The sequence below is a fragment of the Poromitra crassiceps genome (genome assembly GCF_964638095.1).
Source record: "Poromitra crassiceps genome assembly, chromosome: 20".
NCBI classification, from domain to species: Eukaryota; Metazoa; Chordata; class Actinopteri; order Beryciformes; family Melamphaidae; genus Poromitra; species Poromitra crassiceps.
Genome location: NC_139637.1, coordinates 22,654,888 through 22,799,066, shown reverse-complemented (window position 1 = coordinate 22,799,066; position 144,179 = coordinate 22,654,888). Strand labels below are relative to the sequence as shown.

Below are 144,179 nucleotides of genomic sequence, written 5' to 3'. Positions count from 1 at the left end.
CAAAGCGACTTACAATAGTACATTTTGTCAACAGTAGTGAAATAAACTGTACAACACAGTCTGCATGAGCCAAGACATTTTAAAACGAATAAGTCGCATTTGTCAATATTTGAATGAATAATAACATTAGTTCGTAGTTTTTTTTATCATCTTGCTGAGCCCATTTGTCTGGGTCACTCTGAAGTTAAAGTTAAAGTGAAAACAGGACTTTCAGCTCGACAGTGGATTCCAGCTAAAAACAGGACGTGACTTGGATTACGCCAGACGAGCAGTAGCTATGGAGGCTTTTTTGAAAGTTGCTCACCATTCAATTGTTTAGAGGAATTCTGTAACTCTGTTTCCCTGGAAAACGCCACAAATGTTTTGTGGACTAAAAAACTTCACCCAACCTTCCACCAGCATGGGGGTGAGGGTGAGTAGATAATGACTGAATTTACATTTTTGGGTGAATTTATCCTTTATTAATATGAGAATCATTATTTTGTGGATTTCAGATTTAAAAGTTACACTCATACGTACACACAACACACTCGCCTTACCTATTTAATATGCCAACAACACCATGTGAGATGGACGTAGATTAATTTGTTGTAGGCTACGTTTCATTTATGAATGTACTCTATGTATGTTAGTTGTACTATACGTACAAATGGGAGAAAGTAAATTCCTGTGGGCTGAGGTGGCACTGTGTTCTGAAACAGATCTTCAGAGGTCGCCATGTCAGTTTGGTGTATGAGCTGGCTATTGACTTGATTATATATATATGTTTAGAATGTTGAACACAACCATACATTTCAACGCAGGTTGGGGGTGTGGTTTTCACAGGAGAATGTCACTTTCTGTTCTTTTATTATTCTTAAGGTTGCATGTGTCTGACATGGAGTAGCATTCAAGAGAGGTTTGTAGACCACCAATGACACTGTTTAGTATTGTTGCTGCAGGGAGGCCAAAAAAAAGAGACTGTGCAATGTTTTGTCATTTTAGTTTGTACAACAAACACTTCATAATAGTGGAAAACTGTAAAGGCTCTTGTCTTGTGAAGTGATGTATGTGCAGTAAAGCGTGCACACTACAAATCTGATTGGAGATCTCACACTATTATATCAAAGTAAAGCCATTTAGATTACATTTTAATTGTAATATTCACACTAATAATTACCTTTAAATTGACTTTGTGAATGATCAAATCTGATGACGGTGATTTATGAAAATATGAATTGATGTTCAGTATGTAACTGCTTCTAACAAAATTGTTGGTTTGGTGAAATGATGGTTGTTCTCACAACCCTGCTGTGTTGTGAAGTGTAGTGCTACATTACAAAGAACACACAATGAACCTTAACTCGTATTGTAGGAGCCGTTTATTCATAGCTAACTTTAACAGCTAACTTAAAATGTATTTCTGAAATTCTGAAATTACAATAATTATGTTTGCTTATAAGAATTGTCTGTTTGTGGTTCACTCTGTGGTGAAGGGATTTATTCTGGCCACAAGATGGCAGTATATCATTTTTCCATGTGATTCAGGTAGCACAATTGGCAACAGGTGTTTTAAACTAGCAGTAATTACTAGGAGATTCAGTTTTGTCTCTGTAGGTGGTGGGAGCACACGGTTCTTACCGTAAAGCCGTAAATCCGTAAAGCCGTCTAGGTCAAACCCGGCATTCCAACTCATTCTCAACATATCATTTTGGTAATGTACTCTTTTTCTGCTGCAACCTGGTGATTAATAAATGGGAGCGCCTGTGGCGTCGTCACCCAACTGGAAATCTGAACTCTGGACATTATACTTTTTCATACATGGATACGAGTGAAGAACATTCCTTACACACCTACAGAAGTGACTAATTAAGTTTGGATTTTTTGGGATAGTCACTACACAAGTAAGAACCGTTCCTGAATGGAGGAATGAGCGGCGCTTGGACTTGGAAGGAGCTGTTTGTGGAATCAAGCTGTGAACAACTCTTCTCTTCAGTGCGCAGCACATCAAGGAAGGCAAGTTAAAGGAGACACATTGGATAAGCCAGTGTTTTTTCAGTGCCTAACGCTGTTTGGCTGAAGAGGAAAAAATGCGCCCCTTTAAATGATGGCGATGGCTGGTTTATAAGGAAATTGGACTGCGCATGTTGAATGTTTGGACTGTGCCATTGGATATCAATGTCAGTGGACGTGCGCATAAAAGGAATGGAAATTGGATCAATTGATGCTCTGTGATTGAATGGATTTATGCTAACGACGTGACGTCATGTCATCATTGCCTGGAGTGGATATTGAAAATGATGGTGCTGTAAAAAGTGCTGTAAATGAGGACGTGGAAATAAATGAAAATCCTGGTGCTGTAAAAAGTGACATGGAAAAGGAAAAAAGAGAACGAAAATTGACTGCAAAAGGTTTCACGCTTCTGATTGAAAGTCTACAAAAAAATCGGAAGTTAAACTTAAGTCAAGCCTCTAAAGTTAAGAAGCAGATTGATAACCTGACATTCCACAAAGCAACCAATGAAAATATCTGTGATGTTGAAACTCTTTTTAAGGAGTTTAAAAAGTTGTGTGATGTTGCTGCTGAAACCCACAACTCATTGATGGAAATGCCACTGCCTGAGGAAGAATATGAAAGGCAACAAACTTGGTTTGAACCTAAATATAAAGCAAATGAAATGTTCATGGAGGATGTCAGTAAATGGTTGTTGGAGGCTAAAACATTTGAAATGGAAAATAAAAATTTGAATGAAATGCATGAAGAGGAAGAAATTAATGTAGAGGAGGATGACATAAAACCAACAGACAGTGCTTCACAGAAAAGTCAAACCCCCCACTCTTCTACCACAAGTTCAGCACGAAGAGCAAGGGCTGAAAAAGCAGCACTAACACAACGCATGGCTGCTCTGGAAAAGAAACATGCTTTGGAGGATGAAGAGGAAAAGCTGCACAGGGAGCAGGAAAAGCTGCAGAGGGAGCAGATAAAACTGAAACATGCTTTGGAGGATGAAGAGGAAAAGCTGCACAGGGAGCAGATAAAACTGAAAAGACAAAAGGAACAGTTGGAAATGGAAACAGAATTGGCTGCTACTACAGCTAAATTAGCCATTCTGGAAAACAGTGAAGTGGGTGGTGTCCACTCTGATGGAATGAACTCATATTTCAAGAAATCACGAGCTGTTGTACATAAGTCAAATTCACCACCACAACAGCTCTTATCAAACCCACTTGTTGTACGTCCTAAAGACAAGAAACTGGCACAAACACAACTAAAGGACAACTTACCTCCAATGCAGCAGCCTCAATCTTCTCAATTTCTTCCAATGCAGCAGCCTCAACCTTCTCACTTTCTTCCAATGCAGCAGCCTCAACCTTCTCACTTTCTTCCAATGCAGCAGCCTCAACCTTCTCACTTTCTTCCAATGCAGCAGCCTCAACCTTCTCACTTTCTTCCAATGCAGCAGCCTCAACCTTCTCACTTTCTTCCAATGCAGCAGCCTCAACCTTCTCACTTACCTTCAATGCAGCAAGTTCAGTCTTCTCAAACATTAAGGACAGGCAATGTTGGTGTACCTCAGACCTCAACTCAAGATGGAACTCCGAGCATGAGGAACATTGTTCAACAGCAGGCAGATATTGCAGCTCATTTGCTTCATCAACAAAACTCTGCATCTCTTCCTCCAAGAATAATACCAACATTTGATGGTGACCCTCTGCAGTATGGCTCTTTTAGCATGGCATTTGAACAAGGGATTGAAAGCAAACTCACTAATCTCCAAGACTGCTTGTACTACCTAGAGCAATACACCAGAGGGCAGCCAAGAGAATTGGTCAGAAGCTGCTACCATATGCCAGGCAATCAAGGCTATGAAAGAGCCAAGCATTTGTTAAAAGAACATTTTGGCAATGAAATGAGGATTGGAGCAGCTTATATGGAAAAGGCTTTAAGTTGGCCAACAATAAAGTCAGAAGATGGTGGTTCGCTTCAAACATTTGTACTGTTCTTGAGAAGCTGCTGTAATATGATGGGAAGCCTACAATACATGGAGGAGATAAATGTGCCATCAAACCTTAAACATCTTGTGATGAAACTTCCATACAGGTTACGAGAAAGATGGAGAACAACTGCGTGTGGCATACAGGAGAGAAGTGGATTTAGGGTTCAGTTCCCTGATTTTGTCCACTTTCTTGAACAGCAAGTCAAGATTCTCTCTGACCCCATTTTTGGAAATATACAGGACATGCAGACTGTGGCCTTTAAAGGGAAAGTGCCCTCAAAATCTTGGAGCAATAACAAAAATGTTGCAATTGTGGCAGCTGTCAATACCGCAACAGATCTCAAAGCTAAATCTGCGTTATCAAAGAGCAAGACCGTGTCATGTTGCATATGCAAAGGTAATCACACAACAGACAATTGTGCACAACTTAAGAAGATGACACATCAGGAAAGACTTGATCTTTTACGACAGAACGGTATTTGCTTTGGCTGTCTGGAACCCGGTCATATCAGCAAAACCTGCAAAAATCGTCTAACATGTAATGTATGCAGCTTGAACCACCCTACATTACTTCACAATACAGCCAAGCCTAAACCATCTGAAGAACAGTCAATAAGCAATACTGTTGTCCCTCATCAGACCTGTGCTCGCACTGGGGCCGGTAAACAGGAATGTGCCCTTTCAATTGTTCCAGTGCAAATAAAGGCGAAGAACGGAAGCAACGTTTTGACAACTTATGCTTTCTTGGATCCAGGAAGTTCAGCCACCTTTTGCACAGAACGCTTGATGAGACGGCTCAACAAAGAGAGCACTACAACTCACATTTTTCTCCAAACTATGGGACAAGCAAACACTGTCAAGACTCATGTACTGACTGGCCTGCAAGTGTCTGCATATGATGTCAACAGGTTTCTGGACTTACCTGAGGTGTATACTCAACCAAGCATGCCAGTTACCAGAGACAATATTGTCAGCCAAGAAGATCTCAAAAAGTGGCCGTATCTACAGAGAATTAAGATTCCCAAGCTTAATGCAGAAGTGGATTTGCTGATTGGCGCAAATGCCCCAAAGCTTCTAGAACCTTGGGAAATAATCAACAGCCAAGCCAATGGACCATATGCTGTCCGAACCCTATTGGGATGGGTTGTGAATGGACCACTTAGAAGAGGTGGAAGTGACGCAGAGAATGGACCACTTAGAAGAGGTGGAAGTGACGCAGAGAATGGACCACTTAGAAGAGGTGGAAGTGACGCAGGGGAGATTGGCTGCCCGACTGTCACTGCAAATAGGATTTCCATTGACAAAGTGGAAAAGCTGTTGATCGCACAGTACAATCAAGACTTTGATGAAAGGTCATGTGATGAAACTGTACTGTCAAGGGAAGATATGGGATTTCTCCACATCATGAAAGCAACAACTCATCGTGAAAACGATAACTACTGTGTTGACTTACCTTTCAAAGTTGACAATGTCATCATGCCAAACCATCGATGCATTGCTGAAGAACGTGTCCTGAGCATGAAAAGAAAGTTTCAGAAAAACCAAGAGTACCATCATCAGGAGTATGTACATTTCCGTGATGATGTCATCAAAAATGGCTATGCTGAACAGGTGCCTAAAGAACAACTGAATAGCATTGATGGCAACATCTGGTGTATTCCACACCATGGGGTGTATCACCCTAAAAAGAAAAAAAGAAAGAAAAAAGAAGTCATCCATGCCCGAGGAGACAAAGACCCCTCTCATTTGGTCAAAAGATCAATTCATATCTAAGCTCATCCTACAAAACATTCACAGGCAAGTCGGGCATGCTGGACATAATCACATTCTGCTGTTGAAAACCGAACCACGTTTTCATCCTGGACTTTTTGAGGCTCATGATTTGTACATCAAACGAAGATGGAAACAGATCCAGTATCTTTCAGATGTATTCTGGAAACACTGGGTATGAGAATATCTTCCACTGCTCCAAGAAAAAAGAAAAAAAAATGGATAAACCCACACAGGAACTTCTTTGTTGATGACATTGTTATCTTGGACCCCTCCGCTCTATGCAGTTCCTGGATGTTGGGCATTGTGACCAAAACCTTTCCAGATAGGAAAGGAACAGTCCGATCTGTTCAACTAAAAACCAAGACAGGCTTTCTTGAAAGACCTATCACAAAGCTTTGCATGCTGTTGGAAGCATGTAGTTAAGGGCTAGTGTCCCTTAACATGTTGGCTACGTGCTAGTAACCTCTGACCAATGAAGTAAGAAGATTTACACACACGCACATTCTTTTTTGGCTCCTTTTGATTTATATAATTGTTAAATGCACACCAACACAATTATGGGGCCGGTGTGTAGGAGCCGTTTATTCATAGCTAACTTTAACAGCTAACTTAAAATGTATTTCTGAAATTCTGAAATTACAATAATTATGTTTGCTTATAAGAATTGTCTGTTTGTGGTTCACTCTGTGGTGAAGGGATTTATTCTGGCCACAAGATGGCAGTATATCATTTTTCCATGTGATTCAGGTAGCACAATTGGCAACAGGTGTTTTAAACTAGCAGTAATTACTAGGAGATTCAGTTTTGTCTCTGTAGGTGGTGGGAGCACACGGTTCTTACCGTAAAGCCGTAAATCCGTAAAGCCGTCTAGGTCAAACCCGGCATTCCAACTCATTCTCAACATATCATTTTGGTAATGTACTCTTTTTCTGCTGCAACCTGGTGATTAATAAATGGGAGCGCCTGTGGCGTCGTCACCCAACTGGAAATCTGAACTCTGGACATTATACTTTTTCATACATGGATACGAGTGAAGAACATTCCTTACACACCTACAGAAGTGACTAATTAAGTTTGGATTTTTTGGGATAGTCACTACACGTATACATGCAATAAAATCTTCTCAAAACAGAACTTAAGAGTTATTTATGATTCAAAGAATGCCTAGAATTAAACCAAAGACATGATCTCATATATTTTCTTTTTTTCAATAAAATATGAATTTTGCTATACTGGATGAAAATGATGCATATTAACAGAAATCGCCATGCAGAAAGGTTGTTTTTTGGACACCTTCATTTGTCCTCCCTTGTACATGTTTTAATAGACTATATAAAAAACAACAAAATAATTTAATGTATTTATTTGTACTGTCAATGATTTATTTGTGTGTGTGTGTGTGTGTGTGTGTGTGTGTGTGTGTGTGTGTGTGTGTGTGTGTGTGTGTGTGTGTGTGTGTGAGTGAGAGAGAGAGAGAGAGAGAGAGAGAGAGAGAGAGAGAGAGAGAGAGAGAGAGAGAGAGAGAGAGAGACAACATTTGAAAAACTGACCCCCACTCATACCATTACAAAGCCCTGCAATACCAAGACTTGAGCAAAAGCAGTCCCCTCACTCAGCTGGTCCTGACGCTCAGTTCACTAACACACACTAACTGTAACTGACCGCTTATTTTCTTTGCTGCTCCAGTTTCTTCCCCACATAATTTACACCCTTTCCTTTCCGAATTATTGTAGTGTCCACTAGGTGGCAGCCTCTTCTTACATTCTAGTCTGGTTGGTCTGTGTAGATGACCAGGAAATCCCCACTGATTAGTCTCATCTCTTTCACCTGTTGAGTCAGTAGCTGGCTACATTTCCTATTTAACTGTTGGGCATACTGTGCTCTGGTAATGCCGACTTTCTCCCCCGAAGCAAGACAGAGTAATATGACCGAAAGCCCTGAGGTATGTTGCGCAAATTGTAAAACTGTATTTCGGGAGTTTTGTGCTGCGAATTTAAGCCGATGGTGACTCTTGTTTTTGGTTGTATTTGTTAGTGTGCACCCACAGTATAACCAGCCAAGATGCGTCGATAAGCCCCCTGCTTAACAGCCTCGGCGAGCGGAACGAGGTATTCTGTTTTGCTTTTGTGAATGTACATGTATTTTATTTGTTTATGTATGTGGTTTGGTGGGTGGTCTATTGACTTTGTCTTGATGTCTTTTAATTAGTTGTTTAATAAAGTTTGTATTTTAATTGTTACATTAGCTTTAATGAATTCTATGTAGGCCTACTATTGTATATATATATGCTGTAGATTGATATGTTTTGTATGTCCCTTTATAGTTTTCACGGTGTCAACCATCATGTCTCCCAGTCATGCCTGTTGGAGAAAATAAAATCAATGGTTCATCAGTCGAGACTCTCTGCGTCCTGTTACTACTGCCCAGAGCTGTTACAGTGAAAACTCGACCTCTACATCGGGAGACCAGCCTACCACCATCTTCGTCCTTCATCAAAGTCAACCCAAACCACACTCAATTGTCAGGCAAGAACTGTGCAACACACCATAGGACTGCATAGCAGCTGCAACGACCGACTCTAAATAAGGAATATTAAAGAGTCCTTTGCACATGCACGATTGCACACCTGCTTTACCCGTAGCACTTTGATCGCACTTCATGCACTTTATCTCATGCTATGGTTCAAATGTGCACACTATGCACTTTACTTCTTGCTATGGTTCAAATGTGTGAAACTTTGATGTTTTAAGTACGGCGACCCCCCTTTTAAGTTTATACAGTCTTACGGTATGGTGAATATGATGGCTACTCCCAACCAGAGATATTAAAGAGAGTCCTTTGTACATGCACAATTGCACCTCTGCTTTAGCTATGGCACTTCGATCACACTATATGCACTTTATCCCATGTTATGGTTCGAACATATGAGACTTTCATGTTTTAAGTGCGGCCAGCCCCCTTTTTAACGAGTTAAGATCATGGTATGAAGAATATAATCGTTGAGTGTTGATGTCCTATATAAGTGGTAAATTCTGGAATCAGTCTTAAGGCCAAAGTCCTATGCGCAAAGTGGGTGAGCTAAATACTTTGTTTTTGATGGATTTGTAAACGTCTGGCTGGAGTTTTATATCGCTCTTTAAAGCTAAAGCTAAAGATGTCACTCCCTGGAGAAGGAGCGAACCACCCATCCAGACAAAGAGGACTAACGGAGAAGGGTCAAGGTTTACGTGATCAGCACGCCCAAAAACACCATGAAGCTTTCCATAAGGCGTACAATTCTTGGAAACGGACAGCAAGAGACAGCAGAACAGCGCTGAAGGCCTACTGTTGCCCGGACGATCTCGATAGAATCGAGGAAGCAGCCCGCGAGTGTCATAATCTAGTTCGCCTTACATATGACCCCATTTTACGGAACCAGACCACCATGCCAGACATTGCCAGCAAAATGGACACTTGTGCAAACCTGACCGACGAGATTGTTTCCATTGTGAGTAAACGAAGACAAACCATTGACGAAGATTATAACATCAGAGTTGAAAGGGAAAAGGTCAGAGTGCTATTAGACAAGGAAACATATGGGTCTGTCTTCGGTCATACAGTAACCGAAACGGTAATCTCAGAAACGTCACGTAAATCAAACCATTCAAGCATGTACTCCAGTAGTTCTAGCAAACGACTAGAAGCAGAACTCGCAGCCAAACGGGAAAATGTCCAAGCGCAGCAATCACGATTCAACAAACTGGAAAATGAATTGAAACTCGAAGATGCAACAATGTTGGCGGAAATGGAGCGTAAACGGGCGGAGAGACGTTTAAAGCTGGAGGAGGAACGGATAAAGCTGGAGCAGCTACAAGCAGAGAAGGATGTCCAAGTAGCAGCTGCTCGAGCAAGAGTGTACGAGACCCCGGTAATGGATTGTGAGCCTGAAGTGAATCAGCCGACCGAATCTGCAGCCCCGCTAAACCCACGCGCTACATTATTCCAGCCTCAAGCAACACCTCTGACAGCGACAGCATCTGAAGAGACCATCGGCCTAGCCCAAGCACTAGCAAGCTCACTAAGCATAAACCGCCTGCCTGTGCCTGAGCCAACAATATTTAATGGCGACCCAATGACATTTATTGACTGGAAGATGTCCTTCATGACCCTCATTGACCAGAAACCCCTCCCAGCAAGTGAGAAGATGTTTTACCTGAAGATATCTCACTGGAGAGGCAAGCAAGGCTGTGCAAGGATTCTTCTATAGGACTTCGGAGGATGCTTACGCGGGCGCCTGGAAGGTACTACAAGAGAGGTACGGGAACCCGTTTATCGTGCAAAAAGCCTTTCGCGATAAGCTCACCACCTGGCCTAAAATTAGCGCGACCGATCCTTTCGGACTTAGGGAATTTGCTGACTTTCTACAAGGATGTGCAGAGGCAATCCCACATGTCAAAGGATTAGCCATCCTGAACGATTGTGAAGAAAACCACAAGCTGCTCAAGAAAATGCCAGAGTGGATCGTGCGGAGGTGGAGCCGAATTGTCGCCGAAGAACTGGATGCATCTGGAAACTATCCAGACTTCACTCATTTCACAGCCTTTTTAAACAAAGAGGTCCGTATAGCGTGCAACCCCGTCGCCTCCCCCTTTTTAGTTAACTTCAAGACCACAGATGACATATCTGTTGTAATATAGCAATTTGACATTGGGTGGCGCTGAAGCGCTGTACTGTTCTAGTGTCTACTTATATTTCCTGTTGTGAACAAGATGGCTCTCTCAAATAAAAACAAGATCCAAACAACAATATCACCCAAAAAGGCCAGAGCCCTCAACACAAGCACCCAAACAGAGAATTTCAGCCGAGAGACGGAAGAAACAACCCATTACAAGGCAAGACCACCATGCTCCGTCTGCAAAGATGAAACGCACAACATCACCAGATGCCCCACTTTTGCTTCTAAGACTATGGAACATAAAAAGGCGTTCATCCATGAAAATCAGCTCTGTTTTGGATGCTTGAGGAAGGGACACATCTCCAAAGATTGCAGAAGGCGACACTCCTGTAGCACCTGCCGCCGACAACATCCTACATGTTTGCACGAAGAATGGAGACCAAGATCAGAAGAGACCGCCAATAACGGCCCAGCTTCCACAAACGGTACAAACCAGGAAGTCCACAGTGTTATGTCGTACGCATCAACGCATTACACCCCCGCTACTTCAAGTATAGTCCCAGTCCTGGTATCCTCAGTACTTGAGCCCCAGAGAGAAGTACTCACTTACGCACTACTTGACACTCAAAGCGATTCAACTTTCATTCTTGAAGATCTGCTTGAACACCTGCATGTGGACCCTAAACCAGTGAAGCTGAAACTTAGCACAATGACAGCGGTTGACACAGTCTTGACGAGTAAGAGCATCGGTGGTCTACAAGTGCGAGGGCTTCATTCCGGAAAACACCTTCAAATAAAGAAAACCTACACCCGCAGTTTTATCCCAGTAGATAAATCTTACATCCCCACCGAGAAAACAGCATTACTGTGGCCTCATCTCGAACACCTGGTGGACAAGATTCCATCGCTCCAAGAGTGCGAAGTAGGACTGTTAATCGGATATAACTGTCCATCAGCACTGGCCCCGCTCGAAGTCGTCATAGGCGGCGACAACGAACCCTTTGCACAGCGAACCGAGCTAGGCTGGAGCATAATAGGCTCATCTAACCCTCATCTGGATAGGCAGGGGAGCCAAAGCTTCGTGCACCGAGTCGAAGTGAAAGAAATGCCAGCCCCACCAGTCACCGATGTTTTGAAGTCAGACTTCAATGAAAGGGAACCACAGGAATATAGGATGGCCGTCCACCTCTTTGGAGCCGCCTCTTCTCCCGGATGCGCCAACTTCGGACTGAAGTATCTGGCTCGGCAACATGCAGCGGACTACCCAGCGGCATCAGCCTTTATCGAGAAAAATCTTTACGTTGACGACGGGCTAACCAGTGTCTCGTCAGTCGAAGAGGCCAAGAGATTGATCAAAGACGCACAGGAATTGTGCAAATTAGGAGGACTATGTCTTCACAAGTTCAACTCGAATCAAAAGGAAGTTCTTGACTGCATAAGCCCTTCAGAAAGAGCAACAACTGTCGAACCTCTCGAACTGAAGATGGACGTAACCCCAGCAGAGCATGCACTCGGCATTCAGTGGTCGTTAGCCGACAACACCTTTGGCTTCAACATCAGGTCTAAAACCCAGCTTTCAACTCATCGAGGTGTCCTGTCAGTCGTTGCATCTCTGTACGATCCACTCGGGTTTATTGCACCATTCGCCCTGACCGGAAAGTGTATACTGAGAGCTATGTCCCAGAGGCATCGGATGGGACGATTCATTGCCAGAAGATTTGGGATTACGGTGGGAGGATTGGAAGATTGGCCTCCAGAAGCTAAGAGGGGTTACAATCCCGAGATGCTATCCTCCACAAGACTTTGGCAATGTGATCAAGACAGAATTACATCACTCCTCCAAACCTTCAATCATTGAGCGACCAATCCAGAAACTGGTGCTCCTCGTTGAGAGGGACTAGAATTAACATGTCACATACATTTATGTACACACTATTCACCCTGACACATGCATTACATGCTCAAATGTACCAAAGGCGGTCAGACGTAATCCAGAAATCCCGTACGGTTATTGATTTGTTAAGGTTGCTCATGGGGATTTGGTGGGAGTGTAACTGACCGCTTATTTTCTTTGCTGCTCCAGTTTCTTCCCCACATAATTTACACCCTTTCCTTTCCGAATTATTGTAGTGTCCACTAGGTGGCAGCCTCTTCTTACATTCTAGTCTGGTTGGTCTGTGTAGATGACCAGGAAATCCCCACTGATTAGTCTCATCTCTTTCACCTGTTGAGTCAGTAGCTGGCTACATTTCTTATTTAACTGTTGGGCATACTGTGCTCTGGTAATGCCGACTTTCTCCCCCGAAGCAAGACAGAGTAATATGACCGAAAGCCCTGAGGTATGTTGCGCAAATTGTAAAACTGTATTTCGGGAGTTTTGTGCTGCGAATTTAAGCCGATGGTGACTCTTGTTTTTGGTTGTATTTGTTAGTGTGCACCCACAGTATAACCAGCCAAGATGCGTCGATAAGCCCCCTGCTTAACAGCCTCGGCGAGCGGAACGAGGTATTCTGTTTTGCTTTTGTGAATGTACATGTATTTTATTTGTTTATGTATGTGGTTTGGTGGGTGGTCTATTGACTTTGTCTTGATGTCTTTTAATTAGTTGTTTAATAAAGTTTGTATTTTAATTGTTACATTAGCTTTAATGAATTCTATGTAGGCCTACTATTGTATATATATATGCTGTAAATTGATATGTTTTGTATGTCCCTTTATAGTTTTCACGGTGTCAACCATCATGTCTCCCAGTCATGCCTGTTGGAGAAAATAAAATCAATGGTTCATCAGTCGAGACTCTCTGCGTCCTGTTACTACTGCCCAGAGCTGTTACACTAACCCTCCACAGCTCCACAGCCTCAGGACCAGTACATCAAAATACACCAAATTATAACTCAACAGAAACAAAATTATATTACTCATTGGGAAACACAAACCAAAACCCAAAACAAAATGCAATGCTATCTGGCCCTAAAAAGACAGTACACTGTGGCAGAATACCTGCACACAGTGACTGATACCAAACTGAGAACCACCTTGACGAAGTACAGACTCAGTGAGCACGGCCTGGCCATTGAAAAAGGCAGACACAGGCAAACATGGCTGCCGGCAGAAGAGAGACTGTGCTCACACTGCGACATGCGAGTGGTGGAAACAGAGCTGCACTTCCTCACCACCTGTCCCAAATATAACACTATCAGAAATGAATATTACCCCAAAATGGAACAGACCCACCCAGGCTTCAGAAGCCTCCCTAACATCGACAAACTACCCGTCCTGCTGGGAGAAGAGAGGACAAGCTGCAACACAGCAGCTAAATACATACAGACTTGTCACAGTCTGAGGGACAGTGAGTGAGCACCTTGTCCACACACACACACACACACACACACACACACACACACACACACACACACACACACACAAACGCCTCTCCAGAAAAAACACATCACACCCCCCCCACACACACACACACACACACTGCCCCTTCCCTCTCTCTATTTCAAGCACAATCAATATGTAAATATCTGTATATATTTCAATACAAAATATTGTTGACACGGTTGTTGTTCGAACTACCTGTATTTTGTTACAAGTAACATAATGTTTCCGTTCTGTATGTTACAAACTCTTTCTGTTTTTTTCTTCCTATGTCTGTACTACGATGTACAATGTGCTTTGGCAATACTGTAACTCACTATGGTCATGCTAATAAAGCCTCATTGGAGAGAGAGAGAGAGAGAGAGAGAGAGAGAGAGAGAGAGAGAGAGAGAGAGAGAGAGAGAGAGAGAGAGAGAGAGAGAGAGAGAGAGAGAGAGAGAGAGAGAATTTTAGATTGTAAGTCGATTGTGTGTTTCACACTCCGGACCAGAAGATGGCGGTAATGCACCAATAAGCTGGATGCCAACCGCCGTAAAACAAAACAAGAAGAGGAGGAGGAGGAAGCAGAACAAGAAACGTTTGACGCGATTGCGGCCTTTGTGTGTAAATATTCGTGAGCGAGGTACCGTCTAACTTACCATGTTTTCCCCTTTCATTGCTACAGTTTACAACTGTAATTGACCAACAGAAGACTCTGTATGTGTGGATGATATTATCACGGATATATAAACTGGAGCCGAGGCTCCGTTTAGCACTGAGAGAGGAAGAAGCCCATTGTATGGACTCAGATGAATGGTTTCGTTAGCTGTGAAGCTAATGGAGCTAAGGCTGTTGGAGCTTTGACGTTGGTCAGTAAACCTTTTCATGATACAGTTCCCGTGTCACTGTATGGAAATGTCTCATGTCCAAAACCTGACAGCGTTAGTGAACTAATACGCTAGCGACTAACTGTGGCTGTTGAGATATTTGGGCTGTTTGAAAGAAGATGGCAGCATACATACGAGGAGGAAACTTCTTTGCCTGAGTCCAGACCTTCAGATCTCCCCAATCCACTGAGTTGACTGCTTCTGAAGAAGGAAATGGAGTGTAACGACTTAACAATGCAGTCTGATATCAAACTAGAATCTTCTAGTTCAAAAACAATCAAGCAACAACAACGAAAGCTGTTGGACACTGTTTTAAATCCTGCAGTGCGGTTACACAGAGTAACCATACCTCCAGACTTCCAGCAGCTGTTAGTAATTAAAGAAGAAGTTCCCCCTGAGCTGCAGGAGTGGAGCCCCAGTCTGGACCAGGAGGCCACAGAGCCCCCACACATTAAAGAGGAACAGGAGGAACTTTTGATCAGTCAGGAGGGAGAGCAGCTTCAGGAGGACCCAGAGCCCCCACACATTAAAGAGGAACAGGAGGACCCAGAGCCCACACACATTAAAGAGGAACAGGAGGACCCAGAGCCCCCACACATTAAAAAGGAACAGGAGGACCCAGAGCCTCCACACATTAAAAAGGAACAGGAGGACCCAGAGCCCCCACACATTAAAGAGGAACAGGAGGACCCAGAGCCCCCACACATTAAAAAGGAACAGGAGGACCCAGAGCCCCCACATATTAATGAGGAACAGGAGGACCCAGACCCCCCACACATTAAAGAGGAACAGGAGGAACTCTGGATCAGTCAAGAGGGAGAGCAGCTTCAAGGGCTGGAGGAGGCTGATATCACCAAGTTCCCATTCACTGCTGTTCCTGTGAAGAGTGAAGATGAGGAAGAGAAACCTCAGTCCTCACAGCTTCATCAAAGCCAAACTGAGGTGAACAGAGAGGCAGAGCCTCTAGCCAGCATCTCAACTGAACAGATGAAAACAGAAGCTGATGGAGAGGACTGTGGAGTATCAGAACCAGCGAGGAACTTATATAGTATACACTTATATCCAGCTAGTAATCCACAACCAACTAGTGATGACAAGACTTCAGACTCTTCTGAGACTGAAGACAGTGATGATGAAAAGATGGAAACTAGTGAACCCCAGTCAACTTTATACTCAAAGAAAATCAGTGAAGTTCTTGAGAAGAAACACTTCACCTGCTCAGTTTGTGGTAAAAGATTTGGTAATGAAGCACACTTGAAGACACACATGATAGTCCACACAGGAGATAAACAGTTAAATTGCTCTGTCTGTGGGAAAGGTTTTGCTCGTAAAGCAAACTTGAAGACACACATGATAGTCCACACAGGAGTTAAAGATTTTATTTGCTCTGTCTGTGGAAAAGGTTTTGCTCATAAACCAAGCTTGAAGAGACACATGCTAGTCCACACAGGAGATAAACATTGTATTTGCTCTCTCTGTGGTAAAGGTTTTGGTTTGAAATCACACTTGAAGACACACATGATAGTCCACACAGGAGATAAACAGTTCAATTGCTCTGTCTGTGGTAACGGTTTTGGTCGGAAAGGAGAGTTGAAGAAACACATGATAGTCCACACAGGAGATACACAATTCAATTGCTTAGTCTGTGGTAGAGGTTTTGGTTGTAAAAGTGCCTTGAAGAGACACATGATAGTCCACACAGGAGATAAACTTTTTATGTGCTCAGTCTGTGGTAAAGGTTTTGGTGAAAAGGGAACCTTGAAGACACACATGATAATCCACACAGGAGATACACAATTCAATTGCTCAGTCTGTGGTAAAGGTTTTGGTCGGAAAGTAGACTTGAAGAAACACATGATAATCCACACAGGAAACAAACAATTTAATTGCTCAGTCTGTGGTAAAGGTTTTGGTCAGAAAGGAGACTTGAAGAAACACATGATAGTCCACACAGGAGATAAACAATGTAATTGCTCTGTCTGTGGTAAAGGTTTTCGTGATAAAACAAACTTGAACCAACACATGATAATCCACACAGGAGATAAAAAATTTAATTGCTCAGTCTGTGGTAAAGGTTTTGGTCGTAGAAGTACCTTGAAGACACACATGATAGTCCACACAGGAGAGTAAACATTGATTTCAGGGTTCCCACGGCCATGACCTGGAAAAGTCATGGAATTAGTAAAATCCTTGAACGTTTGGGAAAAGTCATGACATTTTCTTGTGTGTAATGAAATTGTTAAAGTAATCTTCCCGTGGATAACCTTCTATATAATGTAACCGTAACATAACGACAAATGTATTCTCTGTAGCTGTTGATATAACATAGCTCTAATATGTGTCAATTTTAGTGCTTCTTGTATTTTATTTTTTTATGAAAAATTACTGTTTTAGATCCCCTTGTCATTTTTATTGTCTCTAGTGTCTCACACAGGATGCAGAGTCGACAGCTAGTGGACCAGACCTTTTCATCTCAGAGCCCATGTCAGTGACATCACATGTAGCCATGGTAACCAGCCCCAATGAAGGATTCATATAGAGTGCTGACAGCTGCCATTCATATGGGTCTGGATACCAGGGTAAGTGACATGGGCTCCCAAATGAAGAGGGCAGTTTTTCTCTAAAGCTCCACTCCACTCCCCGTCATGAGGGTGGCCATCTCTCACTGCTCTGAAATAGAAGTACTTGAGTTGAATTTTGCTGTTAAAAAGCTGTAGGAACCCTGAATATAGGCGATATGTTTTGTGTAAGAATAGAAATTCAAGTTCTGTTTTTTTTTTTTTTTTTACTCAACAGTGTACAGTTGATTGTGTCTGAGCTGCCATGCTCTTGTTTGTTAAAATCAGAAAAACCAAATAAATATATTATAAAAAAAAGAAAAAACAGTGTACAGTTGAGAAGCCTGAGCCTCTCTCTTTTTAATAGTTGTCTCTGTGCTTCTGTAAAGCTGTTAGCTCTCATGATAAAAATTCTCAACTTGTAACAGTTGCTAGATCGCTGTGTGAAAGTGGCTAATAATTCACCTTGATCTGTGTCTCAAAGTTGGGTCGTTGAATTTGAGGAAATTGGGCCTGGAAAGTCGTGTGGGAACCCTGTATGTATTACAAAGAAAAAATGCAATAAAAAAAGTTTGTGCTTCCCAGCTCTAATCTTATGTCATACACTCTTCATATACTAATTAGAATCTTGACTTCTCTTGATTTGCTACAGGCCATATTGAAACATCTGACCACTATCCTATTATGTCTGTAGTTTTGATGACATTTTGATGAGTATCATCACATATGTCTTTATACAATTAATTATTCAATGCAGGAAATGCTTTTCAGGTGAACCTGTAAACGGGTGGAGTTGGAGACGGCCAGCAGGAACCCACCCAAATGCACTATGGTGACATTTCAGTCAGGACCACTTTAGTCAAAAACACAAGACCAATTAGATCAATTTAAGGCTTTTATTTGCATGGGTATGGCTCTGTTGTGGAGGCTGCCTGCCCTTCCGTGTGCATACATGGAAAGCCTATAAGGCTGATTATACAGGTTGTCTCATCAATGTCTATGTTCAGGTCTTTATCTTTAGGTGTGAATGCAGGTTTGCCTTTATCATATTTAGAAAGTGCTCTATACCCAAGTGAGCCCCATAATGCCTTTATTTCCACCATTAGAAACTATATTCTCTAATGGAGAGGGGCTGGTGACAAATGCCAGTATCTTGACGACTATTGAGAAAGCTCCGTATCTGGAGATATCTATAAAAAATCATTTTGCGTTTGTGTGGCAAGGTGGTGGTGTAATTAAACCAGAAGATATAAATGACCCGACAACGCCACCTGGGGAATTTCACCCCAGGAACTATAAGATGAAAACCTAGGCTAAATGAAATACAAGTCTCATAGGCTACACAAGTTCAACACCTTAAAGCAAGACAGAGACGTGGTTCCAAATGTAAATGTATTGAATGAATGATGACTGGAAGTGTCTGTGGAGGAAATAGGTTAGTAGAGAAAATCACAATGTTTATGAATGTTTAGCAATAGGAATAGGTTTATTACAATAGTTTAGATAACAGTAGATTAATTGTTTTTAATAACACTTCCAATAACACTTCCAATACTTAAAACCAAACTACAAAAGAAGGGAGGGGGAATGTGGGCGAAGACCAGCAGTGGGGAGGCAGCCTACATAAGGGTGTGTTCCAGGAGTGCCACAACTTACCCACCACTCGTGTACTCACAGCAAACGGCAATCACTGCAAACAGGTGAAATATATGGTGTCCCAGTGCGCTTAACACTACAATCCAGTGAAGGGGACCACACTAGAGTGCCTAGCCTCCACCGCCGCCAGCCAATGCTCCACTAAGGGGGGGGGGGGGAAGCAATAAGAAGCAGCAATAAAAGTCAAAGTACAAAAGTTAAAGCCAGTTGGTTCAATCTAAAACCAATTTCCCAATACAAATGGGACTCAGGTGATGGTAAAACTGAACAAAGCTAAAACAGTAATAAATCAAAACACCAAGGCAAAACACTAAGGAAAACAGCAGCTGATTAACACCTAAAATACAAAAAGAAACATTAGCCAGGTCTACCACGTCACCATTACCTCAGGTATATATATATATATATACACACACCTCAGTGACCATTACCTGGACACAAAGTGTATTGTCTTAGGACTCAGGTTACGATCCACAACACAAACGGGTAGACAGGAACTAAAAGACAAAATACAAGGATGAGTTGCAGTAGCCTACACGTCACATGTATGGTGAACATACCACAGTTGGCAAACATACCTCAAGGAAGATACGTCAAGTCAGACCTAGCAGACACCAGTACGGCCAGGTAGACGAACACAGGGGACTGTGACACAAATGGAGTCAGTCACTGGATAAACAACAAAGCATTGAAAACCTTGGGATTTCATCACCTACCTCAGAGTAAGAGCAGTGAAACCCACACAGCATGGCAAGCAGGCAGGGCCATGATGCCACAGGTTTCTTAAATACCCTCACTAATTAGGGGGGTTGGGCTAGGGAGGAGTCAACCTGAGTCCTGCAGGGGTGCGTTCAAGACTGAGGGAATGTCTCCCAATATGAATACAAGTGACTGAGGGAATGTCTCCCAATATGAACACAAGTGTTCCCACTACATTTGGGTGGGTTTAACGGGCCGCCATAGGCTATTTATTTTTTACTAGGCTACTGGCCTTAGGTGAGTGTGAGGTCATAGAGGAGGTCTACCCGAGCATGTGCATAATATTTGGCAAGCCACTTTGAACATAATGTGTATTGTATACCTTCGTTTAAATGCTTAGTCTATTAGTTTAATGTGGAAAATAATCATTTTTCAATCGCCTCGGTCTGCTCTATTAATTGTGCAGATTCGTTATTTTACTTTGAAAAACCTCACCGGAACTTCTTATATTCGCTAGCTCTTATTATTATTCGCTGACACAACACAGGCCTCAAGCTGCCGCGTTGCTCTGGGTAAATATTCCCCACCTTTCTTTTCATACTTAGTTTAGCTACAGCTGTAATTGACCAACAGAAGACTGTATGGATTATATCATCACGAATATATAAAGTGGAGACGAGGCTCCGTTTAGCACTGAGAGGAAGAAGAAGCTCCTCTTATTGACTCAAATGAATGGTTTAGTTAGCAGTGAAGCTATTGAAGCTAACGTTGTTGTTGGAGCTTTGAAGGACAGCGTTTGTCAGTAAATCGTTGAGGAGGAAAAGTTCCTGTGTCACTGTATGGAAATGTCTAATGTCCAAATACAAAACCTGGCAGCGTTGGTGAACTAGCGACTAACTGCGGCCGTTGAAGAGATATTTGGACTGTTTGAAAGAAGATAGCAGAGTACGAGGAAGAAGCGTCTTTGCCCGAGTCCAGACCATCAGATCGTCCCACTGACTCCACTGAGTTGACTGCTTCTGAAGAAGGAAATGGAGTGTGACGAGTTAACAATTCAGTCTATTAGAGGAGCCATACCTCCAGACTTCCAGCAGCTGTTGGTCATTAAAGAAGTTCCCCCTGAGCTGCAGGATTTTAGCCCCAGTCTGGACCAGGAGGAACTCTGGACTAGTCAGGAGGCAGAGCAGCTTCAGGAGGACCCAGAGCCCCCACACAAAGGATGGACTCTGGATCAGTCAGGAGAGCAGCTTCAAGGGCTGGAGGAGGCTGATATCACCAAGTTCCCATTCACTGCTGTTCCTGTGAAGAGTGAAGATGAGGAAGAGAAACCTCAGTCCTCACAACTTCATCAAAGCCAAACTGGGGAGAACAGAGAGGCACAGCCTCTAGCCAGCATCTCAACTGATCAGATGAAAACAGAAGCTTATATAGAGGGCTGTGGAGTATCAGAACCAGCCAGGAACGTATATCCTATACACTTATATCCAGCTAGTAATTCACAACCAACTAGTGATGACAAGACTTCAGACTCTTCTAAGACTAAAGACAGTGATGACGAATGGATGGAAACTAGTGAACCTCAGTCAGGTTTATACTCACAGAAAAACAGTCAAGTTCTTGGGGAGAAACACTTCAGCTGCTCAGTTTGTGGTAAAATATTTGGTAATGAAGCAGACTTGAAGACACACATGATAGTCCACACAGGAGATAAACAGTTTATTTGCTCAGTCTGTGGTAAAGATTTTGGCCGTAAAGGAGACTTGAAGAGACACATGATAGTCCACACAGGAGATAAACAATTCAATTGCTCTGTCTGTGGGAAAGGTTTTGGTCATAAAGCAAACTTGAAGACACACATGGTAGTCCACACAGGAGATAAACAATTTCATTGCACAGTCTGTGGTCAAGGCTTTGGTGGAAAAGGAACCTTGAAGAGACACATGATAGTCCACACAGGAGATAAACAATTTATTTGCTCTGTCTGTGGTAACGGTTTTGGTCAGAAGCAACACTTGAAGGCACACATGATAGTCCACACGGGAGATAAACAATTTATTTGCTCAGTCTGTGGTAAAGGTTTTGGTCAGAAGCAACACTTGAAGGCACACATGATAGTCCACACAGGTGAGAAAAAATTTAATTGCTCAGTCTGTGGTAAAGGTTTTGGTCATAAAGCAAGCCTGAATTCACACATGATATTGCACACAGGTGAGAAACAATTTATTTGCTCAGTCTGTGGTAAAGGTTTTGGTGAAAAAGGACACTTGAAGAGACACATGATAGTCCACACAGGAGATAAACAATTTAATTGCACAGTCTGTGGTCAAGGTTTTGGTGAAAAAGGAAACTTGAAGCAACACATGATAATCCACACAGGAGATAAAAAATTTAATTGCTCAGTCTGTGGTAAAGGTTTTGGTCGTAGAAGTACCTTGAAGACACACATGATAGTCCACACAGGAGATAAACAATTTAATTGCTTAGTCTGTGGTAAAGGTTTTGGTCTTAAGCAACAGTTGAAGACACATATGGTAGTCCACACAGGAGATAAACAATTTAATTGCTCAGTCTGTGGTAAAGGTTTTGGTGGAAAAGGAAACTTGAAGCAACACATGGTAGTCCACACAGGAGATAAACAATTTAATTGCACAGTCTGTGGTAAATGTTTTGGTGAAAAAGAAAACTTGAAGAAACACATGATAGCCCACACAGGAGATACAAAATTTAAGTGCTCAGTCTGTGGTAAAGGTTTTGGTCATAAAGGACACTTCACAGAACACATGATATCACACACAGGAGATAAACAATTTAAGTGCTCAGTCTGTGGTAAAGGTTTTGGTCGTAAAGGACACTTGACAGAACACATGATATCACACACAGGAGATAAACAATTTAAGTGCTCAGTCTGTGGTAAAGGGGTTGGTTGTAAAAGTTACTTGAAGCAACACATGATAATCCACACAGGAGATAAAAAATTTAATTGCTCAGTCTGTGGTAAAGGTTTTGGTCGTAGAAGTACCTTGAAGACACACATGATAATCCACACAGGAGAGTAAACCTTTATTTCATGGTTCCCACGGCCATGGAAAACCTGCAAAAAAAAATTGCTGTTAAAAAGCTGTAGGAACCCTGAATGTAGGCAATATGTTTTGTGCAAGAATAGAAATTCAAGTTTTTTTTTTTTTTACTTAACGGTGTACAGTTGAGAAGCCTGAGCCTCTCTCTTTTTAATAGTTGTCTCTGGGCTTCTGTAAAGCTGTTATTTCTCATGATAAAAATTCTTAACTTGTAACAGTTGCGAGATCTCTGTGTGAAAGTGGCTAATAATTCACCTTGATCTGTCTGTCAAACTATATCATGCTGCGTCCTTGAATTTGATGTTTAAGAACATGTGGGAACCCTGTATGTATTACAAAGGAAAAATGCAATAAAAAAAGTTTGTGCTTCCCAGCTCTAATCTTATTTAATACGCTCTCTCTTCATATACTAATAGAGAGGCAAAGTGACCGTCTACTTCCTCCTTTGTACAGGAAGCAGCACTGTACCAGAGATTTTCATCCGGCATTTATTTTCCCATAGCCTTTTTGTAAAATGCTTATAAAAATAGTTTTACTTGTGCAAACCAAAACGGTTCAGATATAGGCCAGCAGTTGACCTGGGCGATTCCATCTTGTGCGAGTGATGTCACTGGCGTGTGATGTCACTCAACTGGAAGTGATGTCACGCAATTGCCCAACTGTGATGTCATCAGGCAGTTATGTCTGAAGGTCATGTATGCCTTCGCTCTGTTGTCTCTGCTGCATGTGTTGTTGTTTTTTAGCCCTGCCTGTTTTTATTTTTTTATTTATTAAATGTTCTCTATTAGGCACTCGGTCACTTTAGGTTTTGGCTTGGCACACGGTCTGTTAGTATCTTTTTATATATTTTTTTACTGTGTTTTTCTAATATTGTCTACTGTGTGTTTTTATTAACTGTATGTGAGCTGCTGGTACATGAATTTCCTTCGGGATAAATAAAGTATCTACCTACCTACCTCAACAGTTGCTCGAGTGCTTTTCTTCTTTCTTAAGCAGTTGTTCAAGGCTTGAACCCCATTGCCGCTTGCGGCTATATTTATTATTGTTATTCAGCTAGATTTAGCTAGACATGCTTGTGAATTATGGCTATACAAATAAACTTGACTTGATTGACTAGTGACACTTAGTAAACAAAATATGTGGAGACTTTATTATCAACAGCAGACACTACATTAACACCATTAACACATAACAGAGTGATTAAAAAATGTGTTTAAATCCAATTGAACTGAATGGTAATGTTAAGCATCACACCTAACATTACCATTCAGTTCAATTGGATTTGACAATTTAGAAAGTAGAAATATTCCAGCCCCATATGAATGGCAGTTGTCAGCACTGCATATGAATCTTTCATTGGAGCTGGTTACCATGGCTACATGTCACTGACATGGGCTCTGAAATGAAAAGGGCCGGATTCACATCCAGCTCTGGTCCACTAGCTGTCTACTCTGCATCCTGTGTGAGACACTAGAGACAATCAAAATGACAAGGGGATCGTCTCATTTCAGATATTAAAAGATTTTTGGACGGTTGACATGAGTGACTGTGTAGATGGAACACCGGATTATGATGAAAATCAAACCATTTTCAAGGAGCATATTCAAATTCAAGCATATTCCAAACCTTGAAAACATGACGGTTAAAATCAAGCATTTTCCAAACTTTCAGAACTTTGTACAAATCCTGTACATAATCACAGGAGAGCACAACAAAGCACAAAAACAGCCACATACATACTGTACATACATACATGTACATACATAAACACTCAAATCCTGCCTCCACCACAGATGGCAATTAACAGAGTTCCCACACATGTTCATCGATAACATTTCAAAACTATTCCATAACTTTTCAAAGATCAATAATATAATTTCCATGTAATGTGAGGCGATGACTCTGAATCAATACCAGAAATTATTACCTAGGACAAATAGGACACAGCTGCTCTTTATATGGGTTTTTAATGCTTTAGTGCCACTACATTATAGAAGCTATTGAACTAAAACAGGATTTTTCCTTTAATTAAAATATTAATATAAAATACAAGAAGTAAAATCAACACATATTAGATTTACTGTTATGTCAACAGCTACAGATAATTGCCGTTATGTTACATTATGTGGAAGCCTGGTTATCCACGGGAGGTTTACTGTAACAATTCCATTACACACACAAAAATGTCATTACTTTTCCTAAACTTTCAAGGATTTTACCCACCTGTGTGGACTATCATGTGTCTCTTCAAGTTTGCTTTATTACCAAAACATTTACCACAGACTGAACAGTTAAATTGTTTATCTCCTGTGTGGACTAGCATGTGTCTCTTCAAGTCTCCATTATAAACAAAACCTTTACCACAGACTGAGCAGTTAAATTGTTTATCTCCTGTGTGGACTATCATGTGTTTATCTCCTGTGTGGACTATCATGTGTCTCTTCAAGACTCCTTTATGACCAAAACCTTTCCCACAGACTGAGCAATTAAATTGTTTATCTCCTGTGTGGACTATCATGTGTGTCTTCAAGGTTTGTTTTCGACCAAAACCTTTACCACAGACTGTGCAATTAAATTGTTGATCTCCTGTGTGGACTATCACGTGTCTCTTCAAGTTTGCTTTATTAACAAAACCTGTACCACAGACTGAGCAATTAAATTGTTTATCTCCTGTGTGGACCATCATGTGTCCCTTCAAGTGTTGCTCACGACCAAAACCTTTACCACAGACTGATCAATTAAATAGTTTCTCACCTGTGTGGCTTCTTATGTGTTGCTTCAAGTTTCCTTTTTCATGAAAACCTTTACCACAGACTGAGCAGTTAAATTGTTTATCTCCTGTGTGGACTATCATGTGTCGATTCAAGTGTTGCTTAAGAACAAAACCTTTACCACAGATTGAGCAGTTAAATTGTTTATCTCCTGTGTGGACTACCATGTGTCTCTTCAAGAGTCCTTTATGACCAAAACATTTACCACAGACTGATCAATTAAATTGTTTCTCACCTGTGTGGACTAGCATGTGTGTCTTCAAGTGTGCATCATTACCAAAACCTTTACCACAAACTGAGCAGCTCAAGTGTTTCTTCCCAAGAACTTCATTGTTTTTCTGCGAGCATAAACCTGACTGAGGTTCACTAGTTTTGATATATAAGATAGGATATACCGGTAAATATATAAGATATAAGTTCCTGGCTGGTTCTGATACTCCACAGTCCTCTCTGTCAGCTTCTGTTTTCATCTGTTCAGTTGAGATGCTGGCTAGAGGCTCTGCCTCTCTGTTCACCTCAGTTTGGCTTTGATGAAGCTGTGAGGACTGAGGTTTATCTTCCTCATCTTCACTCTTCACAGGAACAGCAGTGACTGGGAACTTGGTGATATCAGCCTCCTCCAGTCCTTGAAGCTGCTCTCCCTCCTGACCGGTCCAGAGTTCCTCCTGTTCCTCTTTAATGTGTTGGGGCTCTGGGTCCTCCTGAAGCTGCTCCCCCTCCTGACTGATCGAGAGTTCCTCCTGTTCCTCTTTAGTATGTGGGGGCTCTGGATCCTCCTGAAGCTGCTCTCCCTCCCGACTGGTCCAGAGTTCCTCCTGCTCCTCTTTAATGTGTGGGGGCTCTGGGTCCTCCTGAAGCTGCTCTCCCTCCTGACTGATCCAGAGTTCCTCCTGCTCCTCTTTAGTATGTGGGGGCTCTGGATCCTCCTGAAGCTGCTCTCCCTCCTGACTGATCCAGAGTTCCTCCTGTTCCTCTTTAATGTGTGGGGGCTCTGGGTCCTCCTGTTCCTCTTTAATGTGTGGGGGCTCTGTGGCCTCCTGGTCCAGACTGGGGCTCCACTCCTGCAGCTCAGGGGGAACTCCTTCTTTAATTACTAACAGCTGTTGGAAGTCTGGAGGTACGGTTACTCTGTGTAACCGCACTACAGGATTTAAAACAGTGTCCAACAGCTTTCGTCGTTGCTTGTTCTTTTTTGAACGAGACGATTCTAGCCTGATAGACTGAATTGTTAACTCGTCACACTCCATTTCCTTCTTCAGAAGCAGTCAACTCAGTGGATTGGGGAGATCTGAAGGTCTGGACTCAAGCAAAGAAGCTTCCTCCTCGTACTCTGCTATCTTCTTTCAAACAGCCCAAATATCTCTTCAATGGCCGCAGTTAGTCACTAGTTAACTAACGCTGCCATGTTTGTATTTGGACATTAGTTACCCCGCTAGCCGGGCGCTTAATGCGCTTGTATGAGCCAGAAGCGCCCGGCTAGCGGGGTAAGGACATTAGGAACCATTAGCTTCACAGCTAACTAAACCAGGGCCGCCGCACCCTATCCACCTTATTTTTGGCAGCCATTTTGCCTTACGTTAACTATGGGTTCTATTTCCGGTGTAACCAATTTAGATAACCCCCCCAGCCCCGACAAAAAAAACGTCTATGAGGATTTTACCCTTTTACAGCAGAGCCATTCTGCTCTACAGCCGTGTCGTTCGGGTGCTGGGATAACGTAATGCATTGTGGGTAGTCGGCTACTAACTGTGGCTAATGTTAGCGCCTAGCTAGCTATGTTACATGGCAGTAAAACGCCACCAAATTGATTTAACTTTTAACCATTTCGAGTAACACACATTTCGAGTTTCCATACTGTTAGTGAGCTAAATAGGTATGGCTAGCTCTTTCAGGTTGTAGCAGTAAACAGGATGGGGTGTCGGTCAGGACACAGAATGACGATGAGGAGACGTAGGGTTTTGGTTGCACTGTGTTGCGATCCAGCATTTATTGCAGTGACATGTAGTATTATGAGTAGTCTGAAATAGCACAAATAAACCACAATTAGGCTATAGAATATAACATTACGAAATTAAATCCATACCCATTCACAGTAGCATAAAATATAACTGAGCATTGTAATGCTCATTTTAACCATAACATGAAGCTGCCTACAGCAGAATAACTTACTGTAGTCTACCCTTAAGAGGAATAAACAAATTCGACCTCATGGATGGTTAATCAGGTCACAGAGGGCAATGGAGACGCCCTGTGGCCAAACAAGGTATTGCTAATGGCGTCCACACCCACTTGAGTTGAGCAAACATTTCCCCCTCTACATAGAGATACTATTCACTTAACAATTCCAGCAGCAGAGATAAACACTTCAACTTAAACACAGGTAACAATAAATGGAATACCCCAATCAATTCACTACCAAATAAGCATGGTGACGATTACAACAAAATATCTCTCATCATGATGAGCACATGTAGACACACGGTGAAACTGGCACGATTTAACACAGAAACAAGCAACAGACACTTACTTTACAGCATGAACTTAATACCAGAAGGAATGTCACACTGGAACACACACAGGACCAACTAAGGAGGTTTTCAACAGCCACAGGTAAGTAAGCTGGACTAAAACATGAGGCACACCGAAGCAAACTGAAAACACTGCCTCTTTCCGAACGGCAAAACCCTTAACGAGATGCAGGTGCAGGCATTACGTCATCTCATCACTTAACGAGACTCTTAAAGGGACAGGCACCCAGAAATGTCCTAGCCTTTTATACAGCCGCCCCCAAATGTGCAGGGCACATTTGCTTCAAATAAAGGGCTTATCAGTCAGGGGTTCCAGAGCTCAGGGGGGTATCGTCCTCCCCCGATGGGAGAGCTGGCAACATCACTAACCGAGCCACCGGTCGAGTATACACGTGTGCTTTAATGTTCACATCAGCTGACCTGATGTATCCATCATCACTGCGGTGAACCTTGGTTACATATCCAATGGGCCACAGGGCCCGAGGCAGCTGCGGGTCCACCATCATGACGACTGCCTTATCCAGGAGTTCAGGAGGAGAAGAGTGCCATTTCTGTCTGGTCTGCAGGCCAGGGAGGTATTCCCTGATGAATCTGGACCAGAATTGGTCCGCGAGAACCTGTGAGTGCCTCCAACGTCTGCGGCTCAGGATCTCCGTATCGGGATATACCACTTGGGGAAGCGATCCATCGGGCCGCCCCATGAGCAAACTATTGGGTGTCACAGGGTCAATATCTGCAATGTCGGCAGATACATAACCCAACGGTTTTGCATTGAGGATAGCCTCGACCTCCAGGAGCACTGTGAGGAGGACATCTTCAGGAACAGATTGGGCCCCCACACAGGTGTAGAGTGCTGACTTGACGGAGCAGACTTCCCGTTCCCACACTCCGCCAAAGTGTGGGGCTGCTGGGGGGTTATAATGGAACTTAATCCGTTGGCGGGCGAGTTGTGTCTGCAAGGTTGGCGCCATGCTTGCAAAGGCCTCTCTCAGTTCCCGTTCCCCTCCTTTGAAATTGGTCCCTTGGTCCGACCACAACTCCGCAGGGGTTCCTCTTCTGGCGACAAACCGCCTCAGGGCCATCAAGTAAGCATCCGCATCCATACTGCTCAGGAGATCTAAGTGCACTGCCCTGGTGGTTAAACACTTAAAAATAATCCCCCAGCGTTTCTCCTGGCGTCTGCCCACCTTCACTAACATGGGCCCAAAACAGTCCATGCCGGTGGAGTGGAAGGCGGGTTTGTGTAGTCGGAGTCGGGCAGCAGGAAGATCAGCCATTTTGGGGATGGAAGGCCGGGCTCTCCAGCGTTGACATTCGGCACATGCACGCTGGTGTTTGCGAATTGCCTCCCGCCCACGAATGATCCAGTATGACCTCCGCAACTCTGCGAACACCCGCTCCGGCCCTGGATGGTGCAGGTCATCATCATACTTCTGGATGAGCAGGCGTGTAACCGGGTGAGAGGCATCCAGGACAACAGGGTGCAAGGTCAAAGCGTTTAGACCCTCCAAGCGTCTAAGCCGACCGCCCACTCTTATGAGGCCTGTGGACTTGTCGATTTCAGGAGCTAAAGTCAGTAGGCGACTCCCAGATGAGACGGGCTTCCCTGCTGCTAGGATTTTGTAGTCATCAGGAAATGACTGTTGTTGGGCTCGCTGAAGGACAATCATCTCTGCTTGTCGATACTCTTCAGCAGAGGGAGGAGAACCGGAGGGGGTCTGGAGTTCTCGAGCAGTGCTGTCCATTAGCTCCTGCCAGGTGTTGTATGACTTGTCATCTGGACTGCTAGGTATCGGTGAGGTGACTGTTACCCCACAGAAGGCGGCCTTCCGGAGCTCCGTATTGTCCTCAAGTGGTTCTGAGTTGGGCCTCTCTGGCCAGGTGTCTGGGCTCTGGAAAAGGAAGGGAGGTCCTTGTGACCATCGGTTCGGCTCTACGAGGGCTTCCAGGGTCTTCCCTCTAGTCAGATCATCCGCAGGGTTATTCGCTGAGTCTACGTAGCGCCAGGTGCAGTGCTCTGTTAACTCCTGTATCTCAGCTACTCTAGCCCCCACGAAGACCTTGTAGCGGCAGGATTGGGAGTGTAGCCAGGTTAACACGGTAGTGGAATCAGACCACAACACCGTGCGAGTCACTGTCAAGGTGAGTTCCTTCTCAAGGACACGAGCCAGCTGCGCCGCCGCAAGAGCCGCACAAAGCTCCAGGCGTGGGATGGAATGCAGACGTCTTGGAGCCACTCGTGAACGACCCAGGATGAAGGACAGGTGTATCCGACCTTCATTATCTTCAGTCCTCAGGTAGGCCACGGCTCCATAAGCTTGCTCGGAGGCATCGGCAAAGATATGCACCTCTCGGGTGGCACCATCGAGGTTGACGTCAGCAGGCACATATGAACGTGGAAAGATAAGGAGATGTAGGGACTCAAGCTCAGCCTCCCAGCTGGACCAGGCCTGCAGGAGGTCGGAGGGTAGGTTGGAATCATCCCAACCACGCTGCTTATCCCACAACTGCCGGATGATGAGCTTCGCTCGGGTGGAGAAGGGCAACAGGTAACCCAGGGGATCGTATTGGGAAGCTAAGACTCTATAAAGGTTCCTCATGGTTGGTGCCTCGTAGGCCACAGGCCTGTGTTTGTAGCCCAAATAGTCTTTTTCCCAGTCCCAGCTGAGGCCAAGGGTTGATTCCAGAGGGTTGGACTTATCTTGTGCTAGCCACAGATCCAGGCTTTCAGATCGGGCTTCTCGGGGCAAGTGGCTCAGGACGCTTGTATCGTTGCAGGCCCATTGTCGCAGCTCGAAGCCCGCAGAGGCCAGAAGGTCCCGGAGCCGATCCACCAGCAGCTTGGCTTCACCTGCCGTACGCACGCTCTGCAAGCAGTTGTCGACGTAGAAGCAATTCTCAACAGAAAATCTCAGGTCGTCATCAGGCTGGCTCTGGTTGACAACATGGCGCTGCAGAGCGTACGTCGCACAACAGGGGCTGCAAGTTGTGCCAAAAGGCAGGACCTGCCATTCGAACGTTCTTGGAGGTTCATCCACCTTCAGGTCACGCCACAGGAACTTCAGAAGGGAACGATCATCAGGGAGGAGCCGTACCTGATGGAACATCCCCTTGATGTCTCCGCTAACGGCTATGGGATGTTCTCTAAATCTCACCAAGACTCCCAGCAGAGAGGCACCAAGGGTAGGGCCCGGTAGCAGGTACTGGTTCAGAGTTTGCCCGAGGTATTGGTGGGAGCAGTTAAAGACAAGGCGATTTTTGCTGTTATGGCTAACGAGATGATGGGGGATGTACCAGCATTCTTTTGGGGAGGTCTCCTGAGTGACTTCCCGCACAGCCCCTGCTCCAATGAGCTTCTGCATTTCTGTCTTGTAGGCATCCGCTTGCTTGGGGTCTTTCAGGAGACGCCTCTCAGTGCTACGCAGCATAGGCATGACTGACTCCTTTGGTGCATGCAACGGTGGCATGTCGGCATGGCGCAGCAGTGGTGTAGCATATCTGAGAATTCCGTCTACATTTGTACGGACCGTCTTGGCTTCAAGCAGTGCTACAGCCTGATGATCCTGCTTGGACCTAGTCACCTCTCTCTCAGGCCGGTAAGGTACAGTGTCCACTTGCCAGAGCCTTTCAACGTGCTTGTATAGCTCATCCTTCAGTGGTGGAGAGGAGGTGAACAGACACTGAGCAGAGGGGGCTGGCCGCCCCATGAACTGGATGGGGCCTTGAAGGGTCCACCCAAGCCTGGTGTGGACTGCAGCTGGGCCGCCTGGGGGGCCAAGTCTAACTGGCTCAACAGGTGTTATCAGATGGGGCTGATCAGAACCTATAAGGAGCGATGGCTTGGCTCCTCTTAAGGCAGGTATGGGAATGCCACGTAAGTGTTTGAACTTCCTTTGAAGGCGGTCAATAGGGTACGTATGCTGAGCTAAGCTGAGTCGGCTAGCTGTAAAGGCACCATCGATCTTATAGCTAGTCCGAGGATTGGCCGCTGAGGAGACACGAAGAGACACAGTGTGTCCGTGGAGTACCTGGATGTCCTGCCGGACCGTACGCAGAGAGAGGTCTTCAGGTGTGCCCTTTATGCCAAGAAACTCAGCAGCTGCTGGCAACAGCATAGTCCTCTCAGACCCATCGTCGAGGATTGCAAAGGTGTCTAGGGTCCGGTCCCCATAATGTATGAGCAGCGGGACAACTTTCAGCATGACCCGATCTCCGGCTCCAGGTCGATCAAGGTAGAGGGAGTCAGAGGCGGAGTTTGTGAAGCAGCTCTCTTCCTTAACTGCTACATCTCTATTCCCCCTCTCTGGTCTTGTATTTATCTCATGGAGAGCCAGGAGGTGCTTTCCCTGACAGAGGTTGCAGGGTTTCTTCAGCGTACACTGGGCTGCTTGGTGGTTGCGTGCACAGCGCCAGCACCGTTTGTTCACCTGGATCCACTCTTTGAGCTGATCTTTGGAGAGTTTAGAAACTTCACTGCACTGACTGAGGTAATGCTCAGTGCTCTCACAGTAGGCACAGTAGGCTTTACTCAGTCTCTTTGTCACTGAACCCCCCTTGCGTGGCAGGAAGGTGGTCTCTGAAGACTCTCTACCTCCATGTAGGACTGTCACGGTTGGTTTCCCAGGACGACCATCAGTCCTCATGTTCGGCCTTTCTTTACTGCTTCGTCCAGTGGCTTGACTGTCGAAGCCCTGGCACCACGACTCATAGCGGAGCCATTCTGAAAGATCACGTAGCGTGTGGGTAGCACCAGGCTGCTTGAACTGATGACGGCGGAAGTCGGCTCGCTGCTCTGCTGGGAGCTTACACAGCAGTCGTGCTACGTGGGAGCCACAGCTCAGTTCTACCTCTCCCTCAGGACCCAAGGTCTGCAGAAGTCCCACTAGTGATTGTATCTGGAGAGAGAACCTCTGGAATGCCGCAATGTCTCCACGTTTGACCTCAGGGGCATCTAGGACACTTGCTATCTTCCTTAAGGCCAGCTGATGGGGTTGGCCGAATTTATCGTGCAGGGCTGTCATCGTGTCAGTGTAAGGGGTTTGTGAGTTTAGATAGGCATCGGCTATGAGCCTAGCTTCTTCCAGCCTTAGATGATCTACGAGTATTTGATGCTTGAAGAGTTCTGTGGTGTTAGGTGGGAGAAGATTCTCTAGAGCTATGCGCATCCTCGCAAACTCACTGGGATCCGGGTGTATGAACTTGGGAATAGTGGGTTTGGGGCCTCTATACACATGTTCAGGTGGAGAAGGCTGCATTAGGTGGTGAGGTGGTAGCATGCCAGGTACCACCCTAGTGGCTGTCGAGGGGTAGTACACCTGTCCAGGTGTTGAGTGCCTTAGGCCTGCATAGACTGGAGCAGGACGTGCAGGTGGCTGAGAGGGATGTGCAGGAGGGTATGATGAGATCCATCTGTCGGGAGCAGGGGGTAGAGGCTGAGAATGCCATTGTATTGGTGGTGGAGGCTTACAGGGTGGATATACAGCTGTGTCTTTGGGGGTGTAGTAGGGTTGGCTGCTGTATACTTGTTGTTCCTCTAAATTAAGGTTGCACATGTCTCTATGCAGGTCCTCATCAGGTTCAAGCCATGGTGGAGGGTCAGGCCAGTCCTCGGCCTCCTTTGATTCCGCAGTAATGGGGTAACCCCTCGAGGCTACAGCACTGGCTGGTGGAGGTTGAGGCCATGGGGGAGGATCGTAGGTGCTATATTTCGGGGCTGGGTGGTTAGCTTGATCCATGTCTGCTTTCAGTGAGCGGGCGACCTCAATTAGCTCTTTAATCTCGCTCCGTGCCTCATTAAGATCCTTTATCCCTGACTCGAAGACATGACGGGATTCATGCAGCTTTGCATTCTCTTCCTGTATAGACCTCATTTCCTGGTGGAACCGGGGAGCCAAACCTGGACTCTGCAGGTAGGAGGGTGTATGTTGAGGTCGAACCTCACTGGTCACGTCCCACCTCTGGATGCGGCCTGGGGCTAGCTGAGAAAGCTCAGGTTGAGCAGCATCCCCATGGGGGCTACCAGAGTGAGACTGGGATGCCTGGAAGGGGGTCATCTGGACTGAACCCTCCACTGGTTGATACACCCTCCCCTCAGAGATAGGAGGTGGTAAGGCCCACTGGTCTCTTTGACGATATCCTGCATACTCCACTTCGTAATCTTGATATCTGGGAGGTCGTTGTATTTGCCGTTTAGGCCTCACTACAGGGTACATCTCTTCACCCGACGCCATCTTGAATACTGTTATCCGGCTCGGAGGACCAATGTTAGTGAGCTAAATAGGTATGGCTAGCTCTTTCAGGTTGTAGCAGTAAACAGGATGGGGTGTCGGTCAGGACACAGAATGACGATGAGGAGACGTAGGGTTTTGGTTGCACTGTGTTGCGATCCAGCATTTATTGCAGTGACATGTAGTATTATGAGTAGTCTGAAATAGCACAAATAAACCACAATTAGGCTATAGAATATAACATTACGAAATTAAATCCATACCCATTCACAGTAGCATAAAATATAACTGAGCATTGTAATGCTCATTTTAACCATAACATGAAGCTGCCTACAGCAGAATAACTTACTGTAGTCTACCCTTAAGAGGAATAAACAAATTCGACCTCATGGATGGTTAATCAGGTCACAGAGGGCAATGGAGACGCCCTGTGGCCAAACAAGGTATTGCTAATGGCGTCCACACCCACTTGAGTTGAGCAAACATTTCCCCCTCTACATAGAGATACTATTCACTTAACAATTCCAGCAGCAGAGATAAACACTTCAACTTAAACACAGGTAACAATAAATGGAATACCCCAATCAATTCACTACCAAATAAGCATGGTGACGATTACAACAAAATATCTCTCATCATGATGAGCACATGTAGACACACGGTGAAACTGGCACGATTTAACACAGAAACAAGCAACAGACACTTACTTTACAGCATGAACTTAATACCAGAAGGAATGTCACACTGGAACACACACAGGACCAACTAAGGAGGTTTTCAACAGCCACAGGTAAGTAAGCTGGACTAAAACATGAGGCACACCGAAGCAAACTGAAAACACTGCCTCTTTCCGAACGGCAAAACCCTTAACGAGATGCAGGTGCAGGCATTACGTCATCTCATCACTTAACGAGACTCTTAAAGGGACAGGCACCCAGAAATGTCCTAGCCTTTTATACACATACGGACCTCCAGCGTTGGTTAGTTGTTTATAACGTGACTATATTTATAACTTTTATAACGGACTCCAGCTTCCGGTTTATAATTCGGGTCTGCAGCCAGAGTATAACAAAGGAAATGGCAAGCGGCAACAATGAGTCACGTTAAACCGGACCTTGTACCCACAATTCTTTTTTACAGTGGGGCTGGGCATTCAAAAATAAGGTGGATACGCAGAGTACGCAGACGGCGTAGGCCATCATGTGACTGAGGGCACCAAAAAAAAAAAAAAAAAAAAATTTTTTTGGTGCCCTCAGTCAGGCCACTCACTGAACAGCAGGCCAGGCGCCGCCTACTGGTTTACTAGTGGTTTTATTACTTTATTCAGAGTTAAAGTGGGTGCATCTCATTGTAAAATTGGACTCGGCCCAAATTGGGCTTCAAACGGCCCAAATCTGGCTTCAACTGGCCCAAATCTGGCTTCAAACGACTCAAATTGGGCTTCAAATGGCCCAAATCTGGCTTCAAACAGCCCAAATCTGGCTTCAAATGGCCCAAATTGGGCTTCAAACGGCCCAAATTGGGCTTCAAACAGCCCAAATTTTTCGCCGCCGCCCTTCGGACGCCGGCACGCACATCAGCCCGTATTGGCCTGGCCTGCTTGGTATCTAATGCCCAGCCTGAATTATGATCCCAGTCCGCCCCTGCTTGCATGTACAGTTTAACAATCGCTTGTTTGCTGATATGTACAGTAATTCTAACAATTGTTTGTTTGCCACATGTAATGTAATGTGAGATACACTAGTATCGTTCATAATTAATGATTTTGCAGTCTTTCGTTTGACAGCATTGAAAGTTTTGTGTGTGTGTGTGTGTGTGTGTGGGTGTGTGTGTGTGGGGGGGGGGGGGGGGGGGGGGGGGCACCACAAAACAATTACGCTTAGGGCACCCAAATGGCCAGCAGCGGCCCTGAACTAAACCATGCATCTGAGTCAATAAGAGGAGCTTCTTCTTCCTCTCTCAGTACTAAACAGAGCCTCGACTCCAGTTTATATATTCGTGATTATATAATCCATACATACAGAGTCTTCTGTTGGTCAATTACAGCTGTAAACTATGAAATGGGAAAAAATCCGTGCGGTACCCTTGTCGTCCTGCTAGCACCTCTAGTCTGTTACGCTAGCAACAATAAGTATTTTCGGTGGCCGTTTTTCAAAGTAAAAGAACCTTTCGCACAAGTCTAGACTAAGCACACAGAAGCCACTGATTTTATTTTTTTTGCACATTAAAACTTAAAATTGGTTTTAGTTGTAGTTAGGTCATTAATTAATTAATTAACTAATGTGGAAAACCATTTTTTTCCTCTCCGACTGCTCTATGTGCAAAATCGACCTTTTATTTTGAAAAACCTCTCCGGAACCTCTTATATTCACTTAGCTAGCTAGCACAACATAGGCGACACTCACTCAGGTGGCACTGGTCAAGAAATTGAGAAAACCTATGGACATGGAATTAGCTAGCGTAAGCTATACGCGTTAGATAGCTATAATAAACATTTATTTGTACACAAAGGGTTATTCTTCGGAAACAGACCGCCAGGGCACCCATCTATCTAACGTTACAGACATGCCTGAAATAAAAGTAACACCACTGGGTGAGTACAGTAGCTAACGTTAGCTAGCATCAGCAAAGCACGCCGACATTGATTACATTCACGTTATAAAGACAATTTTAACGTTATGAATTCAGTAGGTATGTGCCTGTTGCACTAACACTAACACTTTGCTTGTTTTGTTTTTAGTAGTCGCACGTAACATCCACAATGTTTTGTGTTGCCTCCACACAACTTTTCTTGCTACTTTTCTTGCTCTCTCTCTCCAAGGTGCTGGACAGGATGTCGGCCGCAGCTGCATCCTGGTCTCCATTGGAGGCAAGAACATTATGCTCGATTGTGGGATGCACATGGGATTCAATGATGATGTAAGTAAAAAATGGCTTTGCTGTTCATGACAAACGATACCTACCCCAGTATGTCAAGGTTTTCTCAATTGCATAATTGCCATACCTGTATCATGAGCTCCCAGGTAGCTGTATCCTCAAGGTGCTCCATAAAGAGAATATTTAGCGGGTTAATCCCTACTGATGACAAGTCTGTATTTTCATTCCAGAGACGTTTCCCAGACTTCTCTTATATAACCCAGAATGGCCGTCTGACAGAGTTCTTGGACTGTGTGATCATCAGGTTTGTCATCTGAAAAGCTAGTATTTGCCATTTTTAGCTCATTGACATCTAGGAAAAAAACACAATCTTCCAGTGTTTCTACATAGTTATTATGTTCCTCTCCTAGCCATTTCCACTTGGACCATTGCGGTGCTCTGCCCTACATGAGTGAGATGGTGGGCTACGATGGACCCATCTACATGACCCATCCCACCAAGGCCATCTGTCCCATTTTGCTGGAAGACTTCCGGAAGATCACCGTCGACAAAAAGGGCGAAACCAACTTCTTCACTTCGCAAATGATCAAGGATTGCATGAAGAAAGTGATACCTTTGAACCTCCACCAAACTGTCCAGGTGCACTGCTCATATCATTTTTGATTTGCCCAGATATCCACCCACGAATAATGTCTACACCAGCTGCTCATTTCATCTGATGGCAACTTATTTCTTTGTGCTGTGCTGTTGGCAGGTGGATGATGAGCTGGAGATCAAGGCCTACTATGCAGGCCACGTTCTGGGAGCTGCTATGGTGCAGATCAAAGTGGGATTAGAGTCTGTGGTCTACACCGTGAGTACAAACAAACAAAGTCTGGACGTTTCACAATCGGTGAATTTTAATAATTAGAATTAGAATAATCTGAGATCTCCTTTCATTTCAGGGAGATTATAACATGACGCCAGACAGACATTTAGGGTAAGTGGTATTTATCTAGTGATACACCGCTGGAGCATATGCCTATGGATAGTCTGTGAAGCCTTCTGCTGCACGTTCTGTGTTATATTTCCAATAGGGCTGCATGGATAGATAAGTGTCGGCCAGACATGCTCATCTCAGAGTCCACTTATGCCACCACCATCCGTGACTCAAAGAGGTGCAGGGAGAGGGACTTCCTGAAGAAAGTCCACGAGACCGTAGAACGGGGAGGAAAGGTAGGAGCTACACATAGTTGATAATGAGGTGAAAGACAGAGGAGTGGATTTCTTTATTTTATTTTATCTTTATTTTAGGAGTTCATTTTATTTGGTGAAGTATCATGGAGAGCATTTTGAGATGTAACAACACAATTTAAATAATTGAACCTCTTACAGTAAGTGTTGATTTTCTCATTTCTTTGTTGTATACTTGGTAATCTTGTCTTTCCAGGTTCTCATTCCAGTTTTTGCCCTGGGAAGAGCACAGGAGCTCTGTATCCTATTGGAGACATTTTGGTAGGGCTGGTCTGTTATTTCTACACGAAGACGTCCACAGGGATGCAAGCTAATCACCCAAATAGGAGGATTTCTGAGTGGTTTTTATGTCTGCCGTGGTATACTAAAAGCCTGCTTCTCATTCCACAGGGAGAGAATGAACCTAAAGGCCCCAATCTACTTCTCCACTGGCCTGACAGAGAAAGCGAATCACTACTACAAACTGTTCATCACGTGGACCAACCAGAAGATCCGCAAAACCTTTGTACAGAGAAACATGTTTGAATTCAAGCATATCAAGGCCTTTGATCGCTCCTATGCAGATAATCCTGGACCAATGGTGAGTTGTTGATTTTTTTCCTCCAGAGAGTGCATATTTATATAAAAAAAAAAAAACGTTAAGCTTAAGATCGATTATTCAAATAGCAGTGAACTAATATGTAAACATTTCTAGGTGGTGTTTGCCACACCAGGCATGCTGCACGCTGGCCAGTCTTTACAGATCTTCAAGAAATGGGCTGGCAACGAGAAGAACATGGTGAGTCTCATTAGGCAATGCAAGAGATTTAAGATAACAATGCTTCCAAGTGTAACGGTTAACCTGATCTTCTTGTCTTAGGTAATCATGCCTGGGTATTGTGTGCAAGGGACGATTGGCCACAAGATCCTGAATGGGCAGAGGAAACTGGAGATTGAGGGGAGAGCAACGGTAAGCCCAAAACAATTATTTACATTCATTTAATAAAAATGTTTCTTAAATTATTTCTACATTCACATCATGGTTTGTGGCAGTGATACTCAACTTGCGGCCCGGGGGCCAGATGCGGCCCGCGATAGGGTGCAGAGTGGCCCCCCGACAATTTCCTAATTCACAATGAAAACTAAGGGCCTGTGTCCATCTAGCGTCTTTTTCCGACCGTTAAACGGTGGAAGTACGCTGGGAAGCGCTGATCTCAGTGCACAATTATATAAGGAAGCAGTCTGAAACTAATGTTAGTTCAGTGCGGTAGTAGCTTGATAGCTGACAGCTAACATTAGCAAACAACACACATACAGTGATTTAGCTCAACACTCACCAGAAATATTAAGTCTCTAGCCAATCTGCTCCCACAATTGAGCCTTTCTGTCTCTGTTGCGATAGTTTCTCCATGATTAAAGTTGCCAGAAAAGGAGCACCTGACACCAGCGTCTTTCTGAAAAGTTTAAATATTTTCAGCTGGAAGCGCTGGGAGTCCGGCGCACAAAAACACCGGAGCGCTGTGAAAATAGACGCTGGGCGCAGCGCACTTTCTCTAGACTTCCATGTGCGCACGCATACGCTCTCCCCCCATTGGAAACAACTGAAAAAAGATGCTGGACCTGAGGAAAAGACGCTAGGTGGGCACAGGCCCTAAGGTTAAATCAAATTTGACTGAGCTCCAGCTAAATTGTCAAATATGGCTGTCTGCTCGCCACACAGGCACTTACAGTATATGTATTAACTATGCAAAAGAATGTGAGACTAAACTCCGGCTGACACCCCAAAATCCTACAATCTACTACAGAAAAATTAATATTAATGTTTATTGACTGGCCCCTTGCCTCCTGTCATTTAGCAAAAGTGGCCCCCAGGCAAAGCAAGTTGAGTATCCGTGGTTTATGGGATCATACAGTACTTTGTGGCCTGAATAAATTCTTGCATCTCAGCGAGTAAAGTCCCATTATGTAGTTAGACTGTAACTCATGATCTCTGTCATATCCCATTTTCTTTTTTATGTCATTCCTCCAGTTGGACGTGAAGCTTCAGGTGGAGTACATGTCCTTCAGTGCCCACGCGGATGCCAAGGGCATCATGCAGCTGATCCGTATGGCAGAGCCGCGCAGCATCCTGCTGGTCCACGGGGAGGCGGCCAAGATGGAATTCCTCAAGGGCAAGATCGAACAGGAGTTCAGTAAGTGCAGCTCCAACCACTATGTGCTGTTTTCTCTCCCATCACAATTCCAAAGCAGCCTTATTTTTATTATTTATTTTATTATTTTTATATTATATATATTATTATTACGGTACTTATTTTTTTAGCACACACATTATGCAGTGTCTGGCTTAGTCAAAGTAATTGGGTTCTTTGGTGCTGTGATTATGCACGCACCTCACAGTAGGACGTCTGCAGTCTTATTAAGTGCCCGTGTCTTTTTGAACGGCAGGCATAAACTGCTATATGCCAGCCAACGGAGAGACAGCCACTGTGACCACAAACCCCAGCGTGCCAGTGGATATCTCACTCAACCTGTTGAAGAGGGAGATGGCCCTTGGAGGTATGTTCTGCCGGCAGTTTGCAAACCCCACAAATGAGTTTCTTTTCATATAACGACCTGGGCATACTACACAGTTTCAATTCAAAAAGAAATCCATCCTTTTTCCAGACCTCCATTTTTCGCTTCGAGTTGACGATTTAGGTCAACCCCCCCCCCAAAAAATAAAAAAATAAATGAAAATAATAATAACATAAATAAATAATTAGAGTTGTTCTAATACCGATACCAGTATCGGAATTGCCTCCGATACTGCCTAAAATGCTGGATCGGGTGTTGGCCACTGACCAGTGTGCGAGTTTATGCACCGTTCCGATACCACGTCATTTATTAGCCAAGGAAAAACGTAGCTTCAGCCGGATAAAACGTCAGTTTTTCTGGAAATCAAAGGGTTTAACCTGAGCCAGGCCATAGAACAATGATATCAAGCAATCGTATCACATCCGTACAGGGTTAGTAGTATACAGCTGTTTAAAAAAATTACAATATAATAATAGTATTTTTTAATGCACTGATATCGGCTGGGTAGTTTAGCCTGAAGTTCAGGTATCATAATCATTATCGAACAGGAAAAAATGATATTGTAACATAATAATAATAAATCTAATAATAATCTCACCCCTCTACAGTATAACGCCTAACTATGCCATATGACTATAAATGACGATTTTTCTTCTCAGAATGTGAGATGACAATGTTCAAAATCCCAAAATATCTAGTTGCATGTTTTATCAGGACAGAAATACAGTGTTTTTCCATGTGTTTTGTCCGTTTTTCAATGTTTTATTATTCATTTCAAAGGGCCTCTGCCTGATCCAAAGAAACCTCGCACCATGCACGGAACCCTGATCATGAAAGAAAATGTAAGTTTGCTCGTATATGCATGTATGTACACAACACTATGCATTAAATAATATTGTATATGTGTCAGTGCAATATGCCCTTACTTAAAAAAAAAAAACAGACTTTCATAGATGCGCTGAAGTTGCCTGTCAGTTTAAGTGCTGCAGTCTGAGGTTATTCTGATTGACACATCATGTCTTGTCTCCCCTTGCCCTGAGCAGAGTCTGAGGCTGGTGTCTCCGGAGCAGGCCCTGAAGGAGCTAGGCCTCAACGAGCACCAGTTACGCTTCACCTGCCGCGTGCAGCTCCAGGACCCCCACAGCGACCCCGAAACACTCCACAGAATCTACACACACCTCAAGAGGTGAGAGAGGAGTTGGCGCACTTTGATGACATCATCACCACCCGTCTCCAAACATCCTGATCTGCCACTATTCCCACGCACTTGTTTCTTGTTATGTGTCCGAACCACTGTAAATTTTGCCTGCTTCACAGATTCGTTTGTGTGGTGCATTCTCCATGTCACTCCGCATTTCGAAAGCATTTATTCTCTTTTCGATATATGCATTTGATTTTTGTGGCAAGCGTAATTTTCTTGCTACTATTAGCAATTAGCAAGTCATATTTCTGTTCATTTCTGGATAGGAGTGTCTGCTTAATGCCTAGCATTTAAGGTGAAAGATGAAAAATTTCCACGATATTTCCATTTCTGTCAAGTAATCCCAGGTGATGTCTGTAGGCTTTATGCTTTCACCTCCCGGCATCAGAAATAATTCCTTGCCGTTCATGTGTCAGTGTGTTAAAAGGTTACACCATCCAGCACCTCCCTGATGGCACCGTCATGGTGGAGTCTATAGTCATCAAAGTGTCGTCCTCCGCCGAAGACACCAACACCAAGGTTCTGCTGCTTTCCTGGAGTTATCAGGTAAGCACGTTCATCCTAATGTGCATCACAGTGTTAATTTTACAGTAAGTGAAGGTGATGGGAGTCTATAGTCAATAGACCACGGCAGCGCTCACAAGTAGATTCACACAAAGTTTATTCTGCACAGCTGTGTGGCCTCCTATATATATATATATATATATATATATATATATATATATATATATATATATATATATATATATATATATAAGGAGGCAGAGCCAGGGAATGCAGCAGCAGGCACAGATGAGCAATTATGCAAATCTATGCAAGATTATAAACATTGTAAAAAATACAATATACAAACCAATACAATACATAACGTGGGGAATGAAACCTATGAATCAGTAACCCGAAGACCGGCTGGGGAAGCAGCCTACACAGAGAAATCCATAAAAGAGTACATCTGATAGAAGCGGGTATAACCTGAAATTGCAGCATTCACAATACTCCACATGAGGGCCCTATGTACAGGTAAGACTGTGGGTGGGTGGAGACCACAGATGGCCCTATGGTAATTTGACAGTAAGTGCCATCTAAAACAAGTTGAGAGCAGGGGGGAGGGGGGATTTTGATCTGTTGGGTTTGTGCACTGTGTGCAACCGAGGGAAAGTGCTGTGGTTTGATGCACACAACCGCTCGGTTAGCAGACGTGTGTGTGATGCATAGCAACCAGAAGCATAACAATGCATAACAAGCCAGTAAGACACGTAGGGTCTGTTGCTGAACATAAGAGATCTATTTCTAACGCCCCGGAAACGCACAGGGAGCGAAACTTGCCGCGCGTCATTTCCGGCGCCCTCTTCACTTCCTCTCCCTGGACAGCCAGGTCAGGGGGCTTCCTGTTCCGTAGTCCACCACAAGCTCATTGGTTTTGCTGATATTGATCTTCAGGTGATTGTCGTTGCACCGTGTGACGAAGCTCTCTACCAATCATTTGTGCTCCTCTGTAAAAAAAAAAAAAAAAAAGTCTCTAAGGTACAGGACTGACAACCTCGTCCTATAAAAATAGTCTCCAAGACAAGTGACCTAAGTGAAGACAGCATGTTTCTCACTGGAATCATACATGTTAATATAGCGATAACCTCTATTTCGCAAAAGCAAAAAATTATATTATATATTAACACTTGAAACCTTTTTGTTAAATTCCTTCAAAGTCGTCACTAGATATATTTTATGAGTCTGGACAGACAAACTGCAACTTGACTTGTCGGAGGCATACAACTGTGAGGCGGTCATTTATGAACTGGACTTTCTGTTCTGGCTTATTTTGTACAGGATGAAGATCTGGGGAGCTTCCTTTCAACGCTGCTGAAGAAAGGTCTTCCATCTGGACTGTGCTGAAATACCAAGTGATCCAACCCTCAACTATGTGTAAAGAGAAATGGAAAATTCACACAAAAAAACATCAACAATGCCATTCTTATCATCTTGGATTTATTCATATGACCAACTCCCTCCCTTCAATATGTCGATCTGTAAATATCACACGATATTTTCTGCTTCTGCTCCATTTTATAGTGGCCATAGTGATCAAAAAATATCCCCTTATTCCGTGAAATTCAGCCTGGATACTGTCCACAGTTGAAGGTCCTATTCTTTTTTCTCCAGTCCATCCAAACTCATAAACACAAACCTAGACTGAACTGCCCAAGATCAGAGCAGTAACCAGTTATTTACCCCGTTTATTCTGTTGTATAAAGCCAATTTGAATAAACTCGTTTTCTAGACAAATATTTTTGTTTATGTTTTATGACTTTCGCTGATACAAATGGCATGGATTCTCTTGTAACCCAGTGAGATAGAAGCAAAATCGTAAGCTATATTTACATAGGCATGTAACATCTTGTCCTTTCCTGGTACAGGTTACCTCCTTGTTTGACCTAGCTCATTGCGATGCTGTAAACTCCCCTGGTCCTCCTGATCCTTCTCCACCGCCAGCGGAGCGTGAAGTGCTTCCATGTGCAGTGGCTGGTGGTGACGTGGTACAGCAGGGGGTCCAGGCACGTGTTGAGGGTGACCAGCGCCATGGTGACCCGCCTGGCATGGTAGATGGCGTCGGTGCAGCGGCACGACCGGATCGCCCCCAGGTGTCCGAGCAGGTGCAGCAGGTACACCACGTGGTAGGGCACGAAGCAGAGCACGGTGATGGCCAGCGTGGTGCAAATCACCCTCACGGCTCGCCGGGCCGTTTGAGTCCTTATCGCCGAGATGCGCCTGACGGCCAGCGGGTAACACACCAGGATGAACCCGGTGGGCAGCAGAGAGCCAAAAACCAGGCCCAACACGCTGAACGGCACCATACGCCTCTCCCACTCCTCCTGCGCGAAATTTTCAAAGCAGTTGTGGGTGCCGTTAACCTGATTGGTCTTCAGGGGGCCCATGAGGATAAAGCCCAGTGTGGCCGCTCCAAAGAAGAGCCACAGCGCCGCGCTCACCGCAGTGGAGCAGCGGGAGGTGCGCAGGCGCAGGTAGCTGTGCGGGTGCACGGTGGCTACGTAGCGATCCACACAGACGCAGGTCATGAAACAGAGGCTCATGTAGATGTTGGCCAGGAACAGAACGCCCATGACGCGGCAGGCCATGTCTCCAAACACCCAGTGGTTTCGGTTGAGGTGGTAGTGGATGCGAAAGGGCAGGGTGCAGAGGATGGCCGTGTCCGCCACAGCCAGGTTGATGATGTAGACGTTGAAGGAGTTGCGCGGCGTGATCTTGAAGAGGAAGACGTAGAGGGCGGCCAGGTTAGCCGGGAGGCCCAGAACCAAGGCCAGGCCGTAGACGGCCGGGAAGAGCTGGTACTGGTACTCGGCTGGGGAGCGAGTACAGTTGAGATGGACCATCGTGTCAGATTAGTGGGGACGGCCCAGTGTTTTGTGGTTGTAGAAGAATAGTCAAACTCCTTGGGTTGGTCCTCGGCGAGACGTTGTTGCTTTGCAGGCTGGACCAGGAAATCAGTCCTCTCATTTGTAATCTCTCACTTTGTTGCTGAGAACTGTAGCAAAACAAACATGACTCACATTTAGATTTATTCACGGTTACTTTCATACAAACATTGGAAGCTAATTTCTACTTGGTTTGTCGATAAATGACAATTACAATAAACCATTATTTAATTCTGCTTGTCAAATATAAATCATACTTTTATGCCAAGAACTACATCTGGATTATTTATTTTTCTACCAATGTATCAGAATCAGAATCACTTTTATTGCCACAGTATGCAAGTTACATATGAGGAATTTGTCGCAGTGTCTGTATGCAGCGTAGCTGATAAGTATCAGAGATAAGAAGTAGGACGATAACTAAAGACAATCACAAAGTTGCAAGTGCATTCATGTAGGGGGGATATTTACAAGATATTTACACTCGTTTGGAAACAGTGCAAAACATGGCTATTTACATTTCAATTTTTGGAAACAAGTTTGAATATCTTGAAACTGAACAAGGCAGAACCTTCACGAGTATCAAAAAATGTATGCTTTATTCAAGAGGATTCTTGAAACAATTGAAAGTATTTCACTCCAAAGTGATTTATTACTTTTCATAATAACAGTAGACTGACACAAAAGTGAAATCAGAATGTGTGTGAAGAGAGTTTGAAGAAAACTTTACTTACCAAGTTGCTTAGTTGCTCCGTCGCCTGAGGCCCAAATGCAGATGGGTAAAATGCATAGGAAACGAGCGAGATAATACTGTCAAATCGTTGGTGCAACTCCTCTTTACTGTATACTGGAGGTTGGTTGATCTTCAGAGTTACAGTATGTTCCTGTTTCAGTGTAGGTGAAGAACAGGAAACCATAGACACGATGCACAGCCTGTTCTTAGGATTCACCCTGGGTTCACCGCCACCCACTCACTGCAGTCTGTCAGGTATGTTATGACTATGTGGTTGCTTTGAGGGCTGGCTGTGGGTGTAATGATTCAGAATGACACAAAATGTAACAAGAATGTAAAACAGTGTAACAACATAGGTCGAATTTGCCTCAGGTTCTGTCTTATATTAGGCCTTAAGGTTTACTGTACTATGTTGAATCTGGTAATTGGCTTAAAGAATATAGCCGTTTGATTGCGTAGATTTTCCTTAACAAAAGTGACTTTAGTAACATTTAGTGTTGTCCTAATGAAGAACATGGCATTTCCTGTACAATATATATGGTATGATTGCTTGTTGATTAAAATAATATTACTGAAAAAAATGTAAGGGCTTTTCCACACTAGATGGCGCCAAGAACCTATGATGTCAAAATCGACTACCCAGTAGTGCATAAGGATGGCAGTGTCCTGAGTTGAGTCTTACACATGAGAGCCATTGGAGTATAACTGTCATTTCGAAACACTGCTGACAAATTTAGGCTTTAACTGGCTAATTAATTAAAGGCTTTAATTAACCATCTTATTGGTGAAAAAGAGGGTTGAATTACAGCAGTTTAGGATTGGGATTTAAAACCTTTACAGCAGATGCTCAAATTATATCGAACCACTGTGGTTTGTGATCGGAATCAGCAGGCGTTAGGAATGAGGGCCGCCCTCAAAACCACAAATATTGAGTCATGTAGCCTATATAAAATGACCACAAGGTGAAAATAGTTGTACAGTTCATCACCACTTCCACTCTACAAAATACACAATGCACACATTGCACGGAATTTGTACAAGCAAATATGTCACAGCTTCACCAATACTAAAATATCACTGGATATATTAATTTGAACAATCATCATCAGCAAACATATGGCAATAATATAATTGAAATGAAATATCTAAATATTGTGCATCAAGTACATGGTGAAAGATGTCTTCAGAGATATCTCCATCCATCACCACAGTTCGTACCTTGTTCTAACACGGTGTGTGCAGAGACAGTAAGGCAGGTGGGCTCTGGCTGAGAGAGCACGTGAGGGATAACTGTTTGGGACAGGATGCACAATATTGGATTTATTTTTGGCTGATTGCCGATACTACATTTTTAACCTAATTTCAGAGAACATCAAGTCTCTCCTGTAGTTGAATTAAAACATTATTATACTCTTATCGTGACGCCCCACTGGCAGATGCAGGCATAAATGCAATGCTTTTCAAAGGGTGCTTTTCAAAGGGTACACATTCACCGGGCAAAATAAGAAAACTAGTTCAACGTTGGTTGTGTAAAACATGCCATATTCTTTTTATTTATGTGACATTTTATTTCAAACAAAACTGTAAGATTCATCCTATTTAAACAGACTTGGATGACTGATTCTGCCTGGGTTAGGGTTAGCGTAATTTAGACAAGCATCGGGCATTTGGGCACAATTACCGCATCATGTTTTTGGGCTTTCATGTCGGCATAAATGTCCGTGCCGATGACGATATTTCATTTTAAAGTCTTTATCGGCCAATACGATGACGCGCTGATATCATCGTGCATCCCTACCAGAGTTCAGCAGCTAGCAGCTCCCGTGCTCGGCTGCAGGATTCAACCCCGCCTCAGCACTGAGCCGTCGCCTAGCAACGGCAGCCTCAGTACCGCTCGGTATCTAGTCCAGCCGTACCCAAGAGGAGGCATGTCTCCTTCAGACACCACACAGCAGGCACCAGGCACCAGGCACTCCAGCCTACAGAGCTTTGGTTTCTCATTAGATGTATGTATTTGATGTATATGATGCATCATCTGGTGGATTTGATTCTCGCTGTGAAAAGTAGGGATGCACGATGATATCGGCCCATCATTGGTATCGGGGTAAGCTGTGGCTCAGGAGGTAGAGCAGGTCGTCCGTTAATCAGAAGGTCGGCGGTTCGATCCCCGGCTCCTCCAGTCTGCAGGTCGAAGTGTCATTGGGCAAGACGCTGAACCCCAAATTGCTCCCGGTGGCTGTGCCAGCACCCCCTGCCTGCGTGGTAGCTTGCCACCATCGGTGTATGAACGTGTGTGTGAATGGGTGAATGTAGCAGCCATGTGTTGTACAGCACTTTAAGTGGTCGGTAGACGATACAAGTGCTATATAAATGGTCCATTTACCAATGCCGAACATGATCAGCTTTCAAATGAAATATCGGCATCTGCCCGAAATGAATATTTCTGCTGATATGGCCGGCTGATAAAATGACATGCCCAAATGTTCGATGTTTACATAAATAAAAATATGGCAAGTTGAATTAGTTTTCTTATGTTGCTCAGTGAATGTGTACATTTTGAAAAGCTTTGTATTTATGTCTGCATCTGCCAGTGGACCATCATGATAAGATGAGTAGGCATGGTGTGTTAGTTCCACCACAGCCACAGGGAGACAGCAGAGACTTGATGTCCTCTATAATTATGATATGAGAGATGGTAAGATAAAGAATAAGAACAGTCGCCTTAATTAAAAAAAAATCAAAACATATTTTGTGAGGTGACAAAAGGAGAAAAAAATGAATGACTATATATTGAGGCCTTATAGGCATGAAACACATTAACAAGACATGCAGCTAGCACGTGCTTGTGCTCACTATGTTCCATACACTGAGGTTATGATCAAGTTCATATAGTTCACCAGCTGTATCCATGCTCAGTTGATCTTTGTGTGCGTGTGTGCTTGTGTGTGTGTGTGTGTGCTTGTGTGTGTGTGATGCAGGGAGGCGGGGACTGAGCAAGCCTGCAGCTCGTCTTGCCCTAAAACAAAGTGCATAAGAACCAACATTCACCTTCATTGGCCGTACCTGTTCTGATACCACGACGACTGTTGCGTCCCGGGACAACAGGCAGGCGAGGTGTCTCAGGTGAAAGCCAGGTCGACACAGTAAAGCACACACCTCTTGTTTGTTGGCTAACACTTCTCTCTAGGTAATCAGCTTAGGATCATCCTCACTCACTTGCAGAGCAGCAACTTGCACTATCGATAAGCCCTTTCAACGAACTGTAATTCCATTTCTGAAAATCTCTGCACTTTTAATTTAAGTTAATTATTGAATGGAATTGACTGACTGACTGACTGACTGACTGACTGACTGACTGACTGCCTACCTGCCTGCAGTCCTGGCTCAGAATGGGCCTTTGGGGGGTGACTACGCATGACGGTAAGCACAGTCAGGCCGATCCGATCATGTTTACTGTCGTGCGTAGTAGTCTATATTTTACTTTTGGGTTAGTGTATAGTCAGGGTTATCCAGGACATATATATCAGAATTGTCAGAAGTTATGAAGAAGTCATTTCAATGTACAAATGTGGGACTTTAACTTTGAAATTCTCTCAAATGATTATGGGTGAGTCCAAATAGTCGACAATTCGTTGGAAGGAGCCTGATGCATCTGGCAATCTCACAGTCGAATAGTCGCAAAATGTGGTTATGAAACGTTCCATCGTTCCATTCCGGCTAAATGGGGGTGTTGAATGTCTGATTTCACATAGAATGGCTTGGTTTCTCCCAATAGATCGTGATATGACCAAGTCCAAATTAAACAAACAAATCACAAGCTAATGTCAATGGGTTTTCTGATTGCTAATTTGCTAGTCTTCCAAAAAAGAAGAAGAAGAAGAATCGTCGAATATCACTGATCACTGATGATCAGTGATAACTGCTGGTGGATTGGGCCTAGTTGTTTTTCTAAAGAGATCAGCTGAACATTTTGGCACAATCCTTCTCAGTGGATGAAGAACTTGTCCAAGCTGAAGGGCTTTGGGCTACCCAGTCTGTGACTCCTTAAGCAATTAAGCTTACACTAACACGATTATGGCCCCAATGGAGCCAAGGTCAAAACGTCTAATGACTGGCTGGTCCTGAGAGAGAGAAGCTTGTTTGTTAGCGACGTCCTGAGCGATGTCGTGCAAATGAATCACATTAAATCACATTTATGAACACACAGAGTCTGTGGCGGATACAATTCCCACGCAGAGCAGAGCCAGCTCTGAACATGTATGAGTGACACGTGAGAAATGAAAAACCTGATGAGACAGACAGACGTTGAAGGGGCGCTGGTCTTGACATGTTTTTGCCCTTAGGTTTTCTTGTATATTATCGATGCTGACTGATGAAAAGCTTGGATCTCTGTGAAGGAATTTAGGGAAAACACCGCCTTGTTTTAATGCATCGCCTACAGTACTATTATGTTAATTTATATATTTTGAGTGGGTTTCACAGGATCATGAAATCTGATCTGCTGTACCTATATAGGGGTGTATAAACCGTCAGCTCAAGTAGGAACCCCCCAAAATTTAAGTCACACACACACACACACGCACGCGTGCACGCACGCACACGCACACGCACGCACACACACACACACACACACACACACCCATCTCTCTCACATATACGGTATATGTATGTGTATGTATATATATATATATATATATATATATATATATATATATATATATATGTATGAGCATTTTACAAGTTCTATAACAATTTCCCCAATTCAGTTGTAGCAACAGGTCATCGGTGTCCTAATCCAGTGGTTCTCAAATGGGGGTCCGGGGGTCCTTGAGGGGGTTCATAAGTAACACAATGACTATTTTGGTCATGGGTTTTATACACTTTCTGTAATAAAACATCTAAAAGCATCAATCTTATTATCATATGGGGGTCCGTGGGACAAAATCCTATCAAATGGGAATACCGTAAATTCCGGACTATAAGCCGCACCGGTGTATAAGCCGCACCTGCAAAGTTGACTATTTTTTACATATATAAGCCGCACCGGACTATAAGCCGCGGGTGTTTTAATGTTTTTTATTTTATTTATTTTTTATTTTTTATTTTTATTGTGTTTTAATGTTTAATTACCATATGTAAGGGTTCATGCACAGAGGGGATTGTCGGGAAAGAGATGGCTGTTTGAGGAAGCTCCCATTTATTAACATTTCAACAAAACAACATAACACAACACCACCTGTGTTGTTTTTTACAGTGCACACAGTGTCATACAGTGTCATACAGTGTGGTGAAAAGAGGGCAAGAGAGGAAATTAAAACAGAAGTGGATTTATAGTTAGAAAGAGTGCTAAAAAAGAGAGATTTTTTTTTTTTTTTTTTTTTTTTTTTTTGGAAAAAATCCATAGATAAGCCGCACCGTTATATAAGCCGCAGGGGCCAAAAAAGGCCAAAAAACGGGGAAAAAGGTGCGGCTTATAGTCCGGAATTTACGGTACATTATGCTTAAAAAAAAGGGAGAGAATAGATATGCAATATGATCCCAGTGGAGCAGTGGAGCGTATTCTCGAACCGTTTGGCATCACTTTCATCATCTCTATGGAATGAATAAATTAGGCTATGCTGTCTCTTCCATTGTCTGAGACGTCTCAGTTTTACAGTCATCCACACATCTAAGAATCGTATTATGCTTTAGATGAGAAGAAATATACGTTTCATTTGACATGTCAATCTGTAATTGAAACATTATTCGCTTTAATAGGCTGAGAGTAGAGTGCAGTGCCCCATCAAAAGAATATCATAGAGGCTATGACACTTGATGTCTCTATTTCTCAATCGACGCCCTCCCGTACACACTCCTCCCCCACAACGTGCGCGCACACACACACACACACAAAACACACACACACACACACGGATATTGCAAGATGAAAAAAAGATAACTTGGGGAAATACATAGGAGAGCCAAAGTGGAACGTCACTTCCTGCTTCAGCACTGTACCAGAGATTTTCATCCGCCATTTATTTTCCCATAGACATTTTGTAAAATGCTTATAAAAATTGTTTTACTTGTTCAAACCAAACGGTTCAGATATATTTAGAAACAGGAGAGATCGCACAACATTTCACTTGTCTGAGTGAAAAACGTAAAAAAAGATATATATATTTTTTCAATGTTTTGTTATTTTGTTTTGTTTTGGTCCCAGTGAAATGTTCTATGGTCTCTCCCGATTCCAAATATAGCTGAACCGTTTGGTTTGACCAAGTAAAACTATTTTTACAAGCATTTTACCAAATGTCTATGGGAAAATAAATGGCGGAAGAAAATCTCTGGCAGAGTGCTGAAGCAGGAAGTGACGTTCGCTTTGCCTCTCTATTGGAGTGAGGCAGCGGTGGGAACACAGATGCATGCATGCATAATACACAGCATCCATACGGCAGCGGCGGTATATGCCTGTTTGCTGGCGGCTTGTAAAGCCGTGCACCTGCAGTCTGAGGGGATATAACATTACAAGCTGTACGCTCAGCAGTGCGACGCGCGCCTCTCTCCTGCAGACCAAAGAGTGGAGAGCAAAAAGTAGGTCACCCAACCTCCTATAGAGAGACGAGACCCCCACACATCTCTCTCCCAGTGATTCCCCCCACACTACGGCGGTGCTTACGTCTGCCTTTTAGCCGCCGAGGCAGAGATGGGAGTCGACAGCTCTCCCCGCTCGTTCTTCACACCCCCACGGGACAAAAAGGCAGCGAAAGCCTCATCTCCCAGCTACTGTGTCGCAAACAGAAGCACGGCGGGGTCATGAGCGATCTTAACTGATATCATTCATAGCCAGGCTGAGTCTGAGACAACCAGCCACTTCATATCATCTGAGGGGATTACGATCAAACCCCAGTGAATTGAGCCCACGGATGATGATCTGATAAAGCTTGATGATTACCGTACCAAATCCACAAGTTGCTAATGGGACATCAAGATGATGCAGCTGACCCATAATTTAGTCCACTAGGCTCGCCTGCTGTGCGGGCTCGCCCGCCCTGCAGCTCGCACACGCAGCTCGGCTGCTGCGTGGCCTCGCCTGCGCTATTGGCGCGTGGGTGCGTGCGTTGCTCACAAAATGTTATTGCCCTTAAGTTTACATGCGCACGGGTGTGTGTGTGTGTGTGTGTGTGTGTGTTTGTGCCCCTTAAATTTACATCCATCAATCTTATGACATCAGTGATGACATCATCAGTGTCTTATGACATCACTGATGACATCATCAGTGTCTTATGACATCACTGATGACGTCATCAGTGTCTTATGACGTCATCAGTGTCTTATGACATCACTGATGACATCATCAGTGTCTTATGACATCACTGATGACATCATCAGTGATGTGACAATGCTGATGATGTCACTGATGACAACATCAGTGATGTCACAATGCACAATTTCTCAAGTGACATCACTGATGACATCATTAGTGATTTATGACATCACTGATGACATCATCAGTGGGACAAAAATGGAAACAGAGAACAGGGCCCACATTGCCAAATTTATATAGATACCCCCTCAAGGACCCCTGGTAATCCCCGGAGCCCACGTTGAGAACCACTGTTAGGGCAACTGCCCCAAACGTGCCATGCTTATAATTGTATAATACACGTATAAATTCCCCGATCAAAGCAGAAATCTCCACATACACAGTTCAACACGTTGAGACCAATTGCTGCTGTAGTAAAACTCAGAAAGGTCTATATATTATATTCCCTTCCGGCTCCTCCAAGTTTGCTTCTATAAGTTTTTCCACCAGTGAGCACTTTCAGACCAGCCAACTGCTGACTCAACAGCTCCATAAGGAAGCAGCAGATGCTTTGATCTCAGATTAGGAAGGAAGAGGGGACCAGGGGAGGGAGAGAGAGAGAGAGAGAGAGAGAGAGAGAGAGAGAGAGAGAGAGAGAGAGAGAGAGAGAGAGAGTCTGTCAAAAGACTGAGAAATTGCAGTTGATTTGAGCTCATCTAATTTTAGCCCCTATTAAGCAGAGGAGGACATTGGTGCAAGAGAAGAGATGAGTGGAGTCTGTTAAAGCACCATTCAGTTCAGTGATACCCCCTGTCCAGAGATGCTCACAAGTCCAAGTCAAGTCTCAAGTGTTTGAGCTCAAGTCCAAAAGTCCAGTCTCAAGTCTTTGAGCTCAAGTCCAAGTCAAGTCTCAAGTCTCATATGGATGAGCGTTCTATCATCTGCCGCATGCCATGCAGTCTGCTTAGAACACTGCAGCTAAAACTAAGAAATTCAAAGCATGTAGGTTACTGTATTATCCTCACTCCTGTATCTATTAGCATACAGTATCAGCATTGATTAGATCAGTGGTTCTCAAATGGGGGTCCGTGGCACTTTGCCAGGGGGTCCGCGGAAAGTTTTCAGGGATTTTTTTTTTTTTTTGCAAAAGCTTCATAGTTCAACTAAAATAATGTTATGCTTTAAATCTAAAATGGTTCATGGATTACATTCTAATTGAACAAACCTATCAATTTAAAAGTCAAGCACGTTACCGTGGAAACAATTAACTCATTGAGTGCCAAGGACGGACATGTTCGTCATTTCAAATAGTAACGTAGAGTGCCAAGGACGGACATGTTCGTCAATTGCGTTTTTTGACGGTGGGGCGTCGATCAAAGCCTTCTGCCTCTGATGTACAAATATTATAGCTATTGGATGTGTCTAACCTATTTTACAGAACCCTTAGGTGGCGACAGTGCTCTCCACATAACAGAAAGGCAAGGAAAAAACAAAGAAGAAGTCGTTATGGAAACGGAAATCGCATCGCATCCGTATGCATCGATATGCTGAAGCACGTTACTGCAGCTGTGCCTGCAGCAGCCAATCTGCTCCCACAATTGAGCCGCTCCGTGTCGGTTGCGACAGTACATCCGCACATCCACACCGTCGAGTTGTTATTATTCTCAACTGGAAGCATCGTTGCCGGTGACAAACACACGCGGAACGCTGTAAAAAAGCAGGATGTCAAGCACCCTTCACTGTGCGCACAGCAAACTCAGCAGAGAGCCACCACAGACAGGAGGAGGAGTGTGCAGTTGAGGCGAGGCGAGGCGGGGCGGGGCGGGGCGGGGGGGGGGGGGGGAGGGGGCACGCAGAGCAGCACACACACAACACCCAGACAGACCCAGGCAGCAGGACAGGATTGACAAACGCAAGCCAGAATATCCGATACCCACCAGCAGCAAATCAAAACCAGCAAGAAGCTGCAACCAGCAGCGCACGCAGGGGCCAGCGCTGCTGGTTGTAGCTAAAAATATTATTCTGCCAAACAAAATTCCCTGGCCTAAACTGTTTTATTGAAGGAAATTATTTTTGAGGTGTGACTACATTAGAAAAGATTAGCTTCAGAGTCAGTGATGTGCTTGAAATGATTAATTTCACAAAAGGCCAATTATCTCAGCTTCTAGAAAAAAATTGCTTTTTTTGGATGAATCAAGCTATCTTCTCCGGCTCATAACTAAAGAACGGAAAATGGGATCAATAAACTTTTTTTTGCAGATGATAGAATAGAGTCTCATCGTTCTTTGTGCGTGTTCAGTGTTTACATAGTAATATCACACAATATTCTGTGGGCCTCGAGAAATCACTGAAAACGCTCTGAAACTCTGGCACTGGGAGCGTCCGTTCTCCAAAAGTGGCTGGCACTCAATGAGTTAAGCTTAACCCAAAATCACAAATGAGAATGAGGGGGTCCCCGGTATATTTTCGATCTTGTAAGGGGTCCTTGGCTGAAAAATATTTGAGAACCTCTGGATTAGATGACATCAGTATAGATTTCCTTCATGTTGATGCACCAAAAAAAAAAAAAAAAAAAAATTAAGATTGTTCACAAGTCCCAAACCTCAAGTCTCAAGTTTTTGAGGACGAGTCTCAAGTCAAGTCTCAAGTCATTGTGGGTGAGACTTAAGTGCGACTCAAGTCCAAGTCCCCATCTCTGCTCCCTGTTTAACAACAGCACCTGCAGCATATCTGCTTTCACTGGTGGAGTCCATGAACAACATCCAGCTGATGGCCAAGGTTATATAAGCAGTGAGCTCAGACCGGGTTCAACAACCCGCTATTTGATTTCCAATAGAATAATAAAAAAAGACTACACATAGACCCTACAAAGCACTTCACAGCTGATTATGCATGTATGATTTGATCTGAGAAATAGATTATTATTATGGCAGTGAGAGATTGACAGCTGTGGGAAATAACCCACAGCTCAGCTGAGAGAGGGTGACATCATCTCCATTCTGGGCCACAGCCTTTCCAATGCAGGGGGTAAGAAGGAACAATGGCGCTCTATCTGGTGAAATCCCAAGCAGGCTCTCTCTCTGTCTGCCTGTGTCTCTCTCCCCCAGCTTCTTTCCCACTTCCTGTGAATGAATAATAGCCGCTATTTTAGACGTTACTGGGGAAGTGGATGCACTTGAGATATCCTCATAATAGCTGCATCGGAAAGTAGATGACAAAACGTTCGTGGAGGTGAGTGCGTCTTGTGAGTCAGATGTGTTGGAGTCAAGCTATTGGTTTCAGTGAGTCGGGGCTTTATGTGAACTAGATGGACTTTGCTCAGGAGTAAAACAGTGATGATCTGATATGGACAACAAACACGTGGTTAAAGGTGCAAAACAGAAGAGGGGTGGATCTGGTCAGGAGCATCTCTGACTGTTAGGAGTGCACACAGTAAACAACTAAAGCCAACAAAGATGTCAAAAAGCCACAGTTTATTTCTAGGCTGTACAAACGTATATAGCCTAACTAACGACACTGTTTTGGGTTATTATTATATTAGGCTAGTAACCATAATACAATCCTGAATGGCTTGATTTCTTCAACAAATGTCCCTCCATCACTGCTGGTGGTTCAATATGAGGAGAGGAGGACAGCCAGCAGGTTGTATCCTTCAGATCCCTCCTCCATCATTTGTTTTTGGTGGTGACAAATTTGGTCTCTATTGAAAATGCACAGAAAATATAAAATAACTAGGCATCTCCTAGGTTTCCTAGGATTCCTAGGCTCGCCTGCACAGGCGAGCCCGCCCTGCAGCTCGCCGAGCTGGCCCTGCAGCTCGCATACACAGCTCTAATGCTGAGCGGCCTCGCCCACATCTCGGCAAAATGTTATTGCCCTTACGTTTACATGTGCGCGGTGGGTCTGTGTGCCCCTTAAGTTTACATCCATCAGTTTTATGACATCACTGAGGACATCATCAGTGTCTTATGACATCACTGATGACATCATCAGTGATGTCACAATGCTGATGATGTCACAATGCACAATTGCTCAAGTGACATCACTTATGACATAATTGATTTATGACATCACTGATGACATCATCATCAAAATTTTAAACAGAACAGAAAACAGAGCCCACATTGCCAAATGTATAGAGATAGATAGATGGATCTATTCAATAATAAGCACAGCAGACTGACAAAGAAAATCAGTATAGTTAGTTAAGTATTATGGAACATGGACTTAATTTGGCACTGCAAGTTTATCATGACAATAATTTATGTGGGACAGTTACACCAAAACCATATTGTTTTACAGATAATGGCTTAGCCTACTGGCTTTTCTATTATGTTTAGAAATACTTTTTCTATTCATTCAAACGAGTTGGCAGGTGACGTCAGTGCTCTACTCATTCTCATGCAGCGGTCTATGTGTTGCCTTTAGGTACTGTCGGAAATATTATGCTTACTGCTAGTTTAGTTGTCAACATAGGCTGGGAAAGTGGGAAGTTTATATGTCACCAACAAGGAGTTAGCCCATCTGCAGTTCAGTGTGTAGGGAAGGTAAACGTTTTCCCATAGGATATGAATTCAGCAGTATTTCCGATCAAAAGCACTTGTCTGGATACCAGGCTACTTGAACGACAAGTCGCATTTACGACGTCGAGTAATACAATTACGAGCTCAGGGGGGAGCACCTGAACGCAGCACTAGGTCCTGTGCTGAAGCCAGCAGGCAGACAGGAGTGCGCTGCAGCCGGGAGCAGGAGAGAGACACCGACAGTCAGACAAACAGAGAGAGAGAGAGAGAGGACTGACTGCTCACTGTATCGGATACTTCTACCTAATCTGCGTTATTCTGCCCAGGAGATGAAACCCGCATTTTAATCGCGCCAAACATAATCCTAGCCCAAGATGACGGTGGATTTTGAAGAATGTATCAAAGATTCACCCCGGTTTAGGTAAGGACATTATCAACCCAATCAGTATCCTAATCTGCTCGCTGAACTGTTGAATGCCATTTCAAAACGGAGTAGGCTACCGCCGGTAGCCTAACGTTACAGTATAATATAAGATATATGTCTGTAGTGTCAGCCACTCTGTAACGTTTATTGATATATTTCAGTCTTGTCGTTGCTACTGAGACTGCAATCTTATTCATGTCATGCGTGTCGTTGCATGTTGTTGCATATCGGAATACGTTGCGATAATTGTTCTTAAATCTTAATTGCCTTAATAGCAATCAATGGTGTCTAAATCAGTCAGATTTATAAGCAAGTGACGTTTTCACAGCATCCTCAAGCCAGCTATTAAACCCAGCAGGCGTGGGGCTGTGCTGTGTGCAGCAGAGCAGAGCCACATGAGTTGGTTCTCACATGGACTGTGACTGTGACTAATGGAGAGCTTCCTCGCAGGAGACATGTATGGCATGTATGTAGGCTCCATCATGTGTGAATCATCATCAGCTTCTTTCAGCAGCAGCTGGCCTCACAAATCATCTGTTGTTGGCGCACACATGGTCAAAAATGTTGCATTGCTTTTGAGTTTTCCCTAGTGGGGCTTTTATATTGACAGCCTGCTTGGCAGTGATGATAGTGTCCATCTGTTTAAAGGAGAACTGTAACCTGTAACAAGACACCCCCCCCCCCCCCCCCCAATCCTAATCCAAAGAAAATGATTAATTTAGTGCAGTGGTTCTCAAAGTGGGGACCCAGGGGTTCTTGAGGGGGTTCCAGGGGGTCCCCAGAAAAAAAGGGGAATCATTTATTTGAACTATAATTCCGTCCATAAGTAACACATTGACAGTGTATGTTTTGGTCATGGGTTTCATACACTTTCTGTAATAAAACATCTAAAATCTAAAATCTTATCAGATGGGGGACCCTCGGGCAAAATCTTGTGGTCTAATTTGTGTCAGTTTAGGGGTCGTTGACGTGGAAACAGTTTGAGAACCTCTGATTTCCTGTCATGATTTGTGGCAGAGATTCATTCCTCTTACCTCTGAATTGACTTCCCTTTTTGATGAACTGCACTGATACGCTCACAAAGGAGTCAGTTCAAACAGTGTCTGTATAGAGAGCCAAAGTCAAACGCCACTTCCTGCTTCAGCACTGTACCAGAGATTTTCATCCGCCACTTATTTTCCCATAGACATTTCGTAAAATGCTTATAAAAATTGTTGTACTTGGTCAAACCAAACGGTTCAGATATATTTAGAAACAGGAGAGACCGCATAACATTTCACTCAGACCAAAACGTAAGGAAATTGCGGATTTTAAGAAATATTTTTTCGATGTTTTTTTTTAAGGTTTTGGTCTGAGTGAAATATTCTACGGTCTCTCCCGATTCTCAATATATCTGAACCATTTGGGTCGACGAAGTAAAACAATTTTTACAAGCATTTTACGAAATGTCTATGGGGAAAATAAATGGCGGATGAAAATCTCTGGTACAGTGCTGAAGCAGGAAGTGACGTTCCACTTTGGCTCTCTATAGGCCAACACCAGTGGATCAGAGGGAAGTGAAGGACCCCTGTGCACCAAAGGTTAGATAAATAGGGCAGGAATTCCTCTACACCCACGTCTCTTCCCCCGCAGACCCCCAGCCCTCTCTGCTGTCTCTCCGGCTGTGTGGGGTGTCCCAACGCCTGCCTGCTAAGCCTGGCCCCTTTTACATATATATGTGTGTGTGTGTGTGTGTGTGTGTGTGTGTGTGTGTGTGTGTGTGTGTGTGTGTGTGTGTGTGTGCGTGTGTGCGCGTGTGTGTGCGTGTGTGCGCGCACTCCCAGAGATAGCATCTCTGTTCCAAATCAAAGACTTCCAGACTTGGCAGGAGCACCTTAATGACTGCCATCTGGGCTGGAGGAGAGACAGGCACCTCGCTCTCTCAGCGAGCGACGGCTATTTTACACAAAACCTCTCCTTCCATGTTTTATATGCAAAGCAGGCCAGACTACAGTGAGGGCGAGCTGCTCACTACCAACCACCTTATTATTAACCCATTATGGAGAGATCTGAAATTCTCCCGACGTTCCCTGAAGTGTCCCACTCTGCGCTCTCCTGAAACTCGAATAAAGCGATCTCTTATCTGGCCGGGGGGCTGTGTCGTGGAATGAAAATAAGGTTCCTCATATGCTGTTGGGTCAAAGCTATCTCACCGGGCTGACAAGGATCAAACGCTCATGGAGGACGAGGTGTTGTTGCTGTGTTCCTTATCCAGATTGTTGAAAGGGGCTAGAAGACACCGAACGAGAGCGAGTAGTAACGACAGCATGTCGTTCTTCTCGCTGAACACGCTTTTTGAGTGAGCGTTCAGACTGCGGCGCCTTTGTGCAGCTAAAAGCAGTTTGCGAGTGTTATGTAACCCGTCCTGGAGGTGCTGGATGCATGACTGGGAGGAAGAAGAGAGGAACGTTGAGACTAGGCTTTTCCAGTTTGACACCCCGCGTCCCACATGTGTGAAACCATGCGGGAAATCCCATTCTGCCTGATGACCTCTCAAATGTGCCATGTTGTTGTTGGACGACTACGTCTTATGAGCTTACAGACCACTTTCACGACCCAGTATTCTGCCCAAGCCATGCAATAAAATCCCCCCAAGACTTTGGTATATGTTTATATATTTATATATGTTCGGTTGCTGCCCTCCTCTCCTTCCTTTCTTTCAAGCGGTCCTAGAATAACGCTGTTGTCTGACTTTCCAGTCTCCGTGTAATTCGCGTTACCGATGACAAAACAAAATAGCATGTGTGTGTGTGAGCTCAGCTGACCACTGCGCCCGAACACCACTTTGTGCGTCCCTTCAATTTTCCCTCCCCGATGTTTAGTCTGAGTCTCTATGGCGACTCCTCCTCGACGCGGACAGATGTGTGAGACGGCAAAACCAGGAGTCGGATGCGCTCCGGCTCCACATCTGTTTTGAGAAAAGCGGTCCCGTAATGATTACACGGCCGCAGGAATCCATGTGTTTGTGTTTGCCTCGGCTCAACATTGGCAACATGTTAAACGTTTGAGCTGCGCTCTCCCCGCCGACACGCTAATTTGAGGTCGCACTCCGCGTGCTGTCAGAGGATAATATTGTGAGTTGGTCCCTCACTCTCACTTAGGAACCGAGATCTCACTCGACAGCCCCCATCATGACGAGCTATTATTACAAGAAACGCTTAGAACGGCGATAACTTTAGCGCTGCTGCTGCATCCAAAGATTATATGCTTCCTGACCGCTCCATTGGTCCGGTCATGGTTTCCTGTCTGACCGTTACTTCCCGGGCCTCGAGGTTTCGCGTTGCATTTAAATCCACTCTTAAGACGAGCGAAACCGCTGTAAATGCCTCTAGTGTTTTAAGCGAAGCTGGAGAGGCTAGTGTGTTAACGCCGCCCTTTGCCATTTGGCGGGACTTGTGGCGTCCTCGAGGATCCGCTCCCCCCCCCCCGTGTCCTAACAGTCCTTCAGCAGAATATGGCTATTGTACAGGGAGCGGTTGGGCTTCCGCCCGAGAGACAGTCTCTTTTCACAGAGTCTGAATGGCCCAGGGCGGTGTGGCTACGATGATCCTTGCCTCCCATGCATGTGAACAGCTGGGGGGCGCGGTGCTGATGTGTGGTTGCCTTCATGCTGAGGGGGCTTGTGTCATTGACTCATACTGAAGCTTTCCCTGTACTGGCAGAGAGGATAGCCCGGGGAATCCAAGTCCAGTGACCTTTGACCCCCATGGTGCTTATTGCTTGTGTGTCCCCTCCAGCGTCTGTGGGAGAATGACTGCATGGATGACCCAAAGTCACATGACTAGAGGGGGGGGGGGGGGGGGGGGAGCATGTCAGATTCCAGGCGATGGCTGCCACACAGGAATGCAGAGCATGTAGCGTAAATGTCTTGCTCTGTGATGTGAGAGATGAGAAAACACATGCGACTGCATAGAGCATGTGTGAGTTTAAAATAATCCCCCTTCTGCATTTTGGTTGGTCCCAATAAACGGATCTCTAATATATATACACGGTGCTGCCTGCAACCGACGTTTGATTTGTTGCGTTAGCGGAAAAAGTGTTGACCCCATTTCGATCAGAACAAAATGGTGAAAATGTAAAGCCAGCTCTGTCTGTGATGGTTGCATTCCTCTTTCGTCACGGTGACTGGTTTCCTCAGTTCATCTGCATCCAACTTGATTTAGATAAAGGCTGCACCAAAATCATGGGGTTCACTTAGCTATCCATTTGAGACCTTTTCAAAGGTCTTTTTTTGGCCAAATCAAATATGGATTGGGTAAAGTTTGACAATTGGTTTGATCTCCATTTTTGCTGGTTTACATGGTTGGTTTACATGGTTTTTGCTCTTCAAGAGAGAACGCTGGACTGGAGGGACAGTAGCACACTCGTTTGGATTCTTCTCGTTTGGATTTCAAAATGACCCCTACTCATCTGTTTCCTTCTTGGTGTGGAAGGTGGGGTTAGTTTAGGTGACCTCATGCGTAATCCAGGTTTACCGAAACACACTTGTTGCCAAGCCTGCTTGGCCACCTTGACTTGAGGATGGGCTCTGTTCCTGCTCATGCTTCTCAGCTCCTGGCAGTCATACACAAGGTTGGGTGCACACAGCAGTTTCAGTGAGTACCAAGAATATCTCCCTCGCAGTGTAAGCGGAGGCCTTCACGGCACGCTAGGGGTCGAGCCGAATTCCCGACATTGGGTTCATCTCGGTTCACGGTTGTGACTTGTGTGACAGTCGGTCCCGGCTGAGCGTGCGTTGCGTTGGGAGGACATTTGTTTGTCTTCCTGGAAGATCAGCATCTCCAGCTGCATGGAGCTGGAAGGGATTTCTGCTGTGTGGCTTTATTGCTTCTGCTCTATTTCATACTGACCTCTTTCCGTTTTGAATCTGTGTCAGCTGCCCTTCTGTTCAGCCAACAGCGCTCCTCCTCCCCACACTGTGACTTTGGGCCAGCGAGGGGTGACATCAATCTGGCCACTGTCACATCACATCACATCTCCCAGGGTGGCAGTAACTCCATCTTATACAGTACGTCTACACAGCAGTGTTCCTCATACAAACTGTGTTCAGTGAGTTTAAGCTCCTCCAAGCAGATCTGAATCAGATCTGATCTGCTATCGTCCCCTCCCACTCATGAGTGAGTTTGTTCTGCTCTTTTAATTTTCATCCGTGTCCTCCTTGATTTGAATGACTGGTGGGCAGCTCCATGGGCGCCGGGCCCGCAGGCATTCCCACCACCTTGTTAAGGGGGCGTCGGCGAGCGAGCGCTCTGTGCACCGGAGCTCACAACAACTCCAGGTAATGAAAGCGACAGGGATTAACGGCAGCGGTGTGCGGTTTGATGGCAGCCTGTCTTAATCAGGGATTAGCCCACATTCCTCTGCTCAATCCCTGGACGGCCAGGTGTCACACCTGCAAGCTAAACGCCCGACTGGTGTCACCCTGATGTGTGTGTGGGGGGGGGGAGGAAGGCTGTCAGCTGATCTAACGGTACCCAGGGCGGTGTCATCTGATCTAACGGTACACAGGGCGGTGTCATCAGCTGATCTAACGGTACCCAGGGCGGTGTCATCAGCTGATCTAACGGTACACAGGGCGGTGTCATCGGCTGATCTAACGGCATACAGGGCGGTGTCATCGGCTGATCTAACGGTACACAGGGCGGTGTCATCAGCTGATCTAACGGGTACACAGGGCGGTGTCATCAGCTGATCTAACGGGTACACAGGGCGGTGTCATCAGCTGATTTAACGGTACACAGGGCGGTGTCATCAGCTGATCTAACGGTACACAGGGCGGTGTCATCAGCTGATCTAACGTTATACAGGGCGGTGTCATCGGCTGATCTAACGGGTACACAGGGCGGTGTCATCAGCTGATCTAACGTTACACAGGGCGGTGTCATCGGCTGATCTAACGGTACACAGGGCGGTGTCATCAGCTGATCTAACGGTACACAGGGCGGTGTCATCAGTTGATCTAACGGGTACACAGGGCGGTGTCATCAGCTGATCTAACGGTACACAGGGCGGTGTCATCAGCTGATTTAACGGTACACAGGGCGGTGTCATCAGCTGATCTAACGGTACACAGGGCGGTGTCATCGGCTGATCTAACGGTACACAGGGCGGTGTCATCGGCTGATCTAACAGTACACAGGGCGGTGTCATCAGCTGATTTAACGGTACACAGGGCGGTGTCATCAGCTGATCTAACGGTACACAGGGCGGTGTCATCAGTTGATCTAACGGTACACAGGGCGGTGTCATCGGCTGATCTAACGGTACACAGGGCGGTGTCATCGGCTGATCTAACGGTACACAGGGCAGTGTCATCAGCTGATCTAACGGTACACAGGGCGGTGTCATCGGCTGATCTAACGGTCCACAGGGCGGTGTCATCAGTTGATCTAACGGTCCACAGGGCGGTGTCATCAGCTGATCTAACGGTACACAGGGCGGTGTCATCAGTTGATCTAACGGTACACAGGGCGGTGTCATCAGTTGATCTAACGGTACACAGGGTGGTGTCATCAGCTGATCTAACGGTACACAGGGCGGTGTCATCAGCTGATCTAACGGTACACAGGGCGGTGTCAGCAGCTGATCTAACGGCATACAGGGCGGTGTCATTTCTTTAACCGCCACATATGCACAGTGGTGTCGGCCCCTTGCCGAGAAGCCATAAGTACCATTAGTGTTATTGCGAGCGAAAGGAAAAGCTTTCATCTTTCCAGAACGAGACGAGATGAAGGGCTTTTGCCAGTTGGAGCCTCAGAGCTCACCGGGATCCTTCCCAAGTAATGTAGGGCAGCCGTTGGAAGGGCGCCTCTGATTGATTATTTAAGTGTTGGAAGGATGTCCTGAGGAGAAGGGAAGAATGTGTGTCTCCTCAGCCAACACAGAAGAACCAAAAGCAACGTGTGATGATGGCCAAAGGCCCTGAGAAAGACCTCAGGAAGCAAGCTGCTGCAGTGCATGGAGCTGGATTCATTACAGTTTAGGTAGGGAATTGGAACAGACGTGAGTACCGTATGTATGTAGTCAGTCTAATGATACCCTTTTGAAATTTAAAAAACAGCAATACCCTGTAATATTAAAAAAATATATATATCAGTTTAAAAGTTTGAGGTATAATGGCCATGGGCGGAGTTAATGGGGGGGCCAGGCCCCCACAGTAGTAAAAAAAAAAAAAAATTGCTCACCATTATGAATCTCCATCTCACTGTCTGGCTTTAAATCCACTTTGACAAGCATCACAGGTATCTCTTTGCTAAAGCTGTGACAGGGGGGCCTCTGACAGGGCCTTGCTGCAGCCGCCCCCTCCCTCTGGAATGCCCTCCCCAGTCACATCTGACAGGCCAAAACTCATTGTCTTTCATACTCATTATGTCATCTTTCCAAAAAAGCCTTCAAAACCCACCTTTTCACTGTTGCTTTTGACCTATAAGCAACAGTGAACAGTGAAGCGCTGTAATATACATTACATTACTAAACATACAATGAGTATTAATGTTCTGTAATTCTACTCATATTCTAATATTTCTTATATTTCCATTCTTATACTTATTAAACAATAATTAGAGAGAGACCATGATGATGCCAGCCTTAAAATGAGATATTCCTCTAAATCTGGCTTTAAACGGGCAAAGTTTCAAATGTAAAACGGCCAAAAAAAAAATCGCCGGCACATCTGACTCCTGCAGAAGTGCCCCCCCCCAAAGCTAAAAGTCAATCTCCGCCTATGATAATGGCTTGAACATGTGCATGAGTACTTACTGTACTCTACAAAGTCACAGAGCAATCCATTAATTCTAGCTTCCTGCGATGTCACATTAGGTAGCTAGCATATAAATAGCTTTTATATCCAGGCAGGAAGTTAATTGGTGATTACATGAATGGAGATTAAACCCTGGTGGTGAAGTGCTGTGGCACACCGAGATGATGTCATCGATAAGCCTTTTGTGTCGGACGGGGGGGGGGGGGGGGGGGGGGGACTCTCCGCGTGAGCCCCGGCTGCCCCCCACCCCCCCTCTCATTTAATTTGAATGAATAGCGAGACGTCTCTCACACACACACACACACACACAGAAAAGATCCGCGCAAAGAAGCAGGCCGCTGCATTCTGAACACGGTGCTCATCAACTTGTATAGAACATCTAGACATCCTGAGAGGTGACAAAGACCTGGGGTTCGCGCCAGCTAGCGCCCACAGCGAGCTGCTTCTGTCAGCGAGTGTGTGAACAGTTTATCAAGTGCGGCCAAATCTAATCGCCAAAAAAACCGCATGGCTCTCTCTCTCTCTCTCTCCGCTCGATTCCGGTTGTCTCTCTCTCTTTCTTTCACCCCGGTCATCCGGTCGGTGTTGCCTGCCTGCCTGCCTGCCTGCCACAGGTTGCTGCCGCCGCCTGCTGTGTTGCAGACTTTGAATCAGCACTATGGTAACACCCCCGGAGCCTGAGACGATGGAGGGGTTTTGTAGTGAAATTGGCATTAGTATTCCTCTCACGACCCAGGCTGAATGAAACCAACGATGAATAATGTGAAGCTGGGGGAGATAGAAAACAGAGGGCGAGTATAACACGCTGGAACACACCGAATGGATTTCTCCACCCTGATCCATCTAAGCCTTTTATAGTCTTTACTTCACAGTATATATGGTTGAATAATACAATTACCCCCCCGAGCTCGCGGCACTTTGTTTTCCCTAGCAGATTGGATTTTTGGTCATCTCTAAAAACCAAACATCTGATCTCAATTTGAGCTTAGTTATCAGATGTCTCGTACTGTTTTGGGAAGAGAAAATCCACTTTCCTTTCCCTCCCCCTTGATATGTATCAGAAGGGCTCCAATTTCGGGCCGGAGCCGGAGCCAAGCATGTGCTCTGCTGCCATGGGATCATGAAGAAGCAGGGGGAGCACGCGGGGACATCTGGACGCATCAGCAGCAGCACAACACATATTTGTCTCGCAGGCATCTGATAATATAGAGAGGCAAAGTGACCGCCTACTTCCTGCTTCAGCACTGTGCCAGAGATTTTCATCCGCCATTTATTTTCCCATAGACAGTTTGTAAAATGCTTATAAAAAATAGTTGTACTTGTTCAAACCAAACGGTTCAGATATATTTAGAATGGGGAGAGACCATAGAACATTTCCCTCGGACCAAAAAACAACAACAGAAAAAATATTTTATTTAAATTTTTTACGTTTTGGTCAGAGTGAAATGTGATGTGGTCTCTCTCCTGTCTCTAAATATATCTGAACCGTTTGGTTTGAACAAGTAAAACAAATTTTATAAGCATTTCACGAAATGTCTATGGGGAAAATAAATGGCGGATGAAAATCTCTGGTACAGTGCTGAAGCAGGAAGTGACGTTTCACTTTGGCTCTCTCTATAGTCAGTCCAGTCGGCACATTGGCCCGGAAAATTTCGATTCTGTGAAATATTAGGGAAGAGACCACACGGTTGTACCGGGCCGGGGGCGAACAACAGGTTGCTGGAATGGAACCCCTAATATTTGGATTGGTATCATCTGTGAACCTTGAACCCTTGCTGACCCGCGCAGAGGGAGTTAAGCCCCGGGCTGCAACGTGACTCGGTGGCGTGGAGGGCTGCTGGTTATGCCTTGTCAAATGGAATATAATTCTGAGTTAATATAAATAGTGGGACTAATGTCCCCGGTGGATTATCCGTACTGTGCAGAGCAGAGCTTTCAGATTTACTACAGGAAGGCTCGGCGTAATAGGGCGAGCGAGGCAGCGATGCAGTTGTTCCCTTCCTCTCTCTCTCTCCCTCCCTCTTTCTCTCTCTCCCCCTCTCTCTCTCTCTACTCTGAGCAGTCGTCGTTTGTTGATTTCAAATTCACATGATCAAATTAATTGCTTCAATAGCCTGCGTTGTTTCAAATTGCGCTGCTTCATCTCTCTCTCTCCCTGTCTCTCACTCCCTCTCTCTCCCTCTATCTCTCTCTCCCTCTCCCTCTCCCTCTCTCTCTCTCTCTCTCTCTCTCCCTCTCTCTCTTTCTCCCTCTCTCCCTCTCTTTCTCCCTCTCCCCCCCCCCTCTCCCCCTCTCTCTCTCTCTCCCTCTATCCCTCTCTCCCTCTCTCTCCATCTCTCCCTCTCTCTCTCTCCCTCCATCTCTCCGTCTCTCTCTCTCTCTCTCTCTCTCTCTAGTGCGTGGCCTAAAAATATTTCACATACTGTAGGCTCGAGCTTTAGAAATCAGATTAATGTCCCATCCGGTTTTCTCATTAGCGGCGCTGTCTCGTTAGTACCCTGGACAGTAATTGGCCAGCCGCGCTTTACATTTAAGATGGAACGCTAATTGGAAAATGCCCAATTTGCGAGTCATAACGCCTGCGTGCATCCTATCTCCACCATGCTCCTCTCTCAGCTGTGCTGGAGGTTTACTGGCAGCATGTGAGGAACTCTCCTATGACACACAACACAGACTGGGCCAGGCTCAGCATCATCAGACAGGCTTGTGGCTGTTCGTCATTATGTCAGCAGACCCACAGACAGAAGCCTACTTTTAGGATAAAGTGGTCTGTTAGCTGGTCTGTTTTATCCACTGAATCACCGCAGACTCTCGTTGAATTAAACCTCGTGATTGGTTGAATCTGCGTGCTTGACGGGCGAAGAATGGAGGAAACACAGTCGTATTATGGGCTTGACGAGAGAATTATGACTAACAGATTCCGCGGTTTTAACGGCACGTCTCTGAAACGTCGCCCCCATGCGGGGGAAAAGTGGCGGGGCGGTTTCCAGGTGTGTCAACATCACCCCGTCACACTCGTCCAAATTCCTATACGTTTATCACCCCGTGGGGTCAGGAGGAAATGGGATGAGGATATCGATATAGAAGTAACCACAGGGCCCGTTTAGACGGAGCAGAACTGGAAACACACATCAGACAGCTGTTGCCCTTAAAAGTATGAAGAGAGAGAGAGAGCGTTTGCGGGGTTCGGTTCCACAGGCACACGGCTCTGGTTCTGCTCAGTTTTTGAAATGCTGAATCACACGTGTAACCGCGACGAGCATCTGTTTTTGATTTGGCCTATCCCTCTCTCTCTCTCCCTCTGCTTTTTCCTGCTCTCTCTGCCTTCTGAGCGGGGGCAGACTTCCTGGTCGTGGGCTAGGCCAGAACTGGGTCTGGGGAAGGGGCAGGAAATGCGTCAGTGCCGCGAACAATATTGGAAGTGGGTCGTGACTCGTGACTGAGTCAAGGGCGAAAAAGAGACGGGCCGGTGACGCGGCTGCTGACTCCCCCTCATATGACACCCAGCAGGACGTCTTCCGCTGGGCTGATTCACAACATAAACCTGTCTCTGCATCGGGGTGGGTCATATATCCCAAACACTGTTCGCCCAGTATTAACTCCGTATCAATATCCTACTCTTAACCAACTCCCCGCATCTTCGGATTAGAGCAGAGATGTTTAATATTAGAGAGACACTCCACTACAGGCTCCGCCGATTGTAAGAAATTGTACTCTTCCGGTCTCCTAAATGGGCGTGGTGGTTATCAGCTTTGTGATTGGCTGTCTGTCAATCGGTATGAAACTATGAAATCGGATGACCCCAGTGTCCTAAGGGGGCGTGACAGTGGCGAAACCTCTGGTCACAGAGATACAGGAAGTGACTGGAAGTTGGGGATGTCTCTATCGATCTATATTAGAGATCTCTGATTAGAGGCAACATTTCATGAGCACCACCGGACACATGTTTGGATTGTACCATTTCAGCAGTAAATAATGGACACATGAATAAGGCTGAATTTGGATCTCGGTATACTGTACTGTACATTGTTTTCCCACACTTGTGGCGCTCTCCGGAGAGAGTGTGGTTTGGTGGAGAGAGAGAGAGAGAGAGAGAGAGAGAGAAATAAATGAGCTGTGACTTTCTCTTTTCTTCCAACACAATCTGTTTGTGTTTTCCTGCGCCGCTCCTCATTCACTCCGTGTCCGGCAGAAAACTACTCCGTATAATTCTCCGGGGAGTCATTTTCAATGCCATTTTTCAGCATAGTTAACTGGGCCGAGACAGCGATACCATGCCTGGTTGAACTCTCGCATTGTTTTGCACGTCAAAGTGTCAGGGATGATTCTGCCATCACGCTGTTGTGGCGTCTATTCCACCACAAACTTAGAGACTTTACATATAAAAATGCCATTTCATGACCTTAGAAAGATGAGCAGCAGCTGTGGCATAATGTTCTAGAGATCCCTAATCAATCATCACTGCATCCTGCCTCCTTGTCATGCGTCCTTGCTGACCAATGGCAGCAGGGCCTGGTTTGAGGTCTGTGTTGGTTGACACAGGAAGTTCATCAACATCCTGGTACAGGGATTTATGGGGAGGGGTCGGGGGTCATGGAAGGGGAGCCAGAGAGTGACGTGGGAGGAGCCAGGGGGCATGGTGCTGATTCAGCCCGGAGGAAACACCTGGGGGAAAGAGACACAGGATCCAGCACCACCTCTCCTCTGTTGTCTCTGGCTGTCTCGCTCGCGGTCCACTGGGTAAACTCTGCTGACGCTCACACATGATGTATTGGGTGGGTGTAGTAGTAGCGTATTGGCGTGAACGGGCATCAGCTCCACAGACTATAATGTAAACCAGGGATACTCAACTTGCTTTTCCCGGGGGCCACTTTTGCAAAATGACAGGGGCCAGTTAATAAACAAACATTAATATTCATTTTTCTGTAGCGGATTCCGGATTGTAGGTTTTTGGGGTGCCAGCCAGTTTGGTCTGACAATTTTGGGCACAGAGGATAGTTAGCTAGGTTAACACATTGACTGCCAGCCGTTTTTTTTTGCTGTAGGTAGCTTCTGCCAAGCCGTTTTTTGAGGATTCTGGCTCATTTTACAAGAGCCGAGGATTCTTTTCTGCTTGGAGTTTGTGAACATACAATATCTCAAAAGTACTAATAGAATGTGTACTTTCTCTGTCTAAAAGAGTTAGTTTGTAGAGTTAGTAGTTATGTAAGCATTAGCAATTGAATACAGCATGGTTTTAGCGTCAGAAAAAATATTCAGAGATAAACGGCTTTTTGTGAAATTCGATCACTTTAACCATTCATTTTTGGCATCAGTAAGACCTAAACAATAGTTTTGAACAGTAATTTCCTCCATAACAGCAGGAAACTCCCCTCTGCTCAACTCCTCCCTCCGTGGGCGTTCTTCTTGGCTGCAGCGCCCTGTCACAAGCACTTTCCTACCTGTGCAAATGCACTTTCTCATACTCTCGACCTCTCAAATAAATTTCTGAATAGAAATTAAATTACCGTACTCTAAATTAGAGCGAAAAAGAAACAAAAAAGAATGGGTTGAAAATCCCATTCTAAAAGCCTTTTATGGCTGTTTCCAATTTGCAAAATAGCCTGCTGCACCACAAGCGTGTCACCAGTCTCACTGCCCCGCTGCCGCTGTGCGGCTGTGCCTGGCTGTGCCTGTCTGCGTGGCCGCTCCCCGAGGAAGCCCGGCTGGACTCGCCCGCCTCCCGGAGCCCTGGCCGAGAGCTCCGATGAAGCCCCTGCGACTCTGGTCATATTTACGCTGCGTGCCTCAAAGTGTGCTCCATCCGCAATCCACTATGCAAGTTTGCAATCCCGCACCGCCAGCAATCAGCGCGGAAACGAAAGCGCCTCCGCCCACCCATTTTCATGAGAATGGAAATGGATCACACTGCTTTTTGCTTGCCTTCCTACTTCCTTGTCGCCACTTAGTGGGTCGGTGGAATGGGTTGTACACGTTGTACACGTCCAATACTTATATAAGAGACGTAAAAGGGTTAGATCAACGTCCCACCGTCAAAAAAAAAAAATCGATTCTGAAAACGTGTTTACACGTTGTTGGCAGTCAACAGCTGGATTCTGAAAACGTGTTTACACGTTGTTGGCAGTGAATGTGTTAAGTTAGTTAAGTACATATAAGTGCCTATGTGGCGAGCAGGCAGCGATAGTTGACAATTTAGCTGGAGCTCAGTCAAACTTTATTTAACATTAGTTTTCATTGTGAATTAGAAAATGGTCAGGGGGCCACTCTGCACCCTATCGTGGGCCGCATCTGGCCCCCCGGGCCGCAAGTTGAGTATCACTGATGTAAACCATGAATGATCTGCTGTTTAGACTCTGCGTCTCCAAAATTCAGCGTGTTGACTGTTGAGTGAGTCAACCTTCTCAATTTATGGATCGAGGACTTTCAAATCAGTGTGTTCATGTTTGGAGCATGAAGCGGCTGTCAGTGTAACTCATATGGAAGCTGTCTGGCGTTTGACTTTCTGCGAGTTCCATCTCCCGACGTAGACAGGAAAAGAGTGCAGTGCTTCACACGTCTGGTATGTCTTTCTAGTGCGAGCCAAGCTGCATGTTTAGCCCACCACAAAATGCCGGGAAGAGTCCCAGCTCACCCCCGCCACCGCCGGACAGGACACGTCGCGGCTGTGCGCGGGAGGGATTTCCACTGCGGGATTTCAGCTATTTCACCAAAATGTCAGGGTGTCGTTATACCATGTAGGATCGGCTCGCTGTGCCGCCTGTGACCGGGGCTCTTCCTCTGCACCCATTCACCCAGGCGAGCTGGTGTGAAGCACCATGTCTGTGGGCTTTATTGTCTTCCTCTCTTCAATGGAACATTGTCCAGGCCCAGTTCTCACAGCCCAGGCCTTCGCTGGCCTCCGTGTGTGTGTGTGTGTGTGTGTGTGTGTGTGTATGGTGTGTGTGTCTTCTCCCTTGTCTCTAATATCGCCGTTGGCATTTTTGTGTGTCGGAGTCATCGTAGACCACCCTGTGTTGTTAATATAAACCTGCGCCGCCGGCCGAGACGTCTCATATCCTGACTGACTTGTGCGTAACGCTACAAACAAAGCATCGTTGTTGTGCTGCTGAAAGGGTTAATTTCTGTCACACACTTTTCCTCTCTGTGCACGACGGCCTCTGGTTGGCCGGTTCTGCTTCCTGTCTGAAGTGCCGTACCCCCACGGGCCATCATGGTGGCCTAATTGGACGGCCCGCCCCCCACCAACATGGAGGGAGCTGGCACTGCATTATGCATGGAGGCGGGGCCTACACCCAGCTGCTTTGTCACAAAGCCTAATTGCAGCCAATATTAAAGGCCTCCCTCCTCCCCTGAGTCCCCTCCCCCTATCCAGTGCCAGATTATGCTGTGATGTCATAATACCTTTTGACCAGAGGTGGCTCCAAAACTCCCAAGACCTTTGGAATGACCTGCAAAAGTGTCGTCCCAATTTATATCCTCAGCGGGGAAGGATTTATGACATCACCGATGATGTCACAATGTCTATGACATCAGCGGTGGGCATGACATCATCGGTGATTTATGACATCACTGAAATCACTGATGATGTCACAATGAACATCAGTTCACTGGACATTATTATCATTGTGCGCGGGCGGATCCTGCCCACTTCAGGGACACAGGGAGATGCTAGTCTGAGAGTGGAGCTGCAAAAACACAAGAAAGGAAACCTCTCTGGTAAACAACGAATAGCACTCATCAAAAGCGCCATCTGATAGACACACGGGGCACTTTAGCTGCGTTTTCTGCCCATTTAAGTGTCTTCTGATCCGGTGCATTTTAACAGCAACAACACCTGTCCTCTGTCTTGTGTTACTTGTCTCCCTCCCTCCTCCTGAAGTGTCCCTCATCTGGCTGTTGTTTGGAGTGTCCATGGTTTGCATGGCCGGCGAATAATCATGGAGAAGCCAGGGTATCAGAAGCTTAAGAATTTTGACAAGAGAGGGGGTAAGGGAGAGACAGAGGAAGGGACAAAGATGTCTAAGTCAGCAGCCGGCAGCAGGACTGGACATGGGCCTAAGAGTTCAGGGACCACCGGTGCCAAGAGTTCTGGGACCGGGTCCAAGAGTTCAGCGACCCTCTCCGGGGTTCTTATGGTCGGCCCAAATTTCCGCGTCGGTAAAAAGATTGGCGCTGGCAATTTTGGAGAGCTGAGGCTGGGGAAGAACCTCGACACGAAAGAATATGTGGCCATCAAATTGGAACTGATCAACTCCATCACGCCGCCGCAACTCCAACTGGAGTATCGATTTTACAAACAGTTGGGAATTTCCGAGGGAATCCCTCAGGTGTACTACTACGGTCCCTGTGGGAAATACAACGCCATGGTGCTGGAGCTGCTCGGGCCCAGTCTGGAGGACCTGTTCGACGTCTGCGACCGCACCTTCTCCCTCAAGACCGTCCTGATGATCGCCCTACAGCTGATAGCGCGCATGGAGTACGTCCACAGCAAGAGTCTGATCTACAGAGACGTGAAGCCGGAGAACTTCCTGGTCGGGCGGCAGGGAGGCGCGTCGAGCAAGCGGCCGCACCTCATCCACATGGTCGACTTTGGTCTGGCCAAAGAGTACATAGACCCCGCCAGCAAGAGGCACATCCCCTTCCGCGAGCGCAAGAGTCTGACGGGGACGGCGCGCTACATGAGCATCAACACACACCTGGGACAAGAGCAGAGCCGACGGGACGATTTGGAAGCGCTGGGTCACATGTTCATGTACTTCCTGCGAGGTAGCCTCCCCTGGCAGGGCCTCCAGGCGGACACGTTGAAGGAGAGGTATCAGAAAATCGGGGACACCAAACGAAACACCAAACTCCACGTGCTTTGCGAAAGCTTCCCCGCGATGGACAAATACATGAGCTACGTGAGGACGCTGGGCTTCTACGACGAGCCCGATTACAAATACCTGAGGAGACTCTTGAGGGATCTGTTTGACAGAAGCGGTTATGTCTTTGATTATCAGTACGACTGGGTGGGCAAGCTACTCCCCGCACCGGTCAGCCCCGTCGCCAGCGACACGCACCTGCAGTCCAGCAGACGAGACAAAGCGCAACAGCAGACCGACAACAACAACCGGTCGCCCGAGCCCAAAGGGAGTAGTGGGTCTCTGCTCACTCCCGGCACCTATAAGGAGACTCTGGAGTCCAACCTCACGGCCGGGTGCCTGGGGGGCTCTGTTCAGGTGATGAGCTCGACGACCAACATCGACGATCCCACCGCCGTCCTCTACGGCGGCGCTCCCATCGCCGATCCCACCCAGGTGGAGGTGGAGAAAACCAGGTGCTGCTGTTGGTTGTTCAAAAGGAGAAAGAAGCGCAAGTGAAAGAGAGGAGATGATGGAGAGAACTTGAAACTTTCTGTGAAGTTTTAAACGGAAGCAACTACAGATCCCCCATGTCGCTCTCTTTCCGGCTTCCCTCCTCCCCTCCCATGTCTCTTTAAACCCGCCTCTCACAATATGTGCGCGCTCTGTCTTTCTCCTCCTCAGTGCGCCGCCGCCATGCTACTGTAGGGTGACCAAATCCCAGCAAACCAAATGTGGGACAAAGACTGTGTGGGACAATATGGGACATGTTACTAATGCTGAGTAGGGCTGCAACTAACGATTATTTTCATTATCGATTAATCTGTTGATTATTTTAGACTAATCGATTAATAGTTCGGTCTATTAAAATGTCACCAAATGGTGAAAAATGGCGATAATTTCTCCCCCCAAAGCCCAAGATGACATCCTTAAATATCTTTGTCCTGACCAACAGTCCACCACTCAAAGATAGTCTGTCATAGAAGACTAAAGACATCAGAAAATACGTTTTTTTTCTTCTTAAAAATGATTCACTCTCTTTCTCAGTGATTTGGTATGTGGGACTTGAAAGGCATGAAAATGCTGTGCAGTTAGTTCCACACATGTTGTAGTAAAACAAAGGGGCAACTTCGGCCCAGGACCACGTGCGTCATGAGGCAACCGAGGAAACGACATCTTTCAACAGCCCAAGTTTGCCACCGATGACATCACTGATGGCATCATCACTGATGGCATCATCACTGATGACATCATCACCGTTCCATTCCTGACTGAATAAATGAATGAATGACTCACCCCAAAAAGCCTTCTCTTGACCACCCGCTTGCGCACGTGGTAGAAAACATTGTCATTGTGACGTCATCAGTGACGTATGACATATCGCGCTTACTACAATGAGTGCATGATCTCACTGTGTTCACGTGTGACTTTTGTGATCTCACTGTGTTCTGTGTTCACGCGTGACTTCTGTGTTCATCCGTGACATCATCAGTGATGTCATAAAATGGTCGCGAAAGAAAGAAAGAAATTGGCCAGATCGCTGATACTGTCATGTGGCCACTAGGGGCCGAGTGGCGTAGAGGCTAATAAATGAGCTAAATCTGAGCAACAGTGTGTGCAGACTCTTTCCTACAGTTTTATGTCCCCACAAGTTGTCACACCGATGACATCACTGTCAACTGACACCACTGATGACATCATCACTAATGACATCACAAGGTTGACGATGTCACACCGATTATAATAGCTGATGACGTCATTCATGACCGATGTCATCCACCGAAAATACTAAGCAGGCCTGCTTTATTGCACAATTCAAAAGAGCCGTATAGAAGAGCGCTGTAGAGTTGCAGCAAAATGGACTGTTTGTGATGTATTTTGAAAGTGTCAGCCAGACGTTTATAGAATAGATTTGTATATTATCAGCTTTATGTTACCATTCAAAAGTAGCGCGAGCCCCCTTCCTGGCTATTCATTGGCTACTGAGTCACGCATTTTGGACCTCCGCTGGCATCACTCTGTTACTAGATTGTTCTGGGCCCTGCCAACAATCAGTGTTGAATCTGTATTATTTTCAAATTGGTAGTAGATCAGCAGCACCATTTTTTTTTACTTGGCTCAGCATCAATTTGGTCAGTTCTTGAATCTCTCTTTCATCGACTTGCTTTTATGCGAGTATGTTTTATGTTCTTGACCTCCCCTTTAATGAGCCCACACTGTTTTGCTTCTTGCTCTTTTCATTTGACTGATGATTTTGATCTCTGCGCTTTTATTTCACTCATTTTTAAAGTGCTTCTTCGTCGCTGTGTTCTGAAAAGTGCTATGCAAATAAAGACTATTATTATGAGCGTATTTATGTCTGGAGCTGATATGACTTCGTGCAGTGTGGAGATTGAGGTTTAAGAGGATAACGGGGCAGAGGGTGAAAATTACTTTCTGGAGTGTCTTTCTGTCTGTCTTCTGTCTGTCTGACTGTCTGTCTGTGTTTGTCTGTCTGTCTGTCTGTCTGTCTGTGTTTGTCTGTCTGTCTGTCTGTCTGTCTTCTGTCTGTCTGTCTGTCTGACTGTCTGTCTGACTGTCTGTCTGACTGTCTGTCTGTCTGTCTGACTGTCTGTCTGACTGTCTGTCTGACTGTCTGTCTGTCTGTCTGTCTGTCTGTCTGTCTGTCTGACTGTCTGTCTGACTGTCTGTCTGTCTGTCTGTCTGTCTGTCTGTCTGTCTCTCTCTCTTCCCCCCCACAATTGCCACATTCATTGGGTCTTAAGGGGACATTCAGACAAAAAGCGTTTTTGGAGCTGCCAGTGTCTTTCTGCAATTCATTCTCTATGTAAGGACGCGCTAGACGTGCTCCTCTTTTAATGAACGCACCTGGCGTTTCAGCGCTGGTGGCGTCTGTTGTTTTTGGAGGAGCGCTGTGGGCGTTTTAAAGCTGAAAAAAGTTGAACATTAGAGGAAAAGCGCCCTGATCGTCTTTTCCACTCCTCCTACCTTTTCTCCTCCCGAGGGATCCTCCAACCTCCGCTTCTGCCAGAATTGGCAATAATCTGGCTTTTATGTTGACAGTGAACAACAACAAACAGACAAAACCAGCTGGCTACCGTCCTTGTGGTCGTTGTGCTGCTATCTGTACTGCGCGTGACTGCAGGCGGAAACAAAACGAGTACAAAAAAAACGCTCCGTGCGCCGTGTTTTCTGCACAATGGAAGCGCTCTCAACATGATTTTCATAGCGTTCTGACTGAAAAAAAACGCTTTTGGTGTGAATGTCCCCTTAGACTTTACAGTAGTTGTTTGTATACAGCCGTCTACCCTACCGCTGTCCAAGAAATATGAATCAAATAAGTGGGAAACAGGAAGATATGACTGATCAAAATACAGTAACTGAGATGACGTGGAGGACGTCTGGCCAAGTCTAGTTACAGGCTGTTGCATCACTCCTCTCTCTCCGCTCTCTTGCATGCCTGTGACAGCGATGATCTAACTCCACTAGGTGCCATTCGTCCTCCTGTCACATCCGTTAAAGAGAAGTGAGATCGACAACAGGATAAGCGTGGCGCTCCCACGACGATATCAAAGAGCGAGAGTTGTTGTTTATGGGATTTCCAAAATGACTTCACCGCGCCGACACAATCCGAGGTCACATGGTTCTTGCTGGCGCTTTTCCGAATCATTGTCTCTCTCTCTCTCTCTGTGCGCTGCTGCTGCATTCCACTTCATGCTCCAAGAAAAAGACAGGGAGGTCACGAGAAGGTGGGGGGTGGACACATGGCTGGGCTGCTTAAATGTACTCTATGTACTGAACGCTGGAATTGGAGGCTGCAGAGAAAACACACTGCTGCATACTGAGTCTTCTCTGTCTTTCTGTCCATCTGTCTGTCTCTATCCATGTCTTTCTTTCTCTCTCGCTCGCTTACTATAATCTCTTATTATATCAACCTGAACCTACAACAGTAAAGCTAGATTTTCCGTCTGGACTGAGCGTAGTCTATCCTCCAGGGACAGTCTGTATGTACTTCAAACCATTAAGATTTTGGACAGAGGAAACTGTCCTCTTCAAAAACTAAAAGAAAAAAGCTTCAGACCGGAAGGAAGTTCGGTGGTATTCGATCAATCGTGACACTCGGAAACATAACCGAGGCAGGTGATTGGATACCTGCCTTATTTTGACCGGATATCCTGCCTTGTTTTTTGACCAACATAGGCCATGTTCACATTACAGGCAAATCCGATTTGATGCTAAAGTCATTATCTTGATTGGTTTCCCAAATCTGATTTGGGAGAGTGTCCGCACTGCCACAAATCTGATTTGGGCAAGTGTTCAAGTCGGATCTGCGTGTCCAGATACAATGAGCCAATGAGCCAACATACAATGTTTCTGGCAGTGTTTGTTTGCATGTCTGCTCTCTGCTCTTCAAGTCCCCGCCCCCCTGCAAAAGACACTCTCAAATCTGATTTGGGTGATCAGCGCGTCCACACTGAAGTCACATCAGTCGAAAGCAGATTGGAAACTACCTATGTGGTTTGGGACAAGTGACACAAATCATACTTGGAGCGTCCAGACTCAAAAAACCAATCTGGATAGAATCATTAATAGGTCATTCAAGTTCACAAATCAGATTTGGCCTCCTAGTCTGAACATGGCCTTAGAGACCGGCCAAAGTACAGACGTAGTTGTCGGGGAGCATTTGAAAATTGCGGGAGCCAACGCATCTGTCTTGACTGAGCGACTAGAGTCTCTTTGACATCATCGTCAACACTTGTGCCATTTTAAGTCACATGATGTCACCATGTTCTGCGTACTATAAAGATGTCGGTGACATGGCATGACCTAAAGGCATCGTCACTCATGTCTATATTTGTGTTGCCTCCATTCAAAGTTGAAAAAAGACACATGCTCGCATGCCACTTAGAAGCCACTTAGAAGCCTTAGGGAAAAAAGTCTGACCGTCTATACAGGTCAGTGAGTTTAAAGTCTCATCGTGCTTAAAAAAGGCTAAAGTCTGAAATCTGTTTGATATTTTCACTAGTTTCTAATAAAGTTTCACCTATTTTGACTAAGAAAATGAAGATCTTCCTATCCAATCTTCAGTAAGGATGTTAAAGGTCAGTGATGGGGGCGGTTTTGCTGGTAGCTTCCCCACTGTCCTGCTGGCCCCCAGACCACCCACCCTCCGCAGCGTGTCCCCTCCTGGCCCCCGCGTCCTCCTCGGACCTCCAGCCCAGGAGAACCTCCACATCCGCCCCCGCTGAATCCCAGGTCAGCCTCGGTCCCCTGGCCCCCCGCCACTCACTGCTTAAGTCCTCCAACTCTTGACTGACAGCCAGGGCCATAACAAGCTAGTTCCCTGAGGGACACGCAGAAGAATGGCCCCTGCTATCAGGTTATCCAAACAGTTTGAGATGCTCTGAAAAAGACGCTTGTTAGACGCAACAATGGAAAGAGCAACACTCACTTGGTGTGCGGGAAATGCTTGTGTGTTTTTTCCCCGCCGGTGAACGAGACAATAAGTGAATCAGTGGCTGACACTGTCTGTGTCTTCTTCAGTATTAAGTCCAGTTGTCTCGAGTGTGGAGTGAAAGGCAATCTTGTGCAGAGGACGTCTGTTACGAAGCTGACCCATAGTTACAGCTTTGAATTATTAGTGGAAAGAGAACCGATCCAGCTCAGCGCTAGTCTAGAGCAGGAGAGTAAAAACGTGCACTTCCTGTAGCGTTACAGGCCATTATGGGTTATAATTTATAATAACAGGCCTATCAATATTCTTTGACGTAGGCAGAGAGATTCTGCTTTTAATATTCAACTTTTAAAGCACGGCTTTTCTCAGGTCGCGACTTTGTCTCTGTCTGAATACGAGCTAAAATTAGATGATCCAGACATTAACCATTCGTGTGCAGCACCAAGACCTGAGCCAGGACGGTTCAAAAATGGTAACAATGTTACCATTTTGGTTACCAATCGTAACAATGTTATATTATTTATTTATTATTATTTCATTATTTATTAAGACATAAAAAAACATCACCTAAAGCCAGCCAGCGGACGGCTTCATAATGACAAACAGAAGAAAGCAGAGCCGCTTGTCCCAATTTCCTTTTTTAAACTTGAAAGCTCCTTTGTGATCTTTATTCTCTAGAGTTATTACTCACTCTCGCTGGCGTTGACACACATGTTTGTTTTGTCCCCGTTTGTAACTGTAAACTGGGCGCGGCCGACATTATACTGTCTTTCAGAGATTTTCCGTCACGGTTTACAAAGTTACTTACCAATTATTTTCGGCCTGCACGCACCATAATTTATGACAGTACAACAGTTAGCATGGTCAAAATACATGAACCTGGAATCATCCTCCCCCCTTTTTTATCATTTAATAGATAAATAACATTGGATCTTTGAATGATATATTGACTGCCCTACTGGAAATGTCCCCGCTTTTAATTGGAATCATACAGTAGGCCAGATTCAACCCTCCAAACGTCTTGATGCTGACTGGCTAGAATTTAAACGAGTGAGTTTGAAAAAAAAAGAGCGGGAAAAGAAAGGCCTCCTCAGCTGTTGCTGTTGGTCCGGTGCCTTCTTCCCTCCGTGTCTCTCTGACACGTTGATCCCGGGCGGGGATGCACACTGCTGATGCTGCTGCTGCTGCTGCTGGCTCTGTCTTTTGGCTTCTCCTCTACCAGCTCCTCTGTGCTGCCTGAGCCTGGTCCCAGCTGAGCCTGGTTCCAGCTCCTCTGTGCTGCCTGAGCCTGGTCCCAGCTCCTCTGTGCTGCCTGAGCCTGGTCCCAGCTGAGCCTGGTCCCAGCTCCTCTGTGCTGCCTGAGCCTGGTCCCAGCTGAGCCTGGTCCCAGCTCCTCTGTGCTGCCTGAGCCTGGTCACAGCTCCTCTGTGCTGCCTGACCTTGGTTCCAGCTCCTCTGTCCTGCCTGAGCCTGGTCCCAGCTGAGCCTGGTCACAGCTCCTCTGTGCTGCCTGAACCTGGTCCCAGCTCCTCTGTGCTGCCTGAGCCTGTATGGGCTGTGAGCTCCGTTGGGCCGGGGTGGGGGGGGGACAGCTGCTCACTCCCCGGGGGTCGGGGTCACTCTCACAGGGTCGCTGTAGGGGCAGGACTCACAGCATGGCGGTGTTTGTAAGAACAACTAGCACATTACCTTTAGTTGTAGTTTGTTTTGGGCTATGAGTGAGGTGCATTGCTTTTTGAGTAGTTTCATCATCTACAATTCTTTTTTTTTTTTACATTATGGTTCTCAATGGAAACAGCACATTTTATAGACCAAACGACTAATCGATTAGCCGAGAAAATAATCAACAGATGAATCGATAGTGAAAATAGCCTCGGCCTAGTTGAAATGAGCACTATCAAAAGTCACGTTTGATGAAAAGCTGGATCCGACTTTTATCCTCAGACTTTTCCATCAGCGAGCGATTCCTGGCAGCGGCTTGGCAGGCCCTCAGGTTCTCATGGCTGCAGGAGTCTTGTTTGACTTGAGCGTTTCTGTTGAAGAATGTGTCTCTGTTCCTCTCTTCACGTGGAGAAGATGGGATTCATGTGGTCAGATTAGGCGGGAATGTTTCTCCTGTGCTCAGGGACTGCCTGGCCTGGCCTGGCCCGGCCTGGCTGCCTGGCTGCAGCTTGACTCAGGGACTGCCTGGCCTGGCCTGGCCTGGCCTGGCCTGGCCTGCCCGCCTGGCTGCAGCTTGACTGCTTCACTGTGAAGCGTCGGCTGTTGTTGGACAGTGCCAGAACTAATGCGTCTCTCCAAGGGAGGGACTGCAAATATGCACACATGTTGTTCAAGGTCCAGCAAGACGGGTCTGAGAGGCTTGCTGCTGCAGAGCAGGGGGGTTTTAGTAACAGCAGAGAAAATCCATTGTTCTATTTGACAGAAAATTGTTACATGGAATTTGTGGCTGATGATTTAAAGACAGATGATATATATCATTATATTATATATATATATATATATATATATATATATATATATATATATTTTTTTTTTAAGTGGGTGTTTTCTGAGGCAGAAGAAGAGGCCTACAATCCGTTTTTATTTGAACTAAGGTTAGATGCATTTTCTGGGTTGCCAATATATTAGGCCAATATTGCCTGAATATTGGATATTGCTCAGTCATGTTGTTCAAAGGTGTGTGACCCACCTGAGATTATTTCATTCGTCTGAGTTTCAGCGGAGTTTTAATGTAGAATACAATTCTGGGGGAAAACACTTGAGATTTGTAATTTTTGGCATGAAAATGGTCGATAAAAAAAAAATCCGCTTTCGACATCTTCACTCAAAAAATATCAGTATCGCTATACTGGCCTTCAAAAAACCCAAATCCGTCAAGCCCTTATTTTAACCACAAAAAAATCCTTATTTTGTCAAATATTGCTTTTGTACTTTCAGTGGTTGAGCTCTTGTGTTTATTTTACACCGATTGTGTTTTTAGCTGCGACCATGTTGGTCTGTTGGTCGGTCGGTTGGTCCACAAAAATTCAGCCACCCTTTGGCGGCCACAGTGTTCGCCCTCGGAGGCTGAGTTTGGGCATGGAGGTCAAGTGTGTGTTTGTGAAAGGGTGGGGAAATCTTTGCGTACGTTGCTGAGAAGGAGACCCAGGCAGACGCTCTGTTCTGCTTTCTGAGAAGGAGACCCAGGCAGATGCTCTGGGCTGCTTTCTGAGAAGGAGACCCAGACGTATCAATCCCTCAGGCAGCTTATTCCCTCCTGATTTATGCGTTGGCTTGGCTGGCTGTGGTCTGTGGCGAACACAGCAGCAGCACCGCACGGCCCGTGACCATGTCAGAGGGGAGGAGCTACAGCAGCAGCACACGGCCCGTGACCATGTCAGAGGGGAGGAGCTACAGCAGCAGCACACGGCCCGTGACCATGTCAGAGGGGAGGAGCTACACAGCAGCACATGGCCCGTGACCATGCCAGAGGGGAGGAGCTACAGCAGCAGCAGCACCGCGCGGCCCGTGACCATGTCAGAGCGGAGGAGCTTGCAGGCGGTGTGTGACAGGCAGGGAGCGGAGAGGAGGGGCAGAAAGCAGACGGGCAAAGGTTCACCCACAGCGGGCAGACTAGGCATCCGAGGTGGAGCGCGATTGGCCTGCTGCCAGACTACATATCTCTCCTTCAGTTAAAAAACATAGCGGGGGTGTTGACTTTGGCCAGGCTCTATTGTCAGCCAGGAACAAGTCCCCCTCTCCTCCACTTATACTCCTCTCCCTCATCTCCCTCCCTTTCTTCTGAGACCAAAGCAAAGGTCTGATGATGATGGTGTGTGTGTGTGTCTGTGTGTGTGTGGGTGGCTGTCTGTCAGACCAATGTGAGCTCAGCTGGTCTCCACATGCAGATAAGCCTCTGAAATCCCATCCCAGCTCGCGCCCTTTGGGAATTCCGTGCACGCTTTGGGGTTTGGTAGACGGACGCTGACTCGCTGACTCCCGTCCGTCCGCAGGGGGAAAGAGCGAGATACTGCACAGGCATCTGCGGCGAGTAGGGATGTACAATATTTTGGCAATCATATCGGTATTGGCCGATGTTACTATTTTTTTTATATACCGTAAATTCCGGACTATAAGCCGCACCTTTTTCCCCGTTTTTTGGCCTTTTTTGGCCCCTGCGGCTTATATAACGGTGCGGCTTATCTATGGATTTTTTCAAAAAAAAATAAAATAAATCTCTCTTTTTTAGCACTCTTTCTAACTATAAATCCACTTCTGTTTTAATTTCCTCTCTTGCCCTCTTTTCACCACACTGTATGACACTGTATGACACTGTATGACACTGTGTGCACTGTAAATAACAACACAGGTGGTGTTGTGTTATGTTGTTTTGTTGAAATGTTAATAAATGGGAGCATTACATATGGTAATTAAACATTAAAACACAATAAAAAAAAAAAAAAATACCATTAAAACACCCGCGGCTTATAGTCCGGTGCGGCTTATATAAGAAAAAAATAGTCAACTTTGCAGGTGCGGCTTATACACCGGTGCGGCTTATAGTCCGGAATTTACGGTATATCGATTAGGGGTGTCAAAATGTATCGTTTAATCGATGCATCGCGATGCGGACGTGTGAATCGAATCGTTGACCGATGAATCGTTGAATCGTTTATGTTGACATTTCTGTTGACATTCAGATTTTAAAGCACTTTCTAAGTAAAAAAGGGACTTGATATTTATCTGACTGCTTGTATTATTAATTGATGAAAAAGTAGCCATGTGCAGTAATAATAATATAGAAAATTGAGAATTTGATACTTGGAGCTGCAATACTTTGAGCTGTATTGAGATGCATCGTGATGCATCGTGGAATCAAATCGAATCGTTGACAGATGAATCGTAATCGAATCGAATCGTGAGGCCAGTGACGATTCACAGCCCTAATATCGATATCGGTCCGATGAGTAAAGTAACAGCAATGTTAATATCGGTTATTGGCCAAAATGTTCTTATTGAGAGGAAACAAATACAATGCAGTGAATCTATGATTTATGGGCTTTTCCAAATGTTTTGGAAAGAAAGAAAGACATTACTTTTTTGAATTCATTTTTCAGTATGTGCAAAATGTGTTTATCGTAGAAACTTGTTTTTACACAGATCGGCCATAACAGCAATGTTAATATTGGTGACCCAGTATCAGCCAAAATGTTCATATCGGAGCATCCCAAACGACGAGCAGCAGCAGTGATGGCACGTCTGTCCCCGGCTCGCCTCCACCCGCCCGCCCTTCCTTCCTATGAGGTCAGCGCCGCCGGACAGACGGAGCGAGGAAAGGATGATCGATGGCCGTCCCCAACGCCGCTTGTATCCAAAACCTAATGATGGACCGCTCCAGATGGCTGCAGAACTCCTGCCAGTGCAAACATCAGCTCTCTGAGAGTTTACAGCTTGACTTGTCCTGCTTACGCAGTTTCCTGGTACATCATAACAAAGGGCTCCTTAGAACGGAGAGAGACTTGTCTGAATCGCTGAAACGCTCCAATGAGTGAAACGCATTAAAAAACGCTGGGAAAAGTTGTGCTGAAATATGAAGCGTGCGTGCACATTTCTATTTCGAAAACGCCCTGTCCGCTCGAATTTACAGTTCAGACGCTTCACATTGTAACGACACGACTTCAACAACTGTACTCAATTAGCCCCAATAGAGCACATTTTCTCCACTGCTGCATATTTAATTTATGATGCTTTCTTTTTTAGTTAACTGGTGAATTGCTAGGATGCCTGAGCTATTAATGTGGTTGTATTTGGTCGTTTTATTGCGTTTCGTGCAGACAGAGCAGCAGCAGCCACCTTGCCCACGGAGTCAGTCTGTCCTTGGCCGCAGCCTGGGTCTTTGGCAGTGATGTATGAGGTTTCCTGTTCTCGTGACGTGAGGAGAGGAGAGGGTAGACGTACCGTACGTTCGCCCCTCTGCTAAAAATAAGACCGCGTTTTAGGGGTCTGCACATGAGGTTCAAGCTGGGGTCAGGTAGCAGTCACTGTCACTGTAGTCCCTGCAGGGAGCCGTCAGGGGTGCAGCCTGGCTGCGTCCGGCACAGGACTCTCATATTCAGAGGATGAATGAAGTCAGGCAGATTTTATTTTTGTTTTATTGGATGATGACATTCTTTATTTTTGTTAATTTGACGAAAACTCAAAATGTCAGTTCAATTTTCACTGTTTATTTCATGGATGGACGCTATACACTACCAGTCACATGTTTGATCTCGAAAGTGTTTTTCTTTTATCTTAAAGACATTTTTATCTCAAGGTTTTTTTTAGACAAATATCAATAGTGAAGTTGATGTCTATATGCACAATTGCATTTGTGTTATTTCATCGTTTTGATGGCTTGAAAAAATAGTAAAAATAAAGAAAAATGGGCGTGTCACTCAAAACATTTGACTGGTGGTGCATTTGACTAAATATCCTACTGATCAACAGCAAGTAGGTCCATTTCTCTTCTCCTTGCTCAGGCAGGACACACTAACCCAAAGGTCACTGGGTCCTGCACCTCTCCTGAACTCTGCAGCAGACAGTGGCTCAATACTACATGCCTGCGTGCGTCGTCCACACAGTGTGGAAATAGTGTAGTGGAGGAGCGTTGGTGGTGGTCCTCTGGATCTCTGTATTCAATCTACTGAATGAGTGGGTGGGCTGTGCTGGGAGGGCTGTCTGGATGGCTATCGCCTTGGAAACAGGGCTTGGTGAATGGTTGCCACTTCAGCTGTTTGGCTGCTACACACAAGTATTTGGCACAGTAGGGAATCAGAGTGGGGGATGGGGACTACTAAGACCTTCCACTTGTAGAAGAGCTGACCGTATTGCTCCATGCCTTTTCTCTGACTAGGACTGGACGATAATTTCGACGTTATCATTTATTATCGTCTTTCAGTGGAATCATATCGTGATGATATATGACGATATTTTTAATATCGTCACAGTGACACACATTTCTGCTGTCTGAATTGATGACAAGCAAATTTGACTTAAAATCTCTCATGAAATGAGGTATGGTAGCAATATTATTTGAACATTTTAGATTTGTTGGACTTTAACACCTAACGGGTAACATCACCATTCGGTTAAAAGAGATGCACATTCATTTGATTATTTAACTTGATCTAGCATACTGTACATGCATACATATAATGTACATACATACATAGTGACGTTGAGAAAAATGTGATGTTGAGAAAAATCCTTATGATTATCATGATATTGATTTCAACCATATCGTCCAGCCCTAATACTGACGTTGTGGTTCATGTTAGCACCTGCTGCCTGGGACATACAGTACAGTACACTGGAGACTGCACATATACAGTCCATGCATCTTCATCTATCCATCTGCTCATGGCCCTCAGCATCATGCATGTAATTGAAGCATAAATGAGTAATCGCTGCTACAGCAGACATGTCAGTTCTGTGAAGCCGTTAGTGCAGAAGCGCGTGTTGGAGAATGTCTGAGGTTAATGCAGCAACAGCAACAGCAACAGCACCCTCTCAGATAGTCAGTAATGCGAGCGGTGTTGTTTATAGTGGCGGGCCGGGCCCTTTCAGAACAGAAAGCAGGCCTGTTTTAAGTATGAGGAACACAGCTAAGCTTTCAAGTGGAAATGAAAGCCTGGGCTTACGAAACAATAGTCAGGCTTTTTGAAGGCATGATTTTGGACGGGTTGAACTCACTCTGCACCCTACAAAAAAGCAGGAATTAGGGTTGGGTTACTGCAGATTACGGAGCAGCGTAATTCTGAAGTTATTTGGACGATGGAAAAATATGTGACATTAAGTGGATGAGTGCACAACCTTTTTTTTGGGGGGGGAGGACAGATAAGGTTAGGAGGTTGTACTGTAATATGGGCTGTTTGCCCCTGTCAAATATATTTCGGGGGCATTTTGGTTCATTTCCAGGGCAATTTTTATCAAATGTTGGGAAATACTTTAGTTGCACCTATGTAGCATGACGGACCAATCAATGACAACCAAGCATATTTTTTTTCTAAAAGTTTATAAACAATCACAGATGCCAAATGTTGCTATCTCAACAACACTGTTGATGGTCTGGCATGTTATTAATGTACTTGGCAAAAACATGAGTGAACTAGCTGGCCAGCTAGCTTGTGCTGCCTGTCACTGAGGTAAATAATGCTAGTAGGAGAAGGGGCGGGGGTTGTACGGAAGGCTAGCTGGCCATATTTAGTTACGCTTTGCAAATACAGAATAATGTTAAAATACAGAAAGTATTAAACTCTTTATTTTATGGGGGCATTTAAAAGCCCCCGTCACCCCAATTCCAAGGGCAATTCTAGATTTTTTAGGGGCATTTTGCCCCGAGCCCCCCTTCTAATTTCCTACCCTGCGAGTCTGGCTACACTCTGGAGGATGAGTAGTAGTCAGTGTGCAGGGAGGTAAGCTATTGTCTGAGTCTGCCTTGTGCTCTGAAAATAGGCTGGGTTGGATTTTTTGGGTAAGTGCTTGGCATTGCATAGCTGGGGGCACCTGCCTGACCCTGGCCTGCATTAGCCCATGGAGTCATCTGCCCATGTTGGAGGAGGAGGAGGAGGAGAGCCTGGCAGGGCAGGGGCATAGAGAGCCAAAGTGGTGGTACATCGCTTCCTGCTTCAGCACTGTACCAGAGATTTTCATCCGCCATTTATTTTCCCATCGACATTTCATAAAATGCTTATAAAAATAGTTTTACTTGTTCAAACCAAACGGTTCAGCTATATTTAGAAACAGGAGAAGACTGCATAACATTTCAATCGGACCAAAAAAACAAAAAAAAAAGGATTTAAAGAACATATTTTTTCAATGTTTTTTTTTTTAAGTTTTGGTCCGAGTGAAATGTTCTATGGTCTCTCCCAATTCTAAATATAGTTGAACTATTTGGTTTGACCAAGTAAAACAATTTTGATAAGCATTTTACGAAATGTCTATGGAAAAATAAATGGCGGATGAAAATCTCTGGTACAGTGCTGAAGCAGGAAGTGACGTTCACTTTGCCTCTCTATTAGGAGGAGATCACGACGCAGCTAAGAATAACCCATGCCGAGCAGAGCGGGCCTGCTGCTGCTCAGCCGAGCCGAAGGGAATATGCCCAGGGGATCCATCCCGCCCCCCGGCTCCAATCAGCCATTCAGCCTTGCAATCCGGCCTCAATTAGGCCACTAAAGCAATCAATATTATAACAAAAATGCTGTCATCCCTCCAGACGAGGAAGTGGCTCTGTCACAATGGGGCCCTCAGACACACACGGGACGTCCCGTCTCCAATCCTTCTGTTCCCCCCTCCTCCTTCACCCCCCCTTCCCCCCCATATCCGCCCACCCAAACAGCCCATTCTCTATTGATTAAGCCCTCCTTGCTGGGTGTTCAATGTAACTGGGATGAAAGATACTGAAGAGTGTGAGAACGAGCAAATAGCGGATTGATATCAAACAGTCTGTTGATTACCGAGCATCACTTGAAGCTAGCATCCACAGGCCGCTCTACAGCTGTTCCCATTCGTGTGCTGCTGCTGGCACAGCGTTATGGCCTGATTCCTTCCCCCCGGTGGGCTTCCCTCTGTGGTGCGCCCCAGCTGGTGGAGGAGGGTTGGGGTGGAGCCACGGCCGTGTTTTAGGGGTCACTACCTGGACCCCGTGTTGTTGGCTCGCTGCCTCTCTCTCCTCAGCCTCCCACCTGCTCGTTAACCATGCAGGCCACCAGGCCCCGGCATCCGCCCGCGCTCGCTCGCCCTCCCAAACACAGCCCCTCTGGGGCATCTGAGCTCAGCTGCATCGCTCTCAGCCATCCAGACAGAACCAGCGATGGAAATGTGGACATTTTATTCAGGATGATGTCACATGCGTTCAGACCATCTAGAGATCATATTTTCCCCCAAAGAATGTCACGCATTTCGCATTTCACCATGATTATAATGCCAGCATGTAGAAGAAAATGCTTTCTCCCTATTTATAGGGATGTCACAATACTAGAATTTCTACTTCGATACCGATACCCAGGAAAATATCGATACTCGGTACAATTTTTGATACCACGGGAAGGGGGGGATGACGACACATCAAGAAGCATAAAAATAAAGTTAGACAGATGGACGGACAGATGCACACTTCTCCATAATCTAGGCTTGATAAAACTTTGAATTTAGACAGCAGATTAGCCCTGCTCTAGACATCAGAACACATTTAGCTTGTTGAAGCAACAGATACCCACCAATGATAGGGAGGGAAAAATCTGTGATTTTTCATTCAAAGAAAGCACTGATGGTATCGAAACTGTTGCAAATGAGTATTGTATCCGATTCAAATTTTCAGTATTGATACTTTTCGATACTTTTGACAAGCCTACTCCCTAAGCCAAATCACTCCTGTCATTGAACCTGGTCTGTCAGCATGTGAATGCAGTTTAGGATGCTAAAGAGAACCAGAGGTGTTGTGTAATCTGTAATGGCCTAGTAAACAGCACCTCCGCCTTTCCCCTGGACGCCGCGTCAGCACGTCCACAGGGCCAGAAACCACCGGAGCCTTTTCGCTCGCTCAGCACAATCCCACTTTATGATGTTTTCACACCGCTCCTTAACGGCCCTGTATTCCACGTCACATAAATGATGCCAGACATAATCCTGTGAACTAGCTGCTGCATGTTAGCGTCAATCTGCCCAAACTGGTTATTACTGTATAAACTCGTGTTGTGAGCTTTACCGTGCTGTTTTTATTAGCCATGAAGAAGAACAAGCATTAATGACTGTTACATCTGAGTCATCCCGCGGCCAATCAGCAGGTTTACTGCCGTTTTATAACAGGAAGTGTCTTGACGAGCGTTTAATGGTGATACTTTCATTGATTACTCTCTATGGCAGGATGCTCTTCACATCAAAGCGGCCTTGTGGTGAATCGTCTTATTATCTCGTTAGCGATGCCGGTGTGAGTAAGGGTCAACTCACGACACAAGCACATCGGGGGGGGGGGGACCTCTGCGGTCCATTTAAGGGGATGGTTGTCATGGTTACGGGCCCTGGGGGGGCGCTGCTGTGTGCATCCATTATGGGAGGCGTGTGCAGTGGGATAGGGCGGTGGGGGTTAGAGCCCCCGGGGGGAGGGGGGAGGGGGGTCGACGGGAGCAGCTGTCCCGAGAGCCCGCCTCCGTATACACACACCAGGAAAACACATCTGGGAAGCTAACAGCTACACGGGCTCGCACCGCGCCCCGCTAGGCTGCTGCGTTAGCTTAATTCCTTCAGCAGCGCTGTAGAGGAGAAGCAGCTAGCCAGCAGCTAGTCTGAGCCCCAGCCTGAGCTGTAACTGCAGTGTTTCCCCCTAGAACATTTTTCAGGCCTGGAGGGATTTTGAAACGTACCCCGACCGCAACGGTGGGGGCCCTCGCTGGCGACGCTAAACTTTTAGCTAACCTGTTCGCAGCTATGTTCGCAATGACACCCCCAAGCATCATCATACTATTATGGGATGCGATGCGAACAGTTGTATTATGGGATGTGCGTTTCCCAGGCAACGACACACGTTGACACGTTTTGGAACAGTGCTGCACGCTGGCACAATGCTCCTTTGAATGATTTGGCATCTTCTATTACTGTCAACACCAGTATTGTTGTATTGTAATAATATGCCATAAAGTTTTGTTTTGCTATTTTGCGTCGTTGGCCTGGCGGGCCCACCAGGCCTGTAGAATGGTAGGGGAAACACTGGTAAGATTGCACATTTGACTGGATGAAAGGTCTCCATCTCCAGTGTGGCTTACCTTCCATTGTTTTAGAACATATTAGGGTTCTGTTTGGGGTTTTGAAGGCTCACACTGATACTAAAGTTGCCAATAGCTGATATTTTGTCCCAATATTCAGTATCTTAATAGATTGACTTTTTCATGTCAAAAACAAAGTATCCAAAATGTGTGACTCATTAGCCAATGAACAGCCAGGGACGGGTCTCGCGCTACTTTTGATTGAATGCTAAAATAAAGCTGATAATGTACAATTTGATTCTAAAATAAAAAAAACCTTTCAAAGTACAACACAAACTGTCCATTTTGCTGCAACTCGACAGTGCTGCTTAATCCAGAACCTTACTTCCTGGAACTCTTGAGAGTAAAAAAATTGGCGTGAATGGAGATGTCGCGACTCTTCTATATACACGGCTCTGGTTTCGACACACGGGAGAATAGATTAATAAATATGACATTTGAAAAAGCAGTTGGAGTGGGTCTGCTCGCTGCTGCTGAAAGGCGTGGGCAGAGTAAAGCCTCCCTCAAAGCGGGGCCCCGTTACACTCTGCGTTATCACATATTAAAAAGGGCTGTTTTCAAAAAATGACATCAGCTATGAAAACATTATGAGTCGTTCCCGCTGCAAGATTAGCCTTGGGTGTGGTGGGGCGGAATGGTGTTCAGTAGGAGATCAGTTGAGGTTAGCATAACATACAGCCATATTGTGGAGTAAGTGTGGTATTGATTATTTAGGTAATGGCTGTTTCCATTCTGCATGAGTCTTTTGACAGATTCCCCCCCCCCCCCCCCCTCTGGTCTGGTGGTGTATTACTACCCTCCCGCCTCTCTCTTCCATTTAGAAGGAGATGGTGAGAGTAGGCTTGTGGAGGGGGAGGAACAGGAGCGCACGTGCGCACGTCCTCCTCCGTCCACCGGAGCTGCTGCAGCCCAGCCAAGCAGGCTAATCCACCCAAGGCCGGGCGATGATAGGAGAGGGAGAGAGAGAGAGAGAGAGAGGGAGAGATGATAGAGAGATAGCAGAGTTTTATATCCTGCCAGCCATGGCTGATATTCACCGGTTTCATGGTGAGACAGTGGGCGCTTCCATGACACCCTCCCTCCCTCCCTGTTTCCAGCTGCCGGTTGCCTGTTTCTGCCCAGTACCGTTCATAGCGAAAGAGACTGAAAATAATCATAATTGTTGTGACTTTGTACCTACCTATGTCTTGTAATGGAGCCCCCCAGCACAATAATTTCACACGTGCATAATTGTACAACGGAGTGACAATATCTTGAATCTTGAAAGAGAGAGACTGCTAAAGCTCCGGTCAATGACCAAATATAAGAGTTCCGGTTTGGACGTTTAGCCTTCAAAATAAAAGCGGCCGCTATACAACCACATACTACTTGTTTTAGCCATTTCAGCTCAAATAAGCCCGTACAGTACGAGTGAATTGGCATTCACCTCGTTTTTGTAAAATATCGCCGCTATGCAACCACACAACCTTACTATTTTAGCCGTTTTTTCCGGATATACGTTCCCGCTCTTTTGAGCGGGGCGCACCTCCTTGCTAGTGAAAAAAATTTAAACAGGAAATCGACAACCGGCTACCGCTGAGAATCATGGGAAACGTAAGTCCAGGAAAAAGGTGAATATGCCACAGATATTCTCATCACAGCACCATCTCCTCTCTCTCTCTCTAATGGAAAGCATGGATGGAAACGGAGAAAGAAACAGGGGTGAGAAAGAGAGAGAGAGCTCCGCTTATATGGGGAGGGGAGGTGTTACAGAGAGAGAGAGTGCTGAGGGGCGCTATATTATAGATCATATTTACACACTCCAGTGAAACCATGAGGTCCCAGCGGGAAGCGGGAAGCGGTAAAATGGGAGGATGGGCGGCAGACAGAGATAGCATATCGAGGTGGTGATGGATGACAAACCTCCGCTGAGTCTGACCACAAATCCACACATAATCCAGCCACTCCTATTGACATGGAGCCATCAGATGAGTGTTGGGGCGAAGCCGCCCTCGTCGCTGAGAGGAGTGCTGTCTTTTAGGTGGTGGTGTTGTAAATGAGTCACACGTCCTCCAGGGGGCGCAGGCTGCTGCCGATGCTGGGTGTGGTGTGGTTTGGGCGGTTTGAGTGCTGGATAGGTGGATGGGGGTTTGTGTCTGTCACTTGTTTTTGACTGAGCTGAGCTGCTCCCTAGACGGCGTCTCAGTCACTTAACACTGAGCTCAGTCAGCACTACACCCACAACCCGTGCTCCAACATGTTTCGGTTTGGCTCCACCGAAGCTCATCTGTCACTCACAGATTGATGGACTGTCTCCTCGTGCTTTGTAAGGACGGGAGAAATCTGAAACAGATTGTAGCACAATAAACAAACAAACAAACAAACGAACAAACATCAGTCCAGTCAGGACAATTGAGTTTCTATCAGTCATGCATAATGTATTACTATCCATGCACTGACAATTTCTCATGCTTCTGTCTTTCAGGGCAAATATTGATGAGGTGGAGACGGAGGTTGTGGAGATTGAGGCGAAGCTAGATAAGGTAAGACGGTTGCACCGATTGCATGTTGTGCATTACAGTTGTGTTGTTTACTGCTGTCTTCAAACTGACAGATTTATATCCATTTAACAAGTTAGATGCCCCCGGGCACCGCACTGTCAGCATGTACTTCCTGGTGCACCCTTTACTTCCTGGTGCAGGTGAGGCCAGGAAACATCAGATGAGTAGTTCAACAAGCGGTGAATTGCTTCCTCATTTTAATTCATCTTCTATAAAAAGTACAAGAAAAGGCACTGCGAACAACGCGTTTCGCCTATTGGCTTCTTCGAACCTGAAGAACTACTCATCAGATTTATATTTATATATGTACAGTTTTGGTGGAAATAGATCGAGAAAATAATTGTCAGATGAATGATAAGTAATCGTATGAATTAATTAATGATAGTTTGTGTTTTGATTGTTTATTTCCCGATGTTTGATGTCCCGGTCGTTACTCCACCCCCTTTGCCGATCTGGGAGAGATGCAGACTAGCCCCATGCTTCCTCCGATACATGTACCTCACCGGCAGGACGTAGCGCGCGTGAGGATCACACACTTCCCCCCAGTTCCCCTCCCATCCCACTGACCAGAGGAGGCACTGGTGCAGCGACCAGGACACACCACATACCCTTAATCTGCCTTCCCACTCGCAGAGCGGAAGGGGCTCGAACCTGCGACCCTTGTAGTAGGCAGGGAATCAACCTCTGCAACCCCGACGCCCAATACGAGGGATACATCTATGGCAATTAAAGCGTCACAGTCTGGCCACAATCCACTCCAAAGAGATCACTTTACAAATACAGTGATTGACACAGTAACATGAGCTCTGAGCAATAAGCTTTCCAGACTTAGACACTAATCCCAGGCCTATACAGTGGTAGCACTGGATCAAAAGTGACCAGAATGGAAGTTTTGACTGAAATCTTTACTTTATATCGAAAATCTAAAAAAAATGGTAATGGAGTTGTACTCCACAGTCCACATGCTGTTACTATATCTTGTTGCTACAGACTCATATTTCCTACTAGAAACAACTTGTCTATTAATACTCCTGCTCACTCCCAACATGACTCCAGACTGCCTGTTCCCCCAATGCTAACGTCATACTGAAGGCAGTCAGCTATCTGCAGAACCAACAGTCTCAATGCTAACGTCACACTGAAGGCAGTCAGCTCTCTGCAGAACCAACAGTCTCAATGCTAACGTCACACTGAAGGCAGTCAGCTCTCTGCAGAACCAACAGTCTCAATGCTAACGTCACACTGAAGGCAGTCGGCTCTCTGCAGAACCAACAGTCTCAATGCTAACGTCACACTGAAGGCAGTCGGCTCTCTGCAGAACCAACAGTCTCAATGCTAACGTCACACTGAAGGCAGTCAGCTATCTGCAGAACCAACAGTCTCAATGCTAACGTCACACTGAAGGCAGTCAGCTATCTGCAGAACCAACAGTCTCAATGCTAACTTCACACTGAAGGCAGTCGGCTCTCTGCAGAACCAACAGTCTCAATGCTAACGTCACACTGAAGGCAGTCAGCTATCTGCAGAACCAACAGTCTCAATGCTAACGTCACACTGAAGGCAGTCGGCTCTCTGCAGAACCAACAGTCTCAATGCTAACGTCACACTGAAGGCAGTCAGCTCTCTGCAGAACCAACAGTCTCAATGCTAACGTCACACTGAAGGCAGTCAGCTCTCTGCAGAACCAACAGTCTCAATGCTAACTTCACACTGAAGGCAGTCAGCTCTCTGCAGAACCAACAGTCTCAATGCTAACTTCACACTGAAGGCAGCCGGCTCTCTGCAGAACCAACAGTCTCAATGCTAACGTCACACTGAAGGCAGTCGGCTCTGTGCAGAACCAACAGTCTCAATGCTAACGTCACACTGAAGGCAGTCGGCTCTGTGCAGAACCAACAGTCTCAATGCTAACGTCACACTGAAGGCAGTCAGCTCTCTGCAGAACCAACAGTCTCAATGCTAACGTCACACTGAAGGCAGTCGGCTCTGTGCAGAACCAACAGTCTCAATGCTAACGTCACACTGAAGGCAGTCAGCTCTCTGCAGAACCAACAGTCTCAATGCTAACGTCACACTGAAGGCAGTCAGCTCTCTGCAGAACCAACAGTCTCAATGCTAACTTCACACTGAAGGCAGTCGGCTCTCTGCAGAACCAACAGTCTCAATGCTAACTTCACACTGAAGGCAGCCGGCTCTCTGCAGAACCAACAGTCTCAATGCTAACGTCACACTGAAGGCAGTCGGCTCTCTGCATTTCTTCCTCGTCTTGCTGAACCATTCAGCTCAGGTTGCCTGAGATGTGACGTGGCGTAGAGCGTGGCGTGGCGTGGCGTGGCATGGCGTGGCGTGGCGTGGAGCAGGGCGAGACGGGACTACCCCCAACATTAGACTGTATTACGCTGGCTTTCAAAGCATCCGGTTACCCCCATAACGAGTCAGCCAGATGCTCCGCCCCTAACGCTCGTGTCACAAGTCCATCTGTTCCTTTTGACGTTGAATCACAGTACGTGTCAGTGAGAGCCAGGGTTAGTCACTCGCTCTGTTCACCAGCGCACTGTAGTCCGTCTTCCAATGAGCAATGACCACCAACCGTCTCTAGTCAAACATTCAGATGTGGCCCATTACCTTCATGATATGTGTATATATGGCCTCTCATGTCCATCTGTTTTGCTTCACTTCAGAGACAGGACAACTCACGAGATGACCCAACATGTAGAGATGTGTTGCAAAGATACCTCAGTGACTTAAAGTTTAATCTTCTTTGTATTCACCTTATTATTTGTCCATATCAGGACGCTTCTGCAAAACGTCATTTTGTAATCGTCTTTCCATTTTAGACCCAGAAGTAGATTACTCCCACCTTCATCATTTTTAGACTTGCCAAAAAGCTGTTTTCAAGCAAAAACACAAACCGTTTTAATGTTTTTTTTCGGATGAGAACGTAACATTCCAAATATGTGACCAGTTTATCAGAATAACGCCTATTTGGAAATATTTAACGAGCAGCGAGGACTGAGAGCGCTGGCTGTGTGACCAGTCGGACTAGCTAGTATCTGTCAACCCCTGCTGTACTGGCAGTGAGAAAACACTGTCGACGTGCTTTTGTAACTAACGTTAAATGCTGACCGGGTAACAGCCATCAGCTCCTCGCAGCAGTAACGCTATGAACATGTAACTGAAGTTGGCAGCAGTGTAGCTTCTGAATGTTGCCAAACTTCATTCATAGTTACGTTTTGTTTTGAAATTGGCTGCCAACTAGCGCTGAACCAGAATAACAAATACAATTGCGTCGAACACGGAAGAGAAAAGGTGGGCTAAGGTGAATAGCATCTAGATTTGACCATGTCTGCAGGTCTGGGATTGATTATTTGGGCTTGTTTTCTGTACTCTCTGCATGAGGGATTCTAATCCAATTGGAGAAAATTAGATTATGTAAGGGGAAAGCAATCGCAACAAGGAACTTACTGAGTCAATGATGCATGCCCTGCACTTCCCTCTGTGCTCTGATCTACATACCAAAACCCTCCAAGCACCAAACCACCAGTGTTCATCTTAAGGAAGTAATTTCTTTGTCACTGTGAGTTGTAATGTTTTTAAGGCATTTAAGGGTGTCTACATACAGGGCCTCCGGGTAGTGTAGCGGTAGATTCCCTGCCTACCAACACGAGGGTCGCAGGTTCGCGCCCCCGTGTTACCTCCAGCTTGGTCGGGCGTCCCAACAACAGGCACGATTGGCTGTGCCTGTGGGTGGGAACCCGGAATGAGGGTATGTGTCCTGGTCGCTGCACTAGCGCCTCCTCTGGTCGGTCGGGGGTGCGCCTGTTAGGGGCGGAAGGGAACCGGTGGGAATAGCGTGATCCTCCCACGTGCTATACGTCCCGCCGGTGAAGCTCCCCGCTGTCAGGTGAAAAGAAGCGGCTGACAACTGCACATGTATCAGAGGAAGCATGGTGCTAGTCTACGGCTCTCCCCGGATCGGCAGAGGGGGTGGGGCAGCGGCCGGGGCAGCAGGGGGAATTGGCCAAGTGCAATTGGGAGAAAATGGGGGATGCACACACACACACACACACACACACACACACACACACACAGTTGGACATTACAGTACAGCACACTGTACAGTAGCATGATAGCCCCCAACTGTCCAACCGCTAATCCTCTAACTTCCCGCCTTTTCTCCATGTGGACGAACAGGTGTTATTCCCCCTCTCAACGCCTAGCGCTGCCAATGCTTCCCCAGCACGCGCTCTACACTTGTTCCCGCCCATTCCACACTCGTTCCCGCCCATTCCCAGATCGTTCCCGCCCATTCCACACTCGTTCCCGCCCATTCCCAGATCGTTCCCGCCCATTCCACACTCGTTCCCGCCCATTCCCAGATCGTTCCCGCCCATTCCACACTCGTTCCCGCCCATTCCCAGATCGTTCCCAGCCCATTCCCAGATTGTTCCCAGCCCATTCCCAGATCGTTCCCAGCCCATTCCCAGATCGTTCCAGCACATTCCCAGATCGTTCCCAGCCCATTTCCAGATTCCTGCGGATTAGACTGAAGGACAGAGCAGCTCGCTCTCGCTCTCCAGACTGCTAAGCAGCTGGGAGGAAGTGAGACTTTGCAGGAGAAGAAGAGGGCTTTGACAAACAGAAAGCCTGGCTATAGAACACAGAGAGAGGAGAAGAAGAAATACAGTTTCCTCCTGTCATGAAAGCAGAAGCAAAACAATGGCTATTGGTGAAACAGGCGTCATGGCACATATCACACATGTGGCTAACAGAAGCTAACCTCCATGACAAGCCCCGGGGGGAGATATTGTAATAATGCGCACTGCAGCATATTATAAAGGAAAACTTGTGTGGGAATGGTAGAGATATAAGTCTGACACAAAACATTCACGCTGGATTACCGGTGTCTGTTTCCAATCTCGCGGTCCTGGATGACATGGAGCCTCTATAGCGCTAGCATGTGTGTTGTCGCGCGCTAACACATGGGCCGCGCATGCTGACGCTAACACATGGACCCCGCATGAGAAGATAACTCACTACTACTGTGCTCTAACCGCAGGTGATCACTGAGGCCTCCGAAGGCACACAATGAGACTGTGCGCCACACGTCCTCATCCGTGTGTGCTAGCGTTTATAAGTTGCTCAAGTCCTCAAACGGGGACTTGTACCTTGGAGAAAGTCACCCTGCTCTGTCCTGTATGATGTGAAAATGTATAAACTCAACATTGATTTGATGTGTTGAAACCAGTGTTGTAGTACTCGTTTCCAGGACTCGGGACTCGAGCCCAAGTCCTGGACTCATTTTCAGAACTCGTCGTGAGTCGACTTGGACTTGGAGTAGTGATGACTCGGACTTGTCCTTGGACTCGACCATTCATGCATTCGGAATGACTCAGACTCGGAAGTTGGAGATGAGCACTCAGACTTGTTAATTGATGAGGATATTTTTTGTAATAGGCCCTAATAATTTGGCATAAGATATTGATAGCTATATTGATACCGTGGGGTATCGTAAGGGAAGGGTATGCGTGTTCCACCAAGATGTGGATTCACGCTCATGTTCTGTAACTCTGGACTCGCACTCAGGTAATGGGGACTCGACTCGGATTCTTCTGTGGTGACTGGGATTTGGAGCCGAACACTGGAGACTCGACTCAACTTTGACTTGAGATGTAGTGACTCGACTACACCACTGGTTGAAACCATACTGACATATTGTACCTTCATTTATCCTTTTCAACTCTCTCTCTCTCTCCCCCCCTCTCTCTCTCCCTCTCTCTCCCCCCCTCTCTCACCCTCTCTCTCTCTCCCCCTCTTTCTCTCCCTCTCCTTCACTCCATCTCTCTCTCCATCTCTCCCTCTCTCTCCCCCCTCTCTCTCTCTCTCTCCCCCCCTCTCTCTCTGCCTCTCTCTCTCCCTCCCCCTCTCTCTCTCCCTCTCCCTCCCTCCCTCTCTCTCTCTGTCTCTCCCCAGCTGGTGAAGCTATGCAGTGGGATGATAGAAGCAGGGAAGGCGTACGTCAACGCCAACAAGCTCTTTGTGAACGGGATCCGGGATCTGTCCCAGCAGTGCAAGAAGGAGGAGATGATCTCGGTGAGGCTCTGATAGGCTGCTGGAATACATCCACTTCATTTGCTGTAGAGCCCGACCGATGGCCGATGCCGATACCGATATTAGGGAGTAAAACATTTCCGATATGGATATATCAGCTGATATTCTTATATTATATTTACACATTATATTTAAAAAAAATGCAATGATCCCTCAAATATCAAACACTTGACAAATATATGACTTGAGATATGTAACGTAGGCAGGATATTTTACAGCTTATCAATTAACTTTATTGCCCAAAATGACATCAATGCAATGAAACTGGGAATTTAATAATGATAAATAACTAGAAATACAAAAACACAAATAGAACAAATATAAAATATAACTTGAGTTAACTCATTCTCTGCCAGGGTCATTTCGGTCTGTGTGCTCCCAGTGCCAGGATTTTGAGCATATTTCCTGATCTTCCAGGACCCACAGAATATTCTGTGCTAGGAATAAAATTACACAACATATCTCACAATAAAGCAGAGACTCTCTTCTTACCCCTTGTAAAAAACTGAAACTCGACCATGTTTCCTTGTTTAGTTACAAGCAGTGGAAGTTAGCTTGTTTTCACTGAAAATGCCCTCCTTTGTAACAGAAATAGGAGAAAAAGAGGTTTTTAGTGAACAACACCGTTTCAAGCAGAACTCTCTTTTGAGCCTTTTATTTTTTGCCTCAGTGACACATCAGACATATACAGTATTTGTTTTCCCAAAAAAATAAAAATAAAAATAAAAACAAGTTTTTACTGACTTTTACTTCCTGGAACTTATTTACCAGATAGTCCAAGACTGGACGGACCAAATGAACCCTTATGCTCGCTCGCTCGCTCTCTCTCTCTCTCTCTCTCTCTCTCTCTCTCTCTCTCTCTCTCTCTCTCTCTCTCTCTCTCTCGCTCTCTCTCTCGCTCTCTCTCTCTCTCTCTCTCTCTCTCTCTCTCTCTCTCTCGTCTCACACACACGCACACAGGAATCACAGGCAGCTGCTCAATGGCCGCAAATGCTGCTCAATGCACAAATGGCCGCTCATGATCGTCACTCACTAACGGACTCTGTTTACTGCTAAATGGGTGACTATACTATAAATACTAAACGTGATTTAGCGGGTTGCTTTCATCAGTTTGACTTGAAACAATGTCACAGGCTGGGAAAGGGTCTGATCTAATGTAAACAAGCAAAACATGAAAGTACGTCCGAGTACGTCCTTGGCACAGAACGCCATTGTAAAAAGTACGTCCGAGTACGTCTTTGGCAGAGAATGAGTTAAGAAAAAATATAAAATACACACAACTTAAAAAAACAAAAATAAAACTGCAATATTGGCCAACATATTGGCCGATACCGATATATCGGTTATCGGCCAATATCGGCCGATAATATCGGTGGACCGATATATCGGTCGGCCTCTAATTTGCTGTAACCTCTGTTTGAGTTAAGTTATTTGTTATGTGTTTCTTTGTCATTTAGTGGATATGGATAGTAGAATAACTCTTGATCGAACTCCTGGGAGGGAACGGGTACTTTCCTCATCTCTGACTGTTAGCCTCAGAGCAGTGCGTGTGCGTGTGCGCGTGCGTGCGCGCGTGTGTGTGTGTGTGTGTGTGTGTGTGTGTGTGTCTGTGTGTGTGTGTGTGTGCGTGTGCATGCGTGTGTGTGTGTGTGTGTGTGTGTGTCTGCGTGTGAGTAAACCTGATTACTGATGGATTAGTAAGTGAGGATGGGATCCGGTCTGGAAGCTGACTCTTGCAGCAGCAGCCAGACTCTCTCTCTCCAGTCTTTTCTGGCTGGCAGAAGGAGACTCATTGCCGCTGACATTAAGCACTATTAAAAGCCTTTTTGGCTTCGACCATATGACTAATTCTGAGTTTCTTATTAAAGTCTTGTTCACATTTGTAGTTTCCACTGTAAAAAAAAAAAAAAAAGTTCCTGCAATTATAGTTCCCGTTTCCCGGACAAGAGTTAAGGGGAAAACCTCTCTAGAGTATGAACCTACACCTCAGTTTTAACCTAATTTTAGCGTTTTGTACGTTTACATTTGCTTCCTTAATAAGATAAAGTCAATACTTGGCACATTCGTGAGAGCTTTTACTGACTTTATTTTTAGGCTCCAATTACAGCAGCAGTTACACATTTTCTTTATCTACGGTATTAAACTGTAACGCAATACGCTGAAACGATTGTGTGTGTTGTTTTCTTTGCAGGAGTGCCTGGAAAAGTGCGGGGAAAGCCTCCAGGAGATCGTCAACTACCACATGGTAGGTCGGCCTGCGCTCCATATGTCTGTCCCCATATGCTCCACATGGAGTTCGACCGTGTCTATAGAGACCAGCGCAATGATATCGTCCCATCTTGAAAATGCTAACATGGACGACAGGCGTTTAGGCCTGCACGAGCGTCCCGTAGGCTAGCCCCCCCCCGTTAGCGCAACACCGAGGGTCAAGCTAAAATGATTCCACACGGAGGAGCGCTTCTGTCGCGCATCATTAGGTCGCTCTTTGCCTGTCGCAGCGATCGGCACCTGTCAGTCAGCCTTATCTCACATCTCAGACGATACCTCCTCAGGCCAGAGGGCAATCTGGTTTAAAACCACATGAATCCATTGTATAATTGAAGGTATTTCCCTCATTCGGCGACATGACACACAGCTACAGTAAAAACCATTTGGGGATTTTTTAAAACATTTTAATTTCATTTTCCAAGCATGCATGACAGCTGTCTGTTACGCACCAGCCGATCAAATTCCAGAGAGCCACAACCCTACATAACAACCAGCAATATTTTCACTTCTTTATTTTGTTATAGAGAGGCAAAGTGACCGCCTACTTCCTGCTTCAGCACTGTACCAGAGATTTTCATCCGCCATTTATTTTCCCCATAGACATTTCGTAAAATGCGTATGAAAATAGTTTTACTTGTTCAAACCAAACGGTACAGATATATTTAGAAACAGCAGAGATCGTATAACATTTCACTCGGACCAAAACGTAAAAAAATGGCGGGTTTAACGAAACTATTTTTTCAATGTTGTTTTTTTAAGTTTTCACTTCCCAGTGAAATGTTCTATGCTCTCTCTCGATTCTAAATATAGCGGAACCGTTTAGTTTGACCGAGTAAAACTATTTTTATAAGCATTTTTTATGAAATGTCTATGGGAAAATAGATTGCGGAAGAAAATCTCTGGTACAGTGCTGAAGCAGGAAGTGACGTTTACGTTGCCTCTCTATAGTTGAAGGTATTTTGCCTCATTCAGCGACATGATGACACACAGCTACAGTAAAGACCATTTGGGGAATTTTTTACATTTTAATTTCATTTCCAATTCAATTTTCCAAGCATGCATGACAACTGTCTGTTACGCACCAGCCATCAAATTCCAGAGAGCCACAACCACAACATAACAACAAAGCAATATTTTCACTTCTTCTTCTTCTTTTGTTATTGTGGCTTTGAGCATGTGGATCCATCAAAGCGTGTGTGCTGCTTTACTGCCTTCTCCTTCAAGGCACGCACGTGGCCCCCTGCTGGTCCTCAAAGGAGCTGGTCCTCCCAGCTCCTTTCAAGTCCATTAGCTTGAGCCCGCTGTGTGTTTGATGATGCTTTAAAGAGCGGAGGGCGCGGGCTGTGCTGCGGAGCACATTCCTTTTTGAAGCCACAAAACAAAGATGTGTCGTCGCAAATCACCCCCCTTCCTCCCTCCCTCCCTCCCTCCCTCCCTCCCTCCGTCCCTCCCGCCTCCTGATCCAATCTATTGGTCGAGAGGAAGGTCAGCGTTTACAGATGGGAGGTTAATGGCCCAGGTCACTCAGGCGGGCATGGATTAGCTTGTGTTGTAGGACAGTAATGGACCTGGTGGGACCCTGGCGTGTCACGGAGGGTGTGCTACATACGTGTGTGTGTGAGTGCATCTATGTGATTGATTGTGTGTGTGTGTGTGTCCGCTCCTGTACAGTAGTGTGTGTGTGTGTGTGCAGGTGTGTGTGTGTGTGTGTGTGTGTGTGTTGATAGACTGACCTGAGTGGGGTTTCTGGACCAGCCAATGGTAGTCACTGACAAGTAGAGCCCGACCAATATTATTGGCTATTTATATGCACGCACGCGCACGTGGGCGCACACACACACACACACACACACACACACACACACACACACACACACACACACACACACACACACACACACACACACACACACACACACACACAATCTACCCTGCTGCTGATTCCATCCTGATTGGGTGTGTGGGTGTTTTTTTAAATAGTTTTCTTTGGACAATAAAGTTTATTGTTAAACTGTAAAATATCCTCCATTACATATTTTTCTCACATTTGATATTGGAGGGGTCATTGCATTTTTTTAAATGTAAGAATACTGTATCTATATATAAAAAATATATATCAAGAATATCAGCCAATATATTGACAACAGATTTTTTTTTTTACTCCATAATATCAGCATGGGCCCCAAAAGTCCAGTATCGGTCCAGTGAAGTAAATGTGCCACAGGTCATCATCCCAGCAGCTGAGAGGAAGACCTCATCACGCTCTAGTGCTCCAGTGCCAGAAGGCATATTGAGGGTCTGATGACAGGCAGGCAGACAGGCAGGCAGACAGGCAGGCAGACAGGCAGGCAGACAGGCAGGCAGGCAGGCAGGCAGGCAGGCAGGCAGGCAGGGAGGCAGGCAGGCGGGCAGGGAGGCAGACAGGCAGGCAGACAGACAGACAGGCAGGGAGGCAGACAGGCAGGCAGGCAGGCAGGGCGACAGGAAGGCAGGCAGGGAGGCAGACAGGCAGGCATGCAGGCAGGCAGACAGACAGACAGGCGGGCAGGGAGGCAGACAGGCAGGCAGGCAGGCAGGGCGACAGGAAGGCAGGCAGGCAGGGCGACAGGCAGGGAGGCAGGGAGGCAGGGCGACAGGCAGGCAGACAGACAGACAGGCGGGCAGGGAGGCAGACAGGCAGGCAGGCAGGCAGGGCGACAGGAAGGCAGGCAGGCAGGGCGACAGGCAGGCAGGGCAACAGGCAGGCAGGGAGGCAGGCAGACAGGCAGGCAGGCAGGCAGGCAGACAGGCAGGTAGGCAGGCAAGGAGGCAGGCAGGCAGGCAGGCAGACAGACAGGCAGACAGACAGGCAGGCAGACAGGCAGGCAGACAGACAGACAGGCAGGCAGGCAGGCAGACAGACAGATAGACAGGCAGACAGACAGACAGGCAGACAGACAGGCAGGCAGGCAGGGCGACAGACAGGCAGACAGACAGACAGGCAGGCAGACAGACAGACAGGCAGGCAGGCAGGGCGACAGACAGGCAGGCAGGGCGACAGACAGACAGGCAGACAGACAGACAGGCAGGCAGACAGACAGACAGACAGACAGACAGGCAGGCAGGCAGGCAGACAGACAGACAGACAGACAGACAGACAGACAGACAGACAGGCAGACAGACAGACAGACAGACAGGCAGGCAGACAGGCAGGCAGGCAGACAGACAGACAGGCAGGCAGGGTGTCAGAAGGGGATGGATGTAACATTACGAGGCCCACAGGGCAGTAGGAGGAACCCTCCTTATCGCTGCCTCTTCACAGGTCTGTTAGTAACAAGATGTTTGACATGATCCAGCTGAGTGGCTTTGGCCAAATTGCTGCACTGCATCAGCGAGTCTGTTGACAGCATCAGACAAGCAAGTCCCAGGTCTCAAATATAATGTCATGAAAACATTCATCAACATGATGGATTTCACTCTTCAATCATATACTACCTTAAGAACAGTTGCTCAAATGTATGGCACTCATAAACGCTCACTTCATTTCAGTATATTGGAGTTTAATTCTATACAAATGGTCGAATGTAGAGTTAAGTCTACAGTATACAGACCTTGTATGTATTATTATCTACACACCCACAGTCTAGACATTTATACAATTCAATAGAGAGGCAAAGTAACCACCTACTTCCTGCTTCAGCACTGTACCAGAGATTTTCATCTGCAATTTCTTTTCCCATAGACATTTAATAAAATGCTTATAAAATTAGTTTTACTTCTTCAAACCAAAGTGTTCATATATATTTAGAAACAGGAGAGACCACATAACATTTCACTCAGACCAAAACGTTTTTTTTTTTTTTGCGGATTTAAAGAAAATATTTTTTTGATGTAGATTTTTAAAGCAGCTACGAGCAACTTTTTCGATTGTTATTAAACAGTATAAATTTAATATCAATGCATCACATCTTACCTCTAATAGTCGACGATACCAACGCAGAGTAGTCTCGCTTGAACCCCGAGTGAATCGGCCAGTGTTAGTGTGTCTGTAGCCAGGGCAGATCAGGAATTGAAATGAAACGGTTTGCAGCAGCCACTTCGGCCATAACCACAAAATAACTTCCAAAAAACCTGTTAGAATATAACGAGAGATGTTCCCGCGAGTATGCGTGGCGTTCACATTGTTTATGTTATGTTGCTAGGCAGCGCAAACGGCGTAAAAAGGCAGCTGCGTTTCACTTCCTGGTTTCACTTCCGCGTTTCACTTCCGGGTTACCCGGTCCGGTCGCTCAAGAGAGCCCCCTGTTGGCGCGAGTTTAGACAGACTATAGACTTAATAATCACCTAAGGGAGCAATCTCAGATACACACGGCTTTGGTCTCGTCGACTATTAGAGGTAAGATGTGATGCATTGATATTAAATTTATACTGTTTAATAACAATCGAAAAAGTTGCTCGTAGCTGCTTTAAGTATTGGCCCAAGTGAAATGTTCTATGGTCTCTCCCGATTCTAAATATAGTTGAACCGTTTGGTTTGATGAAGTAAAACTATTTTTATAAGCATTTTACATAATGTCTATGGGAAAATAAATGGCAGATGAAAATCTCTGGTACAGTGCTGAAGCAGGAAGTAGGCGGTCACTTTGCCTCTCTATACTAAATCAACTATATCAAAAATCCTCCCTCATGTGACAGGAAATTATGAAATGGGGTGTCTGTGGTCTGTTTGGATGCACTTGACATGAAACTGTTGGAGAACCCTCATTTGTAGTGCCCAAAAGTTTTTCATATTGGTGCTTTGGCCGTCTTGGCCCCTTCTTCTACAATTTAGTTCTAAAAGTTTTAGTATAAGTCAGTGATACTGAACTTGCGGCCCGCACACACACACACACACACACACACACACACACACACACACTGTGTGGCCCGCGATGGAATTGCAAAAAAAAAAAAAAAAAATGACAGTGCACCTGAACACAACATGCAAGATACCCGCTGAATAAGTGTCCAAATGTTCATGTCATTCTGGCCAATACTCCACTTCTGTTATAGCATTTCAATCTGGAATATGGAATATCTTTCAATAATCTATGATTTAGCTGCTAAATTGTCAAATACCGCCGTCTGCTTGCTACCCAGGCACTTATGTATGTACTTAACCTAACTAACTTAACCTAACTAACTATCCGGTGTGCACAACATTGTCAGACTAAACTCCGGCTGACACCCCAAAAACCTACAATCCGCTTCAGAAAAATGTATATGGTTTGTTTATTAACTGGCCCCTGGCCTTCTATCATTTCACAAAAGTGGCCCCCGGGCAAAGCAAGTTGAGTATCCCTGGCTGGTATAAGTCTTACAGTGATTTGCCTCTGCTCTGTCTCCACTGCCAGCCGAAGCTGGCATTTAGCTCCAGCCATCTGCCTGCCTGCCTGCCTGTCTATCCATCAGTCTGTCAGTGAGTCCGTGTGTGAGAGTGACTGATTCTGTGTTGCTCTGACTCTCTCTGGCACACATGCAGAGAGCGTAAGAGAGTGCGGTTTTGGCCCGGGACCAGCTGGCCTGTCCACTGTAAGCTCAGCTGGGTTTCAGAACCTCCCGCTCCCCGTCCCCCACACCGCTCCATCAGAGCCAAGAGCCTGACTGGACATGAACACGATTGGCTCCTCAGACGTTCTCTTTGTTACTTTGATGTGTGGAAGCTGAGCAGAACACAGGGGAGGGGCACCAGGCAGGAGTTAGTGTGGGATACTGAAGCGATAAGATTAGCATTGCTAATAATATTAGCGCTGATGTGGCCTTCATGCAGATCACAGCGAGGATATATTAAAGAGTTTTATTAACCGACGCAGTTCACGTTTACTGGTGACATCTTTTATGTCTTGGTTTTTCTTTTTCTTTTCTTTCGGTTTCTCCCCTGTTTTCGGCCAAGTTGTACTTAGCCAATTCACCCACCCCCTATGCCGATCTGGGGAGAGTTGTAGACTAGCACATGCTTCCTCCGATACATGTGCAGTCGCCAGCCGCTTCTTTTCACCTGACAACGAGGAGTTTCACCGGCAGGACGCAGCACGTGGGGGGAGGATCACGCTATTTCCCCCCAGTTCCCCTCCCCCCCCCAGACAGGCGCCCGACCGACCAGACCAGAGGAGGCGCTAGTAGTGCAGCGACCAGGACTCATACCCCACCAGCTTGCTACCCGCAGCCCCGGCCAATTGTGTCTGTTGGAACGTCTTGACCAAGCCTTGTCTTGGTTTTTCAATCAGCCCTCCTGTAGCCGAGGGACTCCAGCAGTGCTCTGATGAATAAGCAATCATGATGGGGTTATATCTGCAACTTGTGATGGACGTACCTTTGTGTGCACGCTTTGCAGTGCAGCTGTCACTGGGCCTCCCCCGTATATACGCTCGAATATTTAAACTGCCCCGTACAACTGGGACCCGTCGAGTGCCAACTGCCCGTGTCAACCCGCCATACCTCGATGCCTCCGCCGCCCACACCTACATAAACAAACAAAACGCACATGTCTCAAGCGTTTGCGCGCGGACGCTCGCTCGGGGCAGGCCACAGCCAAAACGGCTCCCAAAGAAAAGTCGAAAAAGAAAAGAGTCCTGGCCCGCGCTTCCCTCCATTTCCTGATCGCTCGGTTCTCCTGCCAGTCCAATAGCACACAACAGAACAAACAGCCTCTGTTTGCATGAATGTCAGACGCCAGCCAAGTGTGGCTCCTTTTACTGAAACGCTCGGAGGAGACCGACCGGGTGCCTTTTCCACTTCCAAGGGGTTTCACAATAGACTTTTTCTTTTTCCGACGGGGCAAGAAACACAGCAACAGAATCAGGCCAACGTTTTAACAGTCTCTCGGCTTAATTCGAGCATGAAACTCCTTATGAATACTCGATCAATTATTGACATGCGTTTGACTCTCTGAACATGCATTAGAAATGAGGGGGAGACTAAAGGCGGAGGCGCAAAGAGAGAGAGAGCGAGCGACATCTGAGTTGCCAAGTCTCAATGCATTAAAACGGTTTCTCAATAGCATAGAGAGCCAAAGTGAACGTCACTTCCTGCTTCAGCACTGTACCAGAGATTTTCATCCGGCATTTATTTTCCCATAGACATTTCGTAAAATGCTTGTAAAAATAGTTTTACTTGTTCAAACCAAACGGTTCCGATATATTTAGAAACGGGAGAGAGAGACGATAGAACATCTCACTCGGACCAAAACCTAAAAAAACATAGAAAAAATATTTTCTTTAAATCCGCAATTTCTTTACGTTTTGGTCCGAGCAAAATGTTATGCGGTCTCTCCTGTTTCTAAATATATCTGAACCGTTTAGTTTGAACAAGTAAAACTATTTTTATAAGCATTTTACAAAATGTCTATGGGAAAATAAATGGGGATGAAAATCTCTGGTACATTGCTGAAGCAGGAAGTGACGTTCACTTTGGCTCTCTATTTGCATACAGTACAATATCCCAGGCTTTTCAGTCGAGGAGGATGATGTGAATGTGGGGAGAAAACATGTGTGGATGGATGAAGAATTCAGGCTGCAACACGGATCAACTACACGGGATTCTCCGGATATATTCGCAGCACAATGGAAATAGGATTTGTGCGTAGGTGCAGCGTGTTCAGATTCCCATGTGGGAGGATGCCAACGCCGGTGTCTCTCTTGGGTTATATTTGGAAGCTGGCAAACAAATCAAGGCGAAGGCGGCAGGAGGGGAGTCAGTTCTGTCGAGCACTGCTATCCTCAGCATTCCTTAGGAAGGAACGCTAGGAAAACGTCTGAAAGTGTGAGTGGAAACACAAGATGATGCAAGTACGGTATGTGAGAAAACTTGTGTTTTCATGGGTGACGACACCAACAGCCAACAGTCCGTACCACCACTGTCCGAGTAACTCATTGTGTTACCCGGGAGAAAAGAGTCAGCTGCATGCCTGTAATGTTACATTTAACCAATCAATCAATCAATCAATCAATTAATTTTATATTTATAGCGGTACATTCCCTGCCTTCCCCATGCTGCCTCCGCCGGATTAAGGGCATGTGTCCTGGTCGCTGCACTAGTGCCTCCTCTGGTCGGTCGGGGCGCCTGTTCAGTGGGAAAGGGAACTGGGGGGGATAGCGTGATCCTCCCACATGCTACGTCCTGCCGGTGAAACTCCTCCTCGCTGTCAGGTGAAAAGAAGCGGTTGCGGCGACCGCCTCTGGAAACGCTTAATTACGATAAAGCAGGGTGTTGCTGGAAAAGAGCGGGCGCGTTCGCTCGGTCGTCGTTCCCTGGATACAGTGAATAAAGGTAATAACAAACAAACATAGGTTTTGTTTGACATTTCCTGTCTGAGTGACTTAATGATCTTAAGCCTTCCTGTACAGATCCCTGAGCAGTAAGCATCTCTTTGTTGGAGTGGTTTAATTACATCATAGTCTGTGCCAAGATGTCAGTTGAATGAGAGACAAATGAACCGTGCAGCAGATCCAGTCAATACAGGGGTTTATTGTGATCGTGTCGGTTGCCACCTCATTCCTAAGCTCTGATATCAGGTCATGAAGGATGAGTGTGTTTAGACGTAACTTACTCACTTAATTGGAAACACATTTGACACAATGTGTCTTTGTCGGACTCCGTTCCAAATCTAGACTGTATGTGTGTTGACATAGTGTTGAATAGGACAATAAGACGTGATGATAGACGTTCATAACACTTCACCTCCGTGGAGACGGAAAGTTGATCCTGTTCACGGTTCAAAGCTAGAATAATATGCAACTTTTAGCCTTGAGGCGGTGTTCTGTTAGTCCCGCCCTCCTCTCCTTCGCGTTGGACAAACGCACGCCCCAGCACCTGTCACTCATCCCTAAGAGCTGTCTTCCTTTGAAACGGCACGTCAGGCCTCAGGCCTGTTGAACAAGCGAAATCGCCCGTTTAAAAAAAGGCAATGATGATGATGTTCAACAGTGTTTTGGAACAGACCTTGTCTGACGCAGTACTGTTGCTGTACTGTTGTTTCACACTGTTTTCCACCATTGTTGTTGCTATGGCTTTCCCTGTGCTGTTGCCACTGGCCTCACATCACTGTCCGTATGCCACACGCCCACAAGTGGAGCGTCTGGGTAGTGTAGAGGTAAAAAAAAATGAAAAAATGTCCCTACCACCACGGGGCCCCAGGTTCAATTCCCGGTAGCGGTACTTCCAGCTTGGTAAGACGTTCCTACAGACACAGTATGAGTCCTGGGCGCAGCACTACTAGCGCCTCCTCTGGCCGGGCGGGGGATTGAGGCACTGGGGGGAATCTCATGATCCTCCCACGCGCTACGTCCTGCCGGTGAAACCCCTCGCTGTGAGGTGAAAAGAAGCGGCTGGCGACTGCACATGGATCGGAGGAAGCATGTGCTAGTCTACGGCTACGGCTTTCCTCACATCGGCGGAGGGGGTGGAGCAACGACTGGGACAGCAGAGGGAATTGGCCAAGTACAATTAATTGGGGAGAAAATGGGTGGAAAATATAATTTTTTTTAAATAAAAAAACAACATGCAAGTAAATGATATGAGCCCCCAAACATCCTAAACATTGTTGAAATTAAAAATGTAGGTAAACGGGGCAATTTAGGCATGTACGCACACACATGGTCACAGACACACACTGATAATGTGGCCTATAATATACTGTATGATATTTTTTGTTTGTTATTTTAATATGATTGAAAACAGTTGTCTATCGCAGCTTTGACACTAAGTTTTAACAGGAGCCTGACTCTTTAGTTGCATGTAGACTGTTAAATCTCTCTCCAGTCTGCTGTTACTACACACACACACACACACACACACACACACACACCCCCCCCCCCCCCCCACACACCGTCCCCCCCCCCCCCTCCCCCCCCCCACACACACACACACACACACACACAGAGCACCTGTGGCATCTTGGCCCGAGTGATGCAGAGTATCTCCAGTCAAACCGCAGTCTGTTGCCACTAAGCAGCCCAGGAATGCTACAGGCTGCTCTACCCCTCCTCACCACTACCCCCACACCACCACCACCCCCGGGGCCCGGAAACCATCAGCACTTCTGGTGTGCTTGTTGACTCGACAACTTTTATAGACTGTGGTTTTGCACAGAGCCACCCCGTCCACCTCAGAACCTGCCCACTACTCTCCAGTAGTGCGTCACCCTCCTTACATCTCGTCTCACAACAACCTAATCTTACACCCGGGTGTTTACGACCGCAGCACGCCGCTGCCCCCCGCTGATGTTGTTTGGACTGTCCACGTGTTTTTTTTGCGAGACCCCTTGATCAACACACAACGAGATTCCAATTCTCACCGGCGGTTTCTGCAGGGGCCACCTTGTTAAATTGGCAAACAGGCAAACACATTGACCACCCGTGCACAGTCAGGCTTGGCTGTGTCGTCTTTGGCTTTGTCAGGCTCCTGAGATTTACAGTGCCGGCGGGTGGCCGGCGGCCGTTTTGAGAGCCATCCCAGAAGCCTTTGCAATCGTAGGCACATTAAAAGCAGTGTATTTACTCGCTTGGCTCTAGTTAGTAGCGTATTTACGGCGGGTTGTTGGATGCAGCGAGATGGTTGGATGAGGCAGACTCGTGTTCCGTTGGAGGAACTGCTTTGGTCGTTAATGGAGTGCAGCGGAGGGCTTCTGACGTAAAAGCAGAGCCACAGAGAAAGGAAGCAAGGACCACTGTGTAGTTCCACTCTCACACTTGGCCTTATTTAGACCCAGGGGAGGTTTATAGAGCAGTAAAATGTAGCATGAAAACAAGCACAACTATTTCCTGATATCTAATGACTTCACAAAACAGTCAACGGTGAGTTTTTTGTTCATGGCAACCAGCGTTTTGTCGTAGTCATATTTTTCAAATGGTGGACATTTTGTTATGAAACTGTTCATGGGTCTTTTAGTGGTTTGCTGGTTGCAGCTTCCCTCTGTATCTAACATGACCCCTCAGCTGTGCATCGGCAACAACAGTGGAATTGCCTTTCTCCTCATCATCTCATGTAATCCCTAAAAACATCCAGATCTTCTGTTCCCTACACATTGTGTACATCCAATGATCAAGCCGGGGCGAGGCTGCGTAACCCTGAACAAATCAAACTGCTCAGTCCAGCTGTGGTCACAGCACTAAAGCTGCACCCTGCCTGCATGTGTTGGATGCAGACTCTGAGTGGGTCTTTGCACCCTGCATGTGTTGGATGCAGACTCTGAGTGGGTCTTTGCACCCTGCATGTGCTGGATGCAGACTCTGAGTGGGTTTGCACTTTGCACCCTGCATGTGTTGGATGTAGACTCTGAGTGGGTTTGCACTTTGCACCCTGCATGTGTTGGATGCAGACTCTGAGTGGGTTTGCATCCTGCATGTGTTGGATGCAGAATCTGAGTGGGTCTTTGCATCCTGCATGTGTTGGATGCAGACTCTGAGTGGGTTTGCATCCTGCATGTGTTGGATGCAGACTCTGAGTGTGTTTTTGCACCCTGCATGTGTTGGATGCAGACTCTGAGTGTGTTTTTGCACCCTGCATGTGTTGGATGCATACTCTGAGTGGACTCTGAGTGGGTCTTTGCACCCTGCATGTGTTTGATGCAGACTCTGAGTGGGTCTTTGCACCCTTCATGTGCTGGATGCAGAGTCTGAGTGGGTTTGTACTTTGCACCCTGCATGTGTTGGATGCAGACTCTGAGTGGGTTTGCACCCTGCATGTGTTGGATGCAGACTCTGAGTGGGTTTGCACCCTGCATGTGTTGGATGCAGACTCTGAGTGGGTTTGCATCCTGCATTAGTTGGATGCATACTCTGAGTGGGTTTGCACTTTGCACCCTGCATGTGTTGGATGCAGACTCTGAGTGGGTTTGCACTTTGCACCCTGCATGTGTTGGATGCAGACTCTGAGTGGGTTTGCACCCTGGCTGCATGTGTTGGATGTAGACTCTGAGTGGGTTTTTGCACCCTGCATGTGTTTGATGCAGACTCTGCAGTGTTGTCACGTTGTACCAAAAGCCTCCTCCTCGCTCGCTTCCTCCCGCCCTCTCTGCCCGAGTGACCTATTTAGCAGCAGCAGCATGGCAGGAGCAATCAGTGAGAACGTCCTCTGACTCCGAGGGAGGGAGAGGGGAGGGGTCTGGAGAGAGAGGGGCGGGGTCTGGAGGGTAAAATAGGCAGCATGTCATGTTTGTGTGTGTGTGTGTGTGTGTGTGTGTGTGTGTGTGTGTGTGTGTGTGTGTGTGTGTGTTACAGCGCGGGTGCGTTTGAGTCTGAGTGACATTCTTCATCCATTCATTTCAACAGGCGTAAAAAGGGTGATCTTGCATCATTTGCATTCATCGTGTGCAACTGCTGTGCTCTATCGCCCTCTGTTGGTTAAAAATGCCTCTTGGGTATTTTGACAGTAGGCACACTGATGACTCCCCCGGCTCCACACTCATATGTGATGTGAAATTAATTTTAGGATAAAGTGCAGACTGTTTTGATTATATGGTATTTTCTGCCATAGCAGGTTAATACAGAATAAGCCCTTTTTATACATGCAACCCCTAATTTAGGGTGGTCCCTCTCCCCACAATTTTAATTTAATTTTCATATCGATAGCTGCACAGATCTGTGTAAATTGAGTACCGTACTTAAGGGTTTGACTGTTTTCGTGGTAATGAAGTGTTTCAACACTGCATGACATGACCATGCCTCTAAACTCAATGCACAACGCACCCCGAGTTGCTGTTCATGAGGAAGGAACATGAATTTCTTCTTTCTCTCTATTTCAGATCCTGTTTGATCAAGCTCAGAGGTCTGTCAAGCAGCAGCTGCACAACTTTGTGAAAGAGTGAGTAAACCCAGAGTTGATCGTGTGCTTTTTCAGCAAGGTAATTGCAGCAGAACTTGGCAGTTAGAGAGTTAGTTTTAACTCTCCCCCCATCAAACTTTTTGGTGGTTTTGAATATTAAAGGGACGACCAGACATGTTGTCAGAGGCATTATATCATCGACAATCCAGCGAACATAGCTTTTGACAGCAGGCAAACCCACAAGCACTTTGTGGTAGTTATAAATATCACAATCTCAATGTCTGCGATACTTCCAAGTCTTTCAAACTGCATGCAGCCTAACTTTGGGAAAATGTAATATTTGTGCTTGATTTTGATCAACTGTCAAGTTACTATAACGATGTGTCTCACTTAAATCTCGCTATCTCCATCTGTCAGGGATGTACGTAAGTTCAAGGAGACCAAGAAGCACTTCGACAGGGTGCGCGAGGATATGGAGATAGCCCAGGTGAAGAACGCCCAGGCACCCAGGAACAAGCCTCACGAGGTGGAGGAGGCCACCGGCACGCTCAGCATCACCCGCAAGTGCTTCCGACACCTGGCTCTGGACTACGTGCTGCAGGTTCGAGACAGCCCCCAAATCTATCAGCTCAGCTGTTGCTTGTTTTTTTTTTTAAACCTTCATCCCTCCCCCAAATTTGCTGTAGTTTTACACGTGAAAAGTAAGATCTTAGCACCCGCTTGTTGGTGATTATACAGTAAAGAATGATCCAAAAATCACAAGAGTCATGCTGAGATTGAACTACTAGACTAAAGCTACTTGACAGAGACATAAACAGACTAATTAGGGCCGGGCAATATATCGATATAAATGGTAAATGGCCTGCATTTATATAGCGCTTTTATCCAAAGCGCTTTACAGTCAGTAGTTACATTCACCCATTCACACACCGATGGCGGCAGGTTACCACGCAGGGTGCTGGCACACCATCGGGAGCAATTTGGGGTTCAATATCTTGCTCAAGGACACTTCGCCATGCAGACTGGAGGACCCGGGTATCGAACCAACGACCTCTTTTAGCCAAAGCGATTAGTGGACGACCGGCTCTACCTCCTGAGCTACAGCCGCTACAGCCGCCCGATATTATATCGATATCGTAATATGAGTCTAGATATCATCTTAGATTTTTGGATATCATATCGTCAAAAAATATTGTGATATTTGATTTTGTCTATATCGCCCAGCTGCCCTAAGACTAATCTCGGCAGTGGAGTTGGTGAGCGACCCTGACGTCGCCCCCTGAGGCCTGCAGCAGTAGTGTCTGTGTCATCTGTGTGTGAGAGACACATTTTCCACTCTATTCCTATGTGGCGTGCATGGCTTTATTTTGCCCACACGTTGCGTCCTCCTCCACATGACCCCGCCTGTGGGAACAAAGAGACTGATTCAGGGCGATGGCCGCGACGCGACGCGCCCCCTTTTGCATTCTTCATTGTGTCTGCTGGCAGCCATCTCTAAAGATATGACCCTTTCAAGACTTAATTGAAAGTGTCTCAAGGCAGGAAAGGTCTTTGGCTGCGGAGAGCGCACCAAGCGACCTCTCAAATGTAGCGCGAGATGTCATTTGGGTTTGCATCAGTTCAGATATACAATGAAGCAAAGCTTTTATTCATGGAGGCCGTGGCGACGATGCATGGCTCATGCAGGCACAGCTGAGTTAACTAAACAGTACGTACATCATGGAAACCACTTGGACTGATGTCTGCATTCAAAAGTCTGTAGACTGATATATACAATATCTGTATTAAAAGGTCTGTAATGGTTCTGTGACAGACAGGTCACCCATTAGTCAGCATCCATAATAGGGATGCACCGATATAAACATTTTGGCCGATACCGATAACCGATATTAACATTGCTCTTATTTACCGATGTCGATATGATCTGTATAAAAACACATTTCTATGATAATCAAATTAATTTTGTACATACTGAAAAACACATGTAAACAATGTGAATTTGAAAAAGTAATGCATTTCTTTATTTCCAAAACATTTGGAAAAGCCCATAAATCATAGATTTACCACATTGTTTCCTCTCAATGTGAAAATTCTGGCTGATACCGATAACCGATATTAACATTGCAACATCGGACCGATGCCGATATGTAAAAAAATTACTAACATCGGCCGATACGGATATGAATACCGATATATCGTGCATCCATAAGGACATGTTCTTCTATACCTTCATCCGGGTTACAGTATAGACAAAAAAGAGGGAGTTATCTCAATACATGGTGTCGTAGTACAGTACACGGTGTGTTGTGTGGATGTCATCAACACGACAATCAATACTCTACAGACCAAAAGATTGCTCAGCCCCCCCCCCCCCCCCCACCCGTTCAGTTCATCGTCGAGTTCTCCTCCGGTTCAATGTTGATTTACACACATTTCCATCTTTCTCTCCTGCAGATCAATGTCCTCCAGGCTAAGAAGAAATTTGAGATCCTAGATGCTGTAAGTATCTTTAAGCCATCTCCCACTGAAACGGATAGACAAACAAATGCATTGCTATCTCCAAACACACTTACATAATTATGTTATGTTCCTACATACTGTACATACTAACGATACAGATGATCTAGAATAGTGATGCATGCAAAAGAGTCTTTTCAGTGCTCGTCTGTTGCATGTCAGTAGAGCTGCAACAATTAATCGATTAATTTATTAGTCGTCAACTATTTTCATAATCGATTAATCTGTAAAAAAAAAAGATTCTCTGATTCCAGCTTCTTAAATGTGAAATGTTCTGGTGTCCTTACTCCTCTATGACAGTAAACTGAATATCTTAGGGTTATGGACAAAACAAGACATTTGAGGATGTCATCTTGGGCTTCATCATCAACATTTTTCACCATTTTCTGACCTTTTTATTGACCAAACAACTAATTAACCGTGAAAATAATCAACAGATTAATCGACAATGAACATAATCGTTAGCTGCAGGCAGCCCTACAGTACATGTCAGAGTGTCATTGGCAACAACGTTCCTGTAACAAAAGCTGTGCGTGTGTCCCATGCAGATGCTGTCCTTCATGCATGCCCAGTACTCGCTGTTCCAGCAAGGCTACCACCTGCTGGACGAGATCGACCCCTACATGAAGAAGCTGGCTGCTGAGGTGAGCGGCGCCTCAAGTACCCCCCCAGGCTCCAACGCATGATTGGAATTGGTTTGGTCCTTATGAGAAATATTATCGATCACTGATGCTCGAGGTTTCTGCTGCTCAAATCAAAAATCCAATATGAAATAATCATTTCATATATTGGATTTTTCATTTGATATTGGATACACACACACGGTACTTAAACGCTTCCTCTGTACATGTAACATACATGTGACGAAGTAAACAAACAATATTGTACCCACAAACTGTCACATGCACATGCTGCAACACGTTATTGAAGAACGGAGACAAACACATTTTGCACAACAGGGTTGTTGAACGCTGAAAGACAACAAAGTCGATGCTCCATTAACAAATATTGACCCGACGCATCACTGCAGCCTGTGCTGGTCCAAAGTGATGTAGTCAGCTTATCCACAATCATTCTAGCTCTCTCACGTTGCCTTTATGCGGGAATTATTTCGCTGCAAAATGAAAGCATTTCGGTGGCGGCGCACCTTTTGATCGAACATCTCTTCATCGAGAGCGAACTTGTTTTTATTCTTACGTTTAACTTTCAGCTGGACCAGTTGGTGATCGATTCGGCCATGGAGAAGAGGGACATGGAGCACAAACACGCCACCATACAGCAGAGGGTGAGTTCAGTCAATTCAGCAGAAATGTATTTTCTTGCTATAATCTATTTTAGACAAATCGGGAAGGTTCAAGTAATGCTGAAACGTTACGACACCGAAGCGTCTTCTCCTCTCCGTGTTATAGTTGGCAGGGTTGATGCTACTCAGATGCCGGTCGTTTTTTCGAGAGTCTGACTGGGTGTGAATGTGCTCCCATCATCACACCTCCGAGCCCAAAGTCTGCCACCTGGCCCACTGCTTCGCTTGTGACTGTGGGATTATAGCTGGGCAACTGGGGAGCGTTTGATTAATCTGCCTCGCAAAAACCAGGGCATTGATTTAAGTGTTAAATCAGGTGGAATTAAGTGTTTTGAAGGGAAACTAATCCCACTGTTGTCTGCTGTGGATAGCCGTGATCAGCGCATTAGGTGTCGCAGCTTCACTGTGCCCTTAGTCTACTAAATGCTAGGGTTTGTTGGGGGGTTTCCTTCATATAGGAACCCCTCACCAAAACATGCAATATCCTGGTCGCTGAAGTGTGGGGGGGGGCTAGGGTTTGTTGACAATTTTGTTATTATATATATACATCGTATATATACATACATATTCACAAACATCTCGTAAACTTTGTGAAACACAGCCTTCCCTTTCTACTCATTCCATATAGGCGCAATCCTCTAAATCGGGTGTATTCAAAGTCTGACACTGGCTGAGTGTCTTTACGCTTCTTTACTGTGTGGAGGGCCACATAATATATAGTATATTCATATTATAGTATATTTTGAGAGACAAGCCGCAGGCCTTTTAAAATCGATCCACGGGCCGCGATTGGTCCCCGGGCCGGACTTTGGCCATGCCTGATCGAAATGATCAAATAATGAAATCTAGCTAAATAATTCAGAAACGTTGAATTTCGGTGGCCGGTGTGTGGCGACTCTGCCCCCCAGGATGAGTGACCCATCTGTCAGACAGGCAGGCCGCGGTCAGCCCTCCAGGCCTCCAGGCGCTGTGCTGTGATCTGGTCTGCTCTGTGGCTGGAGCCACAGGGACGGGTCAGGTCACATGTGGGGCTGCCTGTTATCGACCCGTTTGTACCAGAGCTGTTACCACACATGCTTCGTCCTCCCATGTGCCCCCCCCCCCCCCCCCCATGGAGTGTGCTAGTAAAATATGTCCCCATTTGAATCCACGTCAAATTTGAATGTCATGAAACACATGTGGCATCAGGTGGATTTTTTTTTAAAGAGAGCTTTATTCGTAAGCACTCAACCAAGATGGCCTCTTTAGTGGAAGACCAGTAAGCAGGGCAATTAGGGGCGCATTCAAATTCAAAGATTATTGTATTATCTCCTCTGACCAGTCTGCTGCTGTGTCTTCTGGGCTCTAATAGTATCTCCTCTCTTCTCTGTTCCCTATGCGACCATCTGCTCTCACAGACCCTCATGCAGGTGAGTACGTCTCAATTTTTATTTTATTTTTTTATTTTTTGTTTTCATTTTTCCTCTGAACATGTTAGTGCGTCTGTGCGTAGGGGACGATGTAGCTTAGCCCCCCACCCCTGGTACAGAGTAGTGCAGAGCATTAGCAAAGCCCTTTGAAGTATTCTCAAGCTGTAGTTCGACTCCCAAGGCCTTTGGGGGCGAGCTTCAGTTCACCCTGAATAATTCACACAGAACAATCAGAAACAAGCCAACTTCATTTGAACGACCCGTATAAAGACTGCCTGCTGTGCTGCATCGCCTATTTCGAGGCGATGATTGCTGTGTTTTATTAAAAAAGATAACAGCTAGAATATTGACCGTAATAATTAGTCCGCTTCCTGCGCCTGGGTGTTTCTGTTGTGGAGTCGGTGGATCTGTTCTTTACTCTTTGATGTTGTATCACTCTATTTTCTCTCTCTTTTTCAAGGCCTTGAAAGTTTTTGAAATAGACATAAATAGACATGGGTTATAGAGACACTGCATGAAATAGGCCACGCCCATCACGGGGGAAATCGCTCCGTTCACTCCCATAGACCAGCGTAATTTTCCTTGAATTAAACATAGCTAAAAGCTGTTGTCTGGTGAGCTGCGCAGACAACAAATGTAAAAAATCGCCAGTTAAAGTTTTTTTGTACTCCTGAGCAAAACAAGGAAGCCATTGAGAATTGGCGAGAAGAAAAATGTGGATCTAGCTGTCAAGGAAGTAAGTTGGAGTGTTCATCTTCCATATATACAATCTTTTTGTGCAACATGCAACCATGCACGCGACATAGGAGAACGCCAGGATTGGAGGGGGGGTTTCTGTTTTCCCCCGTTTTTGGCGTGGTTTCTGAATGATGACGTCACTGCCACCCAAAAATGCCCCGCGGCAGTTAACTAGTATGAGTCGTGCCAAACAAACGTTAATATCTCAAGAAGTATACATCATATCGTGTATATTTTGACATTCTGAGTGACAGCAGAATTACACCTTCACTTACATTATAGGGCATAATACATAAAATTATTGTTTGAAATCAGCTTTACAGCCTCTTTAAATAAAATAAAAAAAAAGGTTAAATCTGCTTTAATTTTTTTTAAAGTACTGTTTCAGGCACCGTTTAGGCACCGGTACCGTTTTAGAAGTATCGTTTTGGCACCGGTACCGTTTTAGAAGTATCGTTTTGGCACCGGTATCAGAAAATATGAAACGATACCTATCCCTAGATACAGCAGATCAGATTTGAGACAATTTTGGACAATATCCATTTTATTTTGTTGTTGCGTTAACTGTCTTTGATTCTCTACTATCTTTTATCTCAGTCTGGCCTACTTCCTGAGTCTTTTCTCCTTTCTTCAAGGAGCTTTTTTGTTGTTTTTTCTCTTCGGCCACATTGAGCATGTGCAATAAGTCTTCTTGTGTAAACTTGCAGAGGAGAGCAACGGGGGCAACACAGTAACAAGCAAAGACCAGGGGACTAGAAAGGGAATGAAAGTTCTCCCACCATGGAGTGTCACTGTCACTGGCTGGGTACACAGAGAACAGAGAGATAGATTGTCTAAATACCAGGGCCATTCATCTTTTGACAGGAGATTAAATGGAGACGTCCAGGCAGGCCTCCTCTGTCTAGTAGCTACTTGTCCTATATTTCCAAGTTTACATCTCTGCAGCACAGCGCTCCCAATGTCCTTCTGTTTTTAGCCGCAGTCGGGTCACCGGATTTATTTTTACCGCTTGAAATTCCAGAGGGCGATGAGAGACATGATGCTCTAATAAAATAATCATACGTTTTATTTGTATAATGCTTTTCAAAGGTACATCAAAGAGCCTCTACATCAGGCAACAAAGCATGAAGACAAAGCACAATGTAAAACTCAAGACATCTATATACAAAGAGTGAATAAACCATGGAAAACTCAAACTAAAAATACAGTAGGATAAGACGATAAAGACTATAATCTTCCATTCATAATTCCCTTGCACTAGAATGCACTGTAACTATGCATTTTAGACCAATACAGCAGGTTACCACTTATTGTTTTCCAGCTATTTCACCAGAGAATTCTCATTCTCATCTTTTGAAATGTCCAACAGACTGTGTAGATTGTGCAGGAGTTTTCTTACACTGGTGCTGTCAGGCACTCAAGTGACCACATGGATCTGTGGTCTCTTGGTTAGATCTCAATTGGTAAATTATGGGCTTTCGTTTTTTTTGGTTTTCATCATGGCTGCCAAGTTAAATCAATCACAGGAGAGGATTTGAACGCACTTTTCAGACCAGCCACTAAGTTTTTTATCCCTTATTGTCAGTCAGTCACGACATAGTATTTCTAAAGACTTGCGAGGTGTTGTTGTGGCATTCGGTAACTTTTGCCGCATTCATGTGCTCCTCGGATATATCGGATTTACCAGGGGTGACGTGGTAATTATGACAAGTTCAAGTGCTCTTGGTCGGAAAGAGCAACAAACATGGACGCTTGTTTTCTCGTGGCTGGTGTTTTCTTGCTAAAATAAAGTAGTGGGTCATTATGGTAGCTACATAGGCCATAATGTGCAACTACTAAAAATAAATGATAGCTATTATGAACAGAATAACAACATATATAACTTTTTACAGTGAATTGGTGCCACAGACTCCATACTTCCCCTCATTGTTGTAGTCCCGACCCGAATCCTCATGCAACGTCACAATGTCGGAAACTCGTGTTGCATCGAAATCCCCGAAATTCCCACTGGTAATAAATACGACATTGAATCGCCGTTCATGTGCTTACAACTCGTAAATACGCTAAATCCGATATATCCGAGGAGCACATGAATGCGACATTTGTAGTCATATCTAAGTGGAGCAGGTGGGTTGGGGATTAGATGAAATAGACTAGGCAGATGTCAGGCAGCAGGTACTGTCAGCACTGTGGGATAGGATTTGAAGGCACCAGGCCACCAGGCCCTAACAGATGAACGCTCTCACTTTAAGAACAGTGACAGTATTGCGACAGTACAGTCAATAAGCAAGCGCGTCACACAGCAGACTGGGGAATCAGTGCGACCAACTGGGCTCACTATTTGGCAGCGGACAGGCCTGCAGCGTAGCCTGTGGGCCGACCTGCGTACTCCAGGTGGACGCGGCATTGGGGGATGTGTTCTCCGTGTGCTCCGTGACAGCCACCCACTCTGCTTATTTGTACCAAACATTTGGAATCCTCCGTTTCCCCTGCCTCCTTCAATAATTCACTCGTGTTCCGTTTCCATCTGAAGGATCATTAAGAATAGATGATCTTTGTTGTGGGCTTGAGAGATTGACGAGTACCACCCAGTGCATGGCTTGCTCAGTGTGTGTACTCCAATGTGTGTGACGTGTTATAGTCCCGCTATACAGGCATCTGACAGCTCGAGGTAAGATGCATCATCTTGATTGGCAATTTTCTTGCCCATTTGTTAGTTGCAGTTGTTAGTAGGGCCGGGCAGTGGCCAATATCGCGATATTATATTGATATCGGGATATGAGACTAGATATCGTCTTAGATTTTGGATATTGTTATATCGCGGTATGGCATAACATAGGCTAAGTGTTCTCTTTTCCTAGTTTTCTGAACTTACCAGACTGTTCTAACTGTTCTGTTATTTGCCTTTACCCACTTAGTCATTATATCCCACATTACTGATATTGATATCGGGATATGAGACTAGATGATATCATCTTCTTAGATTTTGGATATTGTTATATCATGGTATGACATAACATAAGTGTTCTCTTTTCCTAGTTTTCTGAACTTACCAGACTGTTCTAACTGTTCTGTTAATTGCCTTTACCCACTTAAGTCATTATATCCCACATTACCGATGATTAGTTACTGTATCAAAGATCACATTGTGTCAATATTTTCTGAAAGCACCAATATAGTCATCCCTACAATATTGCCACAATAATCGATATCGAGGTATTACTCGACTGTGGCTATGACTTAACAACTGAACATTTGTCGAAAAAGTACCAAAATATATACAGTATATCGCGTACGTATCGCCATTCAGCCTAAAAACACAAAATATTATTTCTTGTCCATATATCGCCCGGCACTAGTTGTTAGCATAGCTGCCGCCAGTGGAGACAGCAAACCCAAGCCTTGAGTAGTAGTATTTGCTCTGTGAACTTGGCTGCTTGCCAAATAGATCCTGTCAGGGTCAACAAGAGTCTGAATCTCGCCCATTTTCTTGAGCAATGCAAGGGGGCGTTTGAGTCGTCAAAGCGGACGTTGAGGCGTTTGAGTCGTAAAGCGGACGTGGAGGAGGTGTCAGGCCAGCCTGTCTGTCTGTGGGTCAAGAGCAGCAGCTACAGTGTACAGAGCAAAGTGTGCTATTCTTCCACACAGCGTCCTGCCAGGGCAGCATTGACAGCTGTATGCTAATTAGTTCCTAATCCTCCTGTGCCTCTCTGAAGACAGCGGGGCAGGTGGCTGTAGAGGAGAGCAGAGCGCACATGTCACTGCGCTGGAGTTACGCAGCGCACTGCAGCGAGTGAGTCAGTGCGTCCTCCTCCTCGGCTGCACAGAGCAGAGACCGTGGGGGTCCACCGCGTCTCCACCGAGCAGAGACCTTGGGTCCTCCTCCGCGTCTTCACCGACATGCTTCTGCTCTGAGTTTTCTCTGTTTTTAAAGCAGCTCTTTTCCTGTTCGTTTTTGTCTTTTCTTTTTTCTTTTGACCTCTTTGCCTTTTTGTTGTGCTTTTCAATGCTGTTGGAATACACCAAACGTTTCAAAATGAAGATCTTTGGGCGGTGGGACCGCACTTTGGTGGGTTGACCTGCGTTGCGCATTGGCTGTTTTGTTGTTGTTGCTGTGACTTTAGTGCATGTTGTTGTCATAGTTACTGTAATACTAAGAATGATCAGTTCTCTCTTAAAATCTTCTCTCACCTTAACTGAGACATACTACTGTTGGAAAGAGACGGAAAGGGTAGTTTAGTACTGCTAAAAGATTAGTTTGGAGACGCATGAGAATATACATTTTAGATGGGCTTTCCTGCTCTCCTGCTCTCCGTCTCGCTATCCTTATCTCCTGCTTCACTCACTCTTAGCGCTGTCATAAAATATCTGCATTTCTGGAAGCCTGAGACATATCGCTTGATGACGTTTCCGTCTTTAGACTCGAGCCCGACCGATATATCGGTCCACCGATATTATCGGCCGATAACCGATATATCGGTATCGTCCGATATGTTGGCCGATATTGCAGATATTTATTTTATTTTATTTTTTAAGTTATAGACAGCACATTGTGTATATTTGATCCTTTTCCTTAACTCAAGTTATATATATTTGTTCTATTTGTGTTTTTGTATTTCTAGTTATTTATAATTATTAAATTCCCAGTGACGTTTACTGTTTCATTGCATTGATGTCAACTTGGACAATAAAGTTCATAGATGAGCTGTAAAATATCCTGCCTACATTACATATCTCAAGTCATATCTTTGTCAAGTGTTTGATATTTGAGGGATCATTGCAAAATTAATTGTGTAATATAATGTCTATAATATAAAATATAAGAAGAATATCGGCCGATATATCGATATCGGAATTTTTTTAACTCCCTAATATCCGTATCGGCATCGGCCTTAAAAATCCAGTATGGGCTGGGCTCTACTTTAGACATGCTAAAATGGAGATAGTTGTAGAGAAGTGAGCCGTTGTATTATTCAGACATGCAGTGAATACTTGATAGTGTGCTGCTACACATCATGCACCCTGTTATGGTGCATGCATGGTGTGTAGCAGAGTTTGTGAAGTCAGCTTCTATATGGGTCACTCCAGTTCAGCTCCACTTTTCAAATATTCTTGGGTATTTGTTTTTGCGTGTGGAATGATGTGTCTCTGCACTCAGTGAACCATGGCGTGTTTATTGGTTCTTTGTGGGAAGACTGGGCTCTGGCTTTTCACAAGGCTACGTGCATCATGCAACGCTCAAACTCAATTTGGGATAAGTTAATGTTCTGTACCTGCTGCTATAATGGTGTTTACTTGTATTTCAAGTCTGAGGACGTACAGTGCTTCTGCTCTATAACACGAAGCATCAGACATAATCAACCAAGTCGATACTTTTGTGCGTCCCCAAACCCCATTCATCAAGTGTCACCGACTTGCACCATAACTCTGACCTCTGACCTATGCCCTAAATAGCTGCCCGTCGGCTAGCGTTAAAGGTCAGGTGTAATTCTTCTAACTGGGAAAGGTTAGAAGGCGATTTCATTCCTGTTTATGTAATAATTCACGTCACAGGCGTATCTATTACCAATTGTGAAATGCCTCAGTGAGTCAGGCAGGAGCGTGGCATGCGGCTCATATGCATACATGGGACAACAACACGTGACGGTTTCCACATGAACACACAATGTATGACGTGTTGGTCGTGTTGGCTTATGGACAGTATGCACAGCACAGCACAGCGTATGCCAAATGTGACTGGCATTATATTAGTATTTTTTTATTTGTTGTCAGGGACAATGCAAGACAACATTATAACAGGTTACAGTAACAGGAAACATAATATGTGATGCATATAGGATTTCTAGCCAAGGCTAATTTGCGATCCCTGTCCCTGGTTAGGCTTTTCAATTAAATTACATATATAAACAAAGTATAAACATAAAAAAATTGTGACATGATCATACAACATTGTACAGTGAAATTACATTACGTTACATCAGTGATCAATGATCGCAGGTTTGGTTTTGCTTCAGCCAGTGTTTCACATTTCCATTAAAACATTTCAGATTAGTTTGCTTTTTTATTTCTGTTGGTAGGGAATTCTAGAAATGTATCCCTTTAACTGAAAAGGAGGACTGACCGAGGGTTGTTTTACGTTGTGAAACTCTACAATTGCCATTCGCTGATCCCCTTGTGGCAATTCTCTTGCTGTTTATTTTTTGTGACATTCGGGAAAAGTACAGCACGTAATCGCACGCAAACAACACTAAGATCTTCACTCCAGACAGGGAAGAGTACAGTAGTATATGCCAACAGATGCAAGGCCAGTTAAGCATCCCCACAGGAGGATACCATTAAACATATCTAGAACAGCATCCAACACATGAATCACCTGGCTATCCATCCACACACCATTTCAACTCTCTCCTCATGGGGTATAGTGACCAGGGTTAATTTGGGGTCTTTCTCCTCTCCATCAGGACTTCTCCTATGATGACTCCAAGGCAGAGTTCAACCTGGATGCTCCCAATGGTGTGGTGATGGAGGGATACCTCTTCAAGAGGGCCAGCAATGCCTTCAAGACCTGGAACAGGTGACTTAAGCTGGCTAGCTATCTCTCCACTGTAGTGCATATTATGTGACTTTAGTATGCACAATAGAGAGGCAAAGTGAACGTCACTTCCTGCTTCAGCACTGTACCAGAGATTTTCATCCACCATTTATTTTTCCATAGACATTTCGTAAAATGCTTATAAAAAATAGTTTTACTTGGTAAAAACCAAACGGTTCAGATATATTTAGAATCGGGAGAGACCATAGAACATTTCACTCAGACCAAAACGTAAAAAAAAACCTCGAAAAAATATTTTCTTTAAATCTGCAGCTTTTTTACGTTTTGGTCTGAGTGACATGTTATGTGGTCTCTCCTGTTTCTAAATATATCTGAACCGTTTGGTTTGAACAAGTGAAACTATTTTTATAAGCATTTTACGGAATGTCTATGGGAAAATAAATGGCGGTGGAAAATCTCTGGTACAGTGCTGCTGAAGCAGGAAGTAGGCGGTCACCTTGCCTCTCTATTGAAAATATGGTACAGTAAGATCTGTGGCAAAGTGTATTTTGTGAGATATTAGTCGGATAAGTGTTTGTATTGAAAAGGCTAATGTACTGCAAGCATTCAGTTGGTTGCAAGGCATTTGGCCGGTGCTTTGCTTCGGCTTTGCTTCGGCGTGGCACGTTTGTCAGCCTCTCTCTCTCCCTCTGTGACAGAGGCCAATGTAGTTGTGATGTGAAGCCATGTAATTGATGGCCCCGACATGGTCCGGAGATTGCGTTGCGAGGGAAGAGCGCCTACTTCGCTCCATGATGCTTTTAGCTATCCTCCATCACTGGTGTGATGACGTCTGCAGTGACATTAATTCACCTCTGTGCACTGATCCTTATGGAGGGATATAACCATCTAAAACGTATGTATTATTCATCTCTCTCTCTCTCTCTCTCTAGGCGATGGTTCTCCATACAGAACAGTCAGCTGGTCTATCAGAAGAAGCTCAAGGCAAGTCCATATATCCTCGAGCTATCAGCGCTCCCTCCGGGGAAGTGGGTTGGAAGAGGTTAAGTGCAACTCTAATGGGGGTGTTGGAGGGACGGGAGAATGGCTGCTAGCGCTTTTAAAGTCGTGGTGATGATCGCCTTGGCTAAGATCCAGCATCACTCACTCGCTCGCTCGCTTGTCAGTGTGCGCTGCAGTAGATCTGTCCAGATATGTGCTTTCCAGGTCATCTTCGTTCCTCAACTTAATGTCTTCTGTGTGCTAAAATGTATGACAGTGTCTTCCTTGATCTTATAGTGCCAAGGTCTTCTCTGTTTGCCTAGGGGCGGTCGATAAGGGGGTTGATTGAGTTGTTTGTGTGTGTGTGTGTTGCCCGCTCAGGACTCTCTGACAGTCGTGGTGGAGGACCTCAGGCTGTGCTCGGTGAAACCGTGCGAGGACATCGAGAGGAGGTTCTGCTTTGAAGTCGTCTCCCCCTCCAAGTAAGGCACTTTGAGCGTTTTTGTTCGTTAATAACGCTACTGCCATGGTGACATAATTCCTTCTAATCGTGGTGCTTTTGCATTTCAACACTTTGGATTTTTGTCAGTCATTCAAGGATAATGTGGTTTTATAGTCAAACACAGCTGCAATGTTTTAATTTTTAATTTATTCATTTCTTTTATTTATTTATAATTTTTTATTTATTTCTTTAAAAAAAGAGATTGAACAGATGTGAAACCTGAGTATAGAGTAAAATACTTTGCTCATTCTATGTATATATTATGGTTTTAGTACTGTATAGTGTACATGTAGCTGTTATATCCACACAATTAGTACAATGTATGGAAGATGAAGTTTGGTTGTTTGATTGTTTCATCCTACAGGAGCTGTATGCTTCAGGCTGAGTCTGAGAAGCTCAGACAAGCCTGGATCCAGGCGGTTCAAGCTAGCATCGCCTCCGCCTACAGAGAGAGTCCTGACACTTATTACATAGAGGTAAGTCCCAGCCCAGGTGTGCTTCCAAAAGCATCGGTGAATACTTTTCATAGTTTGTGAGATATTGATGGGGGTCCTCACATATCTCAATGGGGAAAGTAATCAGAAGCATTCAGAAGTAGGGCGTACGGGTAGTGCAGCTGTAGATTCCCTGCCTAACCAACACGAGGGTTGCAGGTTCGAGCCCCTGTGTAACCTCTGGCTTGGTTGGGCGTCCAATTGGCCATGTCTGCGGGTGGGAAGCCGGATTAAGGGCATGTGTCCTGGTCGCTGCACTAGTTTCTCCTCTGGTCGGTCGGGGCGCCTTTTCGGGGGGGGAGGCGAAGTAGCGTGATCTTCCCACGTGCTACGTCCTGCCGGTGAAACACCTCGCTGTCAGGTGAAAAGAAGCGGCTGGCGACAGCACATGTATCAGAGGAAGCATGTGCTAGTCTACAACTCTCCCCAGATCGGCAGAGGGGGTGGAGGAACGACTGGGTCAGAATTGGCCAAGTACAATTTGGAAGAAAATGGGAGGCAAAATTAAAAAAACACTTTCATAAAAAAGGTATTCAGAAGTCATTTTGGTGTAGTTGTATATGAGATTGACACCTTACCTGACGCTAATCGGACACGTCCCAATGTGACAAACCCTAACCATTAGGGGTGTCACAATATATCGTCCCACGAAATTTCGCGATAGTAAAACGTCACGATATGTATCGTTGAGATGAAATCTCATATCGTGAAAAAAAAAAAAAAAAAAAAAATTTTTTTTTTTTTTTTTTTTCCAAAAATAGACAAAGAAACGTCTTTGTTTGTTGAAGTTCAATGTGTGGAAAGTAGTTCAGTTGAACAAGTCTCTGAAGAGACACATGAGAAGTTATACAGGAGAGAAACCATTCAATTGAGTTTCTGGCAAAACTGTTTACTTGACAGGAAAAATTGAAGACTAAGAAAAGTCTTGTTGTTTGAGTTTGAAGAAAAACTGAAGATGCATAATGAGAATTTATACTGCTGAGAAACCTTTTAGTTCAAAGTAAATCTAAGTGACGGTGTAACTCATTCTATTTCAAGATAAGCCTTATCTCCAATCTCATGTTTTTTCTAGTTGTTATTGTAATAACAATTTCCCACAACAGCATGTTTTGTATTTGTGCATTTCAAATAAAATACTACTTTTCCAGTCATATATTGTCATTATTCAAGTTTAAAAAAATATTGTTAAAATCGTATCGTATCGTATCGTTATCGTGAACCCAGTATCGTGATACGTATCGTATCGTGAACTGAGTGTATCGTGACACCCCTACTAACCATATCTGGTACTCCAAGGTACATGACATTTTACAGTGTAACTCTAACGCACGGCTCTTGGTGTGCGTGCAGCGCCTGGACAGGACCGCCTCCCCGTCCACCAGCAGCATCGACTCGGCCAGCGAGCCGCGGGAGCGCAGCGTGCGCGGGGAGAGCATCCTGCAGAGGATCCAGTGTCTGCCGGGGAACGAGCAGTGCTGCGACTGCGGCCAGGCCGACCCGCGCTGGGCCTCCATCAACCTGGGCATCCTGCTCTGCATCGAGTGCTCCGGCATCCACAGGTACAGTACAGTACAGAGTGGGTGCTATTGGTTCTGTAAGTGGATCAGGCTGGCTTTGATTGAGAGATCTGACTGAGGGACAGTGTTGGGGGTAACTCATTACAAAAGTAACATATTACATGTAATATATTACTTTTAGCAGTAACTCAGTAATATAACTTATTACTTATAGGATTTCAGTAATATTATACCAGTTAGTTTGTCAAGTAACTCAAGTTACAAAATGAGTTATTTCTTTTTAAATCAAAGCACATATTTAAAAAAGATACAATCATTTCCTAATCAAACTGTGTGTTTTTATGCAAATAATCACTATAGATCACAATAACAAAGGAAAATAAATAAATAAAATTCTAAATAACATTTAGAATTTTGGATTGTTTACACTGACTTCAAGGCGGTTGAAATTATTTTTCGGGATGGTTTCCGGGGCGGCGATGTCATTCTGCTGCTGCTGTTGTTTTGGTAAAAGTAATGCAAAAGTAGTGTAATAAGTAACGAGTTACTCTCCACAGACTAATATTGTAAAGTAACTTATTACTTTCAAATGAAAGTAACTATGTAGTATATTACATTTTGAAAGTAACTTGCCCAACACTGCTGAGCGAGGGAAGTGAGAGGATCAGGCGGTTCTGCAGCACTGAGATAGTGCCGTTGTTGAATAGTTGAATTCAGTGGGAGAAACTGCTGAATAAATACAGTCACAATGATGTCATCCAGGTCAGTGCACTGTGCTGTGCTGCGCTCGCTGTTCTGTTACATCACACTGTTACATCGCCCAGGAGACTTTTCCAGCTCCCCGATGGCAAAGTTTCCCCCGGGGAGTTGTGTTTAGTTGCCGCAATTATCAACGCTTATGTAATGGCAAAGCCCCGTCCCTGTCCGGCCCACCTGTTGAATATTCATGTTCCCTTTTGGACTCGTCTTCTCAGTGAGATCAGACAAGGCCCCCTGTTAGAATAGAAGGGAGAAACACAATTTCCGAATGTGCCGCTGTTGCCTGGATACCAGACGCTTTCATTGGTGGAACTCTGTGATTTGCATGACATTAGGAGCCGCTTCTCTCCTTTCCCACGGGATAACACTCAGGCCCCCACAGCTATTGATACTGTGTCACTATACAGAGCCATAGCATATCCATAGACCAGGGGGAGCGCCCCCTGTGTGGCCCACGCTGGAATTGCAACAACAAAAAATAAAAAAATGTTTACAGTGCACCTGAACGCAACATGCAAGATACCTGCTGAATAAGTGTCCAAATGTTCATGTCATTCTGGCCAATACTCCACTTCTGTTATAACATTTCAGTCTGGAATATGGAATCTCTTTCAATAATCTTTATGACTAAAAGGCTAAAAGTAATCCCATGTGTAAGAAATTACTGTTCTACATTGAAGTAAATGTAAATAATTAACTAATTCGTTTTGGATTTATTTAGCTTCAAGAGTGCATTTTTGTTCTTGTGTGACCCTCAACACAGGCTTTGAGAATCCCCGTTTATACTCCATTTTCATACAAAAATAAATGTGTCCTTTTCAAACGGTGTACTCGTCACTGCCCACATACTTCAATGCGTCTTTCACGTTGGTATCGTGTTAAGCAATACATCCACCAGTGGGCAGTAGAGAGTCAAATGTGTGAGTGTGTGTGTGGTTTTCCTCCGTTTCATGCGTATCCGTAAGCTTTCAGAGGACGGACAGAAATGCGCACGTCTTTTACCGTTGAATCCTTTCACAGCAGAACATACAACACAGTATAGAACATGGACTCCACTGTATTCATGCTTTTCTCCTTACACACTGCATATGTTCTGTTACAGGAGTCTGGGAGTTCACTGTTCTAAGGTGCGCTCTCTCACACTGGACTCGTGGGAACCTGAGCTACTGAAGGTTTGTCTCAGCAGTGTCCTGCCGAATAATGATCGTCACTAATGTCTTGTAAAAGTGCAATCCAGAGTCAGTCTTAGTGCAGAAACCCTAATGTGAAGTCTCCTGTCTGTATTGCTTTTGTAGTTAATGTGTGAGCTTGGAAACAGCGTCATCAACCACATCTACGAAGGCTCATACAAAGAACAGGGTCTGAAGAAGCCGTTACCGTCCAGTTCAAGGTAGGAATTTGAAGCACAAAAAAAAGAGTAAAATATATAGAATCAATCCCAAGTATTGATCCCAAGATCATTTCCGATCTTTTGTGGTCCCTTTGCAGGCAGGAAAAGGAGGCGTGGATTAAGGCGAAGTACGTGGAGAAGAAGTTCCTGAAGAAGCTGGGCGCCACGGAGATACTCGTCAACGGCGAGAGGAAGTCGGAGCGGCGGTGGAGCGTGAAGAAGTGCCGGAGACACAACAGCGCCACCACGGTGCCCAAGGTTCGGCGGAGATACCGGCAAGAGCGTGCCAGTGCCTCCAGCGCCACTCTCTCCTCAGGTACCTGAACTGATCTCTGTCCTGACCTCTGCCTACGCAGACTGGAGCCGACAGTTCGTCTCATTTTCTCCCTCTCTCTACTCGTCTCCTGTGCGTTTGTCTCACAGCAGCTGCTAAGTTCCGGCGAGACTCTCTGTTTTGCCCAGATGAGCTGGACTCTCTCTTCTCCTACTTTGATACAGGATCTGGCCCCCGAAGTAAGTGACTCACTACTCTGATACTCTGTCCTCGGTGTGGGCGATAGGGCCCTAAAATAATAGCATGATATTTCAGGGTATTTCTGCGATATAACAATATTGTTGATGATCACAAAATACTGATTTTCTTTTTTTTTTAAATTAATTTCAAGAACATACACTTGCAACAAAATAAGTGTAATAGTTTTATAAGTCATCATAAACGTAACAGTTTGCTTTCAAATATTCAGTAAAAACTGTCCTGGTGTCTCCTGGAGACAGCGGTAGCTAATGTGTCCCATGTCCTGGCATCTCGTGGAGACAGCGGTAGCTAATGTGTCCCATGTCCTGGCGTCTCGTGGAGACAGCTGTAGCTAATGTGTCCCATGTCCTGGCGTCTCGCGGAGACAGCGGTAGCTAATGTGTCCCATGTCCTGGTGTCTCGTGGAGACAGCTGTAGCTAATGTGTCCCATGTCCTGGCGTCTCCCGGAGACAGCGGTAGCTAATGTGTCCCATGTCCTGGTGTCTCCCGGAGACAGCGGTAGCTAATGTGTCCCATGTCCTGGCGTCTCGCGGAGACAGCGGTAGCTAATGTGTCCCATGTCCTGGTGTCTCGCGGAGACAGCGGTAGCTAATGTGTCCATGTCCGGGCGTCTCGCGGAGACAGCGGTAGCTAATGTGTCCCATGTCCTGGTGTCTCGCGGAGACAGCGGTAGCTAATGTGTCCCATGTCCTGGCATCTCATGGAGACAGCGGTAGCTAATGTGTCCCATGTCCTGGCGTCTCATGGAGACAGCGGTAGCTAATGTGTCCATGTCCTGGTGTCTCATGGAGATAGCGGTAGCTAATGTGTCCATGTCCTGGTGTCTCATGGAGATAGTGGTAGCTAATGTGTCCATGTCCTGGTGTCTCATGGAGATAGCGGTAGCTAATGTGTCCATGTCCTGGTGTCTCATGGAGATAGTGGTAGTTAATGTGTCCATGTCCTGGTGTCTCATGGAGATAGTGGTAGCTAATGTGTCCATGTCCTGGTGTCTCATGGAGACAGCGGTAGCTAATGTGTCCATGTCCTGGTGTCTCATGGAGACAGTGGTAGCTAATGTGTCCATGTCCTGGCGTCTCCCGGTCCGGCAGGTTTGAGCAGTGACAGCGGGTTGGGAGGCAGCACAGACGGCAGCACGGACATCCTGGTGTTTGGCTCAGTGGTGGACAGTGTCACAGAGGAGGGTGAGTCCACTTCAGATAGTCCCTCGGACTACTTGGTGATGTACTCTGTAGTGAATGAGTAGTACTCTATAGATACGTTGTACAGTACATGCCAAATGTTATACACATATACAATGCGTAGATTGACCCTGTGTGGCTGTAAGTCGTCATGCGCCTCGCTGGCCTGTCCTCCTCAGAGTGCGAGGTGTCGGAGGACTCGAGCGGCGAGGCGGAGCCGGAGACGTCGGACGCGGAGGACGTGAGGGAGATCCACCCCGGAGCGCTGCTCTACAAGGCCTCCAAGGCGCGCAACCTGCCCGTCATGGCCGAGGCTCTCGCCCACGGCGCCGACGTCAACCTCATCAACGACGAGGACGAAGGGAAGACGCCCCTCGTACAGGCTGTGATCGGGGTGAGTGTGACGACTGAGAGTAATGCTTTTTGTTTTGTTTATTAGATTCTCCACATATCGTCCGACTGGCATCGACAGTCCTTCTGACGTGTGTTCTACATTTCACAACATATGACCATAGATTAGAACCAGTTTGCTGTAATATATTGAACAGAATTCAGAGCCTATGCTATGTGGGGGCTCAAAAGTCGCTCATCCTGTTCGCGACTCTTCTTGTCCCTGGCACCTCAATGGTGGAACGAGCTTCCACCATCGGTCAGGACGGCCGAATCACTGCCGATCTTTCGGAAAAGACTAAAGACACACCTTTTCAGGCTCCATCTGGGTCCTTCAATTACGCTATTAAAACAATTGGCCCTGGAAAACCTGATCGTTGCACCCTTGGTACTGAAGATACTGACATGTCTGTATGATATAATATGACAATAACTGGGACATAGCATAATACACTCAAGATGTTATTTCCACCATAAGCTTCCCATATCAAGAGCTACTGCTGTTACTTTATTCCAGGGTTCACTGATCGCCTGCGAGTTCCTGCTCCAGAATGCTGCCGACGTCAACCAAAGAGACGCCCGAGGGAGGTGTCCCCTGCACCATGCTACCTATCTGGGCCACACAGGGTGAGCCATCAGACACAGTGTCGCTCTCTGCATGTGTACTACTCTTTGCCATCGCTTTGTGCTGCTATTGTACCTCTGTGGTTGCCACCATGAAGTAATCCTAGACAACGGTGTAACCACTTCTCACACAGCTTCTAGTGCAATAAAACCTGCTTTATAGAGAGCCACAGGAATGAGTCTGGAAGTATTTTCCGGGTTCTTCAGTGGAAAAGTCTATGGGGTTTTAGAATGGGGATTTCACTTAATGCATAAAATAAGGTCTGTGGTTAACAAAAGTTTTTGGAAACGCGAACTTGGGTTCTGCATGATAATCTTCACAAACGGGAAAACTTTTTTTTTTTTTTATACGTCATCCCTGCGGTACTGTAGTGACTTCATATGCCCTACAGCCTACACAATATGTGTAGTTCCTCTGCAAATGACAGTGATTTGGTTTTTCTCACTCAGTGAGTTATTAATACAGGGCGCAGGCCTTTGAAAGTAGGGATCTGATTCGCTGTGAGTGTGCCGTGACTGATGCCCCTCCCCCTGCTGTTCTGTGGTCTTTGCAGGCAGGTGTGTTTATTCCTGAAACGGGGGGCGACGCAGAACGACGGGGACGAGGACGGCCAGGACCCTTTGAGTATAGCTGTACAGCAAGCCAACGCAGATATTGTCACACTGTATGTTTATTTGCTTTCCATAGTTTAGCCCATTGATACCTGATGCAGCATTTGCGTGTATATTCCTCATTTGTGTGTATCCCTTTAAGACCGCGAACCGCGTATAGAGACACTGCGGAGCGCGTCATCATTCAGAAACCACACCCAAAACGGGGGAAAACAGAAACCCCCCCTCCAATCCTGGCGTTCTCCTATGTCGCGTGCATGGTTGCGTGTTGCACAAAAAGATTGTGTATACGGAAGATGAACACTCCAACTTACTTCCTTGACAGCTAGATCCACATTTTTCTTCTCGCCAATTCTCAATGGCTTGCTTGTTTTGCTCAGGAGTACAAAAAAAACTTTAACTGGCGATTATTTACATTTGTTGTGTGCGAAGCCCCACCACACAACAGCTTTTAGCTATGTTTAATTCAAGGAAAATGTTGCTGGTCTATGGGAGTGAACAGAGCGATTTCCCCCGTGATGGGCGTGGCCTATTTCATGCAGTGTCTCTATGACGCGGTTCGCGGTCTTAAAGGGACACACACACAAATGCTGCATCAGGTATCAATGGGCTAATAAAGGTTTTAATTTTCCAGTTTCGATGGATTTATTCCAGATTTTCTCTCCTCCTTTCCCCTTCAGGCTGCGACTGGCCAGGATGAACGAGGAGATGCGGGAGTCGGAGGGACCGTTCGGCCAGCCAGGTCAATACCCCACCAGCAGCCCCACTGAGCAGCAGTATAAGAAATGCATACAGGAGTTCATCTGTCTCACCATAGCCGAGTGCTAGAAGCGCGTCTCCGTCTCGACCTCGAGTACCAGGCCGTTTTTTAAGACGATTAACGTTTAAATGCAGTGCAGGGGGCGCCAGCAGCACACAAACAACTGGGCCGGGCCGGGCCTGGCGCCACTTGTTTTTCACAGCCAGATTAGCTTCTTCGCTACAAGAATAAATCGATAACAAATAAATAGCCCGAATAATTCCAGTGTTCCTCCACCCAGCACAGTCTGTTGAGTCTAGACGTCATACCAGCCCCTGCCAGCAGTCAGCAGCTCCCCTCTCAGGATCACATGAGAACTCAGCGTTAAGTTCCTTTTAATGATGTCACATTTCAACAGCTGACTTTGACTGATAGCCGCCAAAATAAATAAATAATCAGTGTACAGTAAACGAGCATGCAGTATTAATTAGGTTTTTACGATGTGCCCATTAGTCCCGTCACAGAAAACCAGGAAAGAATTCCGGTTGTTCCTCCTTACAGGGTTTCTTTATGTTGGCTGCTTCTTAGGGTGTCATCACTACTTTCAAGCAATCGAAAGACCAACCATAAAGTCATCAGCAATCAATTAGGGAGCAGCCTTGCCCTTTATTTGTAGTTCTTTGAGGGTTTTGGTTTGTAGTTTCCAAGAGGGTACAGGGTGTTCTGAGCCAAAGACCTGCCACCACTCAGTGATTGAGATGTCTACATGCAGTATCTTAAAGGGACAGCTCACATTAAAATCCAAAATACATATTTTTCCTCTCACCTGTAGTGCTATTTATCCATCTATATCGTTTTGCGATAGTTGCCTGAGTTTTGGAGATATCGGCCGCAGAGATGTCTGCCTTCTCTTGAATACAATGGAACTGGATGGCACTGGGTGCTCGAAGCACCGAAAAAATACATTTGAAAAACTCAACAGCAATGTCTCTTTCCAGAAATCATGACCGGGTCATGATTTCTGAGCAATGATCATGATTTCTGAGCAATGCACAGACTTTGCTGTGAGACCACCACAGCCCACCCAGTGCCATCCAGTTCCATTGTATTGGAGAGAAGGCAGACATCTCTGCGGGCCGATATCTCCAAAACTCAGACAACTAACACAAAACGATATAGATGGATAAATAGCACTACAGGTGAGAGGAAAAATATGTATTTTGGATTTTAGGGTGAGCTGTCCCTTTAAGCCGTACTGTATGAGACACCGTCGAATCAGAGCATGGAAGAAAACCAAACGGACTAGTACAGGGTGCTGCAGCTTGTTTACAGATTTATTAGATAAGGGAGAGGCCCGTCACCTTTCTGCCAAGTCTGTTCTGGATGTACGTGTTATTTCACCAGGTGGTTCTGGTTCTGGTTCTGTCCACGCGTGTCAAGGGGAGTCGTGAATTAGCATTTTGACAGTCATAAGGAGTAACCGAGGCTAAGTGATAACTGTGATTGAGAGTAACTGATCATAGAAGTATCATTACTCTATTTGTCTTGATCGAGACTATTTAAAGTCAAGCTTTTATGTCGAAATTGAAAGCAAGATTATGCACTTTTCCTACCAACAACGATTTAACTTTTGTTTTTTTGCTGTTGTGTCATGGTAACGCTTTTGTTTTTTGTTTCTTATTTATGACGAAACACCCAGAGCAATAGTGCAATGATCATTTTGAATACAGAATACTCTGTATGTTTTTTGTATTACGTTGAACAACAATGCAGATGGTATTTTTTTAAAGCTGGATATATTTTGTTAGATTTTATTTTGCCGAGGACTCACGCACATAGCGCCAGTATTATCTTCTCGTTGTGAGAAAGACAACCAACCACGCCATCATTTCGTAGTGTAAAACCGTGGCGAGTCAATCTGCAGTACAGACTGCAGTGGAAATTGGACATTTTTCATTAAAAAAAAAATTATTATACATATACAGTATTTGTATGTTAAAATGTATGTTGAGATTACATTTGTTTATGGTAATCTGATGTAATCATGACTAGGCCTATATTAGATTTGTCCTCGGTTTATCAGTCCACTAGTGCATGGGTGGCTGTGGGTCTGTTGCGTTTGTTTACGTCTGTACCCAGTGTATGTGAATATTTGACATTTAGTATCGTTGAATGATGTTAATAAGCATATTATATACTGCCAAATCATATGAACTGTGCATGGAATGACATTTGTGAGCCGCTATCTGTGGTCCTTGAACGCCCCTTTCCCCGTTGACTAATGCTAGTGCAAAGAGTAGCATCAGAAGAGTGAGATCTGAGATTATTATAAGCGTGCTGAAGCAAGCACACTAATGACCAATTATCACCAATTAACTAATTATATGACTTCATCTTGTCATGGCCAACGTACACATGGTGCATGTAGAGTTCAGCAATGTAAGTGGATAATAATGGGGGGTTGCCTTTCTTTGAAATGATGTCAGACGTTTCATCAGTATTAAGCTCATAGACTTGAATAAAGTGACTGTGGTTCGGCCATATTTAATTGTTAGACCTACTTAGCTCACAGTATGCGGTGATCCCAGAACATTGCCTTCTCTTTGATCAAATTAGATCATATACTTGTTGGTACATGTGTAGAATAGCCTCGTATGTAACCGACCACTGTGCTGTTTACATGATGTACCCAAGACGAAACGAGCCTAAACGAGAATATTAAATCAGCTTTTCTCAAAGATAGTACCTGTCTTTTACAGATGCTAAAGACTGTTGGGGGTTTAGTTCAAGCCAAAGACCACAGACAGTTTTTCAGAGGGAAGTAGAGGCAGCACATTTTGCTTAAGTGTTTTACCATTTCCTGTCTCGTACAGTAGGAGGCGATGAATCCCTCCCTGCTTGTCAGTGATACATTCAAAGCACTTTGAAATAAGCGAGAGAACAAAAAAAAAGACTATTGTATGCTTACTTGTGTTATACAATCTTTCTCATTCTGGCCTTTTTTAAATGTTAGTGCGGTATGGTGTGTCGGCTGGAGGAGGCACTGTTGCACACAGTTGTAATAACAGTTTAAAAAAAAAGTTGACGTCAAGCAGATTATATTTGATCACGGGCCAAAAAATGATTTGCATCAAGCCATTGAAGGATTACGTGTTGTACAGTAAAGTACAGTGCGTCTCAGTCGATAGGTCAACAAGCTGACTGTATATATACTAAAAACTATTAACACTTCAACTGCTTGCTTCTAACATTCAACTTTCCTGTATATTTTTTTTCCCTGTTTCTGACTGTTACCTGTACAATTGCTTTGAATATTGTAAGCGTATACCTGTGCATATTAACACTTACTGCTACCTATGTTTGGTTTGAACCAACTTTTTTTGTTCAGTAACTCCTCCCACTGTCTTCTAAAAACAAAAATCGTACTGAAAATAAATGGAAGATGTGATTAAAGACTAACTTCTCCCTTTGCTTCTTTTGTTTCATTTCCAAGTCCTTTACTTGGCTTTGGCCACAGCTAACCGCATTAACAAACTTCTAACTCCATGCACTGCTGCAGCACACTTGTATGGATCAGCTGTCTCCGACATTCACAGCATGGCGTTCTTCTAACGGATTTATTTAGCGTAAAAAAAAACACAATATGAATGACTCGTGTGTGATTATTATGCATGACAGTTGAGCTTGTTTAGGAGGAGGTGGGGGTTGATATTCAAGTTTCAGACGAATATCTTTTCCACAGAGTGAATGTGGTTCAACATTTAATAACATCATCTTTTGGTCTGTTTGATGTCAGAAAACAGAAGGCTACTATGCTTGTACTCGTTGATCTTTTCTCTCATACACACGCACACACACACACACACACAGAGTGAAAGACCTGGAATGTTCATTCCCCCCCTTTTAATTAGTTAAGCCTGGGCGCTCTCAAGGGACACAAAAGATTCAACTGCCTTTGTTGTGTCCATAGGTTCAGCCGTTTCCATGGCGACCAGAAAAGTAATGCCACAGAATTTGGAAAGTAGACTGAGGGCATCATGGTGCCTTTAAGTCCGTTTCTGTCCTTCCATTCATGATGCAGATTTATCCAGGGAGCCTCGGCTTTCTCTTGTCCTGGTGGCTTGAACTCATATCAGCGTTCATATGAAGATGTTTTGACTGTTTGTATAGTTTCCAATGGAATCCAGGATTCCAAAGTTGTTTGTTTTTCTAGAGCTACTATGCAATTCAAAGTCTGGACTGAAATGTTCAGTGACGTTGTCCATCATTTTCATACTTTTCCCCCCCGCCGTTTCTGCTCAGCAGGAGACGCCACGTACCTCGACATCTTCCGAGAGTTTTCCCACATGGCCTCCCACAACCCAGAGAAGCTGAAGCGCAGGAGCGTGCACTTCCGACACTCCTTCAGGTAGTCCACGACTAAAACATCTGGACACTCCCTTCAGGTAGTCCACTAAAAAAAACGTCTGGAGCGGAGCTAAGTCATACTTGAAAAGTGCAACAGCCACTGTTGAATCAGAAGGCTGCATCAATTCAACGTCATCCCATGATCCATTTGCTCTCAATTGGAACCACTACAAACACAGAAAGTCGAAAAACCACTTACTGTATGTCCAAATTCTACACTGTACCCCCATGACAACTAGGGTGACCAGATCTCAGCAAACCGACCAGCTCAGTGGCCTTGTGGTCTGAGTGTCCGCCCTGAGACTGGGAGGTCGTGAGTTCGATCCCCGGCCGAGTCATATAGACTAGGCAGAATTCCTGAAAATGTGCTTGTATAAAGTGCTGAAGGCAAATGGTGTTAATTTATGGCATACATGCTTTTTAGGGGTATTGAAGGGTGCTGAGTTCAAATTTGCTGTATGCCCAACTCAAAAATGGATGGAAATGCCTCAAAACCAAGATGGCCGCCACCACTGGGCTTAATGTATTTAACTACATATCTTTTTGACTAAACAAGGTAGAAACTTGAATCAAATGTGCTTGTGTATAGTTTCATATATGAGAAATCCATTGCCATATTCTGATTTGAGATCAAATGTGAAGAAACTGCTTGAAACTCATAAATATTGTGAAAAATGGTCGTTTTAGTGATGAATATTTGGTAGTTGGTTGGTTTTATTTAAACTAATAAAATCCAGAAGCAGGTTTATCCTAGGGGAATACTTTCCTTACTTTGGTTTTCAAATATGCATTGAGTTGAGTCCAGTACCCCTACAAACCATGTATGTCATCAATTAACCTGAGTGGGTAACCCTTTTGTAGGTTTTCATATATGGCAAATACAATGACACATTCAGTTTTTAAAATAAAAGGCAAATAAATATTTATTGCAAAAATGGTTGGTTTTATTTACCCTGCAGTCAGGTAGATGAACTTATTGAACACATTAACTTATTCCCAGTCATCAGTAGTGTTCCGGCAGGTGTTGCCAAGTTTCCTGCAGTTGCATGCCTCGATGTAACCTTGCTTGCAAGATGGATAACCTCGCGAGATCAAAAGAGATTCTCTCGACGTAATCCATCTTGTCATGCACAGGCAGTTAAGATGATTGGCCGAACCATGCCGGCCCGACGAATCAGCGGCAGCCTTAGGCGGGCTCAGGCTCGTCTGGGCAAGTAGTGGGTACATGGTCTTTGTAGTTCTTTTCACTCGTCAACATGGCTGCCGCCGCGGAAGTGACAGGCAGTCTGAATTAAATTGAATGTAATGTTCCCAATTCTATGTATTAAATTCTAAAAAATTAACGGCAACATTTGGGAAGGCTAAGCCACACAACTAGTTCGTTATAATCTAACTTCATGCTTCGAAGGTGACTTTACGACGGTGAGGACTCAATCAATGAATACCACGGAGATCAGGCACAGGCACCTTCGGCGATCTGATTGGTTGAAGTTAACACCCACCAGCGGTGATAGACAGATGGGTCATCC

At 45.3% G+C, this 144,179-nt stretch overlaps 3 protein-coding genes and 1 pseudogene across 7 annotated transcripts; 3 read left to right on the top strand and 1 right to left on the bottom strand.

Moving 5' to 3' along the window:
- Positions 1-36,572: 36,572 nt before the first annotated feature.
- ints11 (integrator complex subunit 11) lies at positions 36,573-44,347 on the top strand. Its single transcript, XM_083656661.1, has 17 exons — positions 36,573-36,759; positions 36,988-37,085; positions 37,274-37,347; positions 37,454-37,682; positions 37,798-37,896; positions 37,988-38,022; positions 38,120-38,258; positions 38,473-38,537; positions 38,667-38,856; positions 38,971-39,054; positions 39,136-39,225; positions 40,285-40,447; positions 40,701-40,811; positions 41,610-41,671; positions 41,873-42,015; positions 42,447-42,576; positions 43,855-44,347. The coding sequence occupies exons 1-17, from the start codon at positions 36,732-36,734 to the stop codon at positions 43,918-43,920; spliced, it is 1,806 nt and encodes a 601-aa protein (XP_083512787.1). The 5' UTR covers positions 36,573-36,731; the 3' UTR covers positions 43,921-44,347.
- A 104-nt stretch (positions 44,348-44,451) lies between these two features.
- Positions 44,452-46,323, bottom strand: LOC310794667 (lysophosphatidic acid receptor 6). The gene is made up of 2 exons (XM_083656667.1): positions 46,193-46,323; positions 44,452-45,568 (listed from the first exon to the last, which is right to left on the bottom strand). The coding sequence occupies exon 2, from the start codon at positions 45,414-45,416 to the stop codon at positions 44,460-44,462; it is 957 nt and encodes a 318-aa protein (XP_083512793.1). The 5' UTR covers positions 45,417-45,568; positions 46,193-46,323; the 3' UTR covers positions 44,452-44,459.
- Positions 46,324-58,350: 12,027 nt separating this feature from the next.
- acap3a (ArfGAP with coiled-coil, ankyrin repeat and PH domains 3a) lies at positions 58,351-142,669 on the top strand (the record flags this gene model as incomplete). Of its 4 annotated transcripts, none has more annotated exons than XM_083656658.1 (25): positions 58,351-58,420; positions 94,764-94,821; positions 100,813-100,932; positions 103,142-103,195; positions 115,979-116,037; positions 116,416-116,599; positions 118,453-118,497; positions 119,064-119,159; positions 119,726-119,800; positions 121,216-121,227; positions 128,427-128,539; positions 129,451-129,502; positions 129,881-129,981; positions 130,366-130,477; positions 131,846-132,054; positions 133,874-133,943; positions 134,067-134,161; positions 134,260-134,477; positions 134,588-134,674; positions 135,789-135,881; positions 136,058-136,272; positions 136,786-136,895; positions 137,447-137,557; positions 138,185-138,246; positions 142,549-142,669. In XM_083656658.1, the coding sequence occupies exons 1-25, from the start codon at positions 58,374-58,376 to the stop codon at positions 142,653-142,655; spliced, it is 2,505 nt and encodes an 834-aa protein (XP_083512784.1). In that variant the 5' UTR covers positions 58,351-58,373. The 4 variants fall into 4 exon arrangements, with proteins under 4 accessions (XP_083512784.1, XP_083512782.1, XP_083512781.1 ...); XM_083656656.1 differs by having other exon boundaries at positions 134,585-134,674; XM_083656655.1 differs by having other exon boundaries at positions 134,585-134,674; positions 135,789-135,899; positions 136,025-136,272.
- LOC310794466 (casein kinase I pseudogene) lies at positions 74,159-75,580 on the top strand (annotated as a pseudogene). The gene has a single exon. The product of its transcript is annotated as a casein kinase I pseudogene (transcript).
- Positions 142,670-144,179: the final 1,510 nt, after the last annotated feature.

What these genes read in the sequence shown, in the direction of transcription:
- ints11 (XM_083656661.1), top strand. Translation starts at nt 36,732, where the DNA reads ATGCCTGAAATAAAAGTAACACCACTGG. An exon ending in TAGAGTCTGTGGTCTACACC is followed by an intron (nt 37,897 to 37,987) that starts GTGAGTACAAAC and finishes CTTTCATTTCAG; the next exon opens with GGAGATTATAACATGACGCC. An exon ending in ATCCTATTGGAGACATTTTG is followed by an intron (nt 38,538 to 38,666) that starts GTAGGGCTGGTC and finishes CTCATTCCACAG; the next exon opens with GGAGAGAATGAACCTAAAGG.
- LOC310794667 (XM_083656667.1), bottom strand. Translation starts at nt 45,416, where the DNA reads ATGGTCCATCTCAACTGTACTCGCTCCCCAGCCGAGTACCAGTACCAG.